The following is a 124,083-nucleotide window of genomic DNA, read 5'->3' on the forward strand; positions in this document are numbered from 1 at the left end:
TCTATGAATGATTCCTTAAATGCACCTTTCTATCCTAATGAGCATTCCCACTGGTGACCAGTGACAATGACTGGGGCTGACGATGCTTGGAGCTTCTTGTTCAGCCTCTTATTCTGTTTTATGGCTCAGTATCCAGATGACATTCACTACTAAAAACAGCTAGAAATGAAAGATTGGCTCAGACTTTGACAAGCTGAGTGCAGACTGTGACATGAATACATTGAGATCAGACCAACACTTTAGACCTGTGCACTGCTGACCTCTAGTGGCTGAAATGAGTCATTGCATCACATAGTGGTGCAGAATGTGGTGCAGAATGGGAACTTATTGATTAACTTAGGCAGTGTAGGAAAACCAGTTGGACTGAAATATTGCCAGTAGACCCTCCTGAAGTCCTTTTCTTCTGTTATAGTGTCAACATTGTATTTGTTTTATTTTTGAAAGAATGAAAAGAAGGAAAATAAAGATTTGGAGGCTCATGACTTCCCCTGTTTACATAACGGTGTTTTTTTTTGTTTCTGGAAGATGTTTTAAATCAATCTTTTTGTTGAAGGGTGTGGTGGAGTGGAGACGTCCCCAGCAGCTCCCATTACTGACCTGTTTAAACCACTAAAGCATCTGAACTGTGTGCTCTGCTGGTGAACTCCTTCTAATGACTCAGGCCCTGTTCAGACCTGGTATTAAACATGCGTCCTAGGTGATCCGATCGCAAGTGGACAGCTCTAATACCAGGTGTAAATGCAACAAGGACGCATTGAGATCAGATCGCTCAGACCACATTCGGAAGTGGTCTGGGCCGCTTGTTTTGTGGTCTGATAAACAGTAAATTCATCAAATTCACGTTAAAAACAACAACGGAAGTGAGATCCGATCACAAGTGGTCACTGGAGACGCATGTTAATGCCAGGTGTGCACAGACGTACTTGGAGCTGTCCACTTGTGATCGGATCACCCAGGACGCAGGTCTAAACAGGGCCTCAGTGACAGAAGGAAAGAGCTTGAGGAGGGTCTCACCCTCCCTAACACGAACCCTTTGACAATGTTCCATCCAAATATATGTTTGCTGTTGTTATACAACATTTATACATATAATATACTGAGATGGAACAAATCAATTAGACATTGATAATGACATTAATCCTAATTAAACAGGATTTGAAATGAACATGGCCAAAAGACCCTCTTGAAGCCCTTTCCTTCATTTAAACTCTTTGTTGTATATTTTAAAGGATGAGCCTGCTGATATTATGTATTTGTCTTATTGTAAACAAATCTGATGAAAAGACCCACACCAACAATGCATTAGTGCGTCTCTCAGTACTGTCTGACTTCTCTGCTCTGTATATGGCACTCAAACCCAAACCCATTGGTTCCTACTGAAGAATACATCTTTATAAATGAGTCACAAATATGTAGTTTTATTTTGAAAAACGGGCTCAGTGATCTCCTGAAACAGCTGTGCTCTGTAGTTTTGAACAAACATCACTCAAACAACAGTGAATGGAGCATTTGTGGGGACTATTTTCAGCTTCAGATTAATACGCATTTAGTGCACTTTAAGATTTTGACCCAAAAGAGAGTTGGAAGACTAACCATTACTTATGTACAGTGGATCCTTTCTTTTAGTAGATATTAGTAGATTTTAAATAGTCACAAACGTAAAAGAAGTAAAGGGCTTTAAGAGGGTCTCACCCTCCCTAACCCTAACCCTTTGGAAATGTTCCATCCAAATATAACAAGCAATAACAATCTAAAACTGGTCCATAAATTACAATTAGCTTTAACTTCTACATCAGTTCACAGACTGAGATGTAAATAAATCAATTAGACATCATAAATAATGAGTATAGAAGAACATTTCTTCTCCTGTTCTTGAGTCATTATAATAACCTGAACACAGATTTAGAAAAGGATTTGAATGGAACATTTCCTTGAGACCCTCTTAAAGCCCTTTCCTTCTTATACAATTTACTTATTTAAATAAAGTTTGTAAAAAGTTGGTGGACCTATCTTCATTTATCTAAATCCAAACATATATACTACACATATCAATACGTCATCTGCGCTCTAGTTTTAAAGCAGTTGTTAAAAGAAGAAAAGCCTTATAATTACTTAAGTATAATCGACACATATCACATCTGTTATCGCTTAACACTATAGCCTAAACTAATCTTTACTTATCCAAAGGGCTGCAACTACCTCATCATTTTCATCATCAATAAATCTGACAATTATTTCCTTGATTAATCGATTAATCATCATTTGGTCTATAAAATGCCAGAAAACAGTGAAAAATGGTCTTCACATTTTTCAAAAAGTCCAAAACTCAAAGATATTCAGATTTGAATGAATTAGTAATATGAATAGTTGCCAATTAATTTTCTGGTGATCAACTCATTGATTAATCGACTAAACTTTGCAGCTCTACTTATCTATGTCCTTAACTTATTGCTACTCAACTATAACCCTAACCCAAAAGAGAGTCAGAGGACTAACTATTTCTTATGTACAGTGGATCCTTGTGTGGATATTCTGTTCAATTTTAAATATCAATTATTGCTTTAATCAACTTTGAATATCCACAAAGCAACAGAAGTAAAGGGCTTTAAGAGGGTCTCACCCTCACTAACCCTAACCCTTTGGAAATGTTCCACTACACTAATTTAACAAGAAATCTAAAACTGGTCAATAAAATCAGATATAATGCAGGTAAATTCAACTGCTCATCAGTTAATATACTGAGATGTGAATTAATAAAATAGCCAAATAATTATAACAGATTAATATTTTTATTCTCTTCTTCTTTACTCATTAAAACCTAAACACAGAAGGAAAAAAGGATTTGAATGGAACATTTCCTCGAAGACCCTCTTAAAGCCCTTTACTTAATTTAGAATTTCACAATTTACTTATTTAAATAAAGTTTAAAAAAAAAAAGTTACTTATCTTAATGCTAACATGCATCCTAACCTTTCAGCAACACACACATTTTTTAAAATAGGAAAGGAGAAAAGATTTGAAAGCCTCATCACTACTTATCTATATCTTAAACTTATCACTTATCTGTTATTACTTATCACTATTGTTTAAACTAATCATTACTTATCTAAAGGGCTGCTACTAACTAATCGTTTTCATCTCAATAAATCTGCCAATTATTTCCTTGATTAATCGATTAATCGTTTGGTCCATAAAATGCCAGAAAACAGTGAAAAATGGCCGCCACATTTTTCAAAAGTGACGCCTTCCAATGTCTCGTTTTGTCCATCTAACAGTCCGAAACTCAAACATACTCAGTTTACAGTGACAGGAAACAGAGAAGAGCTGCAAATCCTCTCATTCCAGAAGCTGGAACCAGGGAATCTTTTTTATTTTGAAAATTATTTGAACGATTGATCAAATATATAATAATAATATTTTTATGTTACATAAATATAAAAATAGTTGCCAATTCCTTTTCTGGCGATTGACTCATTGATTAATCGACTAAACTTTGCAGCTCTACTTATCTATGTCCTTACAGTGGATGCTTTTGTGGATGTCTGGTCGAATTTTAAATATCAATCATTTCTTTAATCAACTCTTAATATCCACAAAGCAACAGAAGTAAATGGCTTTAAGAGGGTCTCACCCTCACTAACCCTAACCCTTTGGAAATGTTCCAGACAAATATATGCTTCCTGCTGTGACTGCAATGTTATGATATATTAAGACGCACATTTAACAACAAATCTAATACTGGTCGATCAAATCTAGCAGCTCAATTCAACTGCTCGTCAGTTAATATACTGAGATATGAATGAATAAAATAGCCAAATAATGAAAACAGATTCAAATTTTCTTTCTCTTCTTCTGACTCATTAAAACTAAACACAGAAGGAAAAAAGGATTTGAATGGAACATTTCCTTGAGACCCTCTTAAAGCCCTTTACTGCTTTTACAATTTCAAAATGTACTTATTTAAATAAAGGTTAAAAGAAAAACAAAAGTTACTTATCTAAATCCTAACACACATCCTAAACTTATCAATACTTCAACGACACAATTTTTTTTTGTTTGTTTTTAAAAAAGAAATGAGAAAAGATTTGAAAGCCTTATCACTACTTATCTATATCCTAAACTTATCACTTATCTACAGCCTAAACTAATCATTACTCATCTGAAAAGGGCTGCAACTTATTATTTTCATCATCAATAAATCTGCCAATTATTTCCTTGATTAATCGATTAATCGTTTGGTCTATCAAATGCCAGAAAATAGTGAAAAATGATCTTCACATTTTTCCAGAGTCCAAACTGACGTCTTCAAATGTTTTGTTTTTTCCATCTAACAGTCAAAAACTCAAAGATAATCAGATTTGAATGAATCAGTAATATGAATAGTTACCAATCAATTTTCTGGTGATCGACTCATTGATTAATCGACTAAACTTTGCAGCTCTACTTATCTATGTCCTTACCTTATCGCTATTTAGTTATAACCCTAACCCAAAAGAGAGTCAGAGGACTGACCATTATATATGTACAGTGGATCCTTTTGTGGATTTTTTGTTCAATTTTAAATATTAATTATTTCTTTAATCAACTTTCAATATCCACAAAGCAACAGAAGTGAAGGACTTTAAGAGGGTCTCACCCTCACTAACCCTAACCCTTTGGAAATGTTCCAGACAAATATATGCTTCCTGCTGTGACTGCAATGTTATGATATATTAAGACACACATTTAACAACAAATCTAATACTGGTCGATCAAATCTAGCAGCTCAATTCAACTGCTCGTCAGTTAATATACTGAGATATGAATGAATAAAATAGCCAAATAATGAAAACAGATTCAAATTTTCTTTCTCTTGTTCTGACTCATTAAAACTAAACACAGAAGGAAAAAAGGATTTGAATGGAACATTTCCTTGAGACCCTCTTAAAGCCCTTTGCTTCTTTTATAATCTTACAATAAACTTATTTAAATAAAATAAATCAAAGAAAAAAATAACTAACATACACTCTAAACTTATCAATACACTATCAACTACGCACATTTTTTGTTTGTTTTTAAAAGAAGAAAAGAGAAAAGAATTTAAAGTCTTATCAACACTTATCTATATCCTTAACTTAATACTACTTAACTATAACCTTAACTTATCGCTTAATATAATAATCTTATCACTAAAGGTTTTTTTTGTTTTTTTTTGTTTGTTTTTTTGACAGTAGGAAAAAAAAAAGAAAGAACTATTTACAATAAGTGTGAGCGGCGGTGGAATTGCCACTAATTATACTCTACCTGCTCAGCCCGGCCCCTTTACCTGTGAGGGGTCATACTTACATCTCCGGGCTGAGTGGAGAGTCGTCCCACCACGCCAAAACCTCGGCCATTACCTCCTGGGCAGTGGCGGGTGGGACCCAACGGGGCATGCGGACGGAGGGCCTGGGTCCGCTGAACACGACCTGGACGTCGAAGTACCCGTCACGCAGTCGGCTGCGTCTGGCCTCCTGCTGCCTCTGCCTCCACCGCCGCCTCCGTTCCCGAGCCTGTTAGAGAGATGGACGGAGGAGAAATCGGAACAAACGGGTCAGAAGAATGAGACAAGACATTTGGGTTGAGGGTGACCGTGGAGGCCGACAGAAACTCCACGACCACTCACAAGTCTGGTATCAGTGTTTGGGGTGGACTACTCACCCGCTGCTGGGCAAGGGACTGCAGTCCTGCCCGCTGTGACCCAGAAGAGGACGGCTGGGGGCTCCTCTCTGGCTGCACAGGGGTCACCTGGGTTGAGGGAGATCATGGAGGTCAGCACACCATTCACAAGTCACTTACATTTTCTTTTACTGTTAAATGCTGTGCTCTCAAAACGCCTACTAAGATAGGGATAGAGGAGTGTTTAGGGTGAACTACTCACCTGCTGCTGGGCAAGGGCCTGCAGTCCTCCACCCGGTGGACCAGAGGTGGACAGGTGGGGGCTGGAGCTCCTCTCTGGCTGCACAGGGGTCACCTGTGAGCCAGAGGAGGAAGGCTGGGGGCTGGAGCTCCTCTCGGAGCAGGACTTTTTTCCTGCAGGCTCCTCGAGGGCTCCAGGGCTGCTCTCCCGCTCCCGCTTGTCCTTTTCCTGTTAGAGATATGGAGAGCGGGGAATAAAACAATAAGGAATTAAGTCAACTTTGTTCAGTTAAATCTCTTTCAGACTGATGCAGCAGAGGTGGACAAATCTATGTTTGGTGTCAAACTGAACTCATCAACAATATAGAACAGAGCAGTACTTTAGTGGTGTACCACACTCCCTCACTTTGTCTAGTCTGATTCCTCAGATAGTGATTTCCTACATGTCATTTTAAACCCTTTCTTCAAAACTAAAAGGCTTTCTTTCCGTATCGTTTTTTGGATTACTTTAAATTAAGACAATATCTGCTGTCACATTAAAATGAACAATTCATTCTACAAACGATGATTTTGACCACACAGATTAAAAAGGTATTTCCCTTAACATTGACCCCTTTTAACTTTTAAAACTCTGAAACAAAGCAGATCTCCATACGAATGATCTCTACATTATCTGGAGCATTTGTTGCAGAAATACAGATTGAATATCATTTACCTGGAAATGATGTATTCAGATATTTGATTAGTCAAGATTATGTACATAAATGCTCTCAGGACTTTGAGGCATTTAAAGGCTCTACTCTTAACAACTACCTTTGGTCCTCACCACTACAAAGCACATATTCTATAAATATATGATAACATACTGTCTATTAACAGTCTCAACTCCTTACTTTTTTTTTGCTTCAAATGGTGAAAAAGTCAGTTCCCTTGTTAAGTTAATTCATTTCAATAATTATTTCCGTCTTGTCAACTTTCAGTTATTTAAGGTCGAGTGAAAGTGAAATAACTATAGCTAACTAGTTATTTAGTTGGCAAACAATTCATTTCTGTACTAAATTCTGAACTCCGATTTTCTAGCTTCAAAAGATACATACAGCGTCTAATAAAATGACTCGTAAATACTTTAAGGATTTGAAAGATTTTACTCTTTTCTTTATGCGTAATTTTAATTATTTACACTGAAATCTGACAATTATTTTCATTAAATTTGAACTTTGAATTCTCATCAGCTAATGTTAGCTAAGAAGCTAGCAAACAAGCTAACGTTAATGTTAGCGCGTTAGCTAACATTAGCTTGTTAGCTAACAAGCTAACGTTAATGTTAGCTAACAAGCTACTTTTAAATTTTAAAATTATTTTAAAGGATTCATATTCTTACCTTTTCCATATGAAAGGTGTAAAATAACCACAGTGAGTTGCTGCCTGGTTCTTAAAGAGTTTTTCTGCTTCTGTTTTTGTTTGTGTTTCCAAATCACTTTTCAAGTCTTTGCCTGATGCGTCTCTCTCCAAGTTCAACAGTGAAATGGTGACGAGGATGAGCTCCGCTGCTTTATATAGCCTGTGGATTCCATAGCAACCATAGAATCTTAACGTAATTTCGTCATGTAACGTCGGTATTTACAGTATTCTTTTACTTATTTTTTTATTTTTTTCAATATTATTTATTATATAACAGGTTTTGCAATAATTTCCTTCACTCATTTTTAAATATTGAAACATACTGGATCGATTTATTCTCCATAATTTCGCTAAATTAGATTGATCTTAATATAATGGTATTTTTTGTTCTTATTTTTATTTATTGTCCTTAAACTAATAGATGACCGCCACCGAGAGCCCGGTTCTGTTCAAGGTTTCTGCCTGTTAAAAGGAAGTTTTTCCCCTCACGGTGGGAACTGTTGGGTCTCTGTAAATAATATTATAACGAGTGCGGTCTAGACCTGCTCTATATGGAAAGGGTGGCTTTTGTTGTGATCTGGCGCTATATAAATAAAAACAAATAATTGAACTAAATTAAACTTGAAGCAGAAGCTGACAAGTGTCCATGATGTAACTGCAGGTTCAGCAACAGATTAAACAAAATATGTCAAATATGTGGTTCAGCCATTTCAGATAAACTGCGCTGGATCTGAAGTCAAGACCTGCTGCAGTGAACACATTTTAATTAAGATGAATTATTAATTAGCAATCAGCCTCGTGTTTTCTGTTCAGCAGCGGATGTCCGCAGTTGTATAGTGTTGTCTATTATAATAATCAGTTTGACATAACAGCTCACACAATGTGTCTTCAAACATTCAAATAGAATAAAACAAAGTCTAGGCTAAATATGGTAGCCAGCCAAATATGTAACTGTCTATGTGGCGCACCTCTTGCTGAAGCCTTTCTGCTTTTGGAGTACAGCAAACTGGGAGAAATGTTGTACTGGCCCACCAATATTCTGCCTGTACTACATGCAGAGTTGTGGGGTCCTGCATTTGAGTCAGATAGACAATAACGTCCCGCCATGGTGGGATACTGCAATGTTTTAACTGTTACATCAAGAAAACTCACAGCAGAGCCAGACCCTGAAGGAGAGCCGCAGCTGCAACGGAGAATTTAACCCAAGTCAATGAGGTAAGCTTGTTAGTACTAATGTTAACGTTACCAGTTAACGGTAACTTCCTGTTGGTGGCTTGCTAGCTAGCTAGCTAGCTAACGAGTCAGCAGCGTTTGCATTTACTGTGAGCTGACCAGCTCCTCCAACTCAGACACACACTAGCTAGCTAACTCTGTAACACTGGTAATGTTCGTCTCTTGAAAAACATGAACGTTCAAGTGACTAGCAAGTATTTAGCAAGCCAACAGGCGCTTTCTGTGCGTCAGTGTGTGTGTTTAGTGGCGGCTGCTGACTCAAAACTTTGGGGGGACAGGAGGAAAACCAACCCCATGTGAACTGGCAGCAAAGGCGTAGATAGATTCATAATTTATTACAGTGCCATATTAGAAAATAAATTATAACGTGCGAATTGCAAACTACGTCTAAACACATCACTGAACTGTAAATAACTTAATAGATACACAAAAATATATATAGATAAATATACAGAAAATAGTATTTCACGCCCTATACCCTTGTAAATCTGGCCCTTGCCGGTGTTATGCCAAATTCTGTGACCCACGAGATTCTGTGTCTATATCACATACTTTGTGCCAGAAAGCCTTTTGGTGCCTAAACGTAACCAAGTAGGCTAGTTTAAGGCAAAAAAAGAGCTGGCGGCATAGTTTAACTTCCCGTTTGGGTCACATAATCTGATGGGTCACAGAATTTGGTGCAACACCTGAAACTGGTCCCCGTCCATGTGTGATGATGAGTAAAATGTTCTTACTTTCTTTTTATCACAAGCCTAGACAGACCCAGGCCCAAGGCTCCAGAAGGTGCTGGATGAGGTTGGACCTGAAACACCTGAAACACCTGGCAGAGCGTCCAGCTCAACAGGAGCCAAACAGACAATTCAACCCACTGACGGGTTTCCGTCAGCACGCTTTGGGGATCTGGAGACGGGAATTCTGAAGGCAACCTCCACCCACTTTGATGTGTCTTAACTGGCCAGAGGAGACAGCTGAACTGGAGCATTTCCAATCCATCCTTGCAGCATGTGGGGACTTCTGCAGCAGCAGCTAAGAGAGAGCGGCTCGACCTAAAAGTCCTCGTTCAGCGTCACTACAGGCACCTTGAACCCCGAAGCTGTGGTAGTGGTTCGTAGTGTTGGTGCCTAACCCTAACCAAGTAGTTTAAGGCAACCTTTGTTTGTGGTGTGACCGATTTACCTCTAGTCTCTGATCTAATCATTTCAGATAATTTATCTTAAAGGTCACCTTGAATGATTTGAACTCACGATTATGTAGAAAAACAAGAACTTTCATTTTGGGAGGGTTCTGGGAGGATGGTGAAAATAGTTAAGTCCCTGCCCCTTTACCTGTGAGGGGTCATACTTACATCTCCGGGCTGAGTGGAGAGTCGTCCCACCATGCCAACACCTCTGCCATTACTTCCTGGGCAGTGCTGGTGCTCCTCTCTGGCTGGACAGGGGTCACCTGTGAGCCAGAGGAGGGCGGCTGGGGGGCTGGAGCTCCTCTCGGTGCAGGACCTCTTGGCTTGGAGTGTGTCCTTTTCTCTCCAAGGCCCATACTGAGAAACTTGTACACGCTTTTATCACCAGTAGGCTGGACTATTGTAATGCTATCCTCTCTGGTCTACCAAAAAAAAGCCGTAGACCAGGACCAGAAGGAGAGCACACATTATACCAGTTTTAAAATGGCTAAAATGGATTCTTTTATTGGTCTACAAATCACTTCTTGGTCTGCAAGCACGCCAAAGGTAGTTTGGACAAGAACAAGAAATGACCAGCAGGTGTCGCGCTGTGTGAACCTCCTGTGTGCACAGAGGTGGCCGGACTGTCTGCAGCACTGGCCTTTTTAAGGTCCCTGCCCTGAAGAGGACAGCAGCTCAGTTTAGTACGTTGTATGTGTTCAAGTTCAGTGTTCTGTGTTGAACTAGATCTCAGGTGGTGTCTCTCTGTGCCTCGAGGGGGCTGCCACGGCACTGGCTGCACATGTAACACTCCTGAAAGAACTCTTGTGCTGTACTAAATGATGTATATGTGTTTGGTCTTGTTGATGTCCCCTCACCACTTGTCAGGCTCCAGACGAGCGTGCATGATGCAGTGTGAGTGTTTACATGGGCTCACTCTTTGGTCTGTTTGGTCTGGCCTCAGTCATTTTCAACAGGTTTTCCATTTACAGGTCTTTATTTGAAAAACCTGTTTGATGCTCAGTGTTTTCGTGTTGATGTTCACTTTTGAATGAATTAAAATACTGTTTGAATATGGGTGTCAAACATACAGATACTCCATTTTATTTTACACACATACCTAGATATTATTTCTTTTCTGAATTTCAAAATCACAACAGGTCAGGTATGGATGGATAGCAGCTACATACACTATATTGCCAAAAGTATTCACTCACCCATCCAAATAATTGAAATCAGGTGTTCCAATCACTTCCATGGCCACAGGTGTATAAAATCATGCACCAAGGCATGCAGACTGTTTCTACAAACATTTGTGAAAGAATGGGTCGCTCTCAGTAGCTCAGTGAATTCCAGTGTGGTACTGCGATAGGATGCCACCTGTGCAACAAGTCCAGTCGTGAAATTTCCTCCCTCCTAAATATTCCACAGTCAGCTGTCAGTGGTATTATAACAAAGTGGAAGCGATTGGGAACGACAGCAACTCAGCCACGAAGTGGTAGGCCGCGTAAAATGACGGAAATGACGGAAATGGGGTCAGCGGATGCTGAGGCGCATAGTGCGCAGAGGTCACCAACTTTCTGCAGAGTCAATCGCTACAGACCTCCAAACTTCATGTGGCCTTCAGATTAGCTCAAGAACAGTGCGTAGAGAGCTTCATGGAATGGGTTTCCATGGCCGAGCAGCTGCATCCAAGCCATACATCACCAAGTGCAATGCAAAGCGTCGGATGCAGTGGTGTAAAGCACGCCGCCACTGGACTCTAGAGCAGTGGAGACGCGTTCTCTGGAGTGACGAATCGCGCTTCACCATCTGGTGATGTGTTGGACGAGTCTGGGTTTGGCGGTTGCCAGGAGAACGGTACTTGTCTGACTGCATTGTGCCAAGTGTAAAGTTTGGTGGAGGGGGGATTATGGTGTGGGGTTGTTTTTCAGGAGCTGGGCTTGGCCCCTTAGTTCCAGTGAAAGGAACTCTGAATGCTTCAGCATACCAAGAGATTTTGGACAACTCCATGCTCCCAACTTTGTGGGAACAGTTTGGGGATGGCCCCTTCCTGTTCCAACATGACTGTGCACCAGTGCACAAAGCAAGGTCCATAAAGACATGGACGAGAGAGTTTGGTGTGGATGAACTTGACTGGCCTGAACAGAGTCCTGACCTCAACCCGATAGAACACCTTTGGGATGAATTAGAGCGGAGACTGAGAGCCAGGCCTTCTCGTCCAACATCAGTGTGTGACCTCACTAATGCGCTTCTGGAAGAATGGTCAAAAATTCCCATAAACACACTCCTAAACCTTGTGGAAAGCCTTCCCAGAAGAGTTGAAGCTGTTATAGCTGCAAAGGGTGGACCGACGTCATATTAAACCCTATGGATTAAGAATGGGATGTCACTTAAGTTCATATGCGAGTCAAGGCAGGTGAGCCAGTACTTTTGGCAATATAGTGTACATAATTGTGTTAAACGAAAATATATGGGCTGTAAGGGTCCAATGCTTTATTTCTTACTCAGCAATGTGGCAAAGTACAAATGTAGTCAGTCTGCTTGAGTAGACATGACAACTATGAGGTTCTTTTTGACTAGACCGTATCAGATAAGATGAATCTGCAGAATTACATTGAGTGTACAGACCTTTAGGTGAGGAGGTTCACGCAGTGCGACACCTGCTGGTCATTTCTTGTAACTACCTTTGGCGTGCCTGCAGTCGGTTCTGTGCCGTTGTTGTTCCTGATTATTAAGAGCAGACTTTACTGTCCGCAGCACATCCCGAGGAAGACTTACTAAAGTGCTTTCATTTTCAGAACAGTCATGATGCGTTATGGTCACTCAGCTGCATAATAATGAATTATTATTCAATTATAATCAATTATTAAAGGCTAAAGGGCATCATAAATGAATATTATTACCATTACTTTATATCTCTATGTAGAACTTGTGACCTGTTTCTGTAACAAACGGTTGAAACATACCTTGGTCTAAATGGATCTGTTCCACTATTTTCCCTTTACCTCACTGTTGATTAATTTTATTGCTATAAATCTGCTTGTATTGATTTATCAATTATTGGCATCATTATTCATTTATTTAATTTGAGCTAAATCTACAGTATATGCATGCAAAAGTTTCTGGAAAAGATTTGAAACCTTTATTTAAATCTTTTAAGAAGAAATCAAATGTAAAAATGCATTAATATTATGTAAAGAGTTGGCAATGCATAATGTATAATCCCTCTCTGTTGTCTTTACAAACACACACACGTCTGCATTTCACCTACAATTAAGACCAAATTACAAAATCTTTTCAAAGTACTTTTCTCAGAATTTCCCGTTCTTTTCTCGGACATTATAGGAAACCAAGAAGTGATTAAGTTGTCATCCATTTGTGTGTATTTACAGTACAGTATATCACTAGAAGTAAATATATATGCAACAACACAAAGATGCAGAAGGATTTGAAGTTTCTTCAATACATTTTATTATTTAAGGTGATTAAAAGGCAAAATAATGAAGACTTGTGAATTACATTATTTCTCTGTTTGATTCCATTTAAAGAGCAGCTTGTCAACACTTGCACCTGTTGCTCCAACAGCTTCAGCTACATTACTACTGTAACTAGGACTTCTACTGTGAATGGAGAGAGGTGCAGTGCTGGGAACTGCTGAACAGGAGACAGAAGAGGGGGCTTGGGGGAGAAATGAAGGCTTTGGGTGCAGATGTCTCCGGGCAGGTAGCTTCTGAGGCCCAGCTGACGGAGTTACAGAAAGCTCAGTGATGAAGGATGTTGAATGCTGACAACTAACAAAGCAAACAAACAAAAACAAAGAAAGGGGACCATGCAGGAGCTGAGAGAGAGACAGAGGGACTGAGCAGGCCAGCTTTAAACAGGGCTCGTACAGCTTTGTAAGAGGAAAATTCAAGCACTTCTCAAGCACTTTCAAGGTTCGTAAACCAAAGATTTCCATATTTACACAAGACTCGGAGTGGTAAAACGCCCCCTTTCCATTTCTGCACCCATGTCAGCCCAGCAGCCCAGGTGAAGCTCCTCTCACGACGACCTCCACTCTGCTCGGCTTCTTCCTGAAAGGGGACGAGAAAAGAGAGAGCGAGCGAACCGAGCAGAGGAGGGAACACTCACGCTGCCTGTGTTGTTACGTGCTGTGTTTGGATGTTTTAATGAAGTGCTAGATGAGCCGAAGACAATGTTCCACGTCGGTGGACAATGAAGTTTAAAGTATTTGATTCTTTAACTTTACTGCTACAGCTGACACAACTGCTGCTGATCTCACCGCTGCGACCGCTCGCATCACTACTCTTGATACTTTCTGCATTACTTTATAAAGATGCTCTGTTAATTATATGTCATATAGTTCATATAGTACATTTGGCACACCTTATTTTTCATTGATCCAAATACTGGAGGTCCTGGTTCAAAACTAAGTTTCAATTATTGTGAGGATACAAATGCAACTGCAGCTTGTTTCATTTTGGCCTGTCATCAAGTTATTCACAGAGTTCACGTTAAGTAGTGTCAGCTGAGTGTCATTGTGACGATCAGCACCGGCCAAACATGAAGAGCTTCCTCAATGTTTTGTTCACTCCTCCTTGTTGAGAAGAAAGAGAAGAAGAACAGTTCACATTTGATGAAACACTGGAAAATGACAACATTCCAAAGTGTTTTTCCACATTTTCCAGTCATTAAGTTAATATATGCAGCAACGGGGAAAAGCAGCTGGACTGGAGTTTAACCAGCAGAGCCTCCTAAAGTGCTTTCCCTCTGTTATGATCCATTATAACAAGGCCTCCAGCTTCTACTGCTGCCTTCATGGCTTCTATTGTTATTACCACTGCTACTAACACTGACATGTTACAGCTACTCCTGCTACTATTACTGCAAAGAAAGCTGCCACTTGTGTTACTACCATGCAAGCACATATATTAGATGGCTACATCGCTGATCAGCAGTGTGTGTGACTGAGGTGACTGAACCCACAAACTAGAGTGAGGGTCCACATCATTTTGGCCATGTAGAGGGCCTGTTTAAACCACTAAACCATCTAAACTGTCCGCTCTGCGCTGGTGAACTCGTCCTCATGGCTCAGTAACAGAAAGGTCATGAGGAGGGTCTAACCCTCCCTGACCTGTTGTGCAGAATATAATGGAATGATATGAAAAGACACTCATTTAACAAGCCATCTAACGCTGCCCTCCAGCTTCTGACAGAAAAAGAAGGATTTGAATGGAACATTTCTAAAAGACTTTTCCTTCTTTTACTGTATTATTTGACTTGAATGTATTTTTCCTGCTCAAAAGGACTCAGTCACGTTAAATGAGTTGGTATTATGATCAGGCAATATGAACATATACACGGAGAGACAGACTCCAGCATTAAAATAATTAAACTACTGTCAGTTCATTCATTTACAGGATTATCCAAAAGCCAGCATTCCCATCTGGATATTTTATATCATAATGGAAGATTACATTTACCAAGACAGGAGATCTCATTTATACTGGTAATTGTGCTAAGTGCAACTACTAGTCCAGCTATTAGTTGTTATTAATGTTAGTAATGTCACTAATACCACTGGCACGTGCTGCAAATGCTCATATCATTGCTCTTTATTCTGCATTCATTTTGAACATCCTCTCTACTCAGTAACAGAAGTAAAAGGCTTCAAGAGGGTCTCACCCCCCCCAACCCCTAACCCTTTGGAAATGTTCCATCCAAATATAAGCTTCCTGTTGTTCACAATAAATGTAAACAGGTGTGGACCTCAACGTTTACTTGATCCAGCTGTTCATATCTGATACTTATGAACCAGTATGAAATAGCTGGGAGCAAAGCAGCTCAATCAAAGTGTGTTCTACAAGTTTCAGCCACAAGAGATCAGGAGTGCACAGTTTTTTGAAGTGGTCATACAAGCTCCATAACAGGAACCCTGTGGAGTCTCTGATCACTGGTGGAACTATGGAGCAATGTTGTGATGACTGGCTTCCTGTTTGGTTTGTTTACATTGTCTGAACTACTGTCTATGAATGATTCCTTAAATGCACCTTTCTATCCTAATGAGCATTCCCACTGGTGACCAGTGACAATGACTGGGGCTGACGATGCTTGGAGCTTCTTGTTCAGCCTCTTATTCTGTTTTATGGCTCAGTATCCAGATGACATTCACTACTAAAAACAGCTAGAAATGAAAGATTGGCTCAGACTTTGACAAGCTGAGTGCAGACTGTGACATGAATACATTGAGATCAGACCAACACTTTAGACCTGTGCACTGCTGACCTCTAGTGGCTGAAATGAGTCATTGCATCACATAGTGGTGCAGAATGTGGTGCAGAATGGGAACTTATTGATTAACTTAGGCAGTGTAGGAAAACCAGTTGGACTGAAATATTGCCAGTAGACCCTCCTGAAGTCCTTTTCTTCTGTTATAGTGTCAACATTGTATTTGTTTTATTTTTGAAAGAATGAAAAGAAGGAAAATAAAGATTTGGAGGCTCATGACTTCCCCTGTTTACATAACGGTGTTTTTTTTTGTTTCTGGAAGATGTTTTAAATCAATCTTTTTGTTGAAGGGTGTGGTGGAGTGGAGACGTCCCCAGCAGCTCCCATTACTGACCTGTTTAAACCACTAAAGCATCTGAACTGTGTGCTCTGCTGGTGAACTCCTTCTAATGACTCAGGCCCTGTTCAGACCTGGTATTAAACATGCGTCCTAGGTGATCCGATCGCAAGTGGACAGCTCTAATACCAGGTGTAAATGCAACAAGGACGCATTGAGATCAGATCGCTCAGACCACATTCGGAAGTGGTCTGGGCCGCTTGTTTTGTGGTCTGATAAACAGTAAATTCATCAAATTCACGTTAAAAACAACAACGGAAGTGAGATCCGATCACAAGTGGTCACTGGAGACGCATGTTAATGCCAGGTGTGCACAGACGTACTTGGAGCTGTCCACTTGTGATCGGATCACCCAGGACGCAGGTCTAAACAGGGCCTCAGTGACAGAAGGAAAGAGCTTGAGGAGGGTCTCACCCTCCCTAACACGAACCCTTTGACAATGTTCCATCCAAATATATGTTTGCTGTTGTTATACAACATTTATACATATAATATACTGAGATGGAACAAATCAATTAGACATTGATAATGACATTAATCCTAATTAAACAGGATTTGAAATGAACATGGCCAAAAGACCCTCTTGAAGCCCTTTCCTTCATTTAAACTCTTTGTTGTATATTTTAAAGGATGAGCCTGCTGATATTATGTATTTGTCTTATTGTAAACAAATCTGATGAAAAGACCCACACCAACAATGCATTAGTGCGTCTCTCAGTACTGTCTGACTTCTCTGCTCTGTATATGGCACTCAAACCCAAACCCATTGGTTCCTACTGAAGAATACATCTTTATAAATGAGTCACAAATATGTAGTTTTATTTTGAAAAACGGGCTCAGTGATCTCCTGAAACAGCTGTGCTCTGTAGTTTTGAACAAACATCACTCAAACAACAGTGAATGGAGCATTTGTGGGGACTATTTTCAGCTTCAGATTAATACGCATTTAGTGCACTTTAAGATTTTGACCCAAAAGAGAGTTGGAAGACTAACCATTACTTATGTACAGTGGATCCTTTCTTTTAGTAGATATTAGTAGATTTTAAATAGTCACAAACGTAAAAGAAGTAAAGGGCTTTAAGAGGGTCTCACCCTCCCTAACCCTAACCCTTTGGAAATGTTCCATCCAAATATAACAAGCAATAACAATCTAAAACTGGTCCATAAATTACAATTAGCTTTAACTTCTACATCAGTTCACAGACTGAGATGTAAATAAATCAATTAGACATCATAAATAATGAGTATAGAAGAACATTTCTTCTCCTGTTCTTGAGTCATTATAATAACCTGAACACAGATTTAGAAAAGGATTTGAATGGAACATTTCCTTGAGACCCTCTTAAAGCCCTTTCCTTCTTATACAATTTACTTATTTAAATAAAGTTTGTAAAAAGTTGGTGGACCTATCTTCATTTATCTAAATCCAAACATATATCCTACACATATCAATACGTCATCTGCGCTCTAGTTTTAAAGCAGTTGTTAAAAGAAGAAAAGCCTTATAATTACTTAAGTATAATCGACACATATCACATCTGTTATCGCTTAACACTATAGCCTAAACTAATCTTTACTTATCCAAAGGGCTGCAACTACCTCATCATTTTCATCATCAATAAATCTGACAATTATTTCCTTGATTAATCGATTAATCATCATTTGGTCTATAAAATGCCAGAAAACAGTGAAAAATGGTCTTCACATTTTTCAAAAAGTCCAAAACTCAAAGATATTCAGATTTGAATGAATTAGTAATATGAATAGTTGCCAATTAATTTTCTGGTGATCAACTCATTGATTAATCGACTAAACTTTGCAGCTCTACTTATCTATGTCCTTAACTTATTGCTACTCAACTATAACCCTAACCCAAAAGAGAGTCAGAGGACTAACTATTTCTTATGTACAGTGGATCCTTGTGTGGATATTCTGTTCAATTTTAAATATCAATTATTGCTTTAATCAACTTTGAATATCCACAAAGCAACAGAAGTAAAGGGCTTTAAGAGGGTCTCACCCTCACTAACCCTAACCCTTTGGAAATGTTCCACTACACTAATTTAACAAGAAATCTAAAACTGGTCAATAAAATCAGATATAATGCAGGTAAATTCAACTGCTCATCAGTTAATATACTGAGATGTGAATTAATAAAATAGCCAAATAATTATAACAGATTAATATTTTTATTCTCTTCTTCTTTACTCATTAAAACCTAAACACAGAAGGAAAAAAGGATTTGAATGGAACATTTCCTCGAAGACCCTCTTAAAGCCCTTTACTTAATTTAGAATTTCACAATTTACTTATTTAAATAAAGTTTAAAAAAAAAAAGTTACTTATCTTAATGCTAACATGCATCCTAACCTTTCAGCAACACACACATTTTTTAAAATAGGAAAGGAGAAAAGATTTGAAAGCCTCATCACTACTTATCTATATCTTAAACTTATCACTTATCTGTTATTACTTATCACTATTGTTTAAACTAATCATTACTTATCTAAAGGGCTGCTACTAACTAATCGTTTTCATCTCAATAAATCTGCCAATTATTTCCTTGATTAATCGATTAATCGTTTGGTCCATAAAATGCCAGAAAACAGTGAAAAATGGCCGCCACATTTTTCAAAAGTGACGCCTTCCAATGTCTCGTTTTGTCCATCTAACAGTCCGAAACTCAAACATACTCAGTTTACAGTGACAGGAAACAGAGAAGAGCTGCAAATCCTCTCATTCCAGAAGCTGGAACCAGGGAATCTTTTTTATTTTGAAAATTATTTGAACGATTGATCAAATATATAATAATAATATTTTTATGTTACATAAATATAAAAATAGTTGCCAATTCCTTTTCTGGCGATTGACTCATTGATTAATCGACTAAACTTTGCAGCTCTACTTATCTATGTCCTTACAGTGGATGCTTTTGTGGATGTCTGGTCGAATTTTAAATATCAATCATTTCTTTAATCAACTCTTAATATCCACAAAGCAACAGAAGTAAATGGCTTTAAGAGGGTCTCACCCTCACTAACCCTAACCCTTTGGAAATGTTCCAGACAAATATATGCTTCCTGCTGTGACTGCAATGTTATGATATATTAAGACGCACATTTAACAACAAATCTAATACTGGTCGATCAAATCTAGCAGCTCAATTCAACTGCTCGTCAGTTAATATACTGAGATATGAATGAATAAAATAGCCAAATAATGAAAACAGATTCAAATTTTCTTTCTCTTCTTCTGACTCATTAAAACTAAACACAGAAGGAAAAAAGGATTTGAATGGAACATTTCCTTGAGACCCTCTTAAAGCCCTTTACTGCTTTTACAATTTCAAAATGTACTTATTTAAATAAAGGTTAAAAGAAAAACAAAAGTTACTTATCTAAATCCTAACACACATCCTAAACTTATCAATACTTCAACGACACAATTTTTTTTTGTTTGTTTTTAAAAAAGAAATGAGAAAAGATTTGAAAGCCTTATCACTACTTATCTATATCCTAAACTTATCACTTATCTACAGCCTAAACTAATCATTACTCATCTGAAAAGGGCTGCAACTTATTATTTTCATCATCAATAAATCTGCCAATTATTTCCTTGATTAATCGATTAATCGTTTGGTCTATCAAATGCCAGAAAATAGTGAAAAATGATCTTCACATTTTTCCAGAGTCCAAACTGACGTCTTCAAATGTTTTGTTTTTTCCATCTAACAGTCAAAAACTCAAAGATAATCAGATTTGAATGAATCAGTAATATGAATAGTTACCAATCAATTTTCTGGTGATCGACTCATTGATTAATCGACTAAACTTTGCAGCTCTACTTATCTATGTCCTTACCTTATCGCTATTTAGTTATAACCCTAACCCAAAAGAGAGTCAGAGGACTGACCATTATATATGTACAGTGGATCCTTTTGTGGATTTTTTGTTCAATTTTAAATATTAATTATTTCTTTAATCAACTTTCAATATCCACAAAGCAACAGAAGTGAAGGACTTTAAGAGGGTCTCACCCTCACTAACCCTAACCCTTTGGAAATGTTCCAGACAAATATATGCTTCCTGCTGTGACTGCAATGTTATGATATATTAAGACACACATTTAACAACAAATCTAATACTGGTCGATCAAATCTAGCAGCTCAATTCAACTGCTCGTCAGTTAATATACTGAGATATGAATGAATAAAATAGCCAAATAATGAAAACAGATTCAAATTTTCTTTCTCTTGTTCTGACTCATTAAAACTAAACACAGAAGGAAAAAAGGATTTGAATGGAACATTTCCTTGAGACCCTCTTAAAGCCCTTTGCTTCTTTTATAATCTTACAATAAACTTATTTAAATAAAATAAATCAAAGAAAAAAATAACTAACATACACTCTAAACTTATCAATACACTATCAACTACGCACATTTTTTGTTTGTTTTTAAAAGAAGAAAAGAGAAAAGAATTTAAAGTCTTATCAACACTTATCTATATCCTTAACTTAATACTACTTAACTATAACCTTAACTTATCGCTTAATATAATAATCTTATCACTAAAGGTTTTTTTTGTTTTTTTTTGTTTGTTTTTTTGACAGTAGGAAAAAAAAAAGAAAGAACTATTTACAATAAGTGTGAGCGGCGGTGGAATTGCCACTAATTATACTCTACCTGCTCAGCCCGGCCCCTTTACCTGTGAGGGGTCATACTTACATCTCCGGGCTGAGTGGAGAGTCGTCCCACCACGCCAAAACCTCGGCCATTACCTCCTGGGCAGTGGCGGGTGGGACCCAACGGGGCATGCGGACGGAGGGCCTGGGTCCGCTGAACACGACCTGGACGTCGAAGTACCCGTCACGCAGTCGGCTGCGTCTGGCCTCCTGCTGCCTCTGCCTCCACCGCCGCCTCCGTTCCCGAGCCTGTTAGAGAGATGGACGGAGGAGAAATCGGAACAAACGGGTCAGAAGAATGAGACAAGACATTTGGGTTGAGGGTGACCGTGGAGGCCGACAGAAACTCCACGACCACTCACAAGTCTGGTATCAGTGTTTGGGGTGGACTACTCACCCGCTGCTGGGCAAGGGACTGCAGTCCTGCCCGCTGTGACCCAGAAGAGGACGGCTGGGGGCTCCTCTCTGGCTGCACAGGGGTCACCTGGGTTGAGGGAGATCATGGAGGTCAGCACACCATTCACAAGTCACTTACATTTTCTTTTACTGTTAAATGCTGTGCTCTCAAAACGCCTACTAAGATAGGGATAGAGGAGTGTTTAGGGTGAACTACTCACCTGCTGCTGGGCAAGGGCCTGCAGTCCTCCACCCGGTGGACCAGAGGTGGACAGGTGGGGGCTGGAGCTCCTCTCTGGCTGCACAGGGGTCACCTGTGAGCCAGAGGAGGAAGGCTGGGGGCTGGAGCTCCTCTCGGAGCAGGACTTTTTTCCTGCAGGCTCCTCGAGGGCTCCAGGGCTGCTCTCCCGCTCCCGCTTGTCCTTTTCCTGTTAGAGATATGGAGAGCGGGGAATAAAACAATAAGGAATTAAGTCAACTTTGTTCAGTTAAATCTCTTTCAGACTGATGCAGCAGAGGTGGACAAATCTATGTTTGGTGTCAAACTGAACTCATCAACAATATAGAACAGAGCAGTACTTTAGTGGTGTACCACACTCCCTCACTTTGTCTAGTCTGATTCCTCAGATAGTGATTTCCTACATGTCATTTTAAACCCTTTCTTCAAAACTAAAAGGCTTTCTTTCCGTATCGTTTTTTGGATTACTTTAAATTAAGACAATATCTGCTGTCACATTAAAATGAACAATTCATTCTACAAACGATGATTTTGACCACACAGATTAAAAAGGTATTTCCCTTAACATTGACCCCTTTTAACTTTTAAAACTCTGAAACAAAGCAGATCTCCATACGAATGATCTCTACATTATCTGGAGCATTTGTTGCAGAAATACAGATTGAATATCATTTACCTGGAAATGATGTATTCAGATATTTGATTAGTCAAGATTATGTACATAAATGCTCTCAGGACTTTGAGGCATTTAAAGGCTCTACTCTTAACAACTACCTTTGGTCCTCACCACTACAAAGCACATATTCTATAAATATATGATAACATACTGTCTATTAACAGTCTCAACTCCTTACTTTTTTTTTGCTTCAAATGGTGAAAAAGTCAGTTCCCTTGTTAAGTTAATTCATTTCAATAATTATTTCCGTCTTGTCAACTTTCAGTTATTTAAGGTCGAGTGAAAGTGAAATAACTATAGCTAACTAGTTATTTAGTTGGCAAACAATTCATTTCTGTACTAAATTCTGAACTCCGATTTTCTAGCTTCAAAAGATACATACAGCGTCTAATAAAATGACTCGTAAATACTTTAAGGATTTGAAAGATTTTACTCTTTTCTTTATGCGTAATTTTAATTATTTACACTGAAATCTGACAATTATTTTCATTAAATTTGAACTTTGAATTCTCATCAGCTAATGTTAGCTAAGAAGCTAGCAAACAAGCTAACGTTAATGTTAGCGCGTTAGCTAACATTAGCTTGTTAGCTAACAAGCTAACGTTAATGTTAGCTAACAAGCTACTTTTAAATTTTAAAATTATTTTAAAGGATTCATATTCTTACCTTTTCCATATGAAAGGTGTAAAATAACCACAGTGAGTTGCTGCCTGGTTCTTAAAGAGTTTTTCTGCTTCTGTTTTTGTTTGTGTTTCCAAATCACTTTTCAAGTCTTTGCCTGATGCGTCTCTCTCCAAGTTCAACAGTGAAATGGTGACGAGGATGAGCTCCGCTGCTTTATATAGCCTGTGGATTCCATAGCAACCATAGAATCTTAACGTAATTTCGTCATGTAACGTCGGTATTTACAGTATTCTTTTACTTATTTTTTTATTTTTTTCAATATTATTTATTATATAACAGGTTTTGCAATAATTTCCTTCACTCATTTTTAAATATTGAAACATACTGGATCGATTTATTCTCCATAATTTCGCTAAATTAGATTGATCTTAATATAATGGTATTTTTTGTTCTTATTTTTATTTATTGTCCTTAAACTAATAGATGACCGCCACCGAGAGCCCGGTTCTGTTCAAGGTTTCTGCCTGTTAAAAGGAAGTTTTTCCCCTCACGGTGGGAACTGTTGGGTCTCTGTAAATAATATTATAACGAGTGCGGTCTAGACCTGCTCTATATGGAAAGGGTGGCTTTTGTTGTGATCTGGCGCTATATAAATAAAAACAAATAATTGAACTAAATTAAACTTGAAGCAGAAGCTGACAAGTGTCCATGATGTAACTGCAGGTTCAGCAACAGATTAAACAAAATATGTCAAATATGTGGTTCAGCCATTTCAGATAAACTGCGCTGGATCTGAAGTCAAGACCTGCTGCAGTGAACACATTTTAATTAAGATGAATTATTAATTAGCAATCAGCCTCGTGTTTTCTGTTCAGCAGCGGATGTCCGCAGTTGTATAGTGTTGTCTATTATAATAATCAGTTTGACATAACAGCTCACACAATGTGTCTTCAAACATTCAAATAGAATAAAACAAAGTCTAGGCTAAATATGGTAGCCAGCCAAATATGTAACTGTCTATGTGGCGCACCTCTTGCTGAAGCCTTTCTGCTTTTGGAGTACAGCAAACTGGGAGAAATGTTGTACTGGCCCACCAATATTCTGCCTGTACTACATGCAGAGTTGTGGGGTCCTGCATTTGAGTCAGATAGACAATAACGTCCCGCCATGGTGGGATACTGCAATGTTTTAACTGTTACATCAAGAAAACTCACAGCAGAGCCAGACCCTGAAGGAGAGCCGCAGCTGCAACGGAGAATTTAACCCAAGTCAATGAGGTAAGCTTGTTAGTACTAATGTTAACGTTACCAGTTAACGGTAACTTCCTGTTGGTGGCTTGCTAGCTAGCTAGCTAGCTAACGAGTCAGCAGCGTTTGCATTTACTGTGAGCTGACCAGCTCCTCCAACTCAGACACACACTAGCTAGCTAACTCTGTAACACTGGTAATGTTCGTCTCTTGAAAAACATGAACGTTCAAGTGACTAGCAAGTATTTAGCAAGCCAACAGGCGCTTTCTGTGCGTCAGTGTGTGTGTTTAGTGGCGGCTGCTGACTCAAAACTTTGGGGGGACAGGAGGAAAACCAACCCCATGTGAACTGGCAGCAAAGGCGTAGATAGATTCATAATTTATTACAGTGCCATATTAGAAAATAAATTATAACGTGCGAATTGCAAACTACGTCTAAACACATCACTGAACTGTAAATAACTTAATAGATACACAAAAATATATATAGATAAATATACAGAAAATAGTATTTCACGCCCTATACCCTTGTAAATCTGGCCCTTGCCGGTGTTATGCCAAATTCTGTGACCCACGAGATTCTGTGTCTATATCACATACTTTGTGCCAGAAAGCCTTTTGGTGCCTAAACGTAACCAAGTAGGCTAGTTTAAGGCAAAAAAAGAGCTGGCGGCATAGTTTAACTTCCCGTTTGGGTCACATAATCTGATGGGTCACAGAATTTGGTGCAACACCTGAAACTGGTCCCCGTCCATGTGTGATGATGAGTAAAATGTTCTTACTTTCTTTTTATCACAAGCCTAGACAGACCCAGGCCCAAGGCTCCAGAAGGTGCTGGATGAGGTTGGACCTGAAACACCTGAAACACCTGGCAGAGCGTCCAGCTCAACAGGAGCCAAACAGACAATTCAACCCACTGACGGGTTTCCGTCAGCACGCTTTGGGGATCTGGAGACGGGAATTCTGAAGGCAACCTCCACCCACTTTGATGTGTCTTAACTGGCCAGAGGAGACAGCTGAACTGGAGCATTTCCAATCCATCCTTGCAGCATGTGGGGACTTCTGCAGCAGCAGCTAAGAGAGAGCGGCTCGACCTAAAAGTCCTCGTTCAGCGTCACTACAGGCACCTTGAACCCCGAAGCTGTGGTAGTGGTTCGTAGTGTTGGTGCCTAACCCTAACCAAGTAGTTTAAGGCAACCTTTGTTTGTGGTGTGACCGATTTACCTCTAGTCTCTGATCTAATCATTTCAGATAATTTATCTTAAAGGTCACCTTGAATGATTTGAACTCACGATTATGTAGAAAAACAAGAACTTTCATTTTGGGAGGGTTCTGGGAGGATGGTGAAAATAGTTAAGTCCCTGCCCCTTTACCTGTGAGGGGTCATACTTACATCTCCGGGCTGAGTGGAGAGTCGTCCCACCATGCCAACACCTCTGCCATTACTTCCTGGGCAGTGCTGGTGCTCCTCTCTGGCTGGACAGGGGTCACCTGTGAGCCAGAGGAGGGCGGCTGGGGGGCTGGAGCTCCTCTCGGTGCAGGACCTCTTGGCTTGGAGTGTGTCCTTTTCTCTCCAAGGCCCATACTGAGAAACTTGTACACGCTTTTATCACCAGTAGGCTGGACTATTGTAATGCTATCCTCTCTGGTCTACCAAAAAAAAGCCGTAGACCAGGACCAGAAGGAGAGCACACATTATACCAGTTTTAAAATGGCTAAAATGGATTCTTTTATTGGTCTACAAATCACTTCTTGGTCTGCAAGCACGCCAAAGGTAGTTTGGACAAGAACAAGAAATGACCAGCAGGTGTCGCGCTGTGTGAACCTCCTGTGTGCACAGAGGTGGCCGGACTGTCTGCAGCACTGGCCTTTTTAAGGTCCCTGCCCTGAAGAGGACAGCAGCTCAGTTTAGTACGTTGTATGTGTTCAAGTTCAGTGTTCTGTGTTGAACTAGATCTCAGGTGGTGTCTCTCTGTGCCTCGAGGGGGCTGCCACGGCACTGGCTGCACATGTAACACTCCTGAAAGAACTCTTGTGCTGTACTAAATGATGTATATGTGTTTGGTCTTGTTGATGTCCCCTCACCACTTGTCAGGCTCCAGACGAGCGTGCATGATGCAGTGTGAGTGTTTACATGGGCTCACTCTTTGGTCTGTTTGGTCTGGCCTCAGTCATTTTCAACAGGTTTTCCATTTACAGGTCTTTATTTGAAAAACCTGTTTGATGCTCAGTGTTTTCGTGTTGATGTTCACTTTTGAATGAATTAAAATACTGTTTGAATATGGGTGTCAAACATACAGATACTCATACTACACATTTTATTTTACACACATACCTAGATATTATTTCTTTTCTGAATTTCAAAATCACAACAGGTCAGGTATGGATGGATAGCAGCTACATACACTATATTGCCAAAAGTATTCACTCACCCATCCAAATAATTGAAATCAGGTGTTCCAATCACTTCCATGGCCACAGGTGTATAAAATCATGCACCAAGGCATGCAGACTGTTTCTACAAACATTTGTGAAAGAATGGGTCGCTCTCAGGAGCTCAGTGAATTCCAGTGTGGTACTGTGATAGGATGCCACCTGTGCAACAAGTCCAGTTGTGAAATTTCCTCGCTCCTAAATATTCCACAGTCAACTGTCAGTGGTATTATAACAAAGTGGAAGCGATTGGGAACGACAGCAACTCAGCCACGAAGTGGTAGGCCGCGTAAAATGACGGAAATGACGGAAATGGGGTCAGCGGATGCTGAGGCGCATAGTGCGCAGAGGTCACCAACTTTCTGCAGAGTCAATCGCTACAGACCTCCAAACTTCATGTGGCCTTCAGATTAGCTCAAGAACAGTGCGTAGAGAGCTTCATGGAATGGGTTTCCATGGCCGAGCAGCTGCATCCAAGCCATACATCACCAAGTGCAATGCAAAGCGTCGGATGCAGTGGTGTAAAGCACGCCGCCACTGGACTCTAGAGCAGCGGAGACGCGTTCTCTGGAGTGACGAATCGCGCTTCACCATCTGGCGATCTGATGGACGAGTCTGGGTTTGGCGGTTGCCAGGAGAACGGTACTTGTCTGACTGCATTGTGCCAAGTGTAAAGTTTGGTGGAGGGGGGATTATGGTGTGGGGTTGTTTTTCAGGAGCTGGGCTTGGCCCCTTAGTTCCAGTGAAAGGAACTCTGAATGCTTCAGCATACGAAGAGATTTTGGACAACTCCATGCTCCCAACTTTGTGGGAACAGTTTGGGGATGGCCCCTTCCTGTTCCAACATGACTGTGCACCAGTGCACAAAGCAAGGTCCATAAAGACATGGACGAGAGAGTTTGGTGTGGATGAACTTGACTGACCTGAACAGAGTCCTGACCTCAACCCGATAGAACACCTTTGGGATGAATTAGAGCGGAGACTGAGAGCCAGGCTTTCTCGTCCAACATCAGTGTGTGACCTCACTAATGCGCTTCTGGAAGAATGGTCAAAAATTCCCATAAACACACTCCTAAACCTTGTGGAAAGCCTTCCCAGAAGAGTTGAAGCTGTTATAGCTGCAAAGGGTGGACCGACGTCATATTAAACCCTATGGATTAAGAATGGGATGTCACTTAAGTTCATATGCCAGTCAAGGCAGGTGAGCCAATACTTTTGGCAATATAGTGTACATAATTGTGTTAAACGAAAATATATGGGCTGTAAGGGTCCAATGCTTTATTTCTTACTCAGCAATGTGGCAAAGTACAAATGTAGTCAGTCTGCTTGAGTAGACATGACAACTATGAGGTTCTTTTTGACTAGACCGTATCAGATAAGATGAATCTGCAGAATTACATTGAGTGTACAGACCTTTAGGTGAGGAGGTTCACGCAGTGCGACACCTGCTGGTCATTTCTTGTAACTACCTTTGGCGTGCCTGCAGTCAGTTCTGTGCCGTTGTTGTTCCTGATTATTAAGAGCAGACTTTACTGTCCGCAGCACATCCCGAGGAAGACTTACTAAAGTGCTTTCATTTTCAGAACAGTCATGATGCGTTATGGTCACTCAGCTGCATAATAATGAATTATTATTCAATTATAATCAATTATTAAAGGCTAAAGGGCATCATAAATGAATATTATTACCATTACTTTATATCTCTATGTAGAACTTGTGACCTGTTTCTGTAACAAACGGTTGAAACATACCTTGGTCTAAATGGATCTGTTCCACTATTTTCCCTTTACCTCACTGTTGATTCATTTTATTGCTATAAATCTGCTTGTATTGATTTATCAATTATTGGCATCATTATTCATTTATTTAATTTGAGCTAAATCTACAGTATATGCATGCAAAAGTTCTTGGAAAAGATTTGAAACCTTTATTTAAATCTTTTAAGAAGAAATCAAATGTAAAAATGCATTAATATTATGTAAAGAGTTGGCAATGCATAATGTATAATCCCTCTCTGTTGTCTTTACAAACACACACACGTCTGCATTTCACCTACAATTAAGACCAAATTACAAAATCTTTTCAAAGTACTTTTCACAGAATTGAGTTTATCAGTTCTTTTCTCGGACATTATAGGAAACCAAGAAGTGATTAAGTTGTCATCCATCTGTGTGTATTTACAGTACAGTATATCACTAGAAGTAAATATATATGCAACAACACAAAGATGCAGAAGGATTTGAAGTTTCTTCAATACATTTTATTATTTAAGGTGATTAAAAGGCAAAATAATGAAGACTTGTGAATTACATTATTTCTCTGTTTGATTCCATTTAAAGAGCAGCTTGTTAACACTTGCACCTGTTGCTCCAACAGCTTCAGCTACATTACTACTGTAACTAGGACTTCTACTGTGAATGGAGAGAGGTGCAGTGCTGGGAACTGTTGAACAGGAGACAGAAGAGGGGGCTTGGGGGAGAAATGAAGGCTTTGGGTGCAGATGTCTCCGGGCAGGTAGCTTCTGAGGCCCAGCTGACGGAGTTACAGAAAGCTCAGTGATGAAGGATGTTGAATGCTGACAACTAACAAAGCAAACAAACAAAAACAAAGAAAGGGGACCATGCAGGAGCTGAGAGAGAGACAGAGGGACTGAGCAGGCCAGCTTTAAACAGGGCTCGTACAGCTTTGTAAGAGGAAAATTCAAGCACTTCTCAAGCACTTTCAAGGTTCGTAAACCAAAGATTTCCATATTTACACAAGACTCGGAGTGGTAAAACGCCCCCTTTCCATTTCTGCACCCATGTCAGCCCAGCAGCCCAGGTGAAGCTCCTCTCACGACGACCTCCACTCTGCTCGGCTTCTTCCTGAAAGGGGACGAGAAAAGAGAGAGCGAGCGAACCGAGCAGAGGAGGGAACACTCACGCTGCCTGTGTTGTTACGTGCTGTGTTTGGATGTTTTAATGAAGTGCTAGATGAGCCGAAGACAATGTTCCACGTCGGTGGACAATGAAGTTTAAAGTATTTGATTCTTTAACTTTACTGCTACAGCTGAAATGTCACCGATACTACTGACACAACTGCTGCTGATCTCACCGCTGCGACCGCTCGCATCACTACTCTTGATACTTTCTGCATTACTTTATAAAGATGCTCTGTTAATTATATGTCATATAGTTCATATAGTACATTTGGCACACCTTATTTTTCATTGATCCAAATACTGGAGGTCCTGGTTCAAAACTATTCATCAGATAAGTTTCAATTATTGTGAGGATACAAATGCAACTGCAGCTTGTTTCATTTTGGCCTGTCATCAAGTTATTCACAGAGTTCACGTTAAGTAGTGTCAGCTGAGTGTCATTGTGACGATCAGCACCGGCCAAACATGAAGAGCTTCCTCAATGTTTTGTTCACTCCTCCTTGTTGAGAAGAAAGAGAAGAAGAACAGTTCACATTTGATGAAACACTGGAAAATGACAACATTCCAAAATGTTTTTCCACATTTTCCAGTCATTAAGTTAATATATGCAGCAACGGGGAAAAGCAGCTGGACTGGAGTTTAACCAGCAGAGCCTCCTAAAGTGCTTTCCCTCTGTTATGATCCATTATAACAAGGCCTCCAGCTTCTACTGCTGCCTTCATGGCTTCTATTGTTATTACCACTGCTACTAACACTGACATGTTACAGCTACTACTGCTACTATTACTGCAAAGAAAGCTGCCACTTGTGTTACTACCATGCAAGCACATATATTAGATGGCTACATCGCTGATCAGCAGTGTGTGTGACTGAGGTGACTGAACCCACAAACTAGAGTGAGGGTCCACATCATTTTGGCCATGTAGAGGGCCTGTTTAAACCACTAAACCATCTAAACTGTCCGCTCTGCGCTGGTGAACTCGTCCTCATGACTCAGTAACAGAAAGGTCATGAGGAGGGTCTAACCCTCCCTGACCTGTTGTGCAGAATATAATGGAATGATATGAAAAGACACTCATTTAACAAGCCATCTAACGCTGCCCTCTAGCTTCTGACAGAAAAAGAAGGATTTGAATGGAACATTTCTAAAAGACTTTTCCTTCTTTCACTGTATTATTTGACTTGAATGTATTTTTCCTGCTCAAAAGGACTCAGTCACGTTAAATGAGTTGGTACTATGATCAGGCAATATGAACATATACACGGAGAGACAGACTCCAGCATTAAAATAATTAAACTACTGTCAGTTCATTCATTTACAGGATTATCCAAAAGCCAGCATTCCCATCTGGATATTTTATATCATAATGGAAGATTACATTTACCAAGACAGGAGATCTCATTTATACTGGTAATTGTGCTAAGTGCAACTACTAGTCCAGCTATTAGTTGTTATTAATGTTAGTAATGTCACTAATACCACTGACACGTGCTGCAAATGCTCATATCATTGCTCTTTATTCTGCATTCATTTTGAACATCCTCTCTACTCAGTAACAGAAGTAAAAGGCTTCAAGAGGGTCTCACCCCCCCCAAACCCTAACCCTTTGGAAATGTTCCATCCAAATATAAGCTTCCTGTTGTTCACAATAAATGTAAACAGGTGTGGACCTCAACGTTTACTTGATCCAGCTGTTCATATCTGATACTTATGAACCAGTATGAAATAGCTGGGAGCAAAGCAGCTCAATCAAAGTGTGTTCTACAAGTTTCAGCCACAAGAGATCAGGAGTGCACAGTTTTTTGAAGTGGTCATACAAGCTCCATAACAGGAACCCTGTGGAGTCTCTGATCACTGGTGGAACTATGGAGCAATGTTGTGATGACTGGCTTCCTGTTTGGTTTGTTTACATTGTCTGAACTACTGTCTATGAATGATTCCCTAAATGCACCTTTCTATCCTAATGAGCATTCCCACTGGTGACCAGTGACAATGACTGGGGCTGACGATGCTTGGAGCTTCTTGTTCAGCCTCTTATTCTGTTCTATGGCTCAGTATCCAGATGACATTCACTACTAAAAACAGCTAGAAATGAAAGATTGGCTCAGACTTTGACAAGCTGAGTGCAGACTGTGACATGAATACATTGAGATCAGACCAACACTTTAGACCTGTGCACTGCTGACCTCTAGTGGCTGAAATGAGTCATTGCATCACATAGTGGTGCAGAATGTGGTGCAGAATGGGAACTTATTGATTAACTTAGGCAGTGTAGGAAAACCAGTTGGACTGAAATATTGCCAGTAGACCCTCCTGAAGTCCTTTTCTTCTGTTATAGTGTCAACATTGTATTTGTTTTATTTTTGAAAGAATGAAAAGAAGGAAAATAAAGATTTGGAGGCTCATGACTTCCCCTGTTTACATAATGGTGTTTTTTTTTGTTTCTGGAAGATGTTTTAAATCAATCTTTTTGTTGAAGGGTGTGGTGGAGTGGAGACGTCCCCAGCAGCTCCCATTACTGACCTGTTTAAACCACTAAAGCATCTGAACTGTGTGCTCTGCTGGTGAACTCCTTCTAATGACTCAGGCCCTGTTCAGACCTGGTATTAAACATGCGTCCTGGGTGATCCGATCGCAAGTGGACAGCTCTAATACCAGGTGTAAATGCAACAAGGACGCATTGAGATCAGATCGCTCAGACCACATTCGGAAGTGGTCTGGGCCGCTTGTTTTGTGGTCTGACAAACAGTAAATTCATCAAATTCAAGTTAAAACAACAACGGAAGTGAGATCCGATCACAAGTGGTCACTGGAGACGCATGTTAATGCCAGGTGTGCACAGACGTACTTGGAGCTGTCCACTTGTGATCGGATCACCCAGGACGCAGGTCTAAACAGGGCCTCAGTGACAGAAGGAAAGAGCTTGAGGAGGGTCTCACCCTCCCTAACACGAACCCTTTGACAATGTTCCATCCAAATATATGTTTGCTGTTGTTATACAACATTTATACATATAATATACTATGATGGAACAAATCAATTAGACATTGATAATGACATTAATCCTAATTAAACAGGATTTGAAAGGAACATGGCCAAAAGACCCTCTTGAAGCCCTTTCCTTCATTTAAACTCTTTGTTGTATATTTTAAAGGATGAGCCTGCTGATATTATGTATTTGTCTTATTGTAAACAAATCTGAATAAAAGACCCACACCAACAATGCATTAGTGCGTCTCTCAGTACTGTCTGACTTCTCTGCTCTGTATATGGCACTCAAACCCAAATCCATTGGTTCCTACTGAAGAATACATCTTTATAAATGAGTCACAAATATGTAGTTTTATTTTGAAAAACAGGCTCAGTGATCTCCTGAAACAGCTGTGCTCTGTAGTTTTGAACAAACATCACTCAAACAACAGTGAATGGAGCATTTGTGGGGATTATTTTCAGCTTCAGATTAATACGCATTTAGTGCACTTTAAGATTTTGACCCAAAAGAGAGTTGGAAGACTAACCATTACTTATGTACAGTGGATCCTTTCTTTTAGTAGATATTAGTAGTTTTTAAATAGTCACAAACGTAAAAGAAGTAAAGGGCTTTAAGCGGGTCTCACCCTCCCTAACCCTAACCCTTTGGAAATGTTCCATCCAAATATAACAAACAATAACAATCTAAAGTTGGTCCATAAATTACAATTAGCTTTAACTGCACATCAGTTCACAGACTGAGATGTAAATAAATCAATTAGACATTATAAACAATGAATATAGAAGAACATTTCTTCTCCTGTTCTTGAGTCATTATAATAACCTGAACACAGATTTAGAAAAGGATTTGAATGGAACATTTCCTTGAGACCCTCTTAAAGCCCTTTACTGCTTTTACAATTTACTTATTTAAATAAAGTTTGTAAAAAGTTGGTGGACCTATCTTCATTTATCTAAATCCAAACATATATACTACACATATCAATACGTCATCTGCGCTCTAGTTTTAAAGCAGTTGTTAAAAGAAGAAAAGCCTTATAATTACTTAAGTAAGTACAATCACATCTGTTATCGCTTAACACTATATCCTAAACTAATCTTTACTTATCCAAAGGGCTGCAACTACCTAATCATTTTCATCATCAATAAATCTGCCAATTATTTCCTTGATTAATCGATTAATCATCATTTGGTCTATAAAATGCCAGAAAACAGTGAAAAATGGTCTTCACATTTTTCAAAAAGTCCAAAACTCAAAGATATTCAGATTTGAATTAATCAGTAATATGAATAGTTGCCAATTAATTTTCTGGTGATCAACTCATTGATTAATTGACTAAACTTTGCAGCTCTACTTATCTATGTCCTTAACTTATTGCTACTCAACTATAACCCTAACCCAAAAGAGAGTCAGAGGACTAACTATTTCTTATGTACAGTGGATCCTTGTGTGGATATTCTGTTCAATTTTAAATATCAATTATTGCTTTAATCAACTTTTAGTATCCACAAAGCAACAGAAGTAAAGGGCTTTAAGAGGGTCTCACCCTCACTAACCCTAACCCTTTGGAAATGTTCCAGACAAATACATGCTTCCTGCTGTTCAGACTGCATTGAAATGATATAATAAAGACATTCATTTAACAGGAAATCTAATACTGGTTGATCAAATCTTGCAGCTCAATTCAACTGCTCAGTTAATATACTGAGAGATTAATTAATAAAACAGCCAAATAATGATAACAGATTCATATTTTCTTTCTCTTGTTCTTGACTCATTAAAACTAAACACAGAAGGAAAAAAGGATTTGAATGGAACATTTCCTCGAGACCCCCTTGAAGCCCTTTACTATTTATAATTTCACAATTTACTTATTCAAATAAAGTTTGAAAAAGAAACTGTTACTTATCTAAATCCTAACATACATCCTAAACTTTCAGCAACACACACATTTTTTTAAAATATGTTTTTAAAATAGGAAATGAGAAAAGATTTGAAAGCCTTATCACAACTTATCTATATCACATTTGTTATTACTTATCACTATTGTTTAAACTAATCATTACTTATCTAAAGGGCTGCAACTAACTAATCGTTTTCATCATCAATAAATCTGCCAATTATTTCCTTGATTAATCGATTAATCGTTTGGTCCATAAAATGCCAGAAAACAGTGAAAAATGGCCGCCACATTTTTCAAAAGTGACACCTTCAAATGTCTCGTTTTGTCCATCTAACAGTCCGAAACTCAAACATACTCAGTTTACAGTGATAGGAAACAGAGAAGAGCTGCAAATCTTCTCATTCCAGAAGCTGGAACCAGGGAATGCTTTTTATTTTGAAAATTATTTGAACGATTGATAAAATATATAATAATAATATTTTTATATCACATTAATATAAAAATAGCTGCCAATTCGTTTTCTGGCGATTGACTCATTGATTAATCGACTAAACTTTGCAGCTCTACTTATCTATGTCCTTACAGTGGATGCTTTTGTGGATGTCTGGTCGAATTTTAAATATTAATCATTTAATAACCATTACTTATATACAGTGGATCCTCTCCTTTAAAAGATTTGTAGAATTTAAAATATGTTTTTAATAACTTTTAAATCGTCACAAACGTAAAAGAAGTAAAGGGCTTTAAGAGGGTCTCACCCTCCCTAACCCTAACCCTTTGGAAATGTTCCATCCAAATATAACAAACAATAACAATCTAAAGTTGGTCCATAAATTACAATTAGCTTTAACTGCACATCAGTTCACAGACTGAGATGTAAATAAATCAATTACACATTATAAATAATGAATATAGAAGAACATTTCTTCTCCTGTTCTTGAGTCATTATAATAACCTGAACACAGATTTAGAAAAGGATTTGAATGGAACATTTCCTTGAGACCCTCTTAAAGCCCTTTACTGCTTTTACAATTTCAAAATGTACTTATTTAAATAAAGTTTAAAAGAAAAACAAAAGTTACTTATCTAAATCCTAACACACATCCTAAACTTAATACTTCAATGACACAATTTTTTTTGTTTGTTTTTAAAAAAGAAATGAGAAAAGATTTGAAAGCCTTATTACTACTTATCTATATCCTAAACTTATCACTTATCTACAGCCTAAACTAATCATTACTCATCTAAAAAGGGCTGCAACTAATTATTTTCATCATCAATAAATCTGCCAATTATTTCCTTGATTAATCGATTAATCATCGTGTGGTCTATCAAATGCCAGAAAATAGTGAAAAATGATCTTCACATTTTTCCAGAGTCCAAACTGACGTCTTCAAATGTTTAGTTTTTTCCATCTAACAGTCAAAAACTCAAAGATAATCAGATTTGAATGAATCAGTAATATGAATAGTTGCCAATCAATTTTCTGGTGATCGACTCATTGATTAATCGGCTAAACTTTGCAGCTCTACTTATCTATGTCCTTAACTTATCACTTCTTAGCTATAACCCTAACCCTAAAGAGAGTAAGAGGACTGACCATTATATATGTACAGTGGATCCTTTTGTGGATTTTTTGTTCAATTTTAAATATTATTTCTTTAAATCAACTTTGAATATCCACAAAGCAACAGAAGTAAAGGGCTTTAAGAGGGTCTCACCCTCACTAACCCTAACCCTTTGGAAATGTTCCACTACACTAATTTAACAAGAAATCTAAAACTGGTCAATAAAATCAGATATAATGCAGGTAAATTCAACTGCTCATCAGTTAATATACTGAGATATTAATTAATAAAATAGCCAAATAATTATAACAGATTAATATTTTCATTCTCTTCTTCTTTACTCATTAAAACCTAAACACAGAAGGAAAAAAGGATTTCGATGGAACATTTCCTCGAGACCCTCTTAAAGCCCTTTACTTAATTTAGAATTTCACAATTTACTTATTTAAATAAAGTTTTTAAAAAAAAGTTACTTATCTTAATGCTAACATGCATCCTAACCTTTCAGCAACACACACATTTTTTAAAATAGGAAAGGAGAAAAGATTTGAAAGCCTCATCACTACTTATCTATATCTTAAACTTATCACTTATCTGTTATTACTTATCACTATTGTTTAAACTAATCATTACTTATCTAAAGGGCTGCAACTGACAAATCGTTTTCATCTCAATAAATCTGCCAATTATTTCCTTGATTAATCGATTAATCGTTTGGTCCATAAAATGCCAGAAAACAGTGAAAAATGGCCGCCACATTTTTCAAAAGTGACACCTTCAAATGTCTCGTTTTGTCCATCTAACAGTCCGAAACTCAAACATACTCAGTTTACAGTGATAGGAAACAGAGAAGAGCTGCAAATCCTCTCATTCCAGAAGCTGGAACCAGGGAATGCTTTTTTATTTTGAAAATGATTTAAACGATTGATAAAATATATAATAATAATATTTTTATATCACATTAATATAGAAATAGCTGCCAATTTGTTTTCTGGCGATTGACTCATTGATTAATCGACTAAACTTTGCAGCTCTACTTATCTATGTCCTTACAGTGGATGCTTTTGTGGATGTCTGGTCGAATTTTAAATATCAATCATTTCTTTAATCAACTCTTAATATCCACAAAGCAACAGAAGTAAATGGCTTTAAGAGGGTCTCACCCTCACTAACTCTAACCCTTTGGAAATGTTCCAGACAAATATATGCTTCCTGCTGTGACTGCAATGTCATGATATATTAAGACACACATTTAACAACAAATCTAATACTGGTCGATCAAATCGAGCAGCTCAATTCAACTGCTCGTCAGTTAATATACTGAGATATGAATGAATAAAATAGCCAAATAATGAAAACAGATTCAAATTTTCTTTCTCTTGTTCTGACTCATTAAAACTAAACACAGAAGGAAAAAAGGATTTGAATGGAACATTTCCTTGAGACCCTCTTAAAGCCCTTTGCTTCTTTTATAATCTTACAATAAACTTATTTAAATAAAATAAATCAAAGAAAAAAATAACTAACATACACTCTAAACTTATCAATACACTATCAACTACGCACATTTTTTGTTTGTTTTTAAAAGAAGAAAAGAGAAAAGAATTTAAAGTCTTATCAACACTTATCTATATCCTTAACTTAATACTACTTAACTATAACCTTAACTTATCGCTTAATATAATAATCTTATCACTAAAGGTTTTTTTTGTTTTTTTTTGTTTGTTTTTTTGACAGTAGGAAAAAAAAAAGAAAGAACTATTTACAATAAGTGTGAGCGGCGGTGGAATTGCCACTAATTATACTCTACCTGCTCAGCCCGGCCCCTTTACCTGTGAGGGGTCATACTTACATCTCCGGGCTGAGTGGAGAGTCGTCCCACCACGCCAAAACCTCGGCCATTACCTCCTGGGCAGTGGCGGGTGGGACCCAACGGGGCATGCGGACGGAGGGCCTGGGTCCGCTGAACACGACCTGGACGTCGAAGTACCCGTCACGCAGTCGGCTGCGTCTGGCCTCCTGCTGCCTCTGCCTCCACCGCCGCCTCCGTTCCCGAGCCTGTTAGAGAGATGGACGGAGGAGAAATCGGAACAAACGGGTCAGAAGAATGAGACAAGACATTTGGGTTGAGGGTGACCGTGGAGGCCGACAGAAACTCCACGACCACTCACAAGTCTGGTATCAGTGTTTGGGGTGGACTACTCACCCGCTGCTGGGCAAGGGACTGCAGTCCTGCCCGCTGTGACCCAGAAGAGGACGGCTGGGGGCTCCTCTCTGGCTGCACAGGGGTCACCTGGGTTGAGGGAGATCATGGAGGTCAGCACACCATTCACAAGTCACTTACATTTTCTTTTACTGTTAAATGCTGTGCTCTCAAAACGCCTACTAAGATAGGGATAGAGGAGTGTTTGGGGTGGACTACTCACCTGCTGCTGGGCAAGGGCCTGCAGTCCTCCACCCGGTGGACCAGAGGTGGACAGGTGGGGGCTGGAGCTCCTCTCTGGCTGCACAGGGGTCACCTGTGAGCCAGAGGAGGAAGGCTGGGGGCTGGAGCTCCTCTCGGAGCAGGACTTTTTTCCTGCAGGCTCCTCGAGGGCTCCAGGGCTGCTCTCCCGCTCCCGCTTGTCCTTTTCCTGTTAGAGATATGGAGAGCGGGGAATAAAACAATAAGGAATTAAGTCAACTTTGTTCAGTTAAATCTCTTTCAGACTGATGCAGCAGAGGTGGACAAATCTATGTTTGGTGTCAAACTGAACTCATCAACAATATAGAACAGAGCAGTAACTAATATCATGGCGTTGGAATTTGTATGTTACTTTAGTGGTGTACCACACTCCCTCACTTTGTCTAGTCTGATTCCTCAGATAGTGATTTCCTACATTTCATTTTAAACCCTTTCTTCAAAACTAAAAGGCTTTTTTTCCGTATCGTTTTTTGGATTACTTTAAATTAAGACAATATCTGCTGTCACATTAAAATGAACAATTCATTCTACAAACGATGATTTTGACCACACAGATTAAAAAGGTATTTCCCTGAACATTGACCCCTTTTAACTTTTAAAACTCTGAAACAAAGCAGATCTCCATACGAATGATCTCTACATTATCTGGAGCATTTGTTGCAGAAATACAGATTGAATATCATTTACCTGGAAATGATGTATTCAGATATTTGATTAGTCAAGATTATGTACATAAATGCTCTCAGGACTTTGAGGCATTTAAAGGCTCTACTCTTAACAACTGCCTTTGGTCCTCACCACTACAAAGCACATATTCTATAAATATATGATAACATACTGTCTATTAACAGTCTCAACTCCTTACTTTTTTTTTGCTTCAAATGGTGAAGAAGTCAGTTCCCTTGTTAAGTTAATTCATTTCAATAATTATTTCCGTCTTGTCAACTTTCAGTTATTTAAGGTCGAGTGAAAGTGAAATAACTATAGCTAACTAGTTATTTAGTTGGCAAACAATTCATTTCTGTACTAAATTCTGAACTCCGATTTTCTAGCTTCAAAAGATACATACAGCGTCTAATAAAATGACTCGTAAATACTTTTAAAGGATTTGAAAGCTTTTACTCTTTTCTTTATGCGTAATTTTAATTATTTACACTGAAATCTGACAATTATTTTCATTAAATTTGAACTTTGAATTCTCATCAGCTAATGTTAGCTAAGAAGCTAGCAAACAAGCTAACGTTAATGTTAGCGCGTTAGCTAACATTAGCTTGTTAGCTAACAAGCTAACGTTAATGTTAGCTAACAAGCTACTTTTAAATTTTAAAATTATTTTAAAGGATTCATATTCTTACCTTTTCCATATGAAAGGTGTAAAATAACCACAGTGAGTTGCTGCTTGGTTCTTAAAGAGTTTTTCTGCTTCTGTGTTTGTTTGTGTTTCCAAATCACTTTTCAAGTCTTTGCCTGATGCGTCTCTCTCCAAGTTCAACAGTGAAATGGTGACGACGATGAGCTCCGCTGCTTTATATAGCCTGTGGATTCCATAGCAACCATAGAATCTTAACGTAATTTCGTCATGTAACGTCGGTATTTACAGTATTCTTTTACTTATTTATTTTATTTTTTTCAATATTATTTATTATATAACAGATTTTGCAACAATTTCCTTCACTCATTTTTAAATATTGAAACATACTGGATCGATTTATTCTCCATAATTTCGCTAAATTAGATTGATCTTAATATAATGGTATTTTTTGTTCTTATTTTTATTTATTGTCCTTAAACTAATAGATGACCGCCACCGAGAGCCCGGTTCTGTTCAAGGTTTCTGCCTGTTAAAAGGAAGTTTTTCCCTCACGGTGGGAGGATTCATTTAATTTATCGACTTTACACTGGACTTGACCTGGAAAGGTGTGTTTGACAGTGTATACAAGCAGACAGACAACAGATGATGCTCCAATGATCGCAAAGTTCACTGTGAAAACTCTGCTGATCATTTGGCTTCCAATTGTTGTGGAGTTTATTTGAAAGCAATGAATTAAAACCCACATTTTAAAAGTCTTCATTATTTCTGTTTCTCTGTTTGAATATTTAAAATGATATCAAATTTGGTGAAGATACATAATTACTTGTTTAGGACTCAAAACACAAAGTTCAGGGGACTTGGGATTTTGGGACTTGACTCAGGACTTTGTAGACAAGTCCTCATACTTGTGACTTGCAAAACAAGAGACCTTTTTCACCCCAACAGCTTCTAAACAAGACTTTTCAGTTTTTCAGGAAATGTTTACAGTTGTTCTTGGGGGTCAGTCATTTGCGTACAAGGTGTAGAACAAGGGGCTTGTGGGGCCCCGGTGTTGGTGGTGGTGGTGGTTGGAGACGTTGCTATGCCGACCCTGAGAGTCTGTCACTGAGGAAGTTGTGTGTCCAGTGGATGAGAAGTGGGGTGATATTGAGGTGCTGGTGGGGACATAAATTTGGGATTTTGCATTTCCTGGAATTCGAAACAATATATTCTGTCTATATTTGTCTAGCTCTGGTCTTTCACATGGGATAAATTGTTTTTTACCAATTACATCAGAGGGATGAGCTCAATGAAATAACATACGGCACATAGGTCTCTCTCACTCTCTGAGACCTGGACTGACAACCACTAAGTGATACACCTTAACTTAAAAAGAGAAAAGGCCACTCTGTTCATGTACTGGTACCTCTGTCCACTCCGCTTGTCTTTACCTGCCTGGCCAGGGCTTTCCCTCTCTCCTTTCCTGTCTCTCTCTGGTGTCTGTGTTAACAACAAAGATAAGTGAAAATGAATCTAACTCCTGATTTGAACTGTCGACACCAGTTTTTAACCAGCAGATGTCGCCACCACATATCTACAGTGTGCCCGGAGTCTTCCTCAACATCTCCAGGGGTCCTTGAAGGGGCTCTAGGGGGTCCCATGCAGGGAAACAAGCAACAGTTTCATTTTCCTCGTAATGTTGGCTAGAAGTGGTCAAAATTAGAAATAATGCATGAGACAATTACAAGTTTTATTCTCACTACTACCACCCAGAGAGGTAAATTCAATTCAGCAACAACAGCATTAACACTTGAGTCCCTGCAGGTACATTAAACCAAATGGAGTTCCCAATGTGCGATTACTGGAGGGTTTGTAACGATGACAACTTTTGGCTCGTTTGAGGCAGCTTCCATACCCTGTTTGCATACCCTGATTGAATATATTAATTGATTGATTGATTACTTTTCTTTTCTTTTTTCTGTGGGATCCCGGTTATCCAGGAATATATTTGACAGCCACGAAACTCTGTGAATTCAGTCTAAATCAAGGAAAAAAAACCAGACGCAATTATGGCAGAAGTTATGCAATTTTGCCTTCAAAATAAAAACATAATTACGCGGCGGGCCGAGTTACAGAAAGGTTTCTGCACAGTAGTTTCAGACATTGACGGTAAAATTTCCTCTATATGCAACATTTGTCAACACTCAGAGGCAAAGTACCTTCCAAATTAGTCAAAAGACAGACAATTTGACAAGCAGCGTTTCAATATTCGTGGCGCCTTAACCAATAAGAGCTTTACTTTGAAAGTTACAATCGGAAGTTGTATACATATATGCTTTTCTCTTGACTCTGGCTCCCGCGTCTCGTGCCGCACAGCGCTCTTCCCTCAGTACCGACAGCGAATGCGTCTGTTACCACCTGCAGTTCACCGTCTACCACAGGTGAGAACACTCCTCTCTTTGTAAACTTATTTATTCTGAATAAAGCTTAACTGAAACTATCTCAATTTATACAAATAATGCCGCGTCGGAGATTGAAAAAGACGTGTGTTTTTGGACTTTACGTGACTGGGAGTCGAGCACCTTGACAGTTGAGACCGACAAGTTTAGCGAAGGAGGAGCAATGTAACGTTACGGAGGATTTAAGTTACACGATGAGTAACAGCGGACAAATCTTGATGAATGTTTCCGAAAAGACAGCCTGGCTGGCCGGATTTAAAAATGGTTGGAGATGCCGGCTGAATGTCGCTGGTGATCCGATACTTGACTACTTTACCGGTGGAAACTGTCCCAGCGCTGTCAAAAATCTAACATCCATGTTATTTTGCTTACTGTCAAACAGTAGAGCAGGTACGATAACTTTAAACGAACCGTTAGTGTTTTCTAGAAAATTCGGCATATACGCAATCCACCATACAGAACCTTATTTCAATAAAATCCCAACTTTTAGAAACGGTGTAATCGCTCTCGTTACCACCGTTGGGTGTATTTTGGTGGAAGGTGCACAGGTGAACTTGAGGTGTTACTGAGATGTTGATACAGATTTGTGGATTTGATGTTCGCCGAATTGACAAGCAACAGTAGTGATGTCTTAAATGTCTTAAAACCTGTTATAATTCATATATACGTTTGCTGACAAGCAAGGTGGGATTAAATTGCCAGAGTTGAGAATAGGGTTTGGTCTGAAATTGTCTGCATAGGATTGAATAGAGTGTTACAAGGAAATATGTGCTCAAGAACATATCATTGAGCTTTTTAACCAATTATGACGATTTAAAATTTCAGAACAATGGCAATAAATTGAGATTCCCTCATTTGCTTCCATCATAAAATAATTTTCACTACATTACTGTAAATATTTTGAGGTAGAACACGAGACCGAAGGATTTATCATGGGCTTCCTTTCATGTGTGACACCTGTCACTCAGAATTCCACGAGAAAGTCACCCATAGCCACCAAAGCCCATTTAACTACTGCTCTACCCATTGACATTTAGACTAACAAGCCGTTTTTGGACTCCTTGTTTACATTCTGGCTCATGTCAGTGAAGGGCCATGCAGTGTGTGTACTGCCTGGCAAGGCGCCTGCCTAGTTTTAGATTGTGTGTCAGTGCAAAGACATGCGTTGGCATCTGCTGCTGGGCTACACTGCTCCACGATCACGCAATAGTCCGGTGGAATAACTGAACTGTCCGTCCAACAGCCCTAAATAGGCTGGAAGACAAGACAGCCTACTAATGTTTTTGACTTGCAAAGTGTATCCTTGGTCACAACATAGGCCGTGAATTCAAACTCAACTGAAGGCAAAAGCCTGTTGGGATGTCAGGGAGAATAAATATGCTTCTGAGGTCTGCTAAACAAATGTCTAGGACTATCTCAAAACATCTGGCTGCTGCTTCATTTCTCCATTGCTTACATAGTAACTACTCACCGACACAGGGGAGATAGTGCTCTGCTTGCACCATCTCCCCCAAAATTGCCTCCTAGCTTAGTCCTAACTGTGGTTTTGTTTTGCACACAGAATAATCTTGAATTATTCTAACTGGAGGCTGTGTAGCTCCCTGGTGCAGCCTGTTTGCTGTTGCCTCAGTAGTAGTAGTAGTAGTAGGGGGACTGTTTCTACACCTATTTTGTGTCCCTCTTTTACTGCTGTTTCTTCACTCGCTGTTCCACGTGATTGAGATTTCAGGCAAATTGGTTTTCTGAAGCAGAGGTCACCTCTGCCTCGCTTTCCTTCTTGGAGAGGAAAACACAGAACTCTTTCCAAAGACGTAAGCTGGCAGAACACCAGACACGGCTTTGACTGAAACGGCGCTTCCTTAAAGTTTGGGGGAATGTTATCGATGGACGGAGAGCTTATTCCTGCACGGGAAAGAGTAACAGATTAGCTGCACGCTCCTGAGGGACCGGGCTTCCTGAATCTGTGAAAACAAACAGAAGTTGGGTCAAGTTGAAGTCACAAGCCTGATCCTGACAGCATGCGTCCATCAAAAACTGCCTTGTTTGCTGCGATTAAGACATAACACTTTACCTTGTCACTCATGCTGTTGAATGAAAAAAACCCAGAGAGATTTGAATGTGTCATCATAGGCTATTGGAAACTGTGATGGACGCTTCCACTCATTTACAATTCCCTGACATTTTATACACCAAATGGTTCTTAGATTAATCAGAAAGAAACAATTGAGATTAGTTAAAAAAAAATGTTTTAAATTAATTTATTAAAGAATTGCACTGTACCAAGCAGGACATTTTAAAGTTGACGAATAAACTTTCAGATGGACAACTGTTTCTAACACATATACATACCTGCACATCTTTGACATGCATGTGCAGCAATTGTTATTCATCGGTCGACGCATAGCAACACGATACATCTGCAATAAGCTAACATCAGCCAGGCTAATTTATCGGTCAGGCCTTTTTCACATGACATTCTGACATGTCACAGGAGGGAAAGCACAGGTGTAAGTAATAAAAAAACGAATGAGGGCTGAATTCCATGTGGCGGCTTCAGCGTCAGGTTCCTGGTATTGTGCCTGCTGGCTCACTGTCACACTTTCGTATCTTACTGGGACACTTGAATGGAACACAGCCATCATGGACATTATCGGAAACACCCGTGCTTGACCTACTATGACAAGTCAAAGTGTCTGCTCTGAAAAAGGTCAATGCCTTGCCTTATCAAAATAGTCTATAATTTGGAAATTATGATTTTTAAATCAAGACTGCGCGATGAATGAACACGTACACACACAGATTGCTCAACACACAGTTGAGCAATCGAGGCTCTGTACTACAGATGCATTTCTGCAGTATTGCAGAAGTATTGAGGTCTGATACCCAGCCCTACCCATAGGTTCGTATGGCGGAGAAGTCACAGTCATGAGTCATTGTTATGGTAGTGCTACAAAGAGGCTACTCTTTCCATTGAATGTAATTTTGAAATGATGGTACACGTAGTGATTTCTCTCTGTCCCTGTCTCTCTAGCATTCCCTCTGCACTGTAATGGCAGGCTGGGCTGCTGCTGCCTCCAGGTTGACGGCGATAGAGTATGAACACACTCTCAGCCCCGCAGGCAACTAAAACCGCACTCGTCCTAACTGTGACTCCAGATCCAGGATCGCCGTCAAACAGCCGAGCACCCGTCAGCGGATGGACAATGGACCCAAACTCCAACAGCGAGGGCAAAAAAAGCCTCCTGGACCAGTTTACCTGAGGCTCCTTCACTCTAGATACTGCCAAGCCTTCTATTCAGCAGCTCCCTGTTAACTGACAAATGTTTGCTGAAGCCGTCCGCCTGAAGGAGCATTAAAAAGACAAAAACAAACAAAAAACGCGACGACTGTGAGCAGTTTGTGAGTCTGTGGTTAGGCCTGTAATCATGGGAAAAGAACAGGATCTGCTGGTGGCTGTGAAGAGTGGAGATCTTCTGCTGGCGCACAAACTTCTCTCCAAAGTCAAGTGCAACAAAACAAGTGAGTGTGGAGCTAGTGGAGGCATGGGGGATACACGGGTTTGTGTTATTACTAAGTGATTTTGTGTTTGCTCTGGGCCTGGGAGTGTAATTGTTTCCAATGTGAAGTCGAACTTAGATAGCAGAGCCGTAGCTACCACCGTGGGCGATGTTGTTGTTACTTCTAAACCAAGTGCAGTTTCTTTGTGATAAACTACAGGATCATGTTCAGCTGTCGACCACAAACCCCCCCCACACACACACACACTTCAATTTGAAACTAAGTGGATTCAAACTGCAGCACCACTCGAGCTAATCTCCTAAATGCAGACCCCTGCAGCTCGTGCTTCTTGCTGTGTGGGTTGCAGGGGGCTTTCTTCTTCGTATTCTTCTTCTTCTTCTTCTTCTTCATTCAGAGTTCCTTATCTGCACAGATTCCAAGTCAGGCGACAAGCGAGCTCGCCTGTACAGTAGCATTGTTGTAAATGACAGGGTTCTCCCTTATCCAAGCCCGGAGGGAAAGTTAAGGCCAAGCAGGCTGTGAAGTTGAAGCCTCTCTTTGTGGCGTTATCTGTTCTGGGCTTTCATCAGCGTGGCTGGCTGCTCAGTGACAAGCTCTGGGAACAAAGCTGTGGCTGTCAGGGAAAAAAAAAGCCTGTTACACACTTTTACCCACTACACAGACAGCGACAGCAGCTCGTCAGAGAATATTAAAAGTGATATTGCCTGTTTTTGTACTGTGCTTTGTACTTCTGTATGATGACCGCTTAACTGGCTGGGAAAATGCGGCTGGGGAAAGTGAATGAGTGGTCAGCTCTCTGCTCTTTTATAGGCTACCATCAAGGTGCCCTTGAGCAAGGCACTCAGCAGCTCAGTGGCCAAATACAAATGCCCAGGGTTGCGTGCTGGGCAGCTCCCGGATGAGAATTATGGAAGACAAAAGAAATGACGTCAATAGATAATTGTATGTATGTAACAGGTGGGTGGTGCCAACCTCATTATAAGCAGGATTGGTCAGCTGTTTTCTTGCTCAGTTGACTTTCCTGAGCTCAATAAAAGTTATACGTTCACCAGGCAAGCACAGCAGCTGACCACTATATAATGATAAGAGCAGAGCTCTATACTTTATGCCTTTATGGCTCATGCTTTTAGCACCTGCATGCCAACAGCACGAGACAGCGATATTGCTCAAATGTGTGCTAGAAAGTTTTCGAATCGTTGCCCAAGTGGACAGAAAAATGGCATTTTGCCCGTGCATTTCTCTCGTAATCTCCCTCCGTCACACTCACTCCCACGCCCTGCTTTCAACAGCGCTGGTCCTCGAGGACCCCTTGCAGGACCTCGTCAGTGTTGTAGTCATTTGTCACTTCCGTCAGAGCCTGCGGTGTCTGACAGCAGCAGCACAGCAGATGCTTCAGCTGGCAGCGAGCGCTCTGCAGACTGACCTCCACTGTCTCCCATTTACAGAGCGGCCCTGTCAATAAGGTTTGATTGATTGGTTAGTAGTGACCTGCTTTGACAGGTTTTTAAAAAATCCCAAAAATAGGGTCGTGCAATGTACTATAAACTTTGACCCTTGAGGTGTTTCATTAAGTTAAAGTCACACTGAAATTAAAACAGTTTTTACGCTGTTTGCTAATGCAAAAAGGGCCGTTATTGCTTTTTTGTTTGTGTTGCAGGCGCATTATTTGTACTTCTTAGAAAGCAGCGTATTCACGGCATACCAAGGTGTGCGTGAAAATTGCACACAAATAAAATGCCATGACGTTGAGACGGATATGGGGAAAATCACAGTCACCATTGGACTAAATGGTAACAACAAGAGTACGAGTCTATAGCCGCACTAGCAACTCTGTGAGGCTGCACTTAGCCCAGTGCGAGTGTCAGCATGACAACATGTTCAAAGATCAAAGTTCAAGATATCACATTTGAAAATAACACATGTGATCGTCTTGTTTCCCGAAGACTTTCATGCTTTCCAGTGGGATAAACCTATTTAATTTGAATGCTCCCAGCGCCCTTCCTGGTATGCCACCCACAGGACAACACTTAACATTTTGTCCCGCTACTCTAAGAATAGCAAAATATTTAGTGTGTTGTTCGTTCCAACGCATTTGTATTGTAAGGTACAATGACCATTACAGACCCCCTTGTGAGCTCAAGTGACATTCTGCTAACAAACACAACTTATCCATAAGTGCAAAGCTTCAGGAGGGGTCAGGTGCTTTTTAAGCTGTTGTGGTGGTGGTGGTGGTGGTGGTGGTGTCAGGCTGACATGCTGGACATTCCCAAGCCTCCGGGTTAAGCCTTGGGCCGGAGCTGGGTGCATATGGAGGAGGGAGGCACCTGTGCACTCTGAACGTTGGGGGTCAGGGAGTGACCAAGCATGTGGTGGACAGACACGAACACAAAGTATTGACAGAGGGGGGTGTCTGGTCAGCTGGTCTGGCTTGATGCACGGGACTTGGCAGAAAGGGATTGGCTGTTTGTGTGCTCGTGTTGTGGGGTTGTTTGGGAGTGTGACAGTTACGCAGTACGAAACTACTGGAGGATGCTTCCTGTTCCTTCCTTTTGTTTATTAGTCCAATATTTCGGATGGCTGATTAAAAGATTCATCACAGTGTGGTGTGGGAGAGGTCTCTAAAGGCTTAAATACCATGTTCTTTTATTTTTATATTCACTATTAAACCGAGTAGTAATTTTGTAAGGGAACTCTTTGTATCTTAGAGTTGCTCCTACCATCGAATATCAACCTTCCTACCACAATATTGTTGTTGTCTTTCAGGTGTTTTCAATCCCCCCTTTTTAGCCCCTGCATGACTCCAACATCCTTTCAAACACCACAGTGTAGCAAATTAGCAGTAGCAAATTGCAAAGATCTAGTGCTGAAACTAGTGCTTAGTCGATGAGGGAAAATGAATCAACAGCTACTGTAAAAATCGGTTCATTTAAGTCATTGATCAAGCAAAATACCAAAATTACCAAATGGATGCGCAAAGGGGCCATTTAGTTCACGACTTTTCCTAGCACTAGTTGGTCAAAAATGGCTCACTGTATTTGTTTAAATCAGGGGTTTTCAAAGTCTGACACTGTCTCCATCCCCCCTTGTAAACAGGAAGTGCAGTGTTGCATTTTGGCAAATTGTCACCATGAAAATTATGCCGAATTAGCCATTAGCAGTTGCTGTTTGCAGTTTACCTATGGATGTCCTGACAACTATCACTGGATTACTTTGATACTAAAGGAAACCTAAAAAAACGATGATTCTCAGGCAAGTTCTGGAGTCACACGGAGCATCTTTCTTTCTATGATATCTAAGCAGATGAATGGATGTTTCTGACGTTTTGTTTTTTTATAATGGGTGCAGATTGCTGCAATCAGGCGCTAAGGGTATTAAAGTACCTTAATTGCCTCCGTGAGCTGTGTGTCCCGGCCACTGCTGCAACAGCAAGCCAAACTGCAATAAGTCAGCACAAAATGTCAGCCTTTGCTAAAGAATGACATAATAAAACCGGCGTCAGCCTGTAAATACCATTGTTTGTGTCATCACTTGTGATGCTGGGCGAAGGGACCTGAGGGTAGAGCTGGCTGGGGGGTGGCAGAGGAGACGTGTCCCCAGGGGATTAGCAGTTGCACTGAGGCTGGCTGACGGACAGGGAGCTGAGATGGGAGGTTTCTTCTCCGATCAGCCATCTGCTGACATCAGGTTGGGTGCTCAGGCAATTTAAGTGGACTTACCACAGCCTCCCTCTTTTTTTGCTTAGCTGTTGCAAGCTGACAAATCAGACGAGCTCATTGTAGACAGAGATATAGCGGTTACACAGAAGGCTGTGGCCTCTGCCCAGCTACTCACATTGTGTTGCAGTTAGAGGGACAGCTCGGTAAAGTCATCTTGCCCAAAGTGTACCCCTCTCACACACTCTTGACTAGAAGTGGACTGACGTGGGTGTTGCTCGCCCCTCCCTGAATTGGGACCATTAGAGGCTAGAGGTTCTTCAAAGGCCAGCCTGATTACAAGGTCTTTTGTTGCAACACATGCTTGCTTTCATCTTGACCCACAGCCCAACCCTCTTCTCTGCCATGGTAAATACAAGGCCTTTAGGTAATTCTCAATGGACAGATGGACACAAAGGCAAAAGATCATATTTGAACGCCTATTGTGTCGGCCATTTGATCCGCACACGATGCGCCGATGACTCAGACCTTCACCAGTCTTGGGCACGTTTTCACCGAACATGCAGGTAACAGCAGTGAGTCTGCAGGCTGGTTCATAAAGTAGATGTGATCAGCACATCATAATCACATCACTGTTATGGTATTATCAGCTGAGTCCTAAGTGAATGCTGGTGAACACCCGCCATGATCAACCACATGACCCTCAGATCAACTAAATTAAACAGATTTCGGAGGCCTGCAAATGTTAAGTATGTATGGTAAAGTACTAATACAATCTGGTTTTAGTAAATTTTTCAATTATCAAATTGGAACCACCTGCTGTACTGAACTTAAGCCTTCCTAGGGTGGGTGAACAGCGTAGAGCCTATATGAATCACTCAGGGGAGGCTGTTAGCTTTGCAGGTATTTGGCCGTAAATCAAAGTGTTGGACAAAGTGAAACTTTGACCTGATGGTGGCGCTAGAAGAAAAGTCACGGGATCACCGAAGCCAATAGGATTCATCTTCTGTGGAGCAAAGTGGCGGAGCAGCCAACCAACGCTCAGATTTTTATCTGACCAACAGTTTTCAAAAACGCATTCGACATTCAACGACGTAAAACAGACAAAAGTAGTAATTCCTCACACCACCAGGGAATGCTTGACATTTATGCTTGAAATAAACGACTCCCAACAATTAACCAATTGATGTAAGGTTTGCCAATGAGTTTTCTGCTGATCAACTAATTGATTCGTCGAGTATTAGAGTTGTGGTTAGGAAAGAGTGATGTTTTATATTGCCGTCCGCTGAGATTCATTTTGATCATTTTTTTTGTTCTGAGGCTGCTCGTTTCTGAAATCCATCAGCTTCAACACCAGCGAAACTCATTGCAGTAAATTGGGGGTTCCCATTGGGAACTTGCTTAAGAATTCTCTTCACACTTCAAAAACAGAAATTCACAGTCCACACTGGTGGTGTGTTTTTTTTTCTTCTTATTGATGAATCATTAATGGCCTTTCTACAATAAGTTGTAGTTTCTAAGTTTCTTCAACAAACTTAGGCCTACTCACTGTTAGCATTTCTTTATTCACATCTTTGCTTCCGCAGATGTATCCCTGTATTGTCAAGTCTCATTTGAAGCTCGGCTGGTGAGGATCTCATTCATAATTAAATACTTAAGATTGCCATTTCTTGTTTTGACCTTCGTTTCATCCCCTGCGTGCTCTCAGTCTCCCCAAAGACTGCCCTCAGCTTCGCTATGGCTTGGTGAAAATAATGGAGCATTTAGCAGCTAAAGAGCTGGATATTTCCAATAGGTTTTGGAGGAGACCAAAAACAAAGCTTAAAGAATATTGGACTTACATTCATCAGGAGACACAACTCCAAATGAATGATAATGTTGCTACGTAACTGTTGGATGTGTAAATAAGCAGCTCTTTGCTAACAAGTTCGCCTTATCGACTTAAAGGGTGACGATATCATACCTGTCGCAACGTGTTTCCGCTGCTCCTAAGTGGCCAAAATAAAATCAATTTATTGCAGGTTTAAATCTGTGGTAACTTTTGATAGTGGAACATTTTGGGGAATGCCCTTGTCTGTCGGCCTAATTTTCCACGTCACAGCCAGGCTAGCCGTTTCCCCATACCTCCGGTTTTAATGCTACGCTTGGCCAACGGCATCCTGGCTTCCAGCTCCTCGCGCTTAACGCACAGGTACGAGCTTGACATAGATCTTCTCATCTCACCCCTGAATACCGGTAAGCGCATTTCCCAAAACGATGAACTATTTACTTCAAGATATTGAGTTCGGGGTCTTCCTTTTGCGTATAAACAACAACCCCCAACTCCGCTCTGTATCCTTTTTATCTTGGCCTCCTCCTTCCTTCATCCCTGTACCTTGAATTAGGGCGATAACCCATCTGTCAGAGTGTCAGATTAGAGGTCTGTTAGATTTAAGAGTGCGCAAGAGGAGGTGTATATGTGCATGCGTGTGTGTATAAGTATGTGTTCTTGGGTGGATTAAAACACGGGTGCTGTCTCCGTGCATACATGCAGCATGTGCCAAAACACACGAGTAGTCGATTGTCCGTCAACTCTTCGATCTGTAGCGTTTTGAGTCTGCAGCAGCAGGGTGTTGTAGTTAGCCCACTGGCCAACCGGGCTAACTGGGCTAATCAGTCTTCTACTTTATTAGACAGTTGGGTAGCAGCCAAGTAGTGTGTGAACAGCTTTCGAGTTCACCTACTCTTGCGCTGTATCACACACACACACACACACACACACACACACACACACACACACACACACACATTAATCCTGACCCCTTTCCTCCCCATGGCAGATGGGGTAGCCTGTCTAGGATTGCTGAGGAATTTACCAAAGGATTTAAGAAGTGTGTGTGTGTGTGTGCGTGTGTGTGTGTGTGTGTGTGTGTGTGTGGTTGCAATAGACAGCGTCATTTAATCTAGCATAACTAGCCTTTTATTACTCGCTCCAGGCTGCGCATTGCGGAGTCTGGCACTCATCCTCATTGAGCTCCATTCTTGCCCCCCACCCTCCGTTTCTAAAAAATCGAGCCGTCATTCAGGCAGGTGCGTGAATGTAGCAATCAGTGTGAGGCATGGTGTCGCTGGTTTCTACCCCGCCCATACACGCCCTGCAAATGTATTCTTTTTTTTGGGGGGGGGGGTTTGAACCTGGTGATAAGATAGGGGGGAAAAATACAACAAAACATATCTGTCGGCGGTTTATTCTGAGTTTTCTGAGGAAGTGTTTTTTTGCTCTTGTACAGACAGGGCTAATGGGATTGTCTGACAAGGTGTGTGTGTTTACATGAATGTGTAGACTGTATGGGTAAGGAATGCGTGTGGCGGATGGGAGGAATCGGGCTGTATCAGTATCTGGTGGCGGTAATGAGAATCAGCAGGAGAAGCTGCTGTTGTGGCTTTGATCTCCTTTGCACCATTTTGTTTTTTTCCTTTTTTTTTTTAATACCTTGATCCCCCCCCCCCTCCCCTCAATTCCTCCCGTCTCTTACTCCGAATTGGACGCAAATAGAAATCACCTGTCTGTGGTGGCTGTTCATATCTCCCGGCTTTGTAGTTGCGTGATAAGCTACTGTGCCTCCGAATAGGATACCATTACCGCACTGTAATGAGAACAACTTCTTGGATGATATTTAGATCAGTGTGTGTGTGTGTTAGGCAAACCTGTGACATGGGAGGAAGGAGTGGAATCAGAGATTGCCGTTTGTTATTCATCATCTGGCTTCCACACAGACCGAAGCAGGGCGTGCGCCGGTTTTTACGATGCAATAGATGTATCAACTGCGAAACTGTGACTCTCAAACTTTCAAAAGATCAAAACTGTGTCGCCTTAATCCTGCGCCTGCTTTTTCTTACTGCACTATTTGTCATTGCTTTCACTTATCTATGCTCTGTTACTTGTGGGGTGGAATTGGTCCCATATTATTATTATTACTACTATTATTATTATTATTATTATTATAAATCCAGGGCGCCTCTAGGCTTATGGATGTAATGTAGGTTATATCTGTTTTCATACATGAAGCTCAGTTTGCTTGGTCTTGTTTATGATTAACAGAAAGCTTGCAGGGTGTATTTATTAGAACTTTATTTTCATAGTCCTAGCCGTCCGTTGGATATTATAAAATTGCACTCAGCTAATCTGAGAAACGGAACACAACAACGTAGCTAAAGATCGGTCCGATGGAGCAACACGCATGAGCTAACAACAAGCTCACAGTTTCGCCAGATTATCTGAACTTTATATGGAGGCAAAACTGTTAGTGAGCGCACCCGTAATGTTCCAAATAATCCCCCATTGCACAGGAAAGAAGGTGTATGTGTGTGTGTGTGTGTGTGTGTGTGTGTGTGTGTGTGTGTGTGTGTGTGTGTGTGTGTGTGTGTGTGTGTGTGTGTGACACAGCTACGGCAAGCACAATGGGTCAAAGTTCAGCCAGGAAGTCTGCCTGTGATAGATGTCCGTTTGCCTTTGTTCTCATTTGTTTGCTAACCTGAGGATTTGTTTACAACCTGTCCGCTCTTTTTAGCGATGTTGCCGTGTTTCCCGATCTCTCCAATTACTTTGGCTAGTACAATGTTAGCATAATTAATAGAAATGATGATCAGTGCTAGTTGCTAGTTGTAATAAACTTTAGTTTTCCATTAAGTTTGAGTTGGGCTGTACGTCGTGTACATTTCTCAACACTTGCAATGTGACACCTGATTTATTTATACCAATACGAAAATGGCACAAGATATAAAAAGGAATTTCTATAAACTCCTTCAAACTTCTCAAATGTTGCTTGACAGAGGCTGGGGGGGGGGGGGTTATGTTGTGTCGAGAAAGTTGGATATGGTTTATCAAGCTATTACTGCCATACACTGTTTTGGCATCTCGATCACCCTAATTTCCACATTATGTAGGGACAACAGCGTATTGATCCTCGCCTCTTAGGCTGAATGAGAATTGTAATGACTTTTCCGTCCACGTGGGAGTGTGTGACCTCATGCTGGTGTTTTGCTTAAGTCCAATAATCACATGACAGTTAACTAACTAGCTGTAGGGGGTCACTCAGCAAAGTCGCCTTTGTGAAATTGATTTTGTTGTTTGTTTTTTCCCCGACAGCAGCGTAATCAGAAATTGCCTCAAGGCTTTGCAACAGTATTCTCACTATTTTCAAATAGAAATGAGGGAAGAGTTGGTGGAAACCCTCAGGACCTGACTGGAACCAGGTCACAAGTCTTCATATTCTTGTCCAGAGTCCAGTCCAACTTGAGCGTGACTTCATTTCAGAGATCGTCACAAGTATAAATCAAAGAAAAATAACTGTCGTTAGTGAGATGGGAACGTCTTGGCTTTTTGAAAAATGGCATTTAAAAAAAAAAAAAAAAAAAAGAAACTGACAGTGGGAAAGTGCTGCACACAGTAGACAACTCCACGGCATCAAGGGGTAGACGGTGATGAGCCAGCATAAGCTGTGCAACAAATATAAAAAAGTTTTCCACTTTCAGGCAGGTGAACTCTTCCTGAACCTGTGTCATGTTTCCTCTCATTACACCCCAGACCTCCTCAGTACTAGCCGTGGTTCTGGGATGGGGATTGGTCTCTGCCTAGCGACTAGACACACAGCAGAGAAAAAGAAAAGGAAAGGGAGCATCTCAGACTAAAATGGATGGGCATTGGAGTATTGTTTCTTTGTGTGTTTGTGGTTGCAGTTGAGGATAATCATGGATTCATGGATAATCAGGGATGGATCATCTGGGGCAGGTTTTACCCCAGTACCGCTCTAACTTCCTCTGAGGTTTCCTGGAAAGAACTGATTTTCTGCTAATTGTGCGGAAAACAAAAAATTCCAAGATGATTATTTTTACCTCTACCACCATTTGTAGCAAAAGTATAATTATATACCCCAAGCAACCAAAGTGTACCTTCTAGAACCCCCCCCCCATCCATTTAGGCAATGTTGAAGAAATCTAAATAGCTTTTTCTTACCATTTGAAACAGACCGTTCCCCCTGCACTACAGTCCTTGTCACTTGTACCCGTGGAAGTTTCAAAAACAAATCTGGAAATGGTATGGCAAAATGTCTATCTGTTCAGTTGAACATGACTGTATTGCCAGTGAGACACTTGGCTTGGTTGGATGTGAAAGAACTGAATTAACATGACTCTTGGTGCATTTTAGCTGATGTTTTGATTCCAATCCAGTTTGACCTTTTTTTTGCCATACAGATGAAATTCCAAAACTTGATCGTACCACAGTACACCCAGGGAAGTATCGATAAGAGTCGGTGAGATGGGTAAAATCTTTTGATGTAGTAAACAGTCCAACGCAGAGCCCTCATGTCTAAAAGTCGTGAAAAAAGAGTGCATGGAAATAAAGGAGGAGCTCTGCATTGAGCTGGGTAAGCAGAGTAAACAGATGATTTGAATGGTATGTAAAGTGTTTTGTACCCGAGCTGCAGGGTTGAGACATGTTACGTAATATGAAACGTGCAGGTGTGTCTACGCCTGCTGTAATCTGCTGCTGCTTGGAGGGGGGGGGTGGGGGGTTTACACAGATGCAGCAACGCTGGTTCACGTGCACACTCTCATTTACACTACAGATCGTCTGTGTCAGTTCCACGCTAGCTCATTGTCAGCGAGTTTTGAATGTGTCTGACCTAGTTGCCAGCACCGCAGGAGATTACTCTCTACATTTTTAACAATGGAGCAAATTTATTGGATAATGCGGCCCGGAGCTGTTTTTGATGTTGAGGGTTTTTCTCAAGACCCAGTTCCCGGCGTTTATTCTTGCGGCAAACGATGCAGCGACGGGCCAATTGATGAAGAATTGATGAAGCGAAAGTGTGTCACTTTGCAAATTTTGGTGTATGTGTATGCCCTTGGGTGTGTGGTGTGCACTGTTTATCCTGTCCTCTCTTTCCTCTGCAGTGTTAGGAAACTCTGCCAGTAAACTCCAGCCGCCATCAACAGTACATGCACACGGCTTACACGGTTTACTCAAACACATTGCCATAAACACACACATATGCATACAAGCAAGCGAACCAGTTCTGTTTCCATTCACGGCGTATGCACAACGCACACTCATTGTGTCCCTGGAGATAAAGCAAAAGGTGTTCTGTTGCACTCAGTCAGGAAACCCCACTTGGCTGCCGCTCACTCGCCTATTTAAAGACTGACGCTGCCGTTGCTTCAGGGCTTGTTTGTCTCTGCAGGCAGTCGCGCGGGCCTCCATTCACCCGGCAGCCTTAGCATTCATCACATATCAGGCTGTGGGTCTATGGCTTAGCGGGATTGCAGAGCTGATTACACCTGACAATCAGATGTCTCTCCTAAGCAGGTGACATTTTTGGTGGAGTCCAAACGCAACCTTCAGCCTGACTGAGGACAAACTTTAGCAATGTTTTCATTTATTATAGTATTATTATTATTATAGTAATATTAGTAATAATAATAATAATACATTTTATTTATAGAGGGCTTTACCATAAGTTAAAATGGTGATAATTTGTGAGTGAGGAGAAGGACTTTGAATTGGATCCGTTGTTGGACAGGGAGCCAGTGGAGGTTCCGGAGGACAGGGGTGATGTGGTCGCGGGAGTGGGTAAGCAGGCGAGCTGTAAACCATATGTAACCGACTAGTCGGGTCTAGACAGGAGTGTGTGTGGTATATGTTTCAATCAAGGTTAACGCTCCACAGTAAAAATCTGTTTACAGGTGTTGGGGAGTATTACTGCATATGTGAAAAACGTTGTGTAAAGCTTTTTGTGGGCTCCAGGGGGAGCTGAGCGAAATTTGATACATTGCCTCTAGTGATGTCACTCGAGTCAGCCGCTGGCCGGGGGCCCGGAGACAAGTTTGAAAATGGAAGGGAAAAAAATCTAGGAGTGTGAGCTCATCAGACCCCTGTATCTCCACTCCTCATCTCTGCTTGAGGCTAGAGGCTCGGGGCTACATTGGCCGCTGTCGATGTTCGAGTTGCATTGTGGGTAATGTAGGAAGGAAGAAGACGGAGCGGAATAAAAAAAAAAGACGACATCTCTGGGTCTGCCGCATCGGTTTTGATCTGGCAACGTTCTAAAGTGCTTGCTGAAGTATTCTCATAAACACCGTGTTGCTGTAAATAAGCCCCGACTGGCTCTGTGTCGTTTCATATTCAGCCTTCAGGCTTCGATGACATCCCAGTTTAATGTTGTTGTTTTACGCTCATACACACCACTACAGGGATTTGGTCACTACCCGCCGAGGATGCTGGCACTGCTGGAGACGCTGTAAACTGGGATTACACAGCTAATTTAAGTTTATAAACCTGCACTTTGTTTCTGTTTTCTTGGTAATATTAAACTGCAGCCCAGGTTATGACCAACAGCAACTTCGTGTTGCATGCAGTAAACATTCCTAATCATGTTTTTGGAGCCTTATTAGGAATTCTGTGGGACAGCTGGAGGGAAGCCAGGTCCCCGCTCTGCCTCGGTGGTTTGGTTTGAGGGTCTGTGTTTACCCTCTCAGTAATCAGTGCAGTTAGATGGATGTGTTCCTCAGATAAGTGTTTCCCTTGATGAGGTCCTTACCTGACCGCAAACCATTTCTTGCCAGGGAGAGATGATGACCTTAAATTACCCCCCTTTTCTCGCTCCCCTGTATTTTGGTCTCGCCCCAGGCCACTGTGGCTGCACTGTTTGTATGCTTGCTACCTCGTCGCGGTGTGGGGGCCTCGTCCCAACCCACAACTCCTGAATCAATTGTCCTTTTCTGACTTTGTTAAAACAGCAGTGGAAAAGTGTTTTTCTAAAACATTGAAATGAAAAAAGAAGTGAATCTTGACGCTTGCATAGTCTTTTTTTTTTTTTAGAATGGCTTGTATTTCCAAGGTGACATGTGGCAGCGAAATGCGGCAAAAAAAGAAGCTGGAAGAAAAGACATTTCAGATATGCTTTGATATGATATCAAAAGAAAAGGGCAAAAGTCAGAAAGCTGCACGCAACAAACGCCAACTAGATTTACCATCAGTACAATATGAGAAGCATTTTGTACCGAGCAACATTTAAGATGCACTGGACCAGATATTTTTGTTAAGACACACTCATTATATCAGCCATTATATCGCAAAGTGTTGCTGCAGTAGAGAAAGGGTCCCACCCTCATCAACTGAGACAGCTGGACTCACCAGTATTACATCTTTAAAGTTGCACAAGTCAGTTTTGTCTGCAGTTCCCCTCAGCTCTACGTAGCCCATTGTTTTGGTTCCAAGACCTGAAACTTTAGTATTCTGGTTCAGCCTCGCCGCCCTCATCAGCCTTGTGTTCAGTCACAGCAGCTGTACAGTACCTGCCCAGTGCCAAACAGCAAACAGACAAAGGTAGCGACTAGCTGGTGGAGCATTTGGCTTCTAAAGAGCCAGATATTTCTCTTTTAGGAGTTGGTGGAGCCCAAAACAAGAGCCAAAAACCGCAATGTGGACCGCAATCAAAGACATTTTCAAAATGAGTTTTGCGAAGCCGCAGCCTTGTGGAAGGAGACGAGCCCTTTCTTTTCCAGCTTCTCTCCCCTCTCTGTGTTCGTACGCCGAAGAGATCTGGCAGCAAGTGTTTCAAGAAGTCCTTTGCACGTGTTCTTGTTTATCCACCTGACACACACACACACACACACACACACACTGAAAAAACAAAAACAAACATTCCCCTGATCTCACCTGAATGGAGGTAGAGATTCATCTCTTCTTCTCCCAGCCTTCTCCTCCTCCTCCTCCTCCTCCCTTTATTTCCCCCCTCTTTGGAGCGTTCCTTTGCTCCTAAGTGAACTGCGTTCTCCACATCAAAGCACCAGGATCCCTTTCTTCTGCCCAGGACGCTTCAGCTTCAGCCCAGCAACAGTAGTTCAGAGCATTATCAAAACACAGCATCACGTGGCTTTCTTTCGCTTTGTTTGTTGTGGCCATGGAAAACAATAGAAGGCTTCCCCTGCTGACAACTCTTCGGCTCATAGCATTCAATAATTTCTTCTTTTTTTTGTTGCCGCGGACATCAGCTTTCAGCAGGGAGCAAAGCCTGTAATTTCCCTGTCCCTGCGAGAAAACAATGCTTGAGATTTACTACACTATCTGTTTGCACCAACTCCTAGGGTTGAGGGATGAGGGCACACACACACACACACACACACAAACAAGCGCACACTTAGAAAAGAGAGTCAAAATGGTGGTAATTTAATTGATCCTGTTGTCAGAAGGAGCCCCCTACTACTTTTGTGCAGACGACGAAGAGGGGAGCAGGGAGGGGATGGAGAGCAGAAGGGAGGAAAAGGGAGTTGACAGTTTAGTGGATGCATAGCCGGAGAGACAGCGAGCGAGTAGGATAGCGTGGTGGGTGTGCTATGTGAGGAATGCCGGCTCATGTTGTAACTAGAACTCCTGAAAGGCCCTGTTCTTTCCATACCGCTGGAACAGTTTAGACCCCGTTTTGGCAAGCAGCCCAACACGCCCAACCCCATCTATCTGTCTCATTATCAATGTGCCTTTTTGTGCCTTTAGGCTCTTGTTGTTTTTGTTTTTTTTGATGCATTGGAGTCTTCAGCAGCAACAGCTCTGCCATAGGCCTGCATGTAAACTTCACTGGATTGCTGTAAAAAAAATGATTACATCGAACATAAAGCAGGACTTTCCCCAGTTTGTGCACATTCATGTTGCCACTTGGCAGAGAATTTCCTCCGAACCCCCCCCCCCCCCTTTTCGCGGCACGGAAGGCTCCCGTGGGAATTGATCTCCAAACCGTGGAAGTGAGAATGCCTTCTTTATCCGCTGTAATCTCCAGAAGAGATGGGAGACATCCTGTAAGACGTTCCTTGAATGTCATAGAATCGTATCTACATGAAGTCTGTAAATTCTGGGGTGGTGGGGAATATCAATGGGTTTTTACAAATTGGTTACATTACAGGAATGCAGCGCAGTGTTTTCGTGTGCTCTTATTGAGGTTTTCATGTGTCTCTTGTTCACAGTAAACCCGACTGCGCTGGAAAAATCCGAATAACTTCCCCTTTTTACGACTTCTCCTGAGCTGAGAAATAACATCAATGAAACCAGAGAGAAAGACAGAATTTAATATTTAATCAGTGCTCCACTGGGGACCCATATGCTATGAATTGTTTCATGTGCTCTTATTCTTTTCATGTTGTGTCTGGAATGTTTATTCTGAGTTTCTGCACAGCTTTCTCAAACCAATTTCTTTGTGCTGCATCCGCCGCTGTTAAACGCTCCCTTTTTTCCATTTTTCTTTCACCACAGGTTTTATTCATCCATTTTCACTCGAAGGATAATTGCGATTTAGTACAAATTGGGTCTCAGTGTCATAGTTTTGGTCACCATACCTATGGATAATAAATGACATTGCTCTGCCGAGTGAATCGCTGCAAAGTGGTTAAGACAATCTGGCAAAACCACTGGCTTGATTACAACTTGTCCGATGGGCCTTTGTCACGGCAGACATTTTGACTTGTAGTCAATGGTAATGGCCCCGTCCTATGACAGTGAGCCAGCGTGCACAATACCAGGACCTTGAAACTGGACATTTTTATTATTGACACCTGTGTTTTTCCTGCTGCGACGTGTCAAAGTGTCTGTCAGGCGAGTTGTAATCAAGCAACCTCAAACTCTACTTTTCTTTCTCTTCCTGTCTCTCTCTATCCCACACATCCACACACACACACACACACACACACACACACACACTTATGAGAATTTCCACACCTAAGTGGGAGAAAACAGTGAGGGACATTGACTGCCATGAATGGCTCTGTATTCAGAGGCCTTGGCAGCCTGGCTCCCGTGTGGGTCTCGGGGGACAGTAGGGCCTTTACGGCAGACCTCTGCTGTAGGATGCTCGAGGATATTTAGCTGTGTGAGGAGAGTTTCTTGCCCCCATTAGAGGGCTGGAGATGGACGTATGAGATGGAGATGGGAGTCTGGGTTGATGTCATTCAGAATGAGGCTCTTAAGGGTTGAGTAGAGCGTCGGGACGATGGCCAGATTTGATCGTCGGATGATACTTAGAAAAAAGAGAATTCTGCATGTAGAAGAAGAAGTTAGTGTTGTTACAATAAAAGTATTTGACTTTATACCTTGGATTAAAAAAAAAAAATGGCTGCTTCCATTGCAGTCCTTGGATAACTTTGTAGCTGTCTCATGAGGTTCCATAATGTAACTGCTGGGACCAACCGGTTTAGGACAGCTGGTATTCAATTGGAGACATCGTGAACAGTTTTTTGAATTGATAGAAAATATTGACTCTGTGTCTCCGTCACATTTGTAGTGATTTTGGTTATTGTGGCGACACACGCAGAAGCAGAGCTAGTACAAGAGGATAGATGAGTGGACTACAGTATGTTCCCTCTTTGAGTGAATGAGTAAGACATGGGACAAGTAGCAGTCTGTCTGTTGCAAGGTGAGTGAAAAAAAAAAAAAAGAGCTTGTTCAGTCTTGCTAACTGACTTATGCTGTTTTTTGCAGAATAAGTGCTGCTGCGGAAAAAGAAATATCTGTGTATGTTTTTATCCCGGCTTGTGCTTGTGTTTTATGGTCGCCACTCTCCAAAGAGCTGCGATGAGATAGCAAAGTGCAAATGAGGTGGAGTGGTGCATTTCTGCGAGGCACAATCATTTTGTTTATGTATCATTTGGCTGCCGTGAGGGTGTCAGGACGCGCCGAGAGAAGGGAAGGGTGAGGCGGCAGGAGGTGAGGAAAGCTCCCCATTCTGTCGGGGCTGTCAAGTTGTTTGACGGGAGTGCGGGAGGGGAGAAAAAAAAACAGTGTGAAAACACACACACACACACACACACACACACACACACACACACACACACACACACACAGCGTCCTGTAGGGATGGAGGGATTTCTGGAGAGCATAGATGAAAAGAAAAATACAGAAAATAGTAATGGTCTTTTTCCACACACCCCCCTCCCCCCATCTCTGTCTTTTTCCAGAGTTGCTGGGCTCCGCCAAGAGACTCAACATCAACTACCAAGACTCCGATGGGTAAGAGGAGTGTGTTTACGTGCTTGTGAGTGTGTGAGTGTGTGTGTCAGCCTGTGAGATAAGCATGAAGTTGAGTCAAAAGAATGCAATGGAAGAGTCACCGTGTCTTGATTGACATGCAGATTGAAAAAAGGAAAAACCTGTGGCTGCCTCCTGTTCAGTCTTCACAGCATGACTCACAACCAAATCACACACATGTTCTGACATATAGTGCCCTTCAGAGTTACTATCTCACCATGAGAGATGTAGAGAATTACAGGAAAGCAAATATTTTCCTTTAATTTATGACAACTTGTCTGTCGGTGCGAGGTGCGAAAGGAACAGGTTACATTTGCTCCTGTACTTAAGTCACTTTTTGAATACATTTTAATGTGTAAATAGTAGATGGAGTAGTTTTAGTGGCCCTGAACCCCCTTCGTCACTGTCGCCCCACCTGCCAAGCTCTCTGTTCTCGCACTGCACACATGCAGTTTACAGTTGCCTATGGTTTAAAGCGCTGAATATAAACCACAACGCCGCCAGTTTGTATCTGGCCTGTTTGAAACAATAAGTCCTTGATTCCGGGGTCGACCAATCTCGAAACCCATTGGCTATCATCTGACGACAATTTAGCCCTCGGGGGCTTCCGGAGTAGCCACCGGTCATTGTTTACAGTCCAATTAGCAATCTCGGTAAGCCATCGGCTTACGTCTGACGACAATTTGAATGCAGATATGTTTAAAAAAAAAAAAAAGCTAATAAAAAGCTAGGGTTCAGAGAAAAGAAAAGCGAAATCGTCGTTAAACCTTGTGCTCCCACATTTAGCCACAGCCCACTTTCTTGCATACACCTCTTTTGCTCTCCACACGGACCTGCATGCAACCAAAACCTGCTCAAACGTGATTGGTCAATACTTCGGACCACAAACGGACTACAAATGGAAATCCGAGCGCTTCCGATACTAAAATCTTGTCCCTTGTCCTTTTTATGGAGATTAGAGGTAGACAAACGCAGGCTTCTCATTTGGCTGTTGATTTTCGCTGGCTGAAAAAAAAAAAACAGTTGCTGGCAGACTTTATCAGCTGTTGCTAGCCGGCTAATTAAGCTAACTTGAGCGCCACGAGTTGGTTGAAAACTCCATCTGCAGCTGATTATTTAATGTTTCCAGTGGACTCCTTTTTAAAACAAGAACCAATGTAAGAGGTTGATGGCCGCATACATCATATGATGCTAAGAACCGATATTTTTCTCCTTTCTTTTCATCCCTAAAGTTTTTAGTAAATCATTCATTTATTTTTTATTTTGTTACTGCAAATATTTTGATTACAACTGTTTCTTACATTTGAGTACTTGTTAAGTAAGAGTACTTTTACCTGATTACAGTTTTTGGCCCTCTGTAGACTGAGATGTGCGATGTGTGCGTGTGTGTCTGTTGACTTGGGTCTGCTACGTGTGTCTACATGCTGGGTCAATGCAGTGCGTGGGAGGTGATACACAATAGTGTTGAAATTAAACCCCTCCCTCATCCATCTATGAGGGAGTGTGTGTGTGTGCGTGTGTGTGAGCGGTTCAGAGGAAGGGTTTACTTGTGATATATGAGATCAGTGCAGAGGGATGAAGAGGGGAGAGGAAGGTTAGCAAACAGTCACTTGTCACTGAGTCAACACCATCCCAGAGAGAGATTAAGACCTGTATGTGTGTGCGTCTGTAGAAAGTGGCTGTAAGTGACTCAGTATATGGGCATGGTATGGTAGGTCTGGTAGACGAGTAGATGGATGGATAAATGAACGCATGTGTGTGTGTGTGTGTGTGTGTGTGTGGCTGAGGGGCATGGAGGCCTGAACAATGACACTGATAAGATAAGCCACTTCGCAGTCTGGAGATCCCTCAGACTTCATGTCAGCACAGACTGACGTCTAAACTTCATAATCTCTAACTCGTCTACCCTCACGGAGTCTCACAAAGTGCGTTCGCCTTAGTCGGACTTTCTATCGTTTCCTTGGACTTCACTAGCCTGACATTGGTTGTTCATGGATGCACATCTTGTATAACTCAAGTGTCACAATGCTGGTCATGTGTGTAAACCAGGATTTTACAACACGTCTATGAGAGAAATAAATGAAACAAGAGCAAAGCCTTGCCACCGGTTGGGAAATTATCTTATAAAATGTATTATAATGTATTACAATGGCATAAAGTAATATTTAGTAAAGTAAAACATGTAAAATATAACTTAACAACTAGAATGGCATGAGAAGGAAAAGAAAAAGTACAAGTAATACAATGACCAAATACAGCGCAGAAGCACTGGGCTAGTGGACGTGTGAGCTTTAGAGGCTGGGCGCAGTTTTGAACTTTTGGACAGAGCCAGGCTACCTGTTAGCTAGCTGTTTCCTCCTTCGTCCAGTCTTTATTCTAAGCTAGGCTAATCGCCTTCTGGCTCCAGCTCCATGCTTTACGCACAGAAATGAGTTTAGTTTCGATCTTTTCATTTCACTTGTGGAAAGAATACGTATATTATGAGTGTATTTCTCAAACTGAATTAACTGTCTTCAAATACAACAAGCATTTTGGACTTTTTCTTATAATGCACAACTTTTATTTAAACTATTATTTACATAGGCAATACTTTATATGCTAAAAGTAAGAAGAAAGCAGATTGTTTCTTCCTCAAGTTTTGATCCTCCTTGGGAAGCGTCCCTCAAACTGCCAACAAGATAAGGTGAAATGGGAGACGTCTCATGATACCCGAGTTCACAATACAAGCCTAGACATTTTACTTCAACACATGGTGGACAACTGGCAACAGTGTATCAGGGCAATGGTGAATAAATATGAGGAGGGATGTGGAGTCAGCGTATAAACTATGAAAACTCCACAGTGTACCTTTTTTTGTTTTTAAACGTGGCTGTTGACATCTGTTGAGAGAGCTACAGCTCTCTTTCCAAATGTATCCAGTTTATCACCACCGGTGGCCAAGAGCCCAGGGCTTCCACTATTACTGCCTGAGGCTGTGTGAAATCACCTGAAAGTACCTCTGTACTGTAGTTTTTTATTTCATCCCCACAGTGTGTTCCAGCTCCGGGCTCCGCTCGCGTGTTGCCTCGGAGGGTCACCTCCTCTGGAACACTCACTTTTTTTCTGTCGCCGCAAGCAAAAGCAAAACTTGTCGGCAAGAATTTATGCCTTTAATTTCTCCCTCTGTGGAATATACCGCGACCTGACAGACACACACACAGACATTTCATCTCTGGAGCTTTGATGAACTCACACACACACACACTCATGCATACACACACACACACACACACACACACACGCACACACACACACACACACACACACACATGATCCTTATCTCAGTCTGCAGTTTCTGATGTGGGAGCACACACACACACACACACACACACATACATATGAACACACTTTGCTTCTTATCTTAGCCTATAGTCGTGATGACACATGCTGCATATACACACACACACACGCACGCACGCACACTCTTGTCTTGTCAGTCAGAAGTGTCGATGGGGATACACACTCATAAAACACAATATGAGCACACTCGCATGCACAAAAACCCACATCTCAGTCTGGAGTTTTGAAAAGGGCTCACCTGCTGTAAAGTCATCAGTATGATTTATATCACCTCTCATCTCCTTGTCTCTTCCTCTTCTTGCCCCCCCCCCCCCCCTTTCTTCTTCCCTCTCCCCCACAGCTTCTCGGCGCTGCACCATGCCGCTCTCACGGGCACCACGGAGCTGCTGTCTCTGCTGCTGGAGGCCCAGGCCACGGTGGACATCAAGGACATCAACGGTATGGTGGAGGCAGAACAGCTTTACCAGCTGAACCAGTGTCACCAGAAACTCCCCCCCCCACAACTTTAGGAAAAAAAATAATAAAAAGTTCACGCTCGGGAAGTCGGTTGGGGTTAAATTGCGCCTGGAACTTCCTCAACGGCTTTCTGACACTCTCAGCTGGAAATAAGTTTGACCTATATGAATAAATATGATTCGCTTTGAAGTTCGTCTGCCATGCGGTGACAGCAGGGCTACAGCAAATATCTTCAGACTCCAAGCGGAACAGATTTAGTAGAATTTGTGCGGGAGTGGCAGCTCGGCTGCCGGCACCAGAGGCGTGTAGTTCTCATAACTGTGCGTGTGTGTGTGTGACGCCTCTGAGGCCAGCTATAGATTTCTAAAGGGCCATTTTGAAGGTTTGAATTTACCTTTTGGTGCTTCCATGCCAGCTTGTCAGTTTTGGAATCCAGGGTCTCATGCATGCTGGCGGCAGTAGCATCGCGCCATTTGACGCCCATGTCACAGCCTGGACTCACTGTACAGACAGAGGAACTGGTGGAGGCACGCCGGCAGTCAGGGTGCAGTGATCTGGGGAGCCAATGCAATACAGCTGCTGCTTTTCTGACGCATTGATCCGTGTCAATGCAGGACAAAAGGCCGGTGGGGTATCCTGATGTATCTTTGCTCTCTTGATCTGTCTTTGATCACCCTGCAGTGACGTGTGTCAAGACCCTGCTGCTGCTCACGTGTCCGAAAAACAATGCAAATCATACAGCACAGGTCTATTTTTCTGTGGAAAGTAGCTAAAGCCTGCTTGAAAAATCTTTAGATTGTCGCCAGATTATCTCACATGCCAATTTGCACATCCATGATGTCATAATGTAACTTACATTTATCTCTCAAATGTCAAGCTAAACTTACCTGACTCCAACAAGCTTTATCATTAATTATTATTCATTTTTGAAACTGCTATCAACCCATCAATATGCGTCTAAATCTAGCGTTACCTCTAATTTCAAAAAACGTTTGATGTTGGCTGAAAAGTAGAAGCAAATGGCTTACCACCCCCGCTAAGGAATCTCTAGAATCACGAAATCCAATTATGGGCGACGGAGCGAACAAGTGGCGTCTTTTTTTTGTAAATTAGCTTGTGATATTCTTTGTTATTGCTGACAAGTCCCATGAAAACACCAAAACCAACAATGAATGTATCCTATGAACAAGTATTGTGTGTGTGTGTGTGTGTGTGTGTGTCCAAAGCCAGAAATGTCTGTAATTTTTTGAGAATATTGGACTTACATTTATGGAGAGAAAAGTGATTACAAGTCAGTGCTGACGTTGCTCTGTGTTTGCTGGATGCGTAAATAGGCAACTGTTTTAAGATGTCAAAGTTGTGTTTTACAGCTTGTTTTACTTCCCCAAGTGGCCAAAAAAAAAAAAAAGATTGCTGGTTTCGTTCTTTTCATGGGATTTGTTGACGCTAAGAACAATATGGAGAAACGCCAGCCTTACACTCTAAAGGGGCTCCGGCCATTTAGTGTTAGGAAAAAAAAATCAATGCAGCAGAGGCCAAGATATTCTGACTTTTAGTCCTTGATCCTACACTTCCCATAATGCAACTCGATAGTTTCTTTTGTGAACCCCCTTCCTGCTTGGTTAACCCTGACAGGCTTTCTATTAAAAATTCCAGAGCCTGACGACATTACTGTGATATCATCAGGGTTATTTTCTCAGACTTGACAAAAGTCATTATTCAACTGTTGACTTTAACGTGTAAAATCAGTATGGCCCCGTCCCTCACTCATGTTTCTGTCCCTAGGCATGCGTCCTCTCCACTACGCAGCGTGGCAGGGTAAAGCAGACTCCGTCTTATTGTTGCTGAGAGCTGGAGCTTCAGTCAACTCCCCTTCCCATGATGGACAGATACCGTTACATCTCTCTGCTCAGTATGGACACTACGAGGTGGTGAGTGCACACACACACACACACACACACACACACACACACACACACACACACACACACACATGGACACCTCAGCCGCCAAAGGCGAGGTTCCAAGGCATTACCAGTCCTCCCATTTCACTGAAATCTACCCCCTTTGTGTCTCAGCCTGTATTGTCCACCAACAATACCAGTAATACCATTAATGCCATGACACAGGTTTTTCACAAGAGTGTAACTCAGTGAGCGCACACATTCTTATCCTCCAGCCTCATCCGTTTGGCTCATGGAATGTCTTAATGAATAGATGCACATATCATGGACACACACACACACACACACACACACACACACACACACACACACACACCTCACCCTGTAATATTACCTATATCGAGGCCTGACCTCTTTAGTGCAACACCGTCAAACACAATACTGACGACCCTAAACAGAGGCCGCACTACTGCTATCGTATGTTCCTCCCCTCTGTTCAAAGACAAAACATCAACACACACACACACAGAATGTGTTGGGATGACTGGCGTGTGAGTGCGTGGGCATAATACATGAGGTGCTATCACTTACCTTGTCCTTTCTCCCTTTCTCTCTTCAGTCGGAGATGTTGCTGCAGCACCAGTCTAATCCCTGCCTGCTGAACAAGGCAAAGAAGACCCCTCTAGATCTGTCCTGTGAGTTTGGGAGACTGAAGGTATGAGAATATTTGCGCGTCATTTTCATGCATGAATATTGATCTATTATGAAAAATACGCTTTTCAACATTGAGTGTCATCCACCTTCGGCACGATGTATTTGACACAATTTGTTTAATTATAGCCCTCAAGACGACATGATGTTAGCATTCATTAGCATCCTCAATACAAAGATATCAAGCTTCAAAACCCAGGGGCGAGATGTGTAAAAAACAAAAAACGTGCTTAAGCTATTTCCCGCACGTAAACTGGTATTCATAGAAGAATGTGCGGTGAGAAACTGCACACCTCACACAGAGTTCAAACCGTATATACACACGGTTTTCTAGAAGGAGCCGGGGTGGGGGGTGGGGGTATATTGTGGTAAAGTGGACCAGCGTACACAACGCTATCATTAGTCTGGTAGTAGTTAGATTTGCTAAGTGTGTCACATTAAAAAATATATATTTTAATGGTGATTGTGTACTCAATTTTATTATCTTCATGAATGCACTTGTGTTTGATATTTTATTTTAATACCTGATCGGATGTTTGATGACAATACTTGAGATACAGTGTAGCGTAACTGTTGATGATAGTGACACATTGAGCAAAAATAAATAGCCAATAGAGCCCGGTTTTTCATATTTGAGAGTTAAAACAAGACTAAGATTCTCCAGCCATCTCCATGCTAGCGGCTCTGTGAGGCTGGCCTCAGGCGCAGCGGTGCTTTGAGCTAAATGCTATCGCCGTCTTAGTTAGTTAGCCAATTACAGTGGCAATCCATCCAGTAGTTGTTGACATATTTCATTCTGGACCAAAGTGTTGGACCGCCCTACCCACCGACATTGCCATTCATAGAGCCACACAGCTGGCGAGACTGCTCTTGTGCCTGTCTTTCCATTGAAAGACTGAGAGAGTAAAGCCATGTAGTGATTTGCTTCATATATGTCATTCTAATCCAATTTATTTGCATGTGAAAGCACCCCATTTGGCCCCTTTTGCCCTTTCTGAATGGGGGATGGCCTATGTCAAACATGAACCATGGCTTAGATGAAGTGACCCAGCTAAATTAAGCTTGTTTGAGCGAAAGGAAAATAGGCTTCAGTGGCTCGTTTTGGACACATGCACACTGGAACGTTAAAGGGATTGCACATTGCAGTGTGTTCCACTGTTTCTCTGTCACATCTGCGGATAAGCCTGGCTGTGAGATGTATGGCTGGCCCTGTAATTCAGAATTAGACCGGCACACGCTTCCTATGCCTGTTAAATGTTCTCTCGTCTGGTCTGAGTTTGCAGTTTGGCTGTGAAAGAACTGACGGCTTTGGGCTGTTTTTGTGACACACAAACTTTGTGTGTGTGTGTGTGTGAGTGGGGGCTGTGGTATCTTTAGACTGCTGCTGAGTAGTGGATAAGCCTCTATGTACTAGCTTGACCCTATATATAAGTCGCCACATATATTATTTCAATTAATGTATTTTTACCAACCTCAGCTTGCTTGGCTTTGCATATAGATGTATGTATGTAAGTTTAACTAATGCTGTAATTCTTGCCCTGATTCTGCCACTCTTCTGTTCTCAGCATCCCGCACTTCATCCTCTGTTTGGTGTCTTTGATATCTCTTTAGGTGGCTCAGTTGCTGCTGAGCAGTAACATGGTGGCGGCGCTGTTAGAAGGGGAGGGAGGGCACGACGGCCTGGACTCTCCGTCCACCACCCCCCTCCACCTGGCAGCAAGGAATGGACACAAAGACACCATCAAGTAAGATCGCAGCGAGGAGCAGTGTTGAAATGCACTGTAATAGACTTCTGTCACATGTCTATTTCTGCCCTTTCATCTTCACCAGCAGCTTCTGTCTACTTTAACTACCAGCTACCAGCTACTGTTGCAGCAGCTACTGCTACTAACTCTGCTAGTACTAATGCTACTACTACCACTCTAACTACTGCCACTACCACTGCTACTGCTGCTATGGCCATTACTTCTACAGTTACTGCAGCTACTACTGCTACCACAGCTGCTGCTACTACTATTATTACAACTCCCATCACTACTAGTGTTTACTGCAACTATTAATACTACCACTACTACAACTACTGCTAATGCTAATACTGTTGCTACCACTGCTATGGCCATTACTTCTACAGTTACTGCAGCTACTACTGCTACCACAGCTGCTGCTACTACTGTTACTGCTTCCATCACTACTATTACTACAACTGCAACTATTTTTACTGCTACCGCTATCACCACCGTTATGGCTGTCAGTGCTACTATTATTACTGCTACTACTACAACTACTGCTAATGCTAATACTGTTGCTACCACTGCTGTGGCCATTACTTCTACGGTTACTGCAGCTACTACTTCTACCATTTCTGCTACTTTACTACCTGCTAACAGTACAGCTTGTGCTCCTGCTGGTACCATTACCTACCACTGCTGTTACCATCAGCACTACTACTATTACTCCACTACACTTATACTAGACAGAATACTGTGTATGTGTCGGCCCTTAGTTCACAGCTGCAGGTGCTAAATATTCCCCTCAGGTAGTGCCAGAAAGCAAAAACATTAACATAATTATCTCCGCATTCAAAAAGAACACACTCTATACTGTAGTGATGTTTAATCCCAGAGACTTCACATCTTTCAGATGCCCCAGAGTGGCTCCATGTGTTTGTTTGTTTTTTTATGCCAGCATATCTGTGTAAATATGTATGCACTTAGCCAAGTAACTCCACCCTGCCTCTCAGACACGCTGCTAACGATTCCCATCTGAAACTATGACATCTCTTTTGCAATACCCTCTCCATCCTCCTCTCCCTTTCACCTGAACTGGCAAAGCTGAATAGGAGACACAGAGGAGAAAAGGGGAGCTTTCAACACAGAAATAATAATAAAAAATGAATTCTTTGCATTAGCACACAAGTTTATTCAGAGTTTACTCAGCAGAATCTGACTGTGATCCCCCAGTAAGGGATTTATGTCTCTTCAAAGACTGCCATACTCATTCAGCAGACGTCTTATAGTATCTACTTTTCGTATAGCTGGAGAAGCTTTCTGGGTCTGGTTCGAACTGGAGCTGCAAACATTTGCATACAGACAGCCAGGAGATGACAGGTTGTCCCAGGGAAGATGACATATACTTCATGTATGTGGGGAGATAGCAGTAGCTGCAGGAGACCTCATGTTAAGAACCTTTGCCCTAGCATATTATATACATTATGTATACATGCAGTGCAGTTCATGTAGAGTATATGAGTAAACCAACTGCAGCGTATCTGCAGGACAGAGGTGGAGAAGTTGACAGTTTTCAGACATTCAGCCCAGATTAAAACTGTTGCTGCTGAGTAAAGGAAGAAGGTGAAGGTAGTATGCTGCATGGTTTGATATTTCTCCTGTCTGTCCCACCCCGCCCCCCGTCGTGTCCCACTTACACGATGCCGTGAAGAGTGTTTGTCAGCAGTATTTACATTTCACAAGTCACTATTAAGCGTTTTACACTCAGCTCAAACCAAAGGCTGAGTTCTTTGCAAGGCTTTCATTTTTGCTCATTTGAACACAGTTGTTTCTCTAGTAGTTCAAGCTATCAAGGCCACTGTCAAGAAAATAACCAAAACATTTTTGTGAATAAAGTTGGAATATTTGAGGAAAAAAGAGCGAAGAGAAAAAAGTAATTTTGAGAAAAAAAGTTAAACATTATAAGAAAACAAGTCACAATATTTCAAGAACAAGGCTGTAATATTACAAGATGCGTAGTAAACAGGTGAGAGCTACAGTATGTGTCACCTTTTACGCGTCAAATGAGGAATTGGTTTCAGCGTTATTACATTTTTCTCATAAAATTGCGACTCTTATTCTTGTGATATTGACTTTTTTTTCAGAAAGAAAGCAAAAAACTAAGCAAAAACAAGCAACAAGCGATATTTTGGAAAGGAAATTGACATATTACCAGAAGTTTATTTTAATACTCCGTCTTAGCAAACAGGTTAGAGGAGGGTCAAATGGGAGAGGTGGTGTTTCTTGTTGTAATTGTTTCATTACTTTTTAGCTTTTTCTCAAGAAATTACAACTTACGTGAAAAAGTCAAAAGATTATGAGATGTAGTTTTAATCTTACGAGAGAATTGTCATATTTCAAGAAAAAACTTGTAATATTTATGTTTATTTAAGGACAGTCAGCTTTTACGTGTTACATAAGTAACATTCATGCATGATTCATACATTCTTGCCATTCCTCTCATGCTATGGAAAAAAATCCAGAAAAATCTGAATGATGTTGCAATATTATAAGATGTTTGTTTTAATACTACTTATTAAATTATTGTCAGGAAAAAAAGTTAGTTTATTCTAATACCAGCAGTGTGTCAGCCTTTAGAGGGATGTAACTTTATGACTTTGTCTGGTAGAATTATGACTTTGTCTTTTTTTTTCTCCTCAGAAGTATGACATTATTCTCACAGTACTATCACGTGTACAACTTTATTTTTTAACATCAGTAGCTTTGGCACTCCGTCAGACTGTCGGTGAGCTTGCTGAAAGGTCGTAAAGTATCTGTCCACCTCAATCGTTTGCAGATGCCACTCGGGCTGCTTTATTTTGTCTCACTTAAACGTGTTTGACAGTCAAAGTGTAGCATCCACTGGCTAACGTTCAGAAAGCGCCACGCACATGAATCCAATCTAATGTCCTACAGCAGTGTTTCAGTGTTGTTTACTTCTTCAAAACTCAACCTTCACACGGCGAGCTGAGGACCTCCTCCTCCACCAGTACCACTTTCTGGATATGATGCCGCCAGTATTCCTACATCTGGGCCTCTGACAGAACCAGAGACATATTTGTTGTTCTTGTGCGTGTGTGTGTGTGTATGTGGGTGGATGAGTGGGGGGGTATATGTCTGTAACAGCTGAATGGATGAATCTGTATTGTGTGAGTCTTGCCTGTGGCCTTACATGACGTGCTCTGCTTTGGCTTCCCAGGTTGCTGCTCAAAGCCGGTATCGACATCAACAGAGCCACCAAGGCGGGGACGTCTCTGCACGAAGCTGCCCTCTACGGCAAGACTGAAGTTGTGCGACTGCTGCTTGATGTAAGCAAAGACGGCCTGAATGTAATTTCAGTCCAGCTGATGTGGGATTTTGAAGGCTGACACTGATGTTCCCGTAGGGAAAGACAACTACACGTCCAGTGTTATTCTTTAATAACGGAGGGAGGCGTTTGAGGGAGGGTTTGTTTTGAAGGTGCATCTCATCCACAGTAATCCCACGGTGTGTGTGTGTGTGTGCTTAGGCGGGCATCAACGTGAACATGCGCAACACGTACAACCAGACGGCTTTGGACATCGTCAACCAGTTCACCACCTCCACAGCCAGCAGGGAAATCAAACAGCTGCTGAGAGGTTGGTAGCTCTTCGAGAAACATTTTCTCGATAGCTCATTGATGATTCTGACTTTTTTGGTTGGGACTAGAGGGAGAGGTCAGAATGGAAGTCAGTGGAGTAAAAGGGGCCCTTTGTGCCTGCTGGTGATGTGTCTGGATCTTTCTGTCTCTGTGAAGAAGCATCAAGCTCCCTCCAGGTCAGAGCGGTGAAGGACTACTGGAACCTCCACGACCCCACCGCTCTCAACCTCCGGGCCGGAGAACTTATCATGGTACTTGTTTTTGTCTCTTTTAATACAGTGAGTCGTCGGTTCGCACAGCAGACTCGAAGTTCTGCCATGCTCCTGCTTTATGTCCAGCTGAATTCAAGTAACAACTTAACTTTTCTTTTTACCCTTCATGAGCTTTGCTTGTTAACGCAGTTATATGTTGCTTTAAAGCCACTCAGAGTGGAATTTGTAAGTGAGTCTTCAAATTATTATTATTATTATTATTATGGCGTCAGTTTTTGTTTGCATTCAAATTTAGATAATCCCTTTGAAAATGGGTAAAGATTGGCGGTGAAAATCCCAGGGGTTGGGGGCAGGGTGCCACAGTGTCTTTTTGATATGACCACTAGTGGGGGCGCCAAAGCTAGAAAGGTTCCACTTCCACTCAGATCGGCTTCAAAAGAGACCACTAAGTGTGTTGGTGACTGGCCCCTCATCCGTGTGTCCCTGACCCCCGCGTTCACACCAGACGCAGAAGCGCTTTCTTGTATCAGAAATTCGATGGGCACGGATAGCTTTCGAGTAGGCTCCTTGGGAAGTATAGAGGGAGAAAACGGCATTGTTTTAAATTATTCATTAATTTTATTCCCCCCTCCCACCATAGCTCCCTATACCCATGGTGAAGCAGGATAGCTTGTAGTAAAACTGGGTAGATCATTACAGATACAGTTAATAAGTTCACTCTGCCTGCTCGTCAGCAGGGGATTCACGGGGAGTTTAAGGAGATAAAACGGAGACTTTCGTGAGTGAAGTCTTGTTGTTAGGATTTGTGTGGGATGTCGCGGGGTAATTTAGTGTACCCTGAGCAGGAGACCACAGCAGAGGAAACAGGCACAAACTTGCTGCTGTCTCTCTCTCATTACCAACTTGTTTGCTCATTCCCCCCCCCCCCCCCCCCCCCCCCCCCCCCCACACACACACACTGTTTGTACTAATTCATGTGTGTGCCCATTCGCGTGTGTTTTCGTGCTTGCTGCTGTGTATTTTGATATCTTTATACGAGTTGTTTGTGACATCCCAGACTCCTGTATGAACTCGTACAGTATGTTGTTGTGTGCGGCGCCCCCCCCCCCCCCCCCCGTCAGAAGGCAGAGAGGTGTTTGTTTTTGTCCTCTCCAGGCATTTTGTCAACACTCACAATGAATAGGCTGTGTATTTCCAGCTCATTGGCGCTCTCATTGTGGCCTTAAAACATTGCCTTCAGGAGTCGCACACATGACATGCATACTTAGAGTCGACAGTGGCAAACGTTTGGCAAGCAAACCCCGCAAAGTTCCACATTTTTTCAAACCTCTCAGTCTTCGCATCACTGAATAATTTGTTAGGGATTGTTTATGTTCCTCAAGCTGGTCTCATGTGATTCGTGAATTGTTGCAAGGCTACGAACCCTTCAGCTGAAGCATGCTCCGTGATTTGTTGGTGTCAGGTCCTGGAGCAGCACTCGGACGGCCGTTGGAAAGGTCACATCCACGACACCCAGCGGGGGACGGACCGGGTGGGCTTCTTCCCCCCTTCAGTGGTGGAGGTCCTCAGCAGACGAGCAGGTAGACAAACAAGCGGCCGGCACACAGCAGACGCGAGAGTTTGGTCAAAGTATATCAAGTGTCGGCCCTCGACTAGACTGCAACAGTGAATACTTCTTATGAATTTATGCAATCAGTGATAATTGTCCAACATATGATCATTTGAAAGGGGGCGATCCGCATAATTAGCCATTTTAATGCTAATAGTTTGCTGCTTCTACTTGAATCAGATTTTGAATGCACAGTTGTACTTGCAATTGAGTATTTTTGCATTCTGGTGTGCCACTTTTTCTTGAGTCAAGTATTTGAATACTTCCCCCACCACTGAAGACACTCTTTTAAGCATGTGCACGATATGCATATTTACATATTAGAAATATCTGGCATCTTAATGTTCCCTTTACCATAGCCTTCTTTTTTTTTTAGCACTCTCCTTGGGCTCAATGTTAAGGGTTGCAGGTCAGTCAATCAGTATTCCTAAATAATGTTGTGTTAAATCAAATTACAGTAAAACTAATTGGCGCGTAGAAAACTTGGTGCCCGGTTCTGTTATTGCAGCATGAGAATGCTGGTTGTCTGGGCATATAATGAAGCAGCCATGTGTAGTTTACACTTGGCAACAGGGTGTATACACAATGCACAGAGGGTGGTAGATGGGAGTGGGGGGGGGTCCAACAAGAATAAATGTTTACTGTATCATACTCTTGACTATGGCAACTTTGTCCCAGGGCCAGATTAGACCTCGCGCTGGGGGCTTGAGCTGACAGAGTGGTGTTAAGAGGGCTAACTTAACCCAGAGCAGTGGTTATATCTGGGCTGAGAATAAATCTGGACGCTTGTACACAAGCAGGATCTGCCATGTTGGCAAGCGTGGCCACTGGAGGGCTCGGCACGGTTGTAAATCATCTGATTTTAATCCCTGTGAATACAAGTAATGTGATCCATATAAGATGATTCTTGTTTTGCAGCTGTAAAGCCACTGACATTCAAACAGCGGGGCGGGCGCGGCGAGGCGAGGGGGTCCAGTAACAGCAACAGACACGGACGCACGCACACACTAAAGCTAAAACACTTCATTTCTAGGTCCTCGACAAGCCGGGCAACACACACACACATAAACGTAGATACTCACACACAGAGACACACATTAATAGGATTACTATGGCCAGATTGCAAAGTGTCAGCTCAGTGCTAAAGCTCTCACAGTCTACGTTGTGATGTTGAGTGTGTGTGTGTGTGTGTGTGTGTCTGCTCATGCTTGAGGGAGAAGAGACAAGAGAGTTTGACTTTAAGTCGGTGACTGCCGAGTTTGCCTCACAAGCAAAAAGAGCCCGAGTGTGTGCGCGCGCACGTGTTTGTGCCTGAGCTCTGTGATAATGTCAGTGGTGTCAGCAGCCGTGGACCAACAACACACAAAGGAAAAGTAAGCCCTCTCTCAGCGTCGCTGGTGATCTTACACTTCCATTCAGCAGCCTCTTATGTAACACCAGAGGGGATTTACAGTGAATTTGCCCTTTTTTAGCTGTTGTTCCGTATACTCCAAGAACAAGAATACGTGATAAAGTTCACAATGTGCTCGCCAGACTACTCGCCAGGTAGTTTTTGTTGCAGTCGTACAGCCTGTTCCCATACCTGTGCGTGCAGGTCAAACTCACACACACGCATGCATGTACATGAACTTCTTTCCGTCACTCATGCATGCCAGCCTCAACCCAAAAACCTGTCTCTCTGACCCTAGGGGGCACTCTCTCCCGCCAAGCCTCAATGCCTTGCCAACGACAACACTTTACGTCCAGAGCTCCTCCCTCAAGCCACGGCCCCGCCCCTCAGACTGACAACTCACACACCCTTGGCTTTGATCCCACAGGTACACACACACACACACACACACACACACACACACACACACACACACACACACACACACACACACACACACACACACACACACACACGAGAACCTCTTCCGATCTGTTTGGTTTCTGTTCTCTACCTGTGACACATTCATGTTCTCCCAGGCAAGGATGGATTGCTGACCAGGCCTACAAGGCACAGGCCCAGGGGCTCAAGGGGTCCGGGGGGGCCTGGGCCAGAGCCTTTTGCTTGTAGTGACTATTAACATTTCAATCTATCAAACAAATGCAAAAAGATGCAAAGAGACACAAAATTACTACAAAGAGACTCAAGACGACCACAAAGAGACACTCACCAACAACAAAGAGACACAAAATGACAATGAAGAGACGCAAAAGTCTGGGTGTCTTGCTGCCGTGTAGGAGGAGTGGGGGGGGGGGCTTTTACATTCACATTCCCCTCCCAAACAGCACCCTGATCCCAGTCTCCTCTCGATCAGTCCTCTGGTGCTCAGTGTCAGCTTGATAGGTCCACTCCCAGCTACAGTACAGTGAGTGTGTGTCTAAAGTGTGTGTGTGTGTGTTTGTTAGGTGCTCCACCTGACAGTCAGCTCTCAGCCCCAGCTAGTCCTGCTAGCCCCACTCAGGACATTTGGGTCCTCAGGAGGTCTCCCACTGGTAAGGGTGTGTGGTCCCCAACCCCTGCCACCCCTCCGACCCCGGGTGAACCTGTAAACCAGATCCCATCCCAACCCTTCCGATAAACTGGGCCTCTTTAAGGAAGCTTATTCCCATCGTTATCCCTTTTATATCCCAAAGTCTTGACCTTACCTTGCCTCCCTGCAAATCCCACCCCCCCCGCCACCCACACCCCAATAATCCAGTAACCATAACCATAGTTGTTTTGCAGCAGGACGTAATGGTAAGTGACCAGCCTTTTCTCTAACTCCTATGCTTCTCCTGACTGGTGTCTCGGGTGTTTTGCAGCTTGCTGGCGTAGCTGCCTCCACCCTGACGGCCTGCGCAGCAAAAACATGAAAAACCATTATCTTAACAAGTCATGTCATGTGTTGAGTCACGAACTTTGTACTTTTCGAAAGCAAAGAAATAATGCCGTCTGTAATTCCTAAAATTCCTAAAATGGATAAACTTGTTCGTTAAGAAATGGTTACTTCATGTAACTCCCCCTAAAATCACAAATGGTCATTTTTAACATTTCTGATAATGCATTTGTTAAACAAACGATATATACAGTTATTGAGCTTTAGATTTGTTGATAGGCCTATTTTTTTGTTTTTTTACTTTGGGCAGAACCAAGCTAGCTTTTTCCTCCTGCTTCCAGTCTTTAGGCTAAGCTAAGCTAATCACCTGCCAGGCCTCGCTCCATGCTTACACACAGACATGAGATTGGTGTCGAGATTCTCATTTAACACTTAGAGAGAAAGCAAATCAGCAGTGCACTCAGAACACATGCCTTTTCTCTCCTGACTCCCTACCTCTGAAATTCTCCTCTGAAAGTCTCATTTCACACTGCAATCTCTTTTTTTTTTGCTTCTCTTTCTTTCTCCCTCAGGTGACAGAAACAGCGTTGGCAGCGCCGGCAGTGTGGGCAGCAGCCGCAGCGCTGGTAGCGGCCAGAGCTCCGACAGCGGCCACAAGCAGAACGGGACTCAAAGTCGCCACAACGCTGACCCCGGCAAGGTTAGATCTGCTCAGAGAGACCGGCGACGTTGATCGTAAATAAGAGCAAGCCGAGCATCTGTTGACTGTACTACAAACTGTGTGTGGGATGTTCCTCATTACAAACCCTGATCCCTTATTGCTCCGTCAAAATGTTCCGTACCCAGTCTTCCAATGCAATTTCTAAATGGCCTAGAACCTACTTGTGATCTTACAGCATGTCAGATTTCTCCACTAGTTTGATGCTCACACATGCTGATGTCATTGTCAGGACTTTTATTGTGTGTGTGTGTGTGTATGCTTGCAGCTGGCTCCCTCTGCTGGCGAATCAGGAGATCATCTCCACATCACGGGAGCAGACCACAGCAAACAGGCCGATGGAACCACAGGTTAGTTGTGGGGGAAACCCCCCCCCAATAGCTTCCGGCTCCCTTTCATATCACTTCCAGAGATTCATCTCTGCACTCTTTGACTCGGCCGCCTCCGCTGTGCTTTAGCTGCTGCTTCGAAACATGTCCACTGATGGACTCGTGCTCGTACATCATTTAATCGATTTCATTTCAGATTCCTCAAATCTATGATAATTAGACGCTTCCTCCTGAAAGCTATAACCTTTGGTCATCCACGTCCCTCATTTGACACCTGTTCAGTATTAAAAGCTCATAATATAACAACATGTTTTCTTGCAATGTTATAGCATTGTCTTGTAAAAGTTTGACTTTATTCTCAAAGAATTACAGATCTAATATTTTAACTTTTTCTCGTAATATTATGACTTTTTCTAGTAAAAAGAAGTGCTACAGAAATAAAGTTTATTATCATTAAATGTACACTTATGTTTGTAAAATGACTTATTTTGAATCTCAGATGTTTTGTCCTAACGGCGGTCCTAATAATCCTTTTCATTTTTTTTAAAAAATATTTCTGCTCTGTCTTGGGGGTAAAAAAACAAACAAAAAACGAGTAAGAAGGTAAACTTAACTTAAATCCCTTTATTTCCTGAGACGTAGCTACATTTCTATGACTTATTTTCAAGGCGTACATTTGAAACGTCACTGTACTTTTACCTGAGGAATGCAATGGAAGACAAGCGTAGCGGCAGTGCTGTTGCTCTGCAGATTGAGCTGTTGCTGCAATCAGTCTGAAAGGAAAAGGCTTACCTCACCTCACCACAGAAACCAATAAAACCACTCGCTACTCTCGACCACACAACCCGTAAAAGCACCCGGTCGCCTCTCTGAGGAAACACTGAAGGCGAGCAAAATGTCTCTCAGGTGCAGAAAAATCATAGAAAAGCGAGGGACTTATGAAGCAGAGGATCATCTGTGTTGACCTCAGGCTGAATAGGAGGCGGGGGGGTTAAAGTAAAGTAAAGGAGAGGAGGAGGGAGGGGTGAGAGGGAGGAGACAGGAACAGAAGCGGAGAGAGCAAAACACATTTGTTAAATGAAGGAGAAAGGGGGAGAAGGAGAACCGACAAGTTGACTAAAGCTGAAGAAATGTCGGCTCTGCGTGAAGGATGAAGTGCCAAACATCAGGAGCTCTGCCGCTCTCGCCGCTCCTCCTGAAGGGTAAGAAGTCCCGCGCAGGTTTTAATGGGGCGTTTTGCCATGGCCGCGGGGGATCGGGAGTTCCTTCACTTCTTGCGTCGTTTCTGTCGCTGAATTCAGTTGTCAAACGGGACGTCGGTGTTTGTTTGTTTGTTGGCACAATGTGGAGACTCTGCAGATGAAGGACAGCTGATGTTTTTTCTTCCCTACTCTTATTTAGGCGCAAAGAATGTCTGGAAAGCTCTTTAAAAGGATTTTATATCAGATGTACATTGATATATAATATTGAGTCGTGTGTGTTTTTTTTGGGAGGGCACGCACTTTTGTTATTTTATTTGGGCTTTGTGAAGCGCGGCCTGATGAGGTTTCGCCTCTTGCCCTGAGGCCAAATACCTCTCCACTAGGTGCTGAGGAGATCAGGGCCCCTGACGACAACAACAAAGTAGAGGAAAAATAGGAGTAAATGAAAAATACAGAAGAAAAAGCTTTTAAAGTGTAAAAATAATTACCTCAAGTAAATACTTAAACATTTTGGGAAATACACTTATCTTTCCTCGGGTCAGATGAGAGGATTGACGTCACTGTGTCTGTGCATTAAGTACAGAACTGGAGTCAGGGCATGGTTAGCCTAGCTTAGCATCTGCTTCCAGTCTTTATGCTAAGCTAATCGCCTCCTGGCTCAAGCGCTTTACTTCATGCATAGACAAATAGCTTGGCATCCATCTCACGTAACTCTCTGTAAGAAAGCAAATAAGCATAGACCCCCCCCCCCCCCCACGCTTAAAACTCTTAACTCGAACGTTTCAAAGCTTATCTGCGTGTTCTTGAAAGGTTATTGTAAACGGTGATAATTAAAAGGTAGATGGATCCTGTCGGGGGAGGGGCAGAAAGAAAACGAGGGAGCGATCAAAACACTGGCCTCAGGGCCGCAGAGAGGTGACGGCGGGGGAAAGCGGGAGGAAAGGCGCATTCCTCGGAGATCTGTGGTAATGTGTCATGGCTGAGGGAGGGATAAATCATGCTCGTGTTTAGTCTGATAACACACCTTTACTCACCTGGAGAGACCTAACAACAACACCGCCCCCCCTCCCTTACCCAAAAATACAATTTGTATTATTTTTATCAGTTTTATACATCTAGCTTTGTCTCACTTACCAGAGACCTGTTACAGTCGAGTCTTTGCTCTGTCTTTGTCCCGGCGTCACTCACAATAAAGCGTGGCGGACGTTGTCGTCCCGTCGGACTGATCGCGCATGTGCGTGTTTTCTAGGTGGTTCCCGTCGGCAGGTCAACGGCACTCCTCAGAAAGGCTTTGTGAGGCCAGAGCAGCTTCTGGAGGGCAAGGTGAGTTGAGAACTAGGAGTAAATGTGTGTGTGTGTGTGTGTGAGAGAAGCCTCATATATGTCCCCCCTTCTCTGTTGCTAGGACTGTGAGGCCATCTACCAATGGTTGTGTGAGTTCCAGTTGGAGCAGTACACATCCAACTTCATCAACGCAGGATATGATGTACCCACCATCAGCAGGATGACCCCTGAGGTGTGTGTGTGTGTGTTTATAACTTTAAGCATTTTAAGTATGAATGAATTATTGCCATGCATTTGAGACAATGGGGGGATGGAAGCTACTGGTTGCCTGACTCATTCAGAGTTTTTCATGTATTGTTATAAAGCGCCATAATAGCTTGGCAACTGATTCCTGAAAATGAAGGAATATGTAGGGAAATGAACCAACAACGGTGATTTATTAGCTAATTCAACTTTTTTTGATGAACAGTAATGAAATGAAACTGAGTCGTTCAGTCACTGGCTGCTCACTTGTGTTTGGTTCTTCAGGACCTGACAGCCATCGGAGTGACCAAACCAGGCCACCGGAAAAAGATCTCAATGGAGATCGGCAAGCTGAGCATCCCCGAGTGGCTGCCTGATTACATTCCCGTGAGGAAACAATTCTGCCGTCCCTCCCGCGTTGTTGTAACACTCACGAAATGCTTCTTGGATTTGTCGTAATACGTCGAACCGCTTGTGTCTGCTGTCTCTTTTGTGGTTTGTTTGTCTCATCACCGCCTCCCTCCCTCTTTTCCTCCGTCTCTTTCGGTCTGCGCTCGTTGCTGCTCAGTCCGACCTGGGGGAGTGGCTGAGTGTGATCGGGCTGCCTCAGTACCAGAAGAGATTGTGCGACAACGGCTATGACTCCATCACTATTGTCAAAGACATCACCTGGGAGGACCTGCAGGAGATAGGCATCACCAAACTGGGTGAGGAATTGGATCAGATTCCTATGAAATTTGATGTGGGCCTTGGTGGTCCCTCCTAAGTATGAAGCCATTCCATTTTTACTCTTCACCCTCTTGAAATTTGCAAACAAGCCATCATCCATAAGATGCCGTTCCACTAGTGAGGTTTAGAAGCCTTGTGATTTAGAATCTCACAGATTTAAGTTTTGAATTTCCACTCTACTTTGATAGAAATTAGGGCTTTGCATTCATTTTAGGCCTTGAAAATATTCCATATAAATGTTTTACACATACTTTATAGCACAAGACAATTAGCAGTAAGAGGTATGACTACTATGTAAGATTTGAAAGAAGAAATAACACATCCCCCCTCTTACAAAACTCAGGGTACAGTGCCTTGCTCAAGGACACTTTGACATGACAAGCGGAGCTGGGGCTCAAACCCCCAACCCGGTGTGGTGTGGTCTGGTATGACCGGTGGCTTACAGTGGCTAATGTTAGCTTTAGATAGCAAGCTTTAGATAGATATTGCTGTGCAGCTGACATAATTCATTCAATGAGGAAGACCTTGGGATGTGGTTGAAAGAATGAATTCTGTCATTTCTACTTGTGGCCACAGAGGCCGCTGTTCAGCACAAGTGACACAGCCTTGCTTTAAATCATTGTGTGAAAGATTGTAATGACCGTTGTCTCTCTGTTTCAGGCCATCAGAAGAAGCTGATGTTAGCCGTGAAGAGACTGTCTGACCTGCAGCGCTCTCGTAACCATTCCGACAGAGCGGGAGGCGGGACTCTCCGGCGGAAGCCCCCCGCCGCCCTGGAGCTGGTGGCCATTGAACACACGCCAACGCACAACGTGCACACTCGCTCCGACGCTTCTTCTGATGACTGCTGCCCCTCCCCTCGCACGCCCAGGACCCTCCTCTCCTTCCAGGACAGCGAGCTGAGCGCTGAGCTGCAGAACGCTATGATGGGCAGGGCGGGAGGGGGAGCTGCCGAGGCGTTTGGCATCAGGGGCGTGACCTCAGCCACGGCTATATCTGCCATGTCAGTCAGTCAGGAGAGCATTAGCGTGCGATCGCGGGGATCAGGGAATTCTGGAAATTCAAATTCAGGATATTCTCAAGATCACCAAGCTGTTCAGTCTTCAGCCAGGGCAGCCAGCCGGTCAGAGGAGAGTCTGGGGAGCGGTGTGGGGGAGGAGGCCAAGCGTGGAGGAAGCAGTCCTGGAGGCAGAAGTAGACAGAGACCCACAGAGATGTGGGAGCACCAGAGTCGGTCTGTTACCCCCAACAAACTTCCCTTCTCCCCCCTAACACCTCCGCTAACTCCCAGCAAGATGCCTCGCTTTGCTTACCCGGCCGTCCCACCCAAGGCCAAACACTTCCAGTCCCCTAACCGCCTCTATCAACCTCAGCACCACCCGCCCTCCTCCCCGTCCTCTCCATCCCCGCAGCCTTCCCCCACACAGAAAGCCTTCAGTTACCTCCATGCCCAGGCAGGAGGTGTCAACGGGGCTCCACGGGGGCTCTCTAAGCCTCTGCCTGGAGCTGTCCCTCTGCTGGGACCCCGGCCTGGACAGGGTCCACCTGATGACGCACAGAGAGGCCCGCACAAGAAGCGCGCCCAAAGCCTGACTCGATACGCTCTCTCCGACGGTGAGCCGGACGAAGACGATGACCTCGCTCCCCACTGCACCTCTGCTTCCTCTGCAGCCATGCCCTCCTATGCCACCCTGTCGCGCAGGCCGGGACGCGGGCACACAAGCGCCACAGGGACCCAGCGCCACATCAACCGCAGCCACTCCTTCGCCGTGCGATCCCGACGCAAAGGCCCGCCGCCGCCGCCACCCAAGAGGATGAGCTCAGTAAGCGGCAGCCCAGTGCGGCAACCAGGCAATGGGAAAGTGGTGGAGCCAGAGGTGAAGGGAGGGGTGGAGACAGAGAGCACGGGCAGTGTGAGGAGCATTGCAGCCAGGCTAGAGGGAAGCAGCGGGAGTAGTCCATCCAGGAGGATAGATATACCACCGACTCAGATCACAGTTTCACCTGTTTTCAGCCCTGTTTCCTCCCCGAATCCATATGGGATGACTCACATCATCCAACAGCACTCTAAACCTGTCCCTGCTCTGGGCCTGGGGGGCCTGAGGAGGACAGGAAGCGAGAGGGCAGAAGTGGAGACTAACAGACAAAGAGGTGGAGGTGCAGAGGGAACACTGGAAGAGAAACAGAAGGCAAGGAAAAGTGAAAGAATATCAAAGAATGGCACTGCTTCTCCAAAGCACGGCTCCGGTGGCCACCTCCCTTTCGCCGAAGAAGGCAACCTCACTATCAAACAGCGGCCCAGGGTAGCAGTTGTCACCCAAGGAGACTTTGAAGTCAAGAGTCCTCCGGAGGGTCCATTCCAGACCCCGAACAGCCTGGAGCTCCCAGAGTTCAATCTGAAAGAGTCTGACACGGTGAAAAGGCGTCACAAACCCAAAGACTCGTCGACACCCGAGGAGGCTACCACCCCCAACAGAGACGACAACCACCCGCAGACCAAGAGTCTCCATACACGTGAGGACGTCAGTACACTGAGCGACGATGAATCGCAAAGGCCGGGGAATGTGTTCCAGAGAGTGGGCTCCATGGGAAAAGGCCCGAAGCCTCCAGTGTCCTCAAAGCCTTCCAGTCCTCTCAAAGAACCCCCTAACAGCAAACCAACAACCCCCCAGAAAACAGTGTCTCCGGTGCAAGCCATTGCACAAACGGCCATTCCCAAACTGACCAGTGTGCAGATTCACACGGTTTCTCCAAAGCTGGGGGGCAGCATACACACACAGACATGTATACCCGGTCCCAAACTTGTGAAACACCCACAGATACTGATGTCCAAGCCAGAGAGTCCACAGAAAGCTGCCGGTTTGTCTGCATCAAGACTCCCTCAGCCCAGCATGGCCTCAACATCAACAGCAGGTAACACTGGCCAAAAACCCCCAAAACTTGTTTTGTGACAACATTGCCTCAAAATGCATTCATTTTTAGATGAATCCTTTCCTTCTTGTCCCTCAGTTCCGAACCTAACCGTGGTCCAGAGCGTTGCGTTCGCGGCTCCGTCCTCCCCAGCTGCTCCGGCCCCTTCGTATCCCACCTCGGCGCTACTGGGTCAGGCAGGGAAAGCGGGGACACCCCTGGCTGGTGCGGCCGGTCTGGAGGTGCTGGCTCAGAAGAGGATGGAGCAAACCAGTACGTCACTGGAGGCGGCTCTGAAAGTGGTGGAGAACAAACTGGCACACGGGGGCGGTGTGGACGGGTAAGGACGACTGATCTACACTCACATGTTGGTGGGGTGGTTGTGTGCTCGCAGTTGGAACAATGTCTGGATAAGGTGTAACACCTCTTTACGTAGATCACAAATTCATTGTAATTTCTGCACTATTATATACATAGTTGTACGCACACAGTTTTCTGTGCAATGAGGGATTATTAGCAACATTTCAGGCAAAGTGTTTTAGATAATTGAACTTAAGTGAGCGCAATGTTATTATTGGCTCTACGTACCTGTGTCAGTGCGCTTGTAACACAGCCCCGTTTGCTTCACAGCGGCAGCAGCACAGTGAAGGCGGCAGGAAATATTCTGGATGACATCGGCAACATGTTCGACGACCTGGCTGACCAGCTGGACGCCATGTTGGAGTGACGTCCCCGACCTCCGCCTCGCGGGGACTAAAGCAGGACCTTTCACGCCGGTAAGAGCAGGGGGCAGCGGAGGGCTCGGCACCTCCTCGCTGACTCCGGATGAATCAATAAGTGCACATTTGAGGATTTCCGGCACAACTTTTCCTCAATATTGCCCCGTTTTTTTTGTTGTTTTTTTCCCAACGTGAGCACTTCGCCTTAGGACACACACCTGGGAATGTTATTGGAGCAATAACAAACAGCAGCTGCGAGATCAGCCTCCAGATGTCTGTGTGTGTTCAGTATATTATCACTAAAGGGAATAAGGGTCCATTTTATTCACACGTTACCTGTAAATGTATAGATAAGTCTATGGTGGCACTGTGTATGTGTGTAGTCATATCTTTATACTGAGTATATTTATACTTCTATATGTTTGTTTTTTAACAAATGGAATTCCTTTTGACTTAAATCATTCTAGTGTATATTAGCATTACTGTGTTATATATATATATATATATATTTTGCTGCTTATTGTCTATAACACGGGGAAAATATTGTTTATTGTATTAAAAGCAGCATATTCCATGTGTGTACGTTTTATCCTCTTCAGGAAGCACATTAAGTGAGGAAACATTCTTTCTTTGAGTCGTTATTGAAAAGACATGTTTCTCAGGCGTGACTGCTGTGGAGTAAAGTTGATATTCAGAGACTGTGGAGCTCAGTCCACCTCCCACCAACGGTTCGGAAGGTTTTTACAGCTCACCTCAGGGTGCTATTAAGTGAATTTACTGTAAGTGTGCTGATTCCAAAGAATGAGAGATGCTTTTAAACATTTCAACAGTGGCCTGTTACAAAGCATTTCAAGAGATAATAATTAGAATTAGTCTTTCAAAGTGACCGAACACTGTAAGAGATTTACAGTTTTACAAAGCATGAGTATGGAGTCTGAAGTGTGCCACTGAAATAATTAAAATACATGTTTAATTGCAATTATTTTTATTTTTTTTACATTGTTTTTTTAAAAATTGTAAATGTATTAATTAAAATAGCATTTAACTATGCATTATAAAACTGAAAGTATAAAGAAATAAAAAATAATTACATTTGCTTATTGATATTTTTATTTCACCTTTTACATCTTCAAATGGAATCACAAAATTACTTTTGAAAAGGCTTTCAAATGTAACTTTTCCCCACACCTTTTAGTAATGTGCCAACCTAGCATTTCAATTTCACAACGCGTTAAGCAAAGCTGCATGTTTCTCGCGGTCGCGTTTGATGCATTTTGATGAATCACTTCCTGTTAATAAGCAGATAACCAACGTATTCATAAAGACCAGAAGAACACAAAAAGCACTACTTTTTTGGCTTTTTTCTCCCCGTGGGCTTGCAGTAGACTGAGTCCACAGTGCCGACTACAGTGTCGGACATCAATGGCAACTACTCCTGCAGGGACAAGACTATATATCTTTTTTTCCATAATGCTTCGTTCAAATTATTCCGGCTCACTCCAGACTCCATAGACGAGCAGGGACCTCTCACAAAGTAAATAGTGGGTTAGCCAGCTATATTTTGGGTTAACTCTGGCTTTCTGATTTTTTTTTAATTTTTTTTTTTAAACCATTGAATAATTAGTTTTCACTGCTGCAATGAGCGAGTTTCCCAGCAGGAATCAACTATTTCATCCTGTCTCATTAAACACGTTACTATGGATCCTTATAGTTGGACTGGCAAAACCAGGGTTAACAGAACCAGCTGCAAACCAGCTTAGTGAGAGTTGATCAGGATCACCAGTGTTAGGGTTGTTTGTGTTTGTGTAAGTATTAGTTCTCCTTTACTTTCATTTACCTGTCCTCTTTTTTTTTTTTTTTTTTTTTTTACGCACCTTATTGAGTATTCACTGTGCAAAAAGATGCTTTTATTATGAATTCGTCTGACGTTACAGTCAGTCGCTGACCCAATGCCATTCACTTCATTGTTGCGGTTGAAGGCCTGCCTGTGAGCTATCCTCTGTCAATGAGGCCAGTGAAGAAAAGCCATTACCTACAGCCACCGTTTAATCTCTATTTGTCCAACAAATGCACTCTTCGATTTTTTTTAAACTGTAAAGTTCTCCCCCAACTTTTGCAGGCAGAAGACGGGTGCACTGTAACAAAACAAGGGGGTCGGCATGTTTCTAACATTCTGAGGTGTTAAGGCATTTTCACACTATAGGTTCCTCTGTTCCATTTTGGTGGATTCTTGTTACTTTGTATTAATATTTCCACTGGAATTCTGTACCATCCTGGAAATCATTAAAAGGACAATTTGTACTGAGGAAGTGTGTCTTTGTCCAGGTGTGTTCAGGCAGAAAGCGAGGGGAATTAAAAAAAAAAAAAAAAAAATCCTACTTAGTCAAATGTAAAGGTGCAAGTAATTTTTGCCTCCCTGGACTTCCATAATGAAGGTGAAGACGTGTCCATGTGAGTTGAAAATATTTAAATTTGAGCTTGAAATTAGCGCCCAAACCAGGGCTGCCACACACTAAGTGCATAGCTAGCTAGCTACAGCTAATGTCGGCACAGTTAGCACATAGACTGCACAACGGTTTAGCAGCAAAATGTCCACAAATAAAGACAGGTAAACCTGCAGGGGTTTTTTCCCCCCAAACACACCTTCAAGACACTGGAAAGATGACGCGGTTGTAAAGGTTGACCAGACTTTTAAAATCTTAAAAATCTAAAAACTTAAGGTAAATTTAGCATCTTTTTCCCGGACCTGTCAACCACATCTCAGGGTCTTAGTAAGTGGACCTCCAAGTTAAAGGACTATTGATAAATTAGTTTTGTGGCATATGTGGGGAGCGGAACAAGCTGTAAAACACAACATTCCCATAATAACGTTAGCGTGATGATATGTGTTAGCGAACTAGCTAATTTTCCCATCCAGCAGACACAAAGCAACGTTAGCATTCAACTGGGGTCACGTTTCTGGCCTTCGCTCTCCTTTTAGCTCCGTTCTGGAAAAATGTCTGCATCTATAATAACTGTAAATATCTATATTTAGGACTCTTTAGCTGCTAAATGCTCCACTATGTTCTCCAGCTAGTTGCTAACTGTGTCCGCTGTCACATTACACAGTCACTAAACATAAAAATATGGATAAGTGCAGCTTTACGGTCAAGAACGTACGACATTACAAAAGAGACTCCATTCCGTTTGATCCAAATGTTATATTTGTCAATGCTCAATACATTCTACAGCACAGAGCCAACACAAGCACACCTGCATACTTTACACTTTCACGTGATAAAAAGTGTCGTCGATACTCAGACCGACAGGCGCAGCTTTTAAAATTTCAGCAGAATCAACACGACTTACTGAGAAGCTTCGTTTTCACTCCAGTCAAAATACTTCTTTTTTTTTCTCCCCTCTTAAATCATTTATTCATGTATGTACAAATCTATCAAGAGCAACGTTGGGAAAAAAATAAAATAAAAATCTGTAATTTCCTTGAATCACATATCATGGCAGAAACCCTGGAGGGAAAGACGACTGGACAGACAGTGGAGAATTGTTTTCCAGTAAGGCTACGAGAGCGTTCGTCATTTAAACAAACAAACAAACAAAAAACTACACAGTCCCTTCAACCACCTTGAGTTTTGAACATACTGACGGTGTTCCGACAGGAAAAACAGATTGTCATGGAACGGTTCTGTTGGCAATGAGGGCTCAGGAGAGTTATTCAGCATTGTTCAGTCACAGATACTGACGAGAGAAAATGTCTATCCATTCTTTCATTCTTGTTACTGATTGCACACATCAAATTCATTTGAACTGTAGATTTAAACTTTTGACTCAAAAATCTGCCGACAGGTTATCCCCCCCCCCCCCCCCCCCCCCCCCCCCCGTTATTCCTTACACGGTCCTTTTCATGCGAGAAACTGTACATTTACTACTTTTTCCTCTTTTAAAACATTCTTCGTAATATATTAACATTCATTCCTGTGTGTGACGTTCACATTTTCAACCATTGTTTGAACATGAAAGTAATAACTAAATTAAAAACGAATAAAATCATCACGTAATACTGTTCAATGTGGGAGTTTGAGAATGTTCTGAATGTGAACATGTCTTTCATACATAAAAACAAAATCCAGAGACCGGACACAGGGCAGGACAGACGAGTCTGAAGGAGACGGACCTGATGATGATGATGATGATGATGGTGTCATTTACAAGTTGCTGAACAGTTCGTTCCTCTTGCTCCAGTCCATGGACGGGGCTTTCTTGGCGGCTCTTTTCTGACGGGCTCTTTCTTTGGCCTGGGCCAGCGACAGGCCCAGACCCAGGCTGTCGACAGCCGGGGACGGCTCCGGGGCCCTCTCAACCTGGACACACACACACACACACACACACACACACACACCATGTTTACTTGGGTCACCTTTGGGGCCATTACATAGACTTACATTAATTTCCTGGAGACTTGCCTTAACTCTCCCGTCCCAATTGCGGACGCGGCTTGGGCAAGCTGACCCCAATTAGTCTGAAATGTGTCCCTGAAGGTAGCCTAAGTCGGAGACGCATCCTTCCATCCATCATTTTCAGAGGACATTACACGACACTAAGTTTAAACTAGGTCTTCACCCTAAAAACGTAATGATTTACTTTGTGGGAACTTGCATTTTGTCCCCAAAAGAAAATCAGTCCCCACAATGTGACTGTGTTTACAGATTTATGTCCCCCACAACATGAGTGACACACGTCAACACACGTTCACAGATTGTACATTAACCTTGCCCAAACACCTGAATTACATGTCAGATTCTCTCCGGCGAGAAAAAGGACTTATACACTGTTTACAACACTCTCTTGATTGAAATTATGAGCCGATAGTCTATTAATCGATTCCTCGATCTACAGGAAAATATTTGGCCAACTACCATCAATTGATAGTTCAAGTAATTTGTCGAGGGAATACGCCAAAACATTTCCTCAAGTGACGAAATTGTGACTTTTTGTCTTGAAATAGTTCAACTTTATTCTCAAGTCTCAGACCTTGTGGCCTCAACGCTCGGTCAAAGGGTTGCTGGATTCAGCTCAATGCAATTTCAGGTCCTCCCCCCCCCCCCCCCCCGTGTCCAATCATATCCTGATTTAGACCAGACATGTGACGGTGCTCCGGCACACATTTATTGGGTGAGCACCTTTCTGTCTATGGCCGTAAGCTTGATGCCATAAGCCTGGGCAGCTATGTTTGGGGTCAATGAACAACCACTGACCACCAAATGAAAGGGGTATTACATATAATCGAAATAAAGCTGCCATGCCTGTGCCCTCTGCATCATTATTGGGCCAGAGGAACAACAGTCAGGGGGTGGGACAAAGAGACCTATTGATCGACGAGTGTATAAATGTGTGCATGTGCTCAGCGCATCTCAGAGTTTTATCAATACAAACAAAAAAAGGCGCTGAAGTGTTTGCATGAAGTAAACATGCGGTTGCAGTACCTCTGGAGGGGGGGTGCTGGTGGTCGCTGCCGGCAGGGAGGCGCTGGAGGAGGCGCTGGAGGAGGCACTGGAGGAGGCCGAGCTCACGGGCGCTTTGGGCTTCGCCTCCGCTGCTCCCTGCCAAACAAAGCAAACAGTTTCAACACTGAAAGACTCCTTGGCCTTGCTGACAATGAAAAAAAGGGTCTCTCTGTCGGTCCTCCAAGACTTTGGGTAACTGGATTTGATGGACCCTGGGATTCCATTGGGTACTTAAAAACAGCAGTTGATAAACTTGAAAATTGAGTGCATCAGTGTTGTTGTTTTTTTTTGCTTGCTTTAACTAGAATCATCTTGGCACTGAGCGCCACAAACAAAACGATATTCACCTCGTGGATGCAGACACCTCAGAGACGGATATCTCAAAACCTGGACTTCTACAACTGAAACGGTCTGCAGGGGCTGGAAACGTTCTGTAACGTGGACGGTTGTTTCGGTGTTGTCCAGCAGGGGGCAGCAGAGCCCCGTGCTGAGCCGCTTGAATCACATTCCCACCACTCACTTATTAAAAAAGCGGAGGCTCGGCGTCAGCACTAATCTTTGTGCGCAGGACGGACAAACTGGTTGAAATATTGTCCACGGTCTCCAAGTGCACCTGATCTCCCTGATCTACGGCGACGTCGCTTCATGTGTGGATGAAAATTGGCATCCAACTCGTAAGCAGGTGCTCTCCTAAAAATAAACCCGGGCCTCTGGAAGTGGCTTTGGGACAAATGCTGCAAAACACAGGAGCCCTGCGGCGACGTTTCCTCCCTGCTGGAGGAGGACTTTCATTCAGACTCTCCTCTCGTAATGGACGCTCTATGAGTCTGGGAGTGTTTTATGCAAGTGGTCGGTCTGTTGCTATGTTGTGTGGATATAATAGGTCAGTGTACAAACTGACAGTGGCAGTAGAAGTTGTCCAATGGAGCCTATTAGCTCAAATCAACTCATTTCAGTCAGCTGCGGAATGTTTCTCAGCTTCTGTAACTGATGGTGAAGCCGACTCAGCCGTTTATATGGTCAACTGACACACACACACACACACACACACACACACACACACACACACACACACACACACACACACACGTATACAGGTCAGAGGTCGTCGTGAGTTATGTAATTGCTGGTGAATGAGTGCTTGTTCTTGCTGCAGCAGAGTATAATCCGCCTGCATGTGCGAGTGTGTGAACGGCGCTCGTTAGTCCGCTCATTAGCATAATCCCCGACTCGCCCCACGAGAGTTAAAGCCACTTCAATCCCATGATCCTCCGGGACACCGAAGAAAGAGAGAGAGAGAGAGAGAGAGAGAGAGAGAGACAGAGAGGAAGGGGAAAGACACACTGGTGAGCTCTTGTTGCCATGGTGAAGGGTCAGTCGCTATGTCACCAGAGGGGCCAATCCACTTTTCCCATGTTGTGAGAGTGTGTGTGTGTGTGTGTGTGTGTGTGTGTGTGGAGAGGATGTGTTTACTTTTGATAAACTCGCCCTGCTGTGGCTGTGGAATAACACACCAACTCACTGGCTTGCTGATTAAAGGGGCATTCCACCAATTTTGCACAACAGTTACAGACTGGGACCAGCATCAAAATATGAGTAGTTACTGGTCAGACGCAGGTCTGTATGTGTGTGCTTGTGTGTTTAGAGTTTTACAGTGCAGTCCTGACGGGAGACGCATGAAGACAGCCAGAGTGCTTCACACAACACTGTCCAGAGCTCCTAATCTGCTACCAGGAATGTCCAGAGAGGATCAGTGGGGCTTTTCCAGGCCACTATCTGTAAGCGTGTGTGTGCGTGTGCAGTGGTCCTCACCTCCTCCTCCCCTGATGCTCTCTCCGACGCTGGCTCAGGAAGACGTCCTGCAGGGCGAAAAGAAGACATACAATAAACGACCTTTTTAACACCGTAATGGAATGCAATGACATGCGATTTTGCTGATTCTGCCAGGTTCCAGATACTAAAGCAGCCGACTTTTACGAAGCCAAACGCGATTGGTGTGTGTGTGTGTGTGTCGCACCAGTGACGTGCTCCTCGGCGGGCAGGACGTCGCACTGCTTGAAGAATTCTTCGGTCTCGGCGTCGACCACCAGCAGCGTGGTCTCGTCTCCTCCTGCTTTGATGGCTGCCACCACATCCGAGTGCTGCATGCCAATCACCGACACTCCATTGACCTGAGAGAGGACGGGGGGGGGGGGGGGGGGATTCGTTATTGTCACGTCGTATTGCAGTTTAAGGGCGGATTGATTCATTGGATAAGTTTCAACAGTCTGCTACGTCGTTTTCATTTCATTTGTGGGACATGACACATGCAAAAGCAGTGGTACGGTCCTTTAACCACCATTATGAAAATAGCTAAAAAAGATATTTATTAAACTTTAATAACATTTCATTACATACAGTTTTATTTCACAACGCTCCTTTTCAAACGTCTGTATAATATCATGGCGTGTTTCCAAATCACACTTTTATGCCACAGAAGACATTTTGACATGTGACAGTAGAAGAAGCACAGGTGTAAATGATAACATGAATAATGGCCAAATTCCATTTAGCTGCTTCAGTTTCCGGGGTATTGTTCATGGCTAGCTGGGACACCTGAATGATGTTGTTAGTAACACCTGTGCTCCACCTGCTATGACGAGTGAAAATGAAAAAAGGACTACGTCCCCCAACCTCTCTTGGCAAGCTTAATAACTGCTACCAAATTTAGCCAGTTAGCTCCTGTTAGCGAAGAACGACAACCATACCAAAGTAATTATGAATGCTAAGACTAGCTCTCTAACTCTCTTTATAGACCCCATTTCTGTTCGTAAACATTATGACTATTTTTGAGGGCGGAGCTAACGCTAGCTAGCAGGTTTTGTTGGCTTGTTTTTTTTCTTAACAATGGCTGAAGAAAATAGGAGTTTCTCTGAATATGTACAGTCACTCGCTTGGTGAACATTAACATTGACCAATGGGGCCAGATTGGCCAACCCGAACACACTCACTCAGTGAGTTAGCTAACACGCTAGAAGAGTTAGCGTAACGAGAGAAATCACCTATTCCTCAGAGTTCCCCAATTTCTGATTAGGTGGACACACCTTTATACCGTTATCCATACCTGCAACAGACAACGCGTTATTTAACCTTACGTGATATGAATTGTGAGCTACAAACACAATCGCCTCATTTCGTCTTATTGCGCTTAACCATAGTTGTCTTTGTTTTTTGGGGTGTTTTTTTTTTTTGACTGGCAGTGGCAGCTCGTATGTGATAAATATTTAAATTTGGAGCCATTACTCCTTCGGTTCTGGCACCCAACAACACAGCAAGAGGATACTTTCAGGAGGTTATGTAGCCTGCTACTCTGAAGTGATTCGTTTTTCCTTTGTTTTGCCTTGTAATCATGACATCTGCACTAAAAGGGTCTATTTAGCTTGTTAAATAAAGGGAACGTGCTACCTACCTAGTCAGCTAAGTGTTGAGGGAAGCAACTAGCAACTAGATCACGACTGCTAATATAACACACTCTGTAGTTTAGTCAATAGTGAGCAGTAAATTGAGATTTTGGACACTTCCTAATCATCGTCATTTTGCGTCATCACTGACGGGTCTACAATGGTCATTTTAACATCTATAAAAATGTGACGCATTGCTTTGTGGGTTTGGGGCTCTGCTTGTTTGTTACATTGTTGGAATATTTGGAGGGTGCAACAGATGGAAATACTCCAATCACTTGGATCTTATTGAGCCAAAGGATGATAAGAATGTTGGACATAAACTGTAGAGAAGTAGAAGAAGAAGTAATGAATGGAACGAAACCTGACAGATGAGTAACGGTATCGGTGATGTGAAAATGTTTGGCAGCGCCGTTTTATTACAGGGCGGGGTATACAAGCATACTCCCCGAGTTGGAACTAATCAAGCATCCAGGGAGAGACGTCGCTGAGGAATTCCTGTGGGAGGAAGATCCGCGGTGGGAATGCCGTCAGGAATCTCTCGGCCTCCCCGACTCCCACGCTGGCTGCGAACATTGGACCGGTGGTACAGAACGCTCCGCTATATTCTTCTCTAGTGACCCGACCTCCACAGAACATTCATTACATTCTGAGCGTTTGGTTTCCCGAAATCCACCTCTTACACCTCCACCACGACCTGTTTAGAGCTTCTCTCTCGATGTTAATACAGCATGCACAGTTGTGGTGTTACTTCGTTTACACCATCCTTGCACCCATCCCCCCCTCCCCCCTTCTCTCCTGCACGTGAGAGGCCCTGCAGACTGTTTGAGCAGACACAGTAAGTGGATTAACTCGGACCCTGCCATGTTGTTGTCTCACACACAGTGAGGGAGAAAATTCTGATTTCTGCTTCAGACACACACCATAAAAAAACACACACACACACACGAGCATGTAGATGAACACACACGCAAAAACATATGCATATTACAGCTTCATACACTCTCCATTTAATAATAACAACCTAATACCTCTCAGGATTTCAGCTTCCTGTTTGCCCACTAATGTAATAGGATTACAGCTGATTCAGATCCAAACAAAATAAAACACACACACACAATCTCACCAATCAGGAACAATGTGAAAAAGTCTGACCGACTGTGTGTGTGTGTGTGTGTGTGTGTGTGCGTGTGTGTGCGTGTACACGTGTCTGCGTACCTGGACGATCTTGTCCTGCGCTCTGAGGCCGGCTCTCTGTGCTGGGGAGTCTTCATCCACAGCTCTGATGAACTGGCCTGGTTTGGACTTCTCACTGTGCAGGTTGAAGCCGTAGCCGCTGGCCCCCTTCTTCAGGTGGCAGAGACGAGGCCGCAGCCCGCCTCTCTCCTCCTGCACACACACACACACACACACACACACACACACACACACACACACACACACACACACACACACACACACACACACACACACACACACACACACACACACACACACACACACACACACGAGACAATCAACAGCTCATTAAAAAAGGAGTGCTCAGTAATATTTTACTGCCACTCTGTGTTAAATAGCAATAATACACAGTGTCATCTGGGCTCCGACTTCATTTGTGTAGCTGATTAATGCCATTCAGACTTTCTGAAGAGCCTCTAGTGAGCACGGCTCTGTGTATTTCCTGGGAATACTCATCACTTCCAGAGTCCCTGAAATGCCCCTCTCCGCCCGGAAAAACAAAAAGAAAAACAGACATTGTGACTTTTTGAGTCATAATTATGAGACAGAATTTTAACTCATTGAGTCAATAGTATACGTAAATTACAATGAAGAGATATTACAGATGAAGCGATGGTAAGTTAATCAAATCACAACAACGACTACACAGCAGGGAGACAGCTCAAGAACCTCGGGACCATGTTTGATTGGAAGAAGGGACGGGACATACGCTACTTAATGGCTGCTTTCAACCCGCGCAATGTAAACACAACGTGGTGCAATTAATCTGCCTTCGATTTCTCCAATGCAGGCCGCTTTCCAGATGTGGCTTGCGTCAATCTGAGATTCCGCACCAATACGTACGTCACATAACTTCCCTATTTACATACTGTACGTGTGGTACATGATGTAATACATTGAATGAATCTTTTGTTATGACACGATCTACGTGGAGATCACACGTGCAGTTAGAGCGCTGTTGAACTGACGCCGCGAGCGGCTTCTTTATTAAACGATTGTCGAATGGGGTCAGCGCCATAAAAAGAAAAAAAAAAGGTGTTGTCATGTTACAAAACTTTTGTTGCAGACAATCAAGATCAGTTTTACAATTCTCTCCTTAATCTAACTGTGAACATTTGACATATTGTCCAGTCTGGGGATGTGCGGCAGACAATGTGGAAGCCAATTTTATGCATGTCAAAATTCAGAGATACTGCTAAACTAACTCATTTTGACTTTAAACTCTGCAATAGAAATGGTCCGCCAGTGCAGACATTGGAATTTTAGCTTATTGTGATGTAATTTCTTTGGAATATCTTCAAATGCTTCATGTCCCTAGAATCTGTGCAACCTAAGCTACAAGAAGTGCAAGTCAATGTACCATAATAAAAGGTATTGAAATTGTGTCATAAATAGAGAAAATACTAAAATCGGTTCTGTGTTTTTTCGTCAAATTTTGCAAAATAAACACACAGAACATACTGATGCAAAAGATTTCTAAATGTAGAAACATCAACAGAATATTAACACTCCATAAGTTATTTGAACTATGTGCAATTCTAAGTTTCCCAATATCTCTCCGACTTTCCTATCAACCTTCTTCTCTGCTTCCCTCCTCTGGCATCACGTTGTGCGCCGCACGTAACGTAAAAATGGCGTCATCATGAGCGCACAACGTGATAAACGCTCAAGACAGAAGCATTAGCTGTCTGCCGCAAAAAGAATGCGCGCTCTAGCCGTTATGGTTTTAGTTTTAGATCGATTTGAACAGGATTGTGCAAACAACGACCCGCCGCGTTATTCACCTTATGTAACGTAGCGTAAAATGATAGCTTTCTGACGCAAATGAATGAATGTTCTAGCCATTATTGTTTTTATTTTAGATCCATTTAAACATGTCCATTTTCAAAGGGTTAAAAGTTAAAATTTCGATTTACTCTCTTGCAACCTTCATTTAAAAATTAAAATGTCTTTTCTTGCTGGCGCATGGCTTCCACAGCCAAGCCTCCCAGCCCTTTTACAGCTAATGTGTGAATGAAGCGGCAACAGTAGTGAACATCTGAGGCGCCGTTTTTATATATTAAAAAAAAAAAAAAAAGTTCCTCCACCGCCAGTTGCACTTCCATCACTTGATAAAACCGCAGCTATCTGTGCAACCTCCTCGGCTATCAGCAGCTATCTGCAAGCCAGCCGCTGCCATGTGACCATTCAAGATCAACTGCTGCAACCTCAGCATTCGCTCGGTGCAGGCGCGCCCCCCTCAGCCGCTTTGCAAAGTGGATTACGCATCGATCCGGGGGGTTTATATGAAGTCGGGTTGGTTGATGATTGCTGAAGGTTTCTGAGCGAGTCAATGGGATCTTGGGAGGACTTGAGGTGAGGCGACGGTCAGGTTGAACCTTTGGACGGAATCGCACGTTTATGACAAAGCCCACATAACCAGTGGCTGTTAATGATGATGATAAGGATGATATAACAGGTTGGGTGCAAAGTACGCTACTGGAATGCTGTACACTACAATTTTCTCATCTTGCAGGCAGAGTTATATACCTCCTTCTGGGCCAGGGGGTTTATGTATACATACCTAAAAATACATCTACAGATACGCATCACTGTCCATCCTGGCTGCAGCAAATCATGTTGCAATCTTTCATGTAATCTGTGGCATTTACTGCGAGAAGACCTCTGTTCCCTTATCACAACCTTTAAGGCAGAGCCTCCTGTCAGGCAACATAGGTTCCACCCTAAAATGGCACCAAGCCTGGGAAGAAATGCCCTCTTAAAGCTTCGCTAACCAATATTGTATGTATGTGAAAGGTCTCACTTCTACTGATAAACCCACAAACAGCCATCACCTGACTCTGCAGTTCCCCTCAGCTCTACAGGGTCTCGCCGTTCTCATCGACCTCGTTCACAGCAGTAAAAACCCACTGTACACGACCTGCTCAGCACCAAACCACACACACAGTTAGCGACTAGCCGGTGAACACGGAACAGTCATTAGATATTAGACTTGCAGTGCATTCATCGGGTGGCCCCAAGCACGACTCCAAACAAAAAACTGTATATTCTTGTTGTTGTTGTGTTCATCCGCTGCCACCAAGTGGCCAAAAATACCAAATTAATGCAGCTTTAAGGATAAACTCAGCGACCGAAAGTCCCTTCCGTTAGCTTATCTGTGTGTGAGTTCAAACACTAGTAGCCGGCCAATCATACACACAAATATGAAGCAAACACACAAAAAGCACTTTCTTTTGAAGTGATGGTCAATGCATATCATCGAAATACACCAAGGATTATTTCCAAACTTTATTGTAGCTTAATGGAGTGTCAGGCTAAAACCACTTTCTATGTAAAATTTAGGTGGGAAAAGGAGTTGAATGTCATGATTTCAGAAGAAGAGTGGTACCATATGTGTGTCACGCTACAGACATCTACAAATTCACTTAAGTGGAGAGAATTCAATTGGAAAAAATTGTATATGTTTTTTTATTACGCCTAACATAACAAGCAAACGAATTCAAACACAACAAACGTGCCAATTCTGGGAAAGACTGAAGTCAGTATTGGGTGAGGTATTAGGATATACAATCCCCAAGAAGTGTTCCTGTTGAAGAATGACCTGTTCTCTCAGAGTGAAAGAAGATGTGTTTAACAGAAAATGGGAAAAATGGATTAAGGTTTACAAATAGGGACATTGGCACTGTATAATTTTATTGATAATAATGTAAATTGTACAATGATTTAATAAGAAAATACCAGCAAACTATGTATGAACTGTAACCCCCCCTTCACAACATGTTTCACTGTTTGTTTGTTTTGTTGTTGTTGTTGTTGTTGTTTGTATATATAGGTAAAAAGACAATAAAAATTTAACTGAGAAAAAAAGAAAAGTAAGTCACCTCGGCCCAGAGAAAGTGTTTTTTAAATGTTCTTTTCCATTTTCTTTTAAGTTATTATTTACTTATCTGTATATATATATATATATATTTATTTTTTCCTAACAGCAAAATCACAATTCTTCTCATTGTGTACATGTTTTTACCAATGTAAACGCCTGTTTCCCCAATGCACATGAATTTAAGTTTGAATTTAAAGAAGAATCTCCGGAAAGAGCGCAGCACTGCTTGGGTTTATTGGTGTTTGTCGTCACTGACCACCGTTGACTAAACAGGTACAGACATTTCAAGCTCTCGTAACAACACTCTAACATCTAACAGAAAAGGGACGTTCAGACATTAGAGGATCGGACAAAACACTTTGCTTAAAGCGGACCATCTCACAGATCCAGCATGGCTACTGACGGGTGTTTCAACCCGTCGTGTAAGGTGAACAGGTTCCATGTAATCCATTTACTGCGCCGTAGGGGAGGAGAGGATCTGCCTGTGGCACGGGTGACCAGAGATAGATCGCCCTTTGGTTATCTCTCTCTGCAAATACCAGTGAATCTATATGAAATGAGAAGACGACCCTGGGAGTATGTATGTGTGGCAGAGACACGCAAGACACAGACGTCTCCTTTGTTACCATCTACATAAATCTCTCTACCACGATCATAATGCGTGCATTTCAAGTGAAATTTGAGTGCTACTTTCTTACCCCCCCCCCCGTCTCTTTCAAAGCATGCACAGGAAAACCACAGTATCAGCAGAGCCGCGCACAGCAAGACAGTGCAGCGACAGTAAGTGCTGTACGATAATGACGCCACTGGGTAAAGTCCGGCAAAGAGTCTTTTTAACATGCTGGCATTGATACAATTTACAATGTTTGTTGCTAAAGAGACCCCACACACTCCTACAAGCTCATCTGAAGTATCTACACAGTATGTATGACATGTGACTGGCCAGCAATAATAATAATAATATGATACCCTAATGATCCCTGCAGTGAAAGTTGGGAGCAGCGCAGAATTCATCTGCAAATACCAATCTGAGGGGTATGCCACTTGGTATGCAATGTGTTGTCATATATGTGTGTGTGACAACAGTTTGACACTGTAGAGCTCAAAGGAATGCTGATACGTCTCAGCCCTCAACACAGTCTGACAGGACTGAGTCGGAGCCCATTATAAAAACTACAATCACACTCAACACTTCCGGGCTAAGCTTAACGGACAGGTTTTGGCTGCTTGTGGATAGATTTATATCAGTCTCTGTCTGATTCACTGTGGTATTGCGGCGTGTTCCCGACGTGACACACGTGTGATCGGTCTCTTTCATCCCTGGTATACATGACAACAGGACGAGAAAGCGCCTGTCAGTGCAGTCAGGCCTGCGGGCTGCGCTCTCTCTACCCACATCAACAACAGGCTCACTTTAAGTCCCATTAAAATGCCTGCAACCTTTTTTTTTTCTTCTCGTCCTCGTACACCTTAAACATAAGCTCATTTTAATTTTGTAGAAAATTAAAAGAAATACATTTAACGTTAGCATTTCAAGTTAAATATTTATCTGTAGATCTGCAGAGCACCTGAGGTCAAAGGTCAACTACAGAGTAACCAGAAAATACAATTCCTGTTGCAGAGATCTGGCTGCAGGCTCAGTGGATGACACTTTGTACCAACATAACACCTGGTTTGCGATCTGCCACAAGCAGCCACACTGCGAATGCAGGATTAGCCTAGTTTCAGTGTGATGGTATAAAAGGCAGCCATTGTAAACATTCCCTCAGCTTGTTGAATATCAAAGGTTAATGGTTTTACAGCTCGCTGCAGTTAAACATCAGATCCTGTGCTCCAACTCGGTATCTCATAATAAGGGGTTGACTTGTTGGGAGGACCTTGACCTGAGGGTGAAACGCTAAACAGAGTGTGACGTGAAACCTTTACGACCATCTCTGGGCACAACTCCACTGAGAGAAAAGAAAAGCTACGCCCCAAACATGTTCATGATTCATCAAGATGTCCCATGTCTATGAACTGAGCCACACTGAACCACCCTTACAGGTTTGTCAGAGTGCTGCATGCCTTGTGACACTCTTGAACCTTACAGCCCCTCTCACGCCAGCCTCTTGAAATAATCTACTCAAAAGAGGAGTCCAGGCACTGCAGTCCACAGTACACCTCAACGGCAGATGTTGTGCAATGGACTTATAACAGTTCCTCCAATTTACTCCTCACTGCTTTTCAGTTCTTGTATTGGATTTATTGTCATTATTATTATTATTTGTGGGACAAAATGACCCCAACTCAAGGTCCACTTACCAGCTTTTTGGGAGCTTTCAACCACATCATATGGTCGAGCCAGTTCCATTTGCTGATGAAGACCATGAGATGTTGCTGAAAGCTCTGAAAAAGCTAGTAGGTGGACCTTGACGCAAAAATAATAATCTTGTCAGTAAATAAATGCAAAATCAATTGAAAAATGAGTGAGGTCCGGCAGCACACGGATCTGTTCAATGACCAAGTACTTTAATCTATCACTTGTTGCGGTAACATAATTACTTTTAGGATTAAAAAAAACGTTACCATTGTGTAACACAAATAAAAAACAGGCAGGCAGCCAGCCTCATTCTGACTCATTTTCTGTAGTAAAAAGCCCCAACAAAGCATGCTGGTACACTACTCTGCCTCTTGTAACCGCTAGAACCCATTTCCATGACAGTATTACATGTATAGTCTTGCAGATAGTAGTTGTTGCAGTAAATAAATCATGTTGAGTAAAGCGGCCAGTTGTATTTTGGTGTGTGACGTCCAATCTGTCCAAACTGATTAGCCATATACCGACTGGTGAACGTGGTAACATGTAGCTTTGTGTTTATTGCTTGAGGAAGTTATGAGATTACATAATACACAGAACTGCCACTGCATCTAGCGTTATGGTTGTCATTAACTGGCTGAGACAAAAACAAACAATGTAGCTTCAGCACTACAGCAGCTCGCTACAGGCACAGGAAGTGGTTTCCTCGTTGGCTCCACCCCGACAGCTAACAGCTCGTAAGCTGACAGAGGAACCTGCTGCGTGTGAGTGAAACTTGTATGTTTGTATTGTGTGTGTGTGTGTGGCTATGAAATATGCAACTGAAAAATCTATTTAAGATTCATATATAAACATACACGTATGTATATATATGTATTAGAAAGAGTGCAACAAAGATGTGATAGGAACAGAATAAGAATTACAGATCTGTCTTCTATAAATCTATAGAGAAAAACATGGGAGAATGTATGGTGTCAAATTGAGCTCAGTGGAGTGCAACGGGGAAAAAGCCACCCACCCAGTACTGTACCAGTAATGTACTGCAGTCCTAATGTTGGCAAGTTAAGTTAGCAAGCATCTTGCTAATGTTAATTGCAAATAACTTCACAGATTGCAGACTCCCTCTCATTGGCTCTTGTGGTCTTGTGGTATGAAACGATGAGTCTGGGAGCAGTTTGGGAGGTTTAAGACTGGATCTGTAAACCCCTCCCCGCTACCAGATAATCTGGGCTGAACATTGGTACCGACCAAGGTCCCAGACCAGATTTCTCCTCTGATTGTCAGGAGGGGTGAATCTGGGATCAATCGGCCCACGACTCCTGTAGTCTGAGCCCGGCTTAAGGAGGAGCTGGTGGGTGTGGTTGAGACGTAGGACGTCTGGGGTACCTTGCTTTGCCTCCTGCCACCCAGACCTGGGTAAGCAGCTGCAAATGGATGGTTTACATAATATTCTTTTCAAATTTAGCTTCACAAAACTTAATTTGACGCCATAACAGAGTGTATGAAAGGGACTGGTGGCAAACATTTTCTGCATCAACTGTCCACTTCAGAACATCTTGTATTTCTACTTTCCCCACGCCTCGTCTCTATGCATATAATCATCTCAAAATCGGTTTGGTCATGCTGAATTCTCAATTTAGCAACTGCTGACTGATCAGAGTTGAAGTGCAAAGCTCGAGGACAAAGCCCTATTCCGTACAGTATGTAACATAGTATCAACGCAGTAAGAGTTTGAGAGATGGAGAGACCTCAAAGACACTTTCCTAATTGCTTGTACCAAATGTAATTATAATCCCTGTCATGCCACAAACACTGATTAAATCTTGACGGATCTGCAGGCTTTCACTGGAAAGCTTAACTTCACGGCCCCGTCAGAGGCCGAAGGCAACAAAGTGATCACAGCAGTGATGGCTCAAAGTCTCCTGTCATCTCAGCGTAAGAAGCGTGTCACTGGTTAACCTCAAGTGGAAAATGCTGAAACATGAATGGGATGGCAACATTTTCTCTATTGCTAAGAATAAAAAGGACAGCCCACAGGCATTTTTAGTATCTGTGTGTGTGTTTATTGAGACTATGTCACTAGGAAAACAGGGAGGCATTGAGGATCTAAGTCAGATGACGTCAACGGCACTTTTATGGAGTTTGTTTTGGATGGCAGCCCATATCAAGAAACATGTGATGGAAAGTTGCTCTGGCAGGCAATGCCATAAAGATTTGGTCTCAGTAAAACCTTTTTTTTTTCACTTTTCAAACAATCAGTGCTGTTAATGCTATGTTAAGTACAGGCTATAATGTAACTTCAGATAGGCACAGTTTATCAACAGCCTGGTACTGACTGGGGGAGTACCAGGAAGGGCTGCACAATCAGGTGTCCAGTCATCAGTGAACATGTGTCAGTTAATTTAAACGGCATCTCCACCAGATGACGACCTCTGCCTTCCTGCCTGCATCGTACGTGCGCGTACTTTCCGCACACACACGCTAATAATGATAATTATCTGATCACTGCTGAGAGGTCAATCCTCAGTCGGTAGGAAAAGGTCATTTACCAGGTGCAGTTGCTGCAATAGCATGGAAGGATATTCAACGAGCATGTTTGGCATTTTTTACTTAATAATGACTGTTAATCAATTATCAAAATAGGCAATTCACTTTCTTATTGACTAGAGCTGACCGGCCGATATTAGCTACTGTAGATATATAGGTATCGGGCATATACGCTGACCGATAAGTAAATTGCAGTACAAAAAACGCTGGAGATGCTTTGAGGTCATTTAGAAAGGATGTGGCCATCAGATAGTCTCTGCTCTAACATTCAGACATTTATTTATCATCTGTCCTTTTATCAAATGTCCCGCTCAGAATATATCTTGGTCACAATCATTTTAAAAAACAACCTTAAGGTGCTCTTATCGACTGTTAAAAATCCAGCATTGGTCAAGCTATATGGTCGACTAAGCTGTAAAACACTTTTCGATATGTTGAGTAATACACTGAGACAAAATATCATATGCACGGGGTGCAACGAACTGCAGACATTCTATCAGTGGAATAAACTTAAGCACCGGTGGAAATATTGAGTAACATGGCAGCAATACTGATTTATAGTGTTCACTACTCCTGACTCAATAAAGCACCAGATTAATTGTTCTACCCCAGGCTTATATGAGCTGGGTGATAAAATATGTTGTGAAACACTGAAGGAGAAATGCTCCCTTGGAAAGATGAGGGCTGCCTCAAGGCCTTTAGTCGGAGTCCGAGGATCAAAGTCTCAAGATCTTCTGTAGCGGCGAGTGGAAGCCAGCAGCACAAGGGCTGAAAACAGTGTAATGACTCTGTATCCTCTCCTAATGAGTAACCAGTGGATTGTTGGGAGTGAAATGGCACCAACTTATGTTATATTGAACCTTGCCTCAACACTTTCAACACCCATTAATTTCGGATTCCTTTTACTTGATCATTTGTTTGACATTTTCACATCAAGTGCAGAACAAATTGCCGTTTAATCCTGTGGCCCACACCCACACACACACACCCACACACACACACACACACACACACCCACACACACACACACACACACACACACACACACGTATTCTCACTTCTCTCCGGTCTTATTGACAGTGTGTGTTAAGTGAGGGTGTAGGTATTTCAGGGTCAGCATGGCCTCCCTTGTTGAGGCGTGAGAGTCCTCTCTCCTTTCCTCCCTGGCCCAGAAGCCTTTCTCTGCATGCAAACACTGCGGACAAAGCCTCTTTCTGCTGCTTGGGATTTCTATGGTGACCGATAGACGGCCCTCAGCCGCGGTGGAGGACCGAGTCGCTGGAGGCCAGGATGTTACCATAATATGATGGCATGCTCACTCAGTTCATGCTTCTATCTGCCAGGAAAAAAGCAATCTCTGAAGAATTAGATGTCCTAGTCTTTGTTAAGAGCATCACCATGAGCATTTTGCTTAATCTAGTGTGAAAAAAAAAAGTTTAGCGACTGAGCCGTGGGCTGCAATACCAAGTCTAACCAAAGACAATCATGTGAAAGGAACTATTGTTTGAAGCGTAACCACGATTGTGCTCAGCAGGGCTAGTTTCACGTCATCGTTGGCCAGCCCACTCAAGTGCATCCCACTAGGAAGCTGGTATCAGACCATCAGGCAGGCTCTGCCAAGTTTCCCATCAGGCAGGAATGTAGCTGGAGGTTTGCAGGTTAGCATCCCAGCCAGCCAGCCTATTCACTTGCTGGAGGTCAGAGTATTAGTGACAGGGCATGAGCCACCTACGTGGAAGGAGACAGAGACCTAAACATCCCATTTGTAAACAGCAGAACAGGGGCAAAATGTGCTTACGTGAAGATCCATACAGGTATAGGCAGAGGCGTGGACTTAAATCTGGTGACTTTAGACTTGACAACATCGAAAAAAGACCTGCAGCTTAACTTTGACAACAGATATAATTTGAATCTATCCAACAGTAGCCAATTATATTGCAAGGGAAGATGTGTTTGGAAGCGCACATTTGCAATTTGGATATAAAGACGAGTCTTTATGTCGCGGTCAACAGAAAAGAATGGAGAAGCAACAACTGCTAACTTTGTCCGACATTTGAGGCTGCACAAAGAAGGGGGTTGAGATGAGCATTAGCTAGCTCTTAGCCTAACGTTACCTGGGAGCTAGCTAAGTATTTCATATTTCGATGTGGTGGAAAGTCCCAGAAAGGGTGTCAAACTATTTACCAATAGATATTTAAGCATGAGGACTTACAATGTAATCCATGAAAGACACAGAATCACTACCAGTGCCTTCATGTTGTTTTATAGCTGATCCTTGACTCTTACCTACTGAGGGGGGCCAAGTCTTAAAATAGCCAAGTATCCCATTTGTATTTGTAAATCCGAAATAAAATTCTCAGATTCCCATTCTCAGAGCTAAACGCCAACACAATGAGGCTATTTTTACGTTGCTGTTACACAACATTTAAATCAGGGCCCAGGCTGGCTGGGCTTCTGGTTGAAACGGTTACATAGCCTACAAAAGCTTGCCATGTTTCCGACCATTTCAAAGAATAACCTTTCAAAATTGTTTCACAACGGACAACAAAAGCCTGGTCTTTCAAAGGAGGCCGGATTATGGTAATCCAAGGAAAGAAATGCACGTCAAAAAATTTTGATGTGGTGGAAGGTCTCAGAGGCCCAGACAGGGCGTCGAACCATTAGCATTGTTGTTAATCTAGCTCGTTTTGAGAGGACCGTCAACAAAGCTCGTTCAGGAGACCAGAAATTGCGACGCACCTTCATCCAACTCTAAAGTCTAAACACTCTTGGCGTGTGCAATAAAAGAAACATCTTTATCCCATTGTGTCCATTCATATCTCTCATAATCCAATCAGATGATAATAACAGCTCAAAAAAACAAGATGTGGACTACCTGGCATGTGACAAAACCTCTGGTCCGACAAGCCAAACCTGACGGGGAATTCAAGACGAGAAGCAGAGAGACTGACAGACATTGATGTGACAAAGACTCTGTTGAACAGGAATGAGTAGCGGCCTGGCATGTTTCACTGTGCTGTGTCACCTCTCCGCCTGAGCTTGTAGCCTTTTTGCTGGCACGGGAAGTGGCTACTTAATTGGGGATCTATTTCCACATAACCTTTGCAGCTCAGAGGCAGGGCTGGCCTCGGATCAGATGGGGACATGTGAGCCAGGGCCCACCGCTGTTTTGACTGATGAATATGGCAAGTTAGTCTGAGACCCAATGATAATGCGGTAATGTGGAATTAAATGTGTTGTGAACGAGCTGGTAAACCTCACATCGCAGTTTATGATTAGCCACTGACAGGCAGAGTTGGGCAAAATGTCAACATATACAGTGAGATGATATAAATTTGAGATTCTGCCATACTGCTTATACCGTGGTAGCTATCGTTTTAACATCTCTGGGTGTATTAGGGCGTTGTAAATGATGCAGCAATATGATTTTTGAATTCTGTATCAGGTATAAATAATAATTCTTGTTAGATTAGCCAAAAATATTTTGTCAACAAACTGTTTCTCAACTAAGAAACTACTTGTGGATAGAACGCAATGTAAGTGATGTACTTGGACCTTGAGTCGAGGGGGTTTCGTAACACATACTGATCCAAAGGCCAAAACTAAACTTCTACGTCTGGAAGTTTCTCAACTGATTTTCCAGAAGTGTGTACTATATCAGAACACTGTGTTTGTTGATAGGAAATCACAGGATCGGATGAGAGGACTTTGTCCATATCACCCACACTACTATTCACAGGACAGGGAGTTAACAGCTGACCTCTTGACCTGACAGTTTCCAGGGTGGGTTTAGTTTAGAGGGGATTTATTAAAGCCCAAAGAAAACCGGGATGACACCCATTTAGTCATTATTATGAGGCAACAGTATTTTTTTAAATATGTTTGCTCAAGAATACAATCTAATGGTACGACTAAGTGAAGTGTGCAGTAACGTAAGTAGAGTGAGGTGCTGTGCTTTACTGTACCTTGGTGCTGGAGCTGACACTCAGTCTCTCCGACCTCTCCGAGGAAGCATCCCCGTTCTCGCGCGGGAAAGGGGTGTGCTCCCTCGGGGTGCCGTTGCTCTGTGTGTCCCCGCGGTCTGAGTCGCTGTCCCCACCGGGCACGGGAATCCCGTCCGTGACGAATTCTTTCCGGCACTGCAGGTTGTGCTTCAGCAGCAGCTCGGCCGTGTCAGCGTCCACCACGATAAGCTCGAGTGGCCCGGCGGTGACCCGTATCCTGGCGACCACTTGCTGGTGGCTCTCCCCCTCCACGCTCTCCCCGTTCACGAACGCCAGGCGGTCGCCCGCGAGGAGTCCGGCCGCGGAGGCGGGAGTGTCGGGCTCCACGAGCCTGATAAACTGCCCGGTCTTGCCCTTCTCCCCGTGCAGGTGGAACCCGTAGCCGCTGGTTCCTTTCTCCAGCACACACAGCCTGGGTCGGAGGTTTGACATGTTGTTACTCTTCGGACCGACGGAAAACTTTTATCCTCACTATTCAAACCACGTCAAAGCCGTTAAAGACGGAGCCACGCAACAAGCATACGCTAAAAAAGCTGACACCTGTTGCGCACACTAACTTTGCTGGAACTTCACTTCCGCTGCACTGAGTCACAGTAAACTTTCCGCTGCTAATGTTGCGTTTTCACGCCTACCGCCTGGTGCACGGACCCTCCCCCCGTGAGCTGCTATTTCGCAGTCTACTTTTTCCACATCCAATCCGAAGCGTCCCGTGCTCAGCAATGAGATTAACGCGCGTCATCGGATTTTCAAAATAAAAGCTAATACTTCTCAGTATACATCGCAACTGTTAAGATTTCAGGGCCGTAGCCACCATGGAGGACACGGGGCCACGTCCCCTGAATCTCCTTGTCTGAGATTGTGGGTATCTAAACTACTACAGTTTACAACTGAAAGTTACAGAGTGTGTTTTAAAAGCAGGATACCAATGTCCTTTAGACTAAGTGCCCTTAAATTTGAAAATTTAAGAAATATATATGCTAAATGAGTAAATACAACAGTTGTTTTTCCTCATCAGAATTTATTCCTGGCAGAGACAGAGCAAAATTATCTGGGAGTGGAGGAGGGGAGGGGGGGGGTGGATGGATTTATGACCTCAGTATTTATATATATATGACCCTGACTAGCAACAATATTTTGGGTACCTCATTTTCTTTCCTTTGGTTACTGTTCTGCAGTGTTTGGAGTACCAATTCCTGCCTCATACAAGACTGACACTGCACAGGCTACTGTACATGATTTCTTACACTCGTGCATTTGCGCAGGACACATAACAGTATGTTGGGAAGTCATTGACAATAGGGAAAAGCACAGGTGTTACTCATAACATTTATTAGTTCAGTAGTATAAGTAGCTATGCAGTCAGGACATGCTGTGTTACTTTAGTTTGGTCTCCTGAATGTGTTCCACAGCCTCCTCCTCCTCCTGTTTGAGGAAGGAGGGGCTTGGAGATTAAATGTAATTGGGCAGGGTATTAAAACCTTCCATAGAGAGGGTTTGACCAGAGCTCTAGTTTTACAGTCTGGGAGGCAGATGACCTCTGCAGAAGTGGGTTGGATCTTCTGTTTTTGTTCTACGTGCTGCTACTGGATGTGATTTGTTGCTGCAGATGCTGCTCTCCTTTAGGCTGATGATTATTGACCTTGAAAACGAAGACAATCTTTTGAAAGATCATTAAGCGATCTTCACTATTTCGCCAACTTTCACCAACCAAACATTGCCGCACAATTTGGTCAAAGAAAGGTCGCGACTTCACATAACTTCTCAACATAGGAGAGCAAGCAGTATCTAGAAAATAGTGATGCCACATGTTATTACACGGCCTCCACAAAATGAGGTAACTGGACCATAAAAGCACTGAGAAACAACATCTCCCTCGCTGGAGTTGGTACAAGGTTGAAAACAAGGGGGAAGGTAAATTAATTTGAATCCACATTTTTAAAAGCTGCAACACTTTTTACGCTTTTGTTTTGAAGGCTAGACCTGCAGATGGGAAGTTTTGTTTCTATTTATTCTTGCAGCTTCATGACATAACAAACGTTGATTATGATCATGATTGTTTTTTGAGTGAAGCACAAAACCAGGCAAATAGAATTCAAGCATTGTTTGTCAGCTGGTTTGTGGTAATTTGATAGCTTACAACCTGTCTATCGCTCACACTCACACATGTACACACCCTTGTGGCTACTGTTAATCATGTGGTGGGTGACTGCAAGGGAGACTAGTGTCCATATAAAGTGTGCTCAGTTAAAAATAGTTTATTTCTTATGCAGCATACAACACGTCAAAGACAACTTTTGGCAGCATGGTCTGTCATCAAGGAACTGTTCAATATACACAAAGTCTGAATAATTTTAGATTATAAAGTGTGTCAGACCTGAGCTGTCCAAACTGAGTCAGGGCATCCATAAAGTAACTGACCAATATGAAATATTTGCAGAAGAGCATTGCATTCTGTTGTCACACAGAAGTTCATTCACTTGCTTGTGTTACAGTAAAACCTGAACATGGAGCTGTTTTGTTCTGACATCATTAGCTCCTTAAAGCCGCACTAATCAATATTTTTCTATTATCGGTGGATCAAATGACGTATGTGTAACGCAGAAGGTGTCGCCTGGAGCGACACACCCACAGAGGATTACCACCACGCTCTGCTGTTCCCCTCAAGTAATACGGCAATGTTATGTTTACATTTTGTTCTGCTGCCCCCAAGTGGCTCAAATAAAGATAATGAAAATCAATTAATGCAGCTTTAATGTAGTGATGAGGACTTACATGCTAGATCTTGTATTTCAAAACAAAATTTAACCCTGAGTGTTGAGTTAAAATCTGAAGAGAAATGCTAAATATTTGTTCATATTTTCATGTTCATCTTGATACAAATATAAACAGAGTTTAATGTTCTGGAGGCACTGCGCACATATTTGGTACATGCAAACCGGCAAACATGCAACTGAGCTTCAAAGGCCATAATCAGGCCAGAAAAAGCAAAATATATTTTTTTTGGGGGGGGGGGGGATAATGCAGCCAACATGTCAAAAAAGATTTTTTTACAAATCTGTCCAGTCACTCACTAACACAATACAGACATAAATGTTTCCTAAATGAAGGACAAAATTGGACATCCAACCACAGATCATAGTCAATTGGTTATGTTCGGAGACACATTTCAGGTGACCAAAACAGTTCCTCTGCATGTTCAGAAATAGAGTTCCCTTGCCGTCTTCCTCGCCAGGTGCTCAAAGCACATACGCTTTTCCTCCAGCTGTGTCCCTGAGCTTTTCTCGAGTCAGTGAGCGTTCAACAGCCGCCGACAGTCACTCGGAACAGTTTGCTGGCCAGCCTGACTAAGTCATATATATGGACCGGGCTTTTGTCCATGCACATGGCTTTGAACACAGTGTATGGCCTTTGTCTCCATCTGTTGGTACATTGCATGATACATAAGGTCGTAGCAATGTTGATTTTTCAAAGCGGATCCAAACTTATATAACTCTGCCTTGAGACTGTGTTCTCCTCTGGTTTATGTCAGTGGTGCGTGGGGGTATGTAGTTTTTACAATATCTTCCAGTTTGGCCAACTGGTGTGATCGCAACACACCTTCAGCAATGATTTAGTGGTAAATTAAAAGGTAGGTTAAAAAAAACAAACTATTTCCAGTCAGAGATCTACGTAAGGCAAACAACCAAAAATATATTATTCAAAGAAGCATGAATTATATAATTCCTTCAAGACGAAGTGAAACATTTTGGGAAATATGCTAATTCACTTAATTTCCGAGAGTTAGATGAGAAGGTCGGTATCAATCTTGAGTTTGTGCGTTAAATATGGAGCTTCAGCTGTGGTTAGTCTAGTTTAGCATGCTAAGCTGAGTAGTTAGGGCATGTTACTCCCCCTTAACACCACAAATGCTAGCACGATCGGTATGAAATAGCTCAACAACTATTGGCTTGATTGGCATGAACATTTCTGCAGACATTCATGGTCTTCAGAGGATGAAGCCTACTGATTTTGGAGGTTCTCGCATGTTTGCTCTAGCGCCACCATGACGTTGATATTTCCGTTTTTTTAGCGAAGTGTCTCGACAACTATTAGATGGATTGCCATTGCATTTGGTGCAGACATTCATGTTGCCCTGAGGAGGAATTGTAACCTCTTTGGTGATCCCAATCTTTTCATCTAGCGCCGTCATCAGGTCAAAATTTCAATTTGTCCAGCACTTTACTTTGGTTTATGACCAAATACTTGCAGAGCATATTCCCATCAGCCTCAGTGGTACTTTGTGTTTATTATTGCTAATTAGCAAATGTTAGCATTCTAACGTGCAAAACTAAGATGTTGATCTTGATAAACATTATACTTGCTGAACATTAGCCTGTTAGCATTGTCATTGTGAGCATGCTGGTATATTGATGTTAGCATCTAGCTCAAAGCACCGCTGTGGTACAGACTCACAGAGCTGCTAGCATGGCTAGCATGACTCTTGGTCTTGTTATATTTCTGTTTGTGTATGGGTTAACCTTTAAATGCATACCTCTGGTCAGAAGTGACCCAGGATTAAGCACTAAACTCCCTGTTATTGCTCAAACTATTTGTTTTTAATAATGTTCTGGTGTTAAAAACGATTAAAAGCATTGTTTTTCTCTAAAATGTTTATAGGGTTGCAAGAGATTTGAGGTATGCAAGAGTGATACATTTTTTATTCATGGTATGCTGGATGCAAAAATACATTTTTTTGTGTGTTTGTTATTGTTCAGAAAAGTTTACATGATTTTAATATATGGCTTCATTTGCATTATATCATTTGCACTAAAGACCTGAGGTATGTAGATATGTTTGCAAAGCCACCCATGCATTTCGGGGTTAAACAGATGCAACGTGTTAATGAGTGAGCTTTGGAGTTGTCGGTAGGCGTATCTATTTTAACTTTAGACAGAGCCAGGCTCGCTGTTTCCACCCGCCTCCGGTCGTCATGCTAAGCTAGGCTAACCACATCCTGACTCCAGCTCCAAACATGCACGAGAGTGGTTTTCTCATCTAACTCATACAAAGGAAACCAATAGCATAGGACTATTTTCTCATATCATTCTAATCGTTTGCGTACTATTTGCTTAAATTTCTACATTAAACTATTTCGCTCATAATGATGAACTCTAAAGAGTTGAGTAAACTGTTAACTAAAGAAAATGTGGGTTTTGTGAGTCAATAGCTTGGTTTATCCTCCTCTCACTCCATTGATCTACTTTTGGCTTGTAGTCTTGAATGACTGGCAGCATCATATTTTGGGAGCAGCAGTGACTTAATAGGGCTTCCTCCCACTCAGTAGCTCCTGGTGTGTCTCTGGACAGTCTGTTCACCCAGAGTGGTGGGAGGAGGACTCGAGATTTAGAAGTAGCTGCAGCAGCCCGACTTCTCCTTCTGCGCTTCGATGTATTCATGAATCTGGAACTTGGGTTCATTGGGATGCTGGACCGCCCGGTGCTTCAGCTCCCTGAGGAGCAGAACCAGAGACATCACACGGTTTAGAAAGCAAATACAGATTTCACTCAACGATCTGTGAAGGCTGCTGCGTAAGCTGCGTCGCTGTGCCTGCTGAGCTGCTGACCAAAGATTTCATTTAACACTGTTAGGAGGACAGTCACTTTTGTCCCTGGAAGCAGTAACATGGAAAAACTATGAGGGGGTGGATAAGGAATGGTTCAGTCTAAACAGCTCAGCAGTTTAAGACGATGAGTAATGTAAATGAATAATGAATGAGATCGATGTATATTACTAGATGTGGTGTCATGTTATTTACCCAATCTTTCCATATGTAAATGAAAATAATTGTTTTAATCCTATGAAAAATCTATTATTAATTTTGTCGCGTCTTTGCTGTATAACATTCTTCATATTTACCATATCAATAAGCATTTTATGTTTTACTGATATAAATCAATGTGATCATTGGCATTGCGGTTTAAAATAGTGGTCTGAAATATTTCCAGGTGCAAATTAAAGATATTTTAAGAAATCATTAATCATTATTTTGGCATATATTTCATTAGGTGGATACATTAATGTGTTGAAATATATTGAAGTTGTTTTTTTTTATAGGTTTTCTGCATGAAGTAAGGGACTTTTAAGGGGGGGAAAAATTTGCAATTAAAATATCAAATAAAGCCCTTCATCAATCCCTTCAAGGAAGGAACACAAATTCAGGGGTTCACTCCAAATTTTAGGGTTAATTCATGGATTATAATATCCCATTAAAGTGTACAAAACAGCATTTCATTAAATGGCTTGATAAATGGGTTGAAACCACAGTCTGTGGTTGAAACAGCCTGTAAAACATGAATAATGATATATTACAATAACAGTTATCATAATGATGATTTCAGTCATCATCATCAGTAAAAATATGTGACAGCTAATGTCTGTAAGTGACTACATGTGTATTAACCCCTTTAGAGATATTTTTCCAAATAGAGTTTGACATATTATTGTATTAGCAGCTGCTTATTGCTTGTTATTCTCTGTGCTGAACACCAAACAGCTGAAAGGAATAGTTCAGGCCAGCTGAGTGCACAGCAGAGTGTACAGTGCTTCGTACTTGGCCACAGCAGTGAAGGCCAGCTCGACGTTGACTCCCGTCTTGGCGCTTGTCTCCATGAAGGGAACCGAGTACTCCTGCAGACACGAAGAGGAGCCAAACAACGGTGACCAGCAGGGTAAACCACGTCACTTATGGTCGCACAGCTGTGGATGAAATACTCACTCTGGCCAGCCTCTCTCCTTCGTCTCTCCTGATCGCCCTGTCACCGCTCATGTCAGCCTGAGAGAGAGAGAGAGAGAGAGAGATGCAGAGACAGTATGGTAAGAATAGGTCCCCTGGAAAAAGACTCTACTGTACACTTTGTGGTCTTGTGTGTCTTGCAATATTTAAATATTTAAAAAACAAACATGCGTGATAAACTTTTTAAGACTTCAGACTTCTTACAGGATGCTTAGAGCACAAATACGCGTGGTGTCACTCTTTAAAAATACATTTTAAGGTGCCCTGTGGAGGTTTCCAGTAAGCAGTATTAATTAATTATAATTCCCCATAATACATTTATTTTTGCTGGCACATTGCTACGTTGCTTAATGAGTTTACTGCCGCCTACTGTCAAACAGTGGAATGGCGTGAAACCACATAACCCGCCTCTTTCATTTGATAGACATAGCGGTTATATTAACCATCACATTGGGTAATTTTAGGTGGAGGTCTAGGTAGCGACTGATTATGGCAATAACAGTAAAAACTGTCAGTTAAACCAGTCAGTGTAGATTTAATGGGCATGAACGGTTGCCTGGTGATAATTCCCTGTGGGGTTTGTCACCATGAGCAACAGCTGTCACATCACACACGGTCATTTGACCCATAGTTAATATACAAATATTGATGATTGTTGCGGCTTTGACTCTCTTCTATTCATTTTCGTATTGTGTAAATGTGCGTCCTCGGATATTTCAATACACAAACCAAGCTCCTGCTAATTGGTAGTTCTTTATTATAACATGCATATGATTTATAATTATATTATACCATATCTTCTTTTAGTAAATTCAATCAATATCACAAACATGTATTGCATATCTGCTACTGCAAGGGGCCACAGTCACATCCCTTTCTATTTACTTAAGACTCTTTCCTTCACTTGCGGAGCCTCTCAAACTATTCCCTCTCACCTTGTTGCCCAGCAACATGATGACTACATCGCTCTGTGCATACTCATGGACTTCTGTTAACCATGCCTGCAACAAGAGTGACAGACAGACAGACAGACACAGGAATACACAGACAATCCAACAAAACAAAGAGAAAGTGTGTTTGTATTAGGCTTAAACTTGGAGGGCAGGTTAATTATAATACACACACACACACACACACACACACACACACACACATATGCATGCACGCACACTCATGTGCATTTGTGCCGACACTATTGATAGTTGACCCACAGTTCATTGTATACTCTCTTTGGCTTTACTGATTTTAGTTAAAGGCCATTTCCTCCTGCTGACCCGCTCATTCCCATATCTTTCCAGGCTGTAGACATATCCCAGACTTACCCTAATGTTGTCAAAGGAGGTTTTGCTGGTGATGTCATACAGCAGGAGCAAAGCTTTAGAGATAGAACCAAAAATAAAGAAGATGATAAATGAATCTATATGACAGCAACTTCTGTGGATAAATGTACAGCTGAGAGTCAGATGGAGATCCCGGTGTGTATCCGCCTCACCGTGCGCATCTCTGTAATAGGCATGTGTCACACTTCGAAACCTTTCCTGTCCCGCTGTGTCCCAAATCTGAAAAAGAGAAGGGAGAAAAAAGAAAAAAAAGAAGCTGTACATGGTGATTTGGCCTGGTTCCACTTGGCTAACTCTCTTTTTCAGTTACAACGCTGGCGCCCAAGAGGAAACCAGCCCACGCACTAAAAATAGGCTGCTATTGTGAAAGCACATCAAGTTCTCAGAGGAGCTGATTTACTTACTGACCTGTAGTTTGACCTTCACGTCGTCAACTGTCACCTCTTTATTCTGAGAGAAGCAAACACACACACACACACACAGATTTGAACTGATGCTGGAATTGGCACTGGCCGCACAGATTAAAGAATGATTAAAGGAGCAATTTGCCCAAATTACCAAACAGAAACCTGTGTTTTGAGATTTCTGTGACATCTAAAAGATTCAGCAGCAGCATCTCTTTTGAAGGATCAGTGATACTCGTCCACAGGTCTCACTGTCAACTGTTTTCTTTGGAACTTTGGTTGGATTAAAGGCCCCCGTCACACCAGCATTTATACCGCTCCACAAAAGAGGCATGTTTGTTTTTTGCGGAGCTAACCAGCTAGCTAGTTCATAGAGCTTTTTGTGAGTGTGCTTGGGACTGCGCGAGCATCTTACTGGTTGGCCTGCATGTTAGCTGTTAGCTTGCCGGCTTACGGTAGTTCACCACCTTGCCTTGAGAGCAGTCCCTTTTGGAGGACTTTTAAGTAGTCGAGTTGGAGTGCTTTTGTTTCCCGAGGAAATCAGAAGCAGGTGTCCTATGAATTATCCAGATTCTTTTGTAATTTTGCAATGTTGTGAACAAAATAAACTCCATTTGCCTCCATTGTATAGGGATAGGGATGGAGGCGGAGGTCTCGCACAGATATCTCAAAAACTGGGCCAATTAAACCAAAACCATAGATATTATTATTATAATGAACTGACACTTAACTGCATGATTTGTCCTACTGAATTTCACTTCCTGTATGTCCCATATGAAAAAGATATACGCACACGCAAATAGTACATGCACACACACACACACACACACACACACACATACCGTGAATCCAATGCCCACTGTAGCAGAGAAGGAGCCGGGGATGAACTTTCCCTGATCGAACTGCACCAACAGAGACGTCTTTCCCACTCCACTGTCCCCGACCAGGATCGTCTGCAGGAAAACAGGTCAGGTTCAATCGATCAAACCGTCCCGGTGTCAGAATCAGCCTTCGGAAACCTCTCTCTGGCTAAAAACCCTCACCATCATTTTGCCATTTTGAGTTGTGAGTCAGCGTCTGCGTCACGTCGGTGGACGTTTCTGCCTCCAAGCAGCACAAACATTATATTATCTTTCACAAGAGCTTGGCAGTGTCTCGCTATTACAGTGTGACTCACGAGCCGGAGCAGATAACCTTCAAGACAATCCAAGTTAGTCACCAGGGCCATCAGTCAATACTTCATCTTCAATAGGCCTTTCTTTCATTTGTAGCCCACTTAAAAAAAAAGTCGCACTACAGTAAGAGGCCTAACTCTGAGCACGTAATGAACGTTTAGTGATGCTCAAAAGTGGTCTTAAAACGACGTTTACATTATTCCGCTGTTTCGAATGTCCATAGATGATAAGGTGTGTCTAACAGGTGTTCTGAACGGCAACAGACTGTCAGAAACGGTCTTGGCCAAACATCTAGAAGTGGGCCTGTCTTGAATTTCCATTGAATGTCAAATCTGAGGGCACTCTGGTGTTACGGCACCGACATCTGGGGGCTTTTATTGCATGTCCTTCCCCATCTCACACTACCTTAATTTCCTTTCAACTCTGTACCGTTGGCTATCTATATTGGCACTATATATACACAAGAATGTCAAATGTGGTCATAAGGTGTCCAAATTTTGACCCTGTTCTAAAACATCCATAGAAAGTCAGAAGCGCTCTCGGTTGGTTGGATGTCCTCATACAAGACAAAGCAAGGAAGTCAAGCAATCATCAATTAAGCCATGCAGCGGTTCACCTGTGACTCAGTTTTGCCCTTAATGCTTTGCGAGCGATGAAGGCAGAAAGAGGTAGGAGAGGAACGGATTAGACTGGAGAAGCTGGAGCAGCTTTTCTCAACGGTTTTTATAGCCTCCCTTTGATTTCAGCATTTACGGGGATTTTAGAAACTCCCGGGTACGTGTCACGTCTCAGTCGCGGATAGAAATGTGCCTCAACAATCGTCCTCTGAATTTTCATATCGACTCTGCTCAGGCGTCGTCCAGTAACGTCAGCTAGTCATTCTCTCTGTGGAGAGGGAAAGCGCAGCATTTTGAAAGAAGCTGCAGGGTTGCGTAACCTGTGACCCTGCAAAGCGATGCAGTCTTGCAGCGTTGTGCAGCCCACGTTAAAGCACCGTTTAATCCATTCCTTACACTTTTGTGCTTGACAAAATGACAAAAGGCGCCGACCTCCAAGCTCTGTAAATGCCAAGTATCACTCTGACTACAGCACGCTGTGCTACTGACGCATAGGTTTGGCGAACAGTCAGTCGTCAAGGGGTATTTCACACACTGCGGCTGTAAGAAGAGACGCATTCAAAATCATGGATCCCTCAACAATGGATAAAGTGATCAGAAAGGCAAACACAGAGTGGCTTCAACTAAGGAGTATAATATAAACAAACAGCAGGATTGTTATTTGGCCTGATCCTCCTGTGACCTAATGGCGTCTGTTTCCTGTTTAGACATCCCCGTGAGCGTGTAAACATAACACCTGCGTGTGTGTGTGTGTGTGCGAGGACTGAAGCAGCGGAGTGAAACAAGCGGTGGCCCGGTGACGGGGCTCTGACACTGTTTCCGTGGTAACAGGGGTTAACGGGAAGTGATCCTGTCTCACAAAAGCCCCGCTGGAGGCCGGAGGCAATTAAGGGGAAAGCACCGCAGATGTCTGGGAGTTGGACATGGATGATGTATACAGTACAGTGCGCATGTACGCGGTGTGGCGCGTGAGAGAGAGGGAGGGGGAGAGAGAGCATCAGATCTGATTCATCTCCGGGGCTCGTAAGCAGATTTTGCTTTTGTTCCTGATTGAGCCCAGTTGTTCTCACCAAGAAGCTTCCATGGAGGCCACCATGGTAACAGACATGATACGTGGAAGTCCCTTTTCTGTGAGGGAAGTCGAGGGAGCGGAGAGAATCTGGAGTCATGAGGTTCTGCTGATCTCCCCTGCCCAAAGCAATGGGAAAACGTCACTCTCATCTGCCCGGAGAGCATGAAGTCTGTGACGCAGGGGCTGGAACGTAATCTAGCTCGACAGTTTTCATATTGCCACGGATGTGGACTGCTCAATACCCTGCCGCGCAGCTGGGATTTGAAACCACAGAACGGCAGCGGAGCTCCGTAGCTTCCTATATTAAAAGTCAATCCGATGACGCAAATTTATGTCAGTGGCAGTATGTGTATGCCTCCCTGTGTGTGTGTGTGTGTGTGTGTGTGCGTGTGTGCGTGCGTGAATTCTGCAATACGGAATACACTGGTGTGTAATTTCATATCCTGCAAAGCAATATGTATCGTGGCATGGTACAGTTTTAGATAAAATAACCAGATGGGAATTACTGGGTGTTTTGATGTTTTCCAATAAATACCTTAATATTAGTATGAAACAATAAAACAATGCATGGATCACAATAAGTGCTTTAGAAATACTTTGGAAAAAAAAAATAAAATAATGACGTGGAATGATTCACTGTTCATTTGGATTGAGTTAAAACATTCAAATAAGCTCACAAAAGTGTGAGTCAGTTAACTGTAACTGTAAAACATTTTTTTAAATATTTATTTAACTGTCAACAAGTACCATGAAAAGGCCAAAACCAAAACAATCTATATGCCCGAAAGCCTGGTATAGCTTATTCCTCGGTGCCTTACAGCTCCATTGTTAAATGTCAAACACACACTTTAATGAGCTGCATCCTTGAGAAGCCGATTCTTTGAACATGCTGAAACCTAATGCTAGTCCAATGGGCTGCATCCCGTGCGAGTTTGGCAGCCTTATTCTTCCTTGTGCACGCGCACCATGCTATTAGCGGTCAAAAAGAGATACTGTACTTGCGACCCGTTTTAAAAGCAGCATCGATTTGTTTTGGCTAATAAAGGCTGACGAGAGCCGTAAGACTTGAACCCAAACAGTGAAGTCTGCAGGCTGTAAAAACCAAAACAATGAGCTGAAAGATGCTAAAAAAAAAAGAAGAGGAGTGGGGTAATAATTCTCTGTGGTTTTTTTATCACTATGAGTGACCATTTTCACATTGCACACAGTCATTCGATGCATGGTTCACATGAAAACATGCAGCTTTAAAAGGTTGACGACTTCAGTAGGAACCAGTGGGTTTGTGGCTAAGTGCCCCAGACGGCGCAGGGAAGTCAGAAAGCATTGACAGACGCACTAATGCATTCTTTTAATAGGATTTGTTGCCAATAAGAAGAACAGGACACCAGCCTATCCTTTAAAGACCCGTGAAAGATATCATGATAACCAAATCCCAGATCAATGTTACATTGAGTTTAGTAAAAAAAAAAAAATGTTGGGTGGAGCACAGCGTCACCGTGGTTCAACCTCTACCTAAACCAAACAGCACTCAAAGACGCCCCAAGCCGCTACCCCCCCCCCCCCCCCCAGAGAAAAAACAACATAAACAAAATGTAGAGAGAGAGAGAGAGAGAGAGAGAGAGAGAAGGGGCGAACTGGACAGATGGACTTGCTCATGCTGGTCAGCTGAAAGGACAGTTTCTGATTTTTGAAGAGAACAGCTTGCCTTTGCTCTGTAAAGCACCTGCTCCCCTCACAGTACAAGCACTCATACACTCACACACACACACACACACACACACTCTCACACACACACACACACACACACACACACACACACACACACACACACACACACACACACACACACACACACACACGGCTCCCAAAGGCAATTAAAGGCAGCTGGTCAAAGTGCATAATGGTTACATTACAACGGTTCTCGCTAAACTCCCACTAATGACACAAAGTAGTCCCGAGGAGCACAGATCACTCCTCCTAACGATGACTTTAACAGCAGTGGCCTTTTAGCATCGTTTACTTCTGGAACAATCTCTCAGATTGCTGGTGCGCTCCTTTCTCCGTGGCGGCTGATATTGAAAAAAAGAAAAGAAAGTGGGGGCATCGCCGACGAAAAAGGCCAAATTAAGGAGAGGGGAAAGGAGCTGTTTGACCGACGCGGCTCCCCAACGCCGAACTGGAGGCTGCCTCTATCCGGCTAGCCTCATTCCGACACTGCGTTCATGTTAGCTAATTTGTGTTTGGCCGGCCGGGGGGGGGGCCTTACAAACTTTATGTCCGACATTCATACATACATTTTAGCTCGTTTTACTCTCCACCAACTCCCGAAGAACTCCTGCCCCCCTTTTAATACCTTTTCCCCCATAAAAACAGCTGCCTGCCGAAAACAGAGGTCGATGAGAGCGGTGAGAGTCAACCAAAACAGTCAAGTCGCCATACAAACAGTGAGCACCGGGGGGCGCTGCAGAGTCGGGTGGCAATCTCTCCGTGGGTTTGTTACTGTGAGCGACCCCTCTCCTGTCCCACGGTAATTTGAACTTTTACTTGCGATGGAGTTTTTTTTACCCTGCCGTACCGCTGCCTAAGTAAAGGATCTGAACACCACCCCCCCCCCCCCCCACCAACGTGTGCAGCAGGGTGACCTCAACGTCCGCCTCGCTAGCCTCTCCGAGCTTCCATCCGCACCTCACAGTCTCCGTTTCCCAAAGTCCTGTTCACTCACTTTAACGAGGCTCGGCGTGGCCGGAGGTGCACGGCCTCCAACAGGTCTGCTGGGTCCGGCCTTTCGCCTGGGTCCACGTTAAGGTCGTGGGGCAGTGAGTCTCAT

At 42.6% G+C, this 124,083-nt stretch overlaps 3 protein-coding genes across 3 annotated transcripts; 1 reads left to right on the top strand and 2 right to left on the bottom strand.

The window, feature by feature from the left end:
* The first annotated feature begins 45,617 nt into the window (after window positions 1–45,617).
* On the top strand, window positions 45,618–87,370 carry LOC139303088 (caskin-2-like). Its single transcript, XM_070926792.1, has 21 exons — window positions 45,618–45,711; window positions 62,346–62,397; window positions 66,095–66,192; window positions 67,996–68,141; window positions 68,734–68,829; window positions 70,437–70,570; window positions 73,791–73,899; window positions 74,100–74,208; window positions 74,367–74,461; window positions 75,885–76,002; window positions 77,720–77,848; window positions 78,426–78,512; window positions 79,408–79,535; window positions 79,822–79,903; window positions 82,334–82,407; window positions 82,490–82,600; window positions 82,897–82,998; window positions 83,180–83,318; window positions 84,001–86,253; window positions 86,350–86,590; window positions 86,881–87,370. The coding sequence occupies exons 1-21, from the start codon at window positions 45,618–45,620 to the stop codon at window positions 86,975–86,977; spliced, it is 4,494 nt and encodes a 1,497-aa protein (XP_070782893.1). The 3' UTR covers window positions 86,978–87,370.
* A 3,479-nt stretch (window positions 87,371–90,849) lies between these two features.
* LOC139303413 (Na(+)/H(+) exchange regulatory cofactor NHE-RF1-like) lies at window positions 90,850–110,403 on the bottom strand. Its single transcript, XM_070927226.1, has 6 exons — window positions 109,838–110,403; window positions 97,129–97,299; window positions 94,488–94,641; window positions 94,283–94,329; window positions 92,450–92,566; window positions 90,850–91,327 (listed from the first exon to the last, which is right to left on the bottom strand). Exons 1-6 carry the CDS (start codon window positions 110,306–110,308, stop codon window positions 91,172–91,174), a joined length of 1,116 nt encoding a protein of 371 aa, XP_070783327.1. The 5' UTR covers window positions 110,309–110,403; the 3' UTR covers window positions 90,850–91,171.
* Window positions 110,404–115,258: 4,855 nt separating this feature from the next.
* On the bottom strand, window positions 115,259–119,354 carry LOC139303690 (ras-related protein Rab-37-like; the record flags this gene model as incomplete). Its single annotated transcript, XM_070927523.1, has 8 exons — window positions 115,259–115,364; window positions 116,466–116,542; window positions 116,631–116,687; window positions 117,584–117,649; window positions 117,971–118,023; window positions 118,141–118,207; window positions 118,397–118,438; window positions 119,235–119,354. Coding segments are annotated over 8 exons (588 nt in total), but the record flags the coding sequence as incomplete, so codon positions are not given.
* Window positions 119,355–124,083: the final 4,729 nt, after the last annotated feature.

The sequence above is a fragment of the Enoplosus armatus genome, chromosome 20 (genome assembly GCF_043641665.1).
Source record: "Enoplosus armatus isolate fEnoArm2 chromosome 20, fEnoArm2.hap1, whole genome shotgun sequence".
NCBI classification, from domain to species: domain Eukaryota; kingdom Metazoa; phylum Chordata; class Actinopteri; order Centrarchiformes; family Enoplosidae; genus Enoplosus; species Enoplosus armatus.

Excerpts from the sequence above, each read along its gene's own strand:
- LOC139303088 (XM_070926792.1), top strand. The coding sequence starts at position 45,618 with ATGGGAAAAGAACAGGATCTGCTGGTGGCTGTGAAGAGTGGAGATCTT. Across the intron at positions 45,712-62,345 it reads AGTCAAGTGCAACAAAACAA|AGTTGCTGGGCTCCGCCAAG; the intron begins GTGAGTGTGGAG and ends GTCTTTTTCCAG. Across the intron at positions 73,900-74,099 it reads TTGTGCGACTGCTGCTTGAT|GCGGGCATCAACGTGAACAT; the intron begins GTAAGCAAAGAC and ends GTGTGTGCTTAG.
- LOC139303413 (XM_070927226.1), bottom strand. The coding sequence starts at position 110,308 with ATGTCAAACCTCCGACCCAGGCTGTGTGTGCTGGAGAAAGGAACCAGC. Across the intron at positions 97,300-109,837 it reads GTGTCAGCTCCAGCACCAAG|GAGGAGAGAGGCGGGCTGCG; the intron begins GTACAGTAAAGC and ends GTGTGTGTGCAG. Across the intron at positions 94,330-94,487 it reads CGCCGAGGAGCACGTCACTG|GACGTCTTCCTGAGCCAGCG; the intron begins GTGCGACACACA and ends TTCGCCCTGCAG.